This window comes from Rana temporaria, chromosome 1 (genome assembly GCF_905171775.1).
Source record: "Rana temporaria chromosome 1, aRanTem1.1, whole genome shotgun sequence".
NCBI lineage: Eukaryota > Metazoa > Chordata > Amphibia > Anura > Ranidae > Rana > Rana temporaria.
The window spans coordinates 210,275,507-210,419,685 of record NC_053489.1 but is presented as its reverse complement, the minus strand read 5'-3'; the positions used below and the strand labels follow the sequence as shown (position 1 = coordinate 210,419,685).

Here is a 144,179-nt window from a genome sequence, read left to right as displayed (position 1 = left end):
TTACTAGTAAAAATATAAAGTCCTAAAGGGATGGACATGGTCAGCAACAATACTCAGGGAGGCCGGAAAAATGTTGCCTGGTCTCATGAGTCTCGATTTCAGCTGCAACATTCAGATGATAGGGTCAGAATTTGGCGTAAACATGAAAGCATGGATTCATCCTGCTTTTATAGCAACGGTTCAGGCTGGTGGTGTAATAATGTTGTGGGGGATATTTTCTTCGCACACTTTGGGCCCCTTAGTACCAATTGAGCATTGGCCTACTTGTACTTGAGTATTGTCGCTGACCATGGCCATCACTTTATGACTACAGTGTACCCATCTTCTGATGGCTACTTCCAGCAGGATAATGCACCGTGTCGCAAAGCTCAAATCATCTCAAACTGGTTTCTTGAACATGACAACAAGGTCACTGTACTCCAATGGCCTCCACAGTCACCAGATCTCAATCAAATAGAGAATCTTTGGAATGTGATGGAACGGAAGATTTGTATCATGGATGTGATTTTCAATTTTCTAAATTGTCAGTAATTTTTTTGTTTATAGTGCAAAAAATTAAGACACCAAGGTGTTCAAATACCACCAAAAGAAAGCTTTATTTGTGTGGAAAAAAAGGATGCAAATTTTGTTTGGGTACAGCATTGCATAACCGTGCAATTGTCAGTTAACCACTTGAGCCCCACAGAATATTTGGCTGCTCAATGACCAGGCCATTTTTTGCAAAATACGGCACTGCATCGCTTTAACTGACATTTGCGCGGTTGTGCGATGTTGTACCTAAGCAAACTTAATGTCCTTTTTTTTCCCTCACAAATAGAGCTTTCTTTTGGCGGTATACGATCACCTCTGCAGTTTTTGTTTTTTGCGGGTTAGAAATTGTGCAAGTACAGCTGAATTTGCACAATTTCATACCCGCATGTCAGTCTGACTTCGGGAGCTATCTGTGGGTTCCTGTACAGATATCTATTGAAATCGCAGCCCAAATTTGCCAAAAGTAGTGCAGGAACTATTTTTGGGAATCGGTGCAGCTCCGCAAAGTCAGCGTCTCACCGATTCGAGCAGTGCCATTGCTGGCAATAGCCAGTGATTTGGCATGCAGATTGATATGTGAAATCGCCTTGATGTGAACGTGGGCTATAACCTGGAAGATGATTGGTATCAATGCAGAATTGAGCCTGATTTTGCACTCTCTGGCTTTAGTAAATAAGCCTCATAGTGATGATAAAGCCAACATTTTATGGTTGGCAAAGAATGAAAGGAAATTATCCAAAAGGGACAGCTGTTCTGGTGACAACTTTCTAAGGTTGAACTTCCTTTCTCTTTGTAGAGATTTGCTTTCATGTTTTAAAGGGGTTTTCCACCCATTTTTTAAGTTTATTAAAAGTCAGCAGCTACAAAAAGTGTAGCTGCTGGATTTTAATAAACAGACACTTACCTGCTCCACGGCTCCAGCGACGTGCTGGCCGGGGCTCCGCTCCTCGCCCCCCCTCGCCGGCCGGCGTCTTCATTCTCAGTGTGGGCACCCGGCAGTGACAGCTTTCGGCTTCACGGCCGGGCCCTGCGTATGCGCGAGCGCCGTCCGATTGGACAGGCGCTCGCCTACAAGGAGGGGCTGTGAAAAGGCGCTTAAGCTAATAGCCTTTCCAGTCCCTCGGCGGAAGGAGGAAGTGGGACAGGAAGTCCCCTTCTCCTGAACCCCCCCCCTAAAAAATTACATGTGGCATGTAAGGGGGCGAGGAGTGGGTTAAGCAGGAGTTCCATTTTTAGGTGGAACTTCGCTTTAATGTCTCTGGGACTGGAAGAAAGAGAGTCACCGCTCCAGGTGGGTCTACTATATGGTCACACGTAGGGTTGCCACCTCATCCCTTTAAAACAGAACACATATGAATTACACAGGTTCTGTGGCTAATTAAGGGGGTAATTACACTCATTTGGTGCCTTACCTGCATTAAATTAGCCTCAGAACCTGTGTAATTCATATGTGTTCTGTTTTAAAGGGATGAGGTGGCAACCCTAGTCACACGTGTAGAACAGGATTCCAAGGGTGCTGGCAGTGCACTGGGCAAGCATAAAAAGTGGATGAAAGATGGATAGCCGCACTCCAAAAAAACATCCAGGTTTTCTTTTATTCAAATAAACAGCAAATACATCACCAAATCATAAAAACAGGAACAGGGGAACAGCCGACGTTTCGCACAAGATTAGTGCTTATTCAAGCCATGAATAAGCACTAATCTTGTGCGAAACGTCGGCCGTTCCCCTTTTTATGATTTGGTGATGTATTTGCTGTTTATTTGAATAAAAGAAAACCTGGACGTTTTTTTGGAGTGCGGCTATCCATCTTTCATCCACTTTTTATCTCTGGGACTGGAAATTAATGGAGATCTCAACACTATGCAGACAGAATTCAAATACACTTAAAAGAATCAAAAAGTAAAATAACCGTAGAAAAGAACCTGGCCTAAGTGTAGAATATGAGAACAGGTATATTGCTGATAAGTCATGGAGGATGGATAAACCAAACTCCGATAAGCATAGCTGAAATAAAATATTAAGTGAATAAGCCCTTTTAGTTCTACCTACCTGGCGCCTGCGACACCGTCCCCCTGGCACCTTTCAATAGTAGCAGCCGCCTCCGCCTGACACTCTACACACACAAGTTGTTCTTGTACAAGCTGTCTGCTCCAGCTTTGCAGGCGGCAAGCAGGTCCCACGTGTTTCAGACGGAGGTAAACACAATAGCTAAAAAAGAAGAGATGCTATAGTTAGTGTTTTTCCTGGCAAATCTGTGTAATTACGACATTTAGTGTGACATACTGTAACTAGTGACTGCAGAGTGCACATTACTAGATGACATGGGATGTCACAGATGTTTCCCCTTGACTATTGGCCTCACACATTTCTTTGCAAGAGATGCTGGCAACACAGCATGGAAAGACTTCTGCTGGCAAAGATGTACTGTAGATAAAAATCAAGAACTGAATCAAAAGAAACAAAATGGGCCAAGAACAGAACACCACCACCCACATTGTGAGCTGAAAGGCTGATATTTGCTTTGAGGAAAGAACATTGTAGTCTTTTAAATTGTCAAATTTTCCCTTTTTATGCAGATGATAAATATACCCTTTGGCGATCACTGTCTTTATACTCCAATGCACCTGTTTTTATCCCTTTTTTATAAACATGTTTATTTGCTTGAAAAACGTGTGTTTAATTCTTAATGGCATTTAAACTGCTACAAATGAGACATTCACTATGGAGGTTTCTGGGTAGAAGCGGTGTCCAGCGGCCACAAGTTGGGATTCTCATGCTGGCTCTTAAGCCATGGAGTCGGTACCATTGTTAAAAGGCGGAAAGGTATGTCGGGGGTTTTACTCCAAGTTACAGCTTTTTCACCATTCCAAAAGGGTCACCCCCCCCCCCCATCTTAAATCTGATTGCATTTTTGGTTCTAGTGGAGACATTTAAAGCTATGTGATGAACCAGGTCTTTCATAGCGTCCCTTCCTCAGAGACTTTCTAGGAAATTAAAGCGGTTCTCCACCCTAAAGTGGAGTCCCGCTGATCGGAACCCTCCCCCCCCCCTCCGGTGTCACATTTGACACCTTTCAGGGGGGAGGGGGGTGCAGATACCTGTCTAAAGACAGGTATTTGCACCCACTTCCGGCCCGGCATTCACAGGCAAAAGACGGGCATTCCGTCACATCCCGTCACCCCCCCCCCCCCCCCCGTTGTGTGCTGGGAACACTCGGCTCCCAGCACACAGCGGGAGCCAATCGGTGGGCGCGGCGCGACTCGCGCATGCGCCGTAGGGAACCGGGCAGTGAAGCCACAGCGCTTCACTTCCTGGTTCCCTCAGCGCGGATGGCGGGGGGAGCAGCAGAGAGACGAGCGATCGCTCGTGCTCTGCTGCGATCGGCGCTGGACTCCAGGACAGGTAAGTGTCCTAATATTAAAAGTCAGCAGCTGCAGTATTTGTAGCTGCTGGCTTTTAATATTTTTTTCCCATGGCACATCCGCTTTAAATAAAGGTGGCCTCAAGATAGCTGCTGTAGCTTCAAAGGGCAATATTGTGGAAATGCAAGTTTGCACGGAATTGAGAGTAATCTGTTTCAACAAAGGGAAAGGTCTTACTACAAGTGTGAGGAAAAAAAGATGGCTGGAGTTGGGTAATGCAGGAACATTTTAACCCTGTCACTTCCAAGTCACAGGTCTCCAGCTCAGTGGGCCTTATGTCCTTGGAATTTCCTTATGCTACAAGCTCATGGTCACTTCAGCTACCATTAACTTCTAGCATAATATGGTCCCCTAGCCTCCCCATAGTAAATAATAGCTGTGATCAGCCAAGGACGAGCCACTGATCGCAGCCATTCATCAACAATGTGATGACCCCTGTGTGCCTTCCAATGTCCACTGCTCTCTATCTGACTGTACCAGCAGTGACAATGAATTATGTTTACCCTGCCTTTTCCCTATCTTGAGTGAACACAGTGATCAGTACTGATCATGCCTGCGTTCATTCATACCTGAAAAATGAGTAAACACGAGTGATGTGTTTTACCATCAGTTCAGGTTGTGAATGAACAGGAAGTGCTTTGTACAGAGTACTTCCTGTTTACCAGTGAGTGTCCAACTGCAGAGAAGGAGACTGTAGATTTCCTCTTTATCTGAAAAGTGAAATATCAGAGGTGTGTTTAAACTGATATTTAAAAAAAAAAAACTACTGTAAAATTTAGGAAAATTAAGAACTCAGTAAAGAATAAACATAGCAAAAAATAAAGAAAAAATAAAAATACATCCTTGGTCACACAGCTTTCTGTTTTAAAAATGTTACCGAATGGTAACATGCATACAGGGATAGATGAGTGGACCTGGACAAAACCTTCTGCATCTGTGGCCATTAATATATCTCTGTGTGTATGTAATCACTTAGATATGCAGTTACAGGCAGCGGTGGCCCGTCCACTAGGGGCGCTCGGGCGCCACCCCCTCTCTCCAGGCCACTCCCTGAATCTATCCAGGGCCACTACGGTCACCCCCTCTTCATGCATCTGGCCCCTTTCAGGGCACCGGCGCATGAATTACAGCAGCTGTTTTTTTTAAGCACCTGATTAGAGCCAGAGGCTCTAATAGGATTCAAAATAGGATGGGCCGAGTCACAGAGGATGTGACCGAAGCCCACCCAGGTAATGACCCGTGCAGAGCAGGTGAAGCCAGTTGTCACTGTACCCCTTTGTCCCCTGCTCCATCTGTCAACCACTTGTCATTTGAAGTCTCATTAAAAGGATTTTTGTGCAGCTGTCCAGTATCGTGTTCTTATGTTACACAGCATGCGAGCTGGGCTATCACCTGACTAGTGTGTGTCTGGGGATTAATCAGAGATTCACTCACCTGGAGCCGCTTTTCTTGTTTTATTGAAGCAGCCGGTATTGGTAAAGTGCTAACGGGGGTGGGGTGGGTGGCATACTGTCTGCCACTGGTTACAGGCATACAGCTGTGGCATGTGCCAGCCTGTTATTTATTTGTACAGGCTGCTGACCATGGCTGTATATAAAAATCTGTGATTTCTGGCCACAGAAATTTGCTCCTCCTTGCCACTGTATGGCACTTTGTCACCATGTGAATGCGGCCTAAACCACCCACACATACAATTTGCACACCCACATATACATGTGCAACATTACTTGCGTTGGTGCACTAGGGAGCCCATTTACATCAACACGTGGATGGTTATTTGCATTGAGCACATATGCTCTTAAACCCCATACTTCTCTTTTTAGTAGGAATTTTATAAATGATGCCGCTTTTGTGTGTGCTAATGATGTAATATACAAATAAACATTTCTACAACTCTCACCGGACCTACAAAATCAGTAGCGCCATCCTTTTATTCTACTGTTCCTGTACTTTCAGAAGACGTATGGTTGTGGGATTTTGCAAGTTATAAATTAAAAACAAGTGAAACATTGAAAAAAGAATATCCTTCCTAGGATTCTCTACCTTTTTCGTACGTTGCCTATTGCCTTGGTCAAAACTGACTTATTGAACTTTCAAAGGAAGCTACTTCAGTTTCTCTGGGGAGACAAGAGGCCTAGGGTGAACCGACGCACACTATATACCCCAAAAATGAAGGGGGGCTTGGGAGTCCCTGATCTGCTCAAATGTTTTTATGCTGTTCAACTGTCCCAGCTTATCCGGTTCCACTCCTCCCAGCCTCCTCCGTTATGGATGCATATAGAATCGCAGCCATGCCCATCCAAATTGATATCACATATTTTATGGTTACCAGCTTGGGACCGACCCCCTATTTTATGCCCCTTCCTCTCCCTTTCATTTAGTATCTGGGATAGATTATCTAAACCTCATTCATTCAAATCTCTGCATGGCCCACTGGCTCCGTTGCTGCGAAACAAAGAACTCACCCCTCATGCTTTCAACTGGTGGACAAATAAAGGGCTCCTGCGCATTGCAGACATTTGTGATCATAACGGCATGTTCACTAAACCTTAATAGAAAAATACCAGATACCAGACTCCAAATATAACCTGCACACATTGTCTCGCAAGAGCGACCTGACAACCATGAGGCCCATAGATTACTAATGTCATAAATATGATAAAATTAGGGGCCATATTTCTGAATTGTACACTATCTTGACACATTCTTTGGTTAAACAAGCTTACATGGTCAAGTGGGAGCAAGACCTCCAAGAACACCTTGAATTAGAGGAATGGCACTTGATTGCCCAAGCAGCTTCCAAATCTCTTATTAACACCTCTATTGTAGAGGCAAACTATAAGGTCCTTCTAAGGTGGTACATGGTGCCGACCAGGTTAGCCACATATGTTCCAGGAGCTTCTCCAAAATGCTTCAGAGGTTGTGGACAAGATGGAAAGGCTTACCACATATGGTGGCAATGTCCCAAGGTGCGTAGATTTTGGATAAGGGTGTACAACTTTATTTATACCCTTACCCAGGTCAACCTCACTAAATCCCCTAAACAAGCCCTGCTGGGGCTTAAAGTTGACGCGGCCTCAAAAAACCAGAGGAGGCTTCTTACTTTTACATTCACCTCTGCCAAAATAACTAAAGCCAGGAATTGGAGGTCAGCTGCAATCCCATTTGACCAGTTTAAGCATAAGCTCTCATGATGAATGAAAGTCCTGAATGATAAATTAGGGGTCTTCGAAAAAGTTTGGAGCCCGTGGATTAGTTACTTGACCGGTGATCCCCATACGGCTCCAAATTAAGGAGCCTTTGAGTGGCGGGAATCGGATCTTTGGGTCTCTCCCACACCCCCCCTCTCCCTCCCACCTCTTTTCTCTCTCTTTTCCTCTCAACTTTGTATTCTCTTGGTTTTATAAGGAGTTTGACAAGTACTATCTGAGTTCCAAGACAGAGGTACCCAATGTTCTTGCTGATATAAACAAATGTCAGGTAATCTGCAATTGCTACAATGTCTGTATAGTTCACTTTGGTTAATTCTGATGGGAAAATGCTGACAAAAACATTGAAATGACAGTCAAAACAAAAGGGATAACTATCCTCATAATTTGTTAGCATGCCCTAATTGTATTGCCAATAACCCATAATGTATTGGAAATGCTAAGGTAATTGTATTGCTATTTTGTACTTGGTATTCGGATCTTTATTGTTTACAAAATCAATAAAAACTATTGTAAAAGAAACATTGAAAAAATGGCCTGGCCTCTCCTGTACACTGGAGAAAACTAACGGTCATCTATTAGGCAAGCGTTTGGCACTTGGTCAAGTGATGTACTGTTACTGATCAGCAGAACGCACAGGTTGGTGTGGCCCAAAATGACTCTTCTTTTCAATGTTTTAAGGTTACTTCTTTCCAGTCAGTTTTAGTTACCTTTCTTTCATGGTTTTATAATTCCCTTTATTAAAAAGTCATCCTTGGCAGAAAGATGAAAGAATAAAGAGCGCTTTAACCTCCCCTGTGGCTGCCTAACAGTGTTAGCTCATTAAGAGGACTCACTGTAATTAGCTAGAACAGCAGAGCTGACCTCTCACACTTCACAAATACACTTGTTGGCATTTCTTACTACTAAAGAAACACTATTTACTGCAGACTACTAAACAGACGCATATAGGCTATTGGTCAGTAATTGGTCATTGGTAACATAGTACAGCAACAGTATAAACAAAGCAAATTCCTCTATAGTGTGTACTTGTCTCAATCCAGAGCATTAAAGGGGTTGTAAAGGATTCCCCCCCCCCCTAAATAGCTTCCTTTACCTTAGTGCAGTCCTCCTTCACTTACCTCATCTTTCCATTTTGCATTTAAATGTCCTTATTTCTTCTGAGAAATCCTCACTTCCTGTTCTTCTGTCTGTAACTACATGCAGTAATGCAAGGCTTTCTCCCTGGTGTGGAGAAAGCCTCTTGAGGGGGGAGGGGGTGAGCAGGAGTGTCAGGACGCCCACTAACACACAGCTCCTTTCTCTATCTGCAAAGTAGAGAGTGTCCTGACACTCCTGCTTGCCCCCTCCCCCTCAAGAGACTTTCTCCACACCAGGGAGAAAGCCTTGCATTATGGTGTGTAGTTACAGACAGAAGAACAGGAAGTGAGGATTTCTCAGAAGAAATAAGGACATTTAAAAGCAAAATCGAAGGATGAGGTAAGTGAAGGACTGCACTAAGGTAAAGGAAGCTATTTAGGGGAAAAAAAATCCTTTACAACCCCTTTAAGGCTGGGTTCACACTTGAGACGGATGCGGCTGATGGCAGGGGTCAGGTGCGTTCAGAGGTCAAGTCCTGGGGGAAAAAAGTGTGGGAACTCCCACCCAAGATTCACTCCCCCACCAAAAAAATGATACTAAACCGCATGTTTTTTATTTTTTATATCGCAGGATTTAAAAAGAACTTGAAGTAAGTTATTTCTAAATCACGCGAGACCTCCGCAATGTCTCCTGGGAACAATGACAAAAGCTCCCTGGTGACATTGCGGCATCAAGGAAGTGACGGAATACCCACACACTACCTGATGAATCCATATACAGGAAGCGGGCAGTAACATAAAGGATTACTAAGGTTCGCCTGCCCCTGACAGTGACATGAGCTGGGCATTGCTGCTTAGTGAAGGTTTGGCTCGGGCAGCTCTGCTGCTCTAGTCCTGCAAAGGGAACCGAGTTCCTGCTGTGAAAAAAGTGCAGACTACGTGTTCCCGCAGGACTTGAGCCCTGGGTGCGTTCCTGTTCTTCATTTCAGGGACGAATCGGGCCCAAATTTTTGACTAAATTCAGACCTGAAACCGAGCCAAAGACGCACAGAACCCTTTTGCGATTCGCTCCGCAGCCACTCCGGAGATGTGTGAACCGGCTCCATTGAGAGTCAGTTACAATCTCCTATCATGCGAATTGGATGCGGAAAAAACCCGCATAAAAATTCGCACTAGTGTGAACCCAGCCTAAGTTATATTTCTGTCTGCTGCTTCATTCCTCTGCTATCTGCATGAATCTCTTCTGCCAAGTTTTCCTGACACCAAGAGAAAAATGGTAACAGGGGAGGGAGCTCCAGCAGATTAGCAGCCTCCGCTCTGTTCTTGTGTGCTGTGTGAAGGGCAGTGGCGGCTGGTGGTATATTACATATACACGTGATCCTGCACTTCCGGCTATCGGGCACAAGTCTGCATCGTTGCTGGCTCGCTCCTACTGAATCTACATAGCAGGAGCTGATAAGACCCTATTTCCGCCGGCACACGCTGATCATTCTGTACACAGGCAGAACGGCGTAAACAAGGCAGATTGCTGTTCTGTCAGTATAGAATGCATGGTCACTAGTAAAAACACCTCCCACACTACACTGAAACACCAGCTAGGCACACAGTTAACCCTTTGATCGCTCCTGATGTTAACCCCTTCCCAGCCAGTGTCATTAGTACAGTGACCGTGCATATTTTTAGCACTGATCACTGTATTCGTTTTACTGGTTCCTATAAAAAGTGTCAGGTGTCAGATTTGTCCACCACAATATCCCAGTCCCACCATGAATCACTGATCACCGCAATTATTAGTAAAAAAAAATTTTACAGTATAAATACAAATTCTATAAATATATCCCATAGTTTGTAGACGCTATAAATATTGCGCAAACCAATATACGCTTATTGGGATTTTTTTAACAAAAATATGTAGCAAGCCTAAATTGATGAAGAAATTCGATTTTCTAAAAAAAAATGATTGGGTATGTTTTATAGCAGAAAGTAAAAAATATTGTTTATTTTTTTTAAATTGTCGGTTGTTTTTTTGTTTATAGTGGAAAAAAATAAAAAATGCAGATATGATCAAATACCACCATAAAAAGCTTTAAATTATGGGAAAAAATAGGCATGTGTTTTATTTGGGTACAGTGTCGCATGACTGTGCAATTGTCAGTTAAAGTAACGCAGTGCCGTATTCTAATCCTACCCCTGCTTAAATTCTTAATCCCAGAACCTAACAATAATTTTAGCCTAGCGCAGTAAGCCTTGTAGATCCTAACTTTGTTGAGCGCTGTATATTTCAGACTGTCTCACAATACAATTTATGGCAAAAGTTCCCAATTTTGTACTAAAATTCCACCACCAAGAACAACTCAATAATTTAACTTAAAAAAAAAACACAAATAGATTCTATACTTGAAATACAACAGAGCTTATGATGTTTACCTTGGGGGTCTGTCAGGTGTCATGATGAAGGGTTTCCTCCAAGGGTCCCTGGATAACCTTTTAAAGGAGCCAGGTAATATCCTGGCCACTTCTATAAAAAAGATTAATGCATGTTATTCTGCTATAGAAAATGTACTAAACAATTTGTCTTAAATTATGTGTACAGTAACCTTTGGAACTGTGACAAGCAGAGTCATCTCCATAGCAGCCACGGCGTTGTCTCAGGTCCGGACAAGGGCTTCCACCACTCCTCGGGGGCACCATCACTTGTCGTGCTCTCTCTCTGCTACCAATTCCACAACGAGAGCTGCACTCACTCCATGTACCCCATGGACCAACCACACAATGGGAGACTGTAGAAGAAAGGAAGGAAACATTATAAAAAAGTATAGACCCTACACAGAGTAGCATGGGTTTTTACAATGTATAGTATGTTTTTCACAAGCCATTTAGGGCCAGATCCACAAAAGGGATACGCCGGCTTATCTACTGATACGCCGTCGTATCCCTGTTTCTATCTATGCGACTGATTCACAGAATCAATTACGCATAGATATTCCTAAGATCCGGCAGGTGTAATAGTTTTACACTGTCGGATCTTAGGATGCAATACCTCGGCCGCCGCTGGGGGCATTTCTCGTCAAAATTCCGCGTCGGGTATGCAAATTAGCACTTACGGAGATCCACGAAGCGGTTTCCCTTCGTGAAGTCTCCGTAAGTTGTTAGTTTGCAAACGCAAAATTAGGGCTACTTTTACAAAGTGTAAAGTTAGTACACCATGTAAAAGTAGACCCTTCTTTCCCGCGACGCTGTCAAATTTTTTTTTAAAATTTTTTTTTCCCGACGCAACTTTTTTTACCCGGCGCGATTCACAAAACTCGGCGTAACATAATTTCGCGCAAAGCACGTCGGGAGCATGCGCAGTACGTCCGGCGCGGGAGCGCGCCTAATTTAAATGGGACTCGCCCCATTAGCTTGGGCACGCCTTGCGCCGGACAGATTTAAGTTACACAGCCGAAAATTTCTAGGTAAGTGCTTTGTGGATCGGGCACTTAGGTAGAAATTTTGCGGCGATGTAACTTAAATAGGAAGATTTAAGTTAAGCACGCTGGCTGTGGATCTGGCCCTTAGTCTTTTATTGTTATTCAACATTTGATTTCCATTTTAGCTTCTTTTTTTTTAAATAACTGTAAACTCCTATTCAAAGTTCTCTTCTTTGCACACCTGTGGGTAACTACAGTTTGTAATCTAGACATTTGAGAATTGCCAACCCTGTAATTGGCTTACTTCATATATCTATAATGCACAACTCATGTACAAAGAAAATGGTGAAATGATGTCAATGCTTGCTGTTTAAAACATGACATCCCCAAAATTGAAATGTACTTTGAAAGTCAATATAGTGGAAGCTGAGGTAGGCCAAGAATCAGTTAATATACAGTATTCAATATCAAATGTGACTTTTTTATGCAATTCTTATGATTAAATGGTTAATGTCCTGCCAACACTTGGTTATATCCCCCTTCATTTGTTGTTGATGAAAAAAAAAAAAAAAACATTACATTGGTTGCCATTGTAAATTCTTCATTGCATTGGTGATCCGTGTACATTTCCCTTTTCATTGGTGGTAAGTGTAAATTCCCCTTTACATTGGTGGTAAGTGTAGAAGTGTCACCTTACCTAGATGTCATTGTATATTCCATCTTACACTGGTGGTTGGCGTAAATACTCCTATTGCATTAATGTCAATGTAGAAATCCCTCTTGATATTGGTGGGTGGCTTAAAGTCCCCCATTACATGGTGATCAGTGCAAATTCCCCCTTATATTGGTGGTCAGCGTAAATCCCCCCTCACATTGGTGGTCATTGTAAATTCTCGATTACATTGGTGGTCAGTAAAGAATCCCCCACTATATACTTGCCAAAGATTTTCAGCTTTGCTCTACATGATTCAGAATTTGCCACAGTGCACTGCCTCCTAACTGATCCCATCAACCCCCCCCCCCCACCACCACCATCATTGCCACTGATCACCCACCCCCAGCATTTCCACTGATCCCAGGAGTCTTAGGAACCCTAGGAGTTTTCTGTCTATTGATGGGTCCCCTCACCTCTCCAGTCCATGGTGTGCAGGCAGTGAGGATATGATGTGCTATAACGTTAAGCAACCAATCAGTGAGCAGTAATAATGTGCACTAACCTCTTGCAACCAATTATTGAGTGGTAAGGATATGCCATGACCTCTAGCAAACAATCAGTGAGCAGTAACCTTAATCAACCAATTAGTGAGTGGTAAGGATGTCCAGTAACCTCTAGCAACCAGTGAGCAGTATTGATGTACAGTAATCTCTAGCAACCAATCAACAAGCCGAAGTCATGTGCTGTAACCTCTAGCAAATAATTAGTGAGCCATTTTTTTATAGAGGTACTTATATAGCGCCATTAATTTACTTAGCGCTTTACATGTACATTCACATCAGTCCCTACCCTCAAGGAGCTTACAATCTAAGGTCCCGAACTCACATTCATATACTAGGGCCAATTTAGGCAGAAGTCAAATAACCTACCAGCATGTCTTTGGCGTGTGGGAGGAGACCGAAGTGTACTGTAACCTCTAGCAGCCAGTCGGTGAGTGGTAATGATACATTTTAACCTCTGGCAACCAATCGCAATCGCTGCCTGATCTGATTCTGTAAATTGATTTTGAGTTTAGTTGCTATTTATTGTATGTTTTTAGAGCAGGTGCAGAGCGAAATTGCATGGAGTGGGGCCCAACAAAATGTTTGACTAGGGTCCAATCAATCATAGAGCAAGAAAGCAAGACAGAAAGGGGAAGAAAGAACAGGTAAGAGAGGGAAAACAGGAGAGAAGGGGAAACAGTGGAGTAGAGTATAATACCAGGCATGAAAATAGAAGGGAAGTGAAGGGACTAGAAAGAAAGCAGAAAAAGGGGTAGTGGAACACTTATGCCTAGTACACACAGTGAGATTATCAGATGAACGATCATTGCTTTTTTTTTGTATGCTAATCACATATCGAAAATGAAGAGTTTACTAAAGTTACGAAAATTCTCGTACGACAGAATAAAAATTTGGAAGTGATGTAATGTGTATTTGTATTGTATTGCGCTAATTAAACGAAAATCATCCGAGAAAAATTTTCGTGCTTGTCCCATCGGATAATTTCTCATGAATTGTCGTGATCGGATCTCAAAAGCTGTGTACTAACGATCAGATTATCATACGATCGATTTGAAAGTGGTATTTTCCATACGATATTCTGATTGTGTGTAAGAAGCGTAGAGAGAGAAGTGGTGCATGTTCCCATGTGCAGCTGAATGTACATAAAACCTTTTAAATACACTGACGGTAAACAGGAAGTGATCTTGTTTCTTTATACCTCACAGGATAATTAAACTGCTGTGTGAATTATTCAGCTTCATAATGTTGCTGTATAAATCATTCTAAACTGAATTTAGAATTTAGTTAACCATTATCCATGTAGTACTAGTCTTCTTCTCTTAGTATGTTTTTGACCATCATGTGACGAGTGCAGATATGAGGCCAGGCCAATGTGAAACACAGTAGGTGTGCAATAGCAGTGCAGATGGGAGGATGTTATGTTTGCATTTCATGTTTCTGTATCAGATCCGGCTGGACGCGCTTTCTCACACGGGTCCTGTCTGTGTATTTACATATGCTCTGGCGCGCCCCTCGGCTGTTTATTTTGGCTTGAAACCAGCACCTCACTGCAATATACACGGCTCTCTACTGTATATATGAAGGTCTATGGACATGGCAATACCTCCCACAAGAGATGTCACCAAGTGGCATAAAAAAATAAATACAAGTTCATCTCTGCTAAAGGGATCTGTCAAAAAGCAATATAGGCTCAGTACCAAAGAATTAGAATGACCAATGAGTCACGAAATGACTAAAAATTAATATGATCTTTTTACACAGCTTTGTGACATAGAAGTGTGACAGACTGGTATAGGCACAAAACGCCTTTTGAAATTTTATGCGTTAAATCTACCCCTCAGAGACATTTAATTTCAACGATTTATGCCCTTTTTTTCACGGCATTTGATCCTCAAGACGAATATCCAATCAAAAAGGGAACTTGATGTGTCTCCCTCCAGAGAAGAATGGGAACATATTATTATACAGGATTTATATAGCGCCAACAGTTTGCACAGCGCTTTACATCAGGGAAAACAGCACAGTATCAATACAGGAGGGATCAGAGGGCCCTGCTCGTTAGAGCTTACAATCTAGAAGGGAGGGTCAAGTGGAACAAAGGGTAGTAGCTGTGGGGGATCATATCCATAAAGGTTCCTTAAATGTTTTGATTCAGGAAAATTGTTTTAAAATTGACTCTAATTTACATCAGGGAAAACAGCACAATATCAATACAGGAGGGATCAGAGGGCCCTGCTCGTTAGAGCTTACAATCTAGAAGGGAGGGTCAAGTGGAACAAAGGGTAGTAGCCGTGGGGGATCATATCCATAAAGGTTCCTTAAATGTTTTGATTCAGGAAAATTGTTTTAAAATTGACTCTAATTTACATCAGGGAAAACAGCACAATATCAATACAGGAGGGATCAGAGGGCCCTGCTCGTTAGAGCTTACAATCTAGAAGGGAGGGTCAAGTGGAACAAAGGGTAGGGTAGTAGCTGTGGGGGATCATATCCATAAAGGTTCCTTAAATATTTTGATTCAGGAAAATAGTTTTAAAATTGACTCTAGGTGGTACAAAACCCCTGATGTAATCCACACATTTAATCCCAATACAACACCTTTATGTTGGCGCTGTGAATCTGAACGAGGGACACTTCTTCATCTGTGGTGGGAATGTATTCGTATACAGCCTTTCTGGAAAGACGTCCACCTCTTAATTTTACTTATTACGACTTATACCCCTGATTTTACAGCTGCTCAATACCTATTGCATCATACTTCCATAACTCATTCAACTTAGAAAAGATCAATAGTTATACATCTCATTAATGTTGCTAAACTTTGTATACCAATTAATTGGAAACAAAACTTGCCCCCTACCATTTCTGAATGGTTAAGAAAAGTAAGACACATTGCTGAAATGGAAGACTTAATTCATCAAGCAAGGGAATCTCCCACAACATTTTATGAAAAATGGGCTTGCTGTATAAATTGTAAAAATTCTGCAGAATTTCGATATATAACTAATGCTTCTTTATGATTTAATCTGACTACATTTTCTCTTTTTGTTCATTTTTTTTTCTCTCTCTCTCCCTTTCCCTTACCCCCTTGTTTTGTCTTTGTTTTTAATGTGAAATTTCTTAAATACATGTTTTAAATTTGTTCTTTATGAAATATGACTTTCTTTATTGCCTATCTCGTTGATTGTCTTTTGTGCTATAATATACTTTTATTTATACTTGTAAAATCTTAATAAAAATTATTTGAAACAGAATTGTGACAGAAGGAAAAGACCAAATGCTCCATTAAATCTGCTTTTTATTTATTTTTTTGAAGGAAGATGTTTATTCAAATTCTTTCTCAAAATATATACCTATGGTTAGCCTATTATCCCAAGTACACCATTTTCTGAAAAAGTATTGGGACACCTGCCTTTACACACACACATGAACTTTAATGGCCTCCCAGTCTTAGTCCATAGGGTTCAATATTGAGTTGGCCCACCCTTTGCAGCTATAAAAGCTTCAACTCCTCTGGGTAGGCTGTCCACAAGGTTTAGGAGTGTGTCTATGGGAATGTTTGACCATTCTTCCAGAAGCACATTTGTGAGGTCAGGCACTGATTTTGGACAAGAAGGCTTGGCTCTCAGTCTCTGCTCCAATTCATCCCAAAGGTGTTCTATCGGGTTGGGGTCAGGACTCTGTACAGGCCATTCAAGTTCCTCCACCCCAAACTCACTCATCCATGTCTTTATGGACCTTGCTTTGTGCACAGATCCAAATCATTTGGTGGAGGGGGGATTATAAAGTGGGGTTTTTCAGGGGTTGGACTTTGCCCCTTTAAGGCATCAGCATACCAAGACATTTTGAACAATTTTGTGCTCCCAACTTTATGGGAACCGTTTGGGGATGGCCCCTTCCTGTTCCAACATGACTGTGCACGAGTGCACAAAGCAAGGTCCATAAAGACATGGATAAGCAAGATTGAGGTGGAGGAACTTCATGGCCTGCACCTAACCTCAACCCAATAGAACACCTTTGGGATGAATTAAAGCCAGGCCTTCTTATCACAAATACACTTCTGGAAGAATGGTCAAACATTCACATAGACACACTCCTAAACCTTGGGGACTGCCTTCCCAAAATAATTGAAGCTGTTATAGCTGTAAAGGGTGAGCCATCTCAATATTGAACCCTACAGACTAAGACTGGGATGCCATTCAAGTTTAAAATCACTTATGTTGCTGCTGAAAGATCTCTTTTGGTAAAATAATACTTTTTTTTTTCTTATAGAAAGGCGGCATCCACAATGAACAAAGTAAAAGGCATTATGTACAAAGGAAGATACCGATCTGCTTGCTGAATACCGAGATCATCAAAAAACAATCAGGTCAAAGGCCTACACAAAGAGGATTAAACATAACAAATAATCAGATAGTTGGAAAAACTGGAAGATCTCATATATATTAGCATTGATAGGTAGTTTCATGGCTTCCGCCCATGAGTAGCTTTAGTGCGACACAAAAAGAATATCTTGTATTAACTCCCTGTTAAAGAGGGTACTGCCCCAGTTATTTTTACAAAGTTAAAACAAAGAAGTGAGGAGTAGCGCGAGGAGAGCAAGAGTAGAATGAGGGGAGGTTAGGAGAGGGGAAGAGAAGAAAGGGGACAAAAGGGAGGAAGGAATAAAATGGGGGGGTATTATCAGTCCGGTCCAAGGGAGGGCGTAAAGTACTGAGCCCAGTTCAAAGAGCGCTTTACCCTCCTGCGAGTTGATGAACATATTCAACAAGTTTCATGTTTTGGAATACACTTTCTGTTTATGTTGTGAGGTAAGGACCAAGTCCTCTATCTGGTTTAAATCTTTCACTTTCTTGAGCCAGAGCCTGATGGATGAGGGTTGTGTACCTTTTTTTATTTGTGTGTACTATTCCAAATAGGAGGAATACAAGATTTAGCGTTAGGAAGATTGCAAAGTATCGAAAATAATAATTTTTATGCTTATAGTTCTTTACCCTGATTTCCAATTATACTTTAAACATAATGATTATTAATAAATTATTATTATAAATGTATTATTATTATTTATTATTATTAATGCAGAAAATTGATGCATTTTGCTGTTAAATGCTATAAAAGAAAAAACTCAGCAGCAGTCCAATGTCAACAATAATTTTTCTAATTTGGCTTTAAAAATGAAAGCATCACACTGGACGTTGTTTTTTGTATCGTTTGTTACGCTACCAATAAATATATTTTCAACCCTAAAAATGAAAGCAAATATTTGATCGCCAAAAGGCAATAATTCCACTCGTTTCTCTGGTTTTACAAAATACTCTACAAATAATTCAGAGAAATGCCATTTAGGACTAAGTTGCAGCACATATCTCTACACATGATAATGTAGCAATTGGCACAATAATGGAAAAAAGCAAGCATCACTGAATCACTTATCTTTGTCATATATATGGTCATGGGTCTGGTAGCCGTCCCTATTTTCCCTAGTCCTGGCCACAAGGTAAACTCTAGTGGAAATTTTTTATAAAAGAAATGTGAACGTATCCCTTTGGTTTCTGTTGACAGGCTAACTGAGCTGCACTGTGCCCTTCCACTGTTCAGTAGAGCTTAACTGGATCCAACATGGCTTTTCCAATTTACATACACAGGAAAATACGTTTAATTGGATTCCATAATAAGTTACACCAAGTAGCTCCATCACTGCCCCTGAATCTACTGGGAAGAATAAACAGATTCAAGATGGTTTATTAACCCTGTTGTTTATATATATATATATATATATATTTGGCAACTCCAGTATATCTCCTCAAATATTAATATCCTTCTTTCCTTCTCCTTATGGGGTTCAGGGCTGGCTAGAATATCACTGTATACTTTATAAGTGCCTACCTAGGGAGGAGGATTGGCATTACCTAAGTTGCAATGTTACGATTTGGCAGCCCAGTTAACGCATGTATATGCCTTATACATGCCTGTTTTTTTCCCTGATTTACCGAATGCAGCAGTTACAACTCAGGCTGCACTAATGTGGTCTTATGAGGCACTTATTAATTTGTTGTATAGAAATGACCCATACCCTGCTGAGTGCGCAGCAATCCTGAAACTCTCGTAAAAAATATTTCATAGTTGCAATGAAAGGCTGCATGGAACATCCATTTGTACTTCCCCAAATGCCTCTTATGGTGTGACAGACTCGGACCCTCTTATGTCTAAAATCATCCTTTGTCCACTAGGGGCATAGGATGACTGAGAAATGATATCTTGGACTACCTAAAAGAGGATTATTATGTAATTATTATCCACAATACATTCCGGTATATCTGTGAGAGCTATTTGCTGGTTGTTGATTCTGAACTCAAAGGGTTGGTTGTAAGAGTGACTTATTCATAGATGCTAATGTCCTCGCCTCCAACCATCTCTGTTCTCTGTGCTAATTGACCCTGCTATTGTGTGAAGATGTCCTGTGTTTACACTTATGATAATGTGTATTGTATAGCAGGTGAGAGGAGATGGGATGTCTAGCTTGAAAGGTCATATCTCGGAGTCACCTCGTCTGAGTAAATGATTAGTTAATTAGCTCATGTTAATTTATGTTCTGGTTACCTCTTTAAACTGTATATAAGGCTGTATTCTTGGTTCTATTAAACACTCCATGTTTGGCACACAAACAAGTCTCATCTCGTTGTGTGTTGAGAGCAGCTGGAATATCCGATATCTATATCCAGACTGATAGGAAGCGGCATATGACGGAAGCACTCCAGCGGAGTGTGGGACGTTCCGTTACATTGGTGGCTAGCAGCAGGATGCTTCCTGCAGTCGGGGACATCCAACCTCCACCTGGATCCAAGGTTCGGATAGCAGGAGAGGAGAGGTACAGATACCAGCCGCCATGAAAGAGGAATTTGGAAGGAGGTTGCGAGAGAAGCAGATACAGCACAGAGGACCAGTATCAGAGCAGGTCCTGCTGGGATGGTCGGATTCTGTACGCTGCGAACTCTGGAAGGAAGCGATAGCCCGTGAGGGAAAAGTACTCCCCTCCAACCCGGAAAGGTACTGGTCGCAGTATGGATTGCGGGTGCAACCGCACAAGGAACAGACAGCTGAATTAAGCAGGCTGGTCTGGGCAGAGATGCGGCTGGATGAGAGCTACAGACCCCTTCAGTGGCATGTATCCTAAGCATGTCCCTGGATAGCGGATGACAGCCCAACGGAAGGCTTAAGCTACGGTGGCCTGGGACTGTTGTATGTGAAGCTGACAGGGGACTCTAACTTTGGCAGTGATTTGGAGTGGCGGTTGGACGAAATCATGGATTTCAGAGAAGGGCTACTGAATATCTCGGAAGTGCACTGGGCACTGGAAGATTTGGAGTTTCTGGCCATTCAGGAATGGGAGCTGGAGATCGCCTACAGACGGCTGCTAGACTCGGCTCAGCGCCAGGGCTGGGCTCCCTCTGCCTGGGACTATCAGGAAATACCAGTGGACAACGCTGAAATCCTGGCTGAAGAGTCGGCAATGTGGCAGAATAACAGTTTGCTTTGCCAACCTGCCCCCGCAGCTATGGACGCAGAGGTCTTATGGCGGATGCAGCAAGTGCTGACTGACCTTGATGATCCTGTTTCTGCATGGGGTGATCTTGGATGGAGGAATGTGCCTGTCCAGCGGTACGCCAGAGAATCGGCAGTGGAAAATCTGGATATTGCCATCCCCAAAGATGAAGTGCTGACAGCAAGGCAGAGTACTGCTAACCTCTGCCCAGCACCGATAGCAGCTTCTGGGTTCCACGGACAGGAGATGGTGAACCTCTATCCCCAGACACCAGTTGCAGAGACAGGTGATTTGATAGACATTTCTGCTGAGGAAGAACAACCTGAGGAGCCTCCAGCAGAAAAGCTGGTATCAGGGCCATACTTCACTATGCTCTGTCCATCACCAACAACAGTATCTGTGGAGTTGCAAGGAACTTCCCCAGCTAAAGTGCTGGTCACCGGACAGAGGGTTCAAGACCTCTGCCCCACCCCTGTGGCAGTTCCTGGAGGCTCAGGGTGATGATCACTTCCCAGCAGCAGATACAGGGGGAGAAGGGAGAGGAGGTGTTCACCGTCCCTCCCCAACAGTTGGCCAGGGTGGAGAATGTGGTCTTTCCTCCCCAGCAAAGATCTGTGCATCTGGGAGACAGTACCACAGACATGTTGTCCCAGCAGCCAGATGAGGGAATGGAAAAGGAAGCAGCCAGCTCACCTCCCCAATGGCAGCTACACAGTTTGGGTGCGGAGGAATCCAGCCTCCTTCCCCAACGGTTAGCTGGAGTGGATGATGTGGAGTCCCCAGCAGAAGTGCTGGCAAAAGGGCAGAGAGCCGCTGGGCCCTGCCTAGCACATACAGTGTCTCTACAGCTTCAGGAAGCTGGGGCGGTCGGCCCCTCTGCCCAGCAGAAGACCAAGCCCCAGAAACCACCCAGCTGAAGCGCAGGCAGCCTGACAGATAGTCAATGACCTCTGCCCGACACCTACTGGTGTCAACTACTCCTTGCAGCCAAGATTGGAGGTCATGCGGACAGACTATTTGAGTTCACTTTGTCCGACTAACGCATGTCCATACCAGGTGGAGGTCTGGGACCTTGTTAGTCGACTTTTGATGGGGGAGAAATGTGACACTCGGACCTTATTATGTCTAAAATCATCCTATGTCCACTAGGGGCATAGGATGACTGAGAAATTATATCTTGGACTACCTAAGAGAGGATTATTATGTAATTATTATCCACAATATATTCCAGGATATCTGTGAGAACTTTTTGCTGGTTGTTGATTCTGAACTCAAAGGGTTTGTTGTAAGAGTGACTCATTCATATATGCTAATGTCCTCGCCTCCAGTCATCTCTGTTCTCTGTGCCAATTGACCCTGCTATTGTGTGAAGGTGTCCTGTGTTTACACTTATGATAATGTGTATTGTATGTGAGAGGAGACGGGATGTCTAGCTTGAAAGGTCATATCTCAGAGTCCCCTTGTCTGGGTAAATGATTAGTTAATTAGCTCATGTTAATTTATGTTCTGGTTACCTCTTTAAACTGTATATAAGGCTGTATTCTTGGTTCTATTAAACACTCCAGCTGTAATTGCAGTGAAAGGTGGTTCTACAAAGTATTGAATCGGGGGGGGGGGGGGGCTGAATACAAATGCACGCCACACTTTTCACATGAATTTTGGCCATGAATTGTTAGACACAGGATCAATTAGTTTTTTTGCAGGCTGGCTGGTAAGTGTGCTGGGGGATTTTTGCCTGTGTGTTGTGCATTGCGATTTCCATGTGCACCTTACTGCAAAGGCTAGTTATAAATTGGAGTGCTTACCATCTTTTTGTATATCTTTTTCACCCAAGAGGCAATCGGATATTCCCTGGATCAACTTTACCTATAAATGTTAGTATCCAGTTATATTCTGTACATTTAGGAAATAATCCAAGCCTTTTTCTAAAGCAATCTACCAGCAACCTCATGGATAAAAATCTGACCATGCCAGCACAGGTATGTTTCAATGCTTGTTGTGGTCAATGTTTATTAGGAAATGAGGGGGACTGGCTAGATTACTAGGTATTTGCTTCTAAATGAGTGCATAGTGGAAGAAAAAGCATAATGTAAAGTTTATTACTACAAGGCTACACAGCTTGATAATTTTGGGCTTAACGACGCACAATAGTGGGCTCAGAACACCTTCTCTTGGAGTAGATGTAACATCCTGAAACAGAACATTCTACTAAGACTTTTATATCCCCCGACAACCACCAAAACGTATCCCATAGTCTTTTCTAACATGTATTCTGCAACTTCTAACACATTTGCCAACAAACCAACCAGAATAAAAGATAATATCTGACATAAACCCAAGAGTGAAGGAGGTCTGGCCCTTACAGATAAAATTATACCATGCAGATATTAATTTAACTCTTATCATATACTAGTGTAGACATGATAGCACCCATTGAAGCTTTAGATATTCATGGAATAGGCTACATTGAAGGGTCCTAACTGCTGAGCGCCTTTTAGTACAACAGTCTCTGCTACCTTCAGTCACTGGGATCCCACCGTTCATCCCTGGCCCTGATGTCACCCAATCAAGAGCTACTGGAAAATACAGGGTGACATGCTTTATCACCTACTCTGCTTGGCTATTATTCACAGACATGTCCTTGTAGCTTAACCTAGCACCATTGGGACTTTCTAGGTGGAGGCAGTTGTTACATTCTCTTCTTTACTTATGGACAGGTCTCTTGACTGCCCCGTGACACCCTTACACCAACAGCACAAGAAATCTGGCCTGCTTCCAGTGTCCTCTCCATATGGGACAAACTGCTGCTCTCTGTGGACCATGATTCCCCACTTCCTTTCCTTAAGAGATGGAAACAAGTCCTGAGTCTATCCCTCACCCCAGAGGAACATTCTAGATTTCGTAATCTTTCCCTAATCATCCTATTAGGCCTGGTACACACGATAGGTTAACCAGAGGACAACGGTCTGAAACCGATTGTGTGTGGGCCCCATAGGTTATTTAACCATAGGTTAAAAAAAAGACAACTTGCTTTAAAATTAACCTATGGATTGGTAACCGATAGGTCAAAACCGATCGTTAGTAGGCACAACAATCGGTTAAAAATCCACACATGCTCAGAATCAAGTCGATGCATGCTTGGAAGCATTGAACTTCGTTTTTTTCAGCACGTCGTTGTGTTTTACATCACCGCGTTCTGACACGATCAGTTATTTAACCTATGGTGTGTAGGCATGATGGACCATCAGTCAGTTCCATCGGTTAACCTAGGACAACGGTCCTTCAGACCGTTGTCCTCTGGTTAACCTATCGTGTGTACGAGGCTTAAGTAACATATGCCAGGAGACAGGAAACAAGACATTTACATAATCGTATAGAACCCCCAAACTGGTAATGCTGGCATTGCAGCTTGGTATGCTACATGTCTCCTGGTCTTGCCCCAAGTTATTGTAGTTTTGATACCAGGTCTATACCATCATGCAGAAATTCACAAACTTTATGTAGCGCTACCCCTGAAGGAGCCGCTGATTGATTTGGGATCTACTCTCTTTTGGCTCAGCTCACCCCTATTAACTAGCTCCAACCCTCCCTTGACACATCAGAAGCCTGGTGGTTGAGATATTGTGACCTCTGTTGGGCTGGGGTCACAATAGCAGTAACAGTATAACAATAGAATTACCTGCTGTGAAGGATGGTTCCTCCAGGCGAGAAAATACACTCGACACAGTGAATATATATTTAAATGAAAAGGGTAAGTTTACTTTATGAAAACTTAAGGGAACAAGCATAGATTTGAATTATGAACACAAATGGTAAGCAATGACACACTGTGATTCGCAAGGGCCCTTGCAGGAATCGGCAATTAATGACTGTAGAGAAAGACCCAACTAAGAAATGGTACCACTCATTAACACTAAGGTTGATAGTCTATACTCGCAAACGCCCTCTAGCGGGCAGTTCTGCAGAACAGTTAATGTCCACGTTGCAGCCGGTTGGTGCACGTGAGAAATTGTAATCCAAGGTGGCAATCAATGAGGGAACTTAAACAACAGAATGTCTGGGACAGCAACGTTGGTGAACTAACACTCATTAGTGTCAGTCACTACTATGAACACTCAAACAGTTAACTGGGCCTCTGGGTTTCGGTTTGAGGCCGAAAACGTGTCTCCGGCCTGTGAGGTGGCTCTAGGTGTCTGTGTAAACGGAGAGTCAGAAGTTGAGCAAGTGCTCTCTCACCCGACAGGCCGATCCACCTGAGTTCTCCTCAGAAGGTGCGCTGGTAAATCACCGCTCCACAGCACAAGGATCCCAAATGGGGGTGCTCCACTGGTTCAGTTGACAGCTGGATTGCCTCTACGATCTCCGGGTACATGGGCTGGATGCTGGAGTCTTGCTTCCTTCCGGACGGCTGGTCTCTCGTTGGATTTAGGCCCAGGCTTCTGGCCTAACAGCACGGCAGCAGCTCCGCAGAGGAGAGAAGTGCAGGTCCCGAAAGAGCGAAAACAGCCGCGCCCTTTCTTTAAGTAACCTCCCCCATAAGTCTGTGCGGAGGTGTCACGTGTTCCAATAATACAGGGCATTGTGGGAAGTGTAGTCTGTTTCTCCTAAGAGTCAATGGAGTCCATATCTCCTGCTATTTGCAGTCCCACAATGCATAACTTCATAACAGTGTAAACATATTTACATATGTGGATAAAGTTCCAGCGGGAATGACCTGTTGTAAGGCTCTGACAGGATGACCCTGCCACATTTACAATTCTCAAAGGCCCTGCTTCCTCTCAAAACATACAAGAGAGCAGCTATCATCCATTTGATAACTGCTGAGCCAGCTTGAACCCCCCCCCCCCCCACACACGTTTTGGAAACAGAGTCACCCACAGAACAGTAATGGTTCATGATAAAGAGCAGTAAACATATGGATGATCTCACCAGTTCACTCCAGGGTACTGATGAAAACTTCCGTGCCACCTGGTTTTACTGGATAGACTTTATTACTCTGGAAGAATACAGATGTTACTGGAACTCGTGGGAGACTCTGAAACCCACTCACACATGTGTTCCCTGATTACTTATTGATCCCCCTATAGGTCCCAGACCTTTTTGCCCACCTTCTCCTTTCAGCCTTTACATCTCCCCTCAATCTTTACCCCCTCCCGTCTTATTTCCCTTATCCCCCCCCACACCTGTGCCTGATAATTAATGTACTTTGTTGATGTTTTCCTAATCTGTTTATGCATAGACTTGCCTTAGGGCTCTTTCACACGGGCGGACTGTATGTCCGCTTTTTCATCCATCCGTGTACGGATGAAAAAGGGACATACATTGGTGCCTATGAGATCGCGGGTGTCAGCGGATGAACATCCGCTGACACCCGATCTCACCTGTCTTCGCAATCCTCCGATTCTGCAGACAGAGGAAAACCCTATTTTTCCATCCGTCATCGGATCGGATGAACACAGACAGACGGTCCGTGTTCATCAGATCTCCCCATAGAGGAGAGCGGAGAAAAGACAGCGCGGTCCCTGCACAGTGTGCAGGGACCGCCCTGTCATCCGCCGGCTCAGCGGGGATCAGCGATCCCTGCTGGGCAAGCGGAGTTTCACGGGGCGGATCATCACTGATCCACCCCATGTAAAAGAGCCCTAAGAGTTTTTACTTTAATACGCAAACTGATGGATGTCTAAATACACTTTTCTTGGTTAAATATTGCCTTTGTCATTTAGTATAGTATGTATTTTTGCTAAAAATTACCGTTGTCTGACGATTAACAACTAAAGGGCTCTTTTGCCCCATATGTACACCTTGATTCCAAAATTACATCTGATCATTTAGGCCTAGGCCTTAACTTTTGTGATATCCTGTAATGACTTTAACTTAGCAGCCAGGAGACTTTGGATCAGTTTAAGTGCCAATTAAGTCATGAGAACAGCGTCAGGATTAAATATGCTTTGACAGACACTGACAAATAGATACAAAGTATCCCTTGGCATGTGGTGACACTATGCCAGGACACGAGAATGTTTGGGCAAAGCTGTTCTCGCCCTCATTATACAATATGAAACAGACACAGCATGGACAGTTAAAAACACAAGGTAACGCTAACTATGGCCAAATGGTATTGTGAAAAAACACAGAATTAGTGATGTTAAAATCCTTATAGGCAAATAAAATCAGTAAGCCTTCTTGTCTCTAGAACTTTCTGATGCTCATAGTTTAGTAAATAATGGCCACATACCATCCATCACACAGGTGTCAAGTGGTTGGATTTTTTCATTTGGAAGCATGTCATATGCAATTTTGAGCCCCACCAGACCGATTCAGACTTTAACAGATTTGGCCACAATGAAAATCTAAAGTATTGCTCTGTTAATTGTTTTTTTTTATTTAAAATTAGAACATTAGCTTTAAAGAACTTGACTTTTAAAAAGTTCCCCTACCCTCCTGTCCTCCTGAGTGCAGCCCACCTTTTATATAATATATTCGTCAATCTCTATGATCCATTGACATTCCTTCAACAAGACCCTGACCAGCTCCTTTTAATGGTGCACTTGTGTGCTACAGCCCCATTCATACCTATGGGTTATCTGTACTATGAGCAACAGCTAGGGCCGCTAAGGCCGCGTACACACAGTCAGACAAAACCGATGAGAATGAACCGAAGTTCAGTTTCATCAGACCACACCGACCGTGTGTATAGGCTATCGGTCTGTTTTCCTTCAGTGCAAAATTTTAAAACATGCTTCAAAACCAAACCGATGGACCGCTGCCCGATCGGACCAAACCGATGGTTAGTACAGAAAAGCAGCGGTTCAAAACCCACGCATGCTCAGAATCAAGTCGACGCATGCTTGGAAGCATTGAACTTCGTTTTTTTCAGCACGTCGTGTGTTTTACGTCACCGCGTTCTGACCCGATCTGATTTTGAACTGATGGTCTGTACACACATCAGACCATCAGGCCACTTCAGCGGTGAACCGATGAAAACGGTCTGTCGGACCATTCTCATCGGTTTTGTCCGACCGTGTGTACGCGGCCTTAGAGTACAAATACCCTTAGGAACTAGAAAGAGTTGCACAGGACCTTGGAGGAAAGATAGCTGGGTCAGGAAGGAACTTCACTAAAGGTAAAGTTGTCTTTTAGGCCTCTTACACAAAGGTGAAACAATGCCTTGTATGTAGCCATGTAGCATTTATTTTATGATTTGAACACAGGTGCATTGTTACCTATGGGACAATGCACACAGCTGAATAAAGATTGGTAACATAGTGATGAGGTTAGAACTATAAAAAAAAAAAAAAAAATGAGTGCAGTAGTTTAACCACTTAAGCCCCGGACCATATTGCTGGTCAAAGACCAGAGCACTTTTTGCGATTCGGCACTGCGTCATTTTAACTGACATATGCGCAGTCGTGCGACGTGGCTCCCAAACAAAATTGACGCCCTTTTTTCCCCACAAATAGAGCTTTCTTTTGGTGGTATTTAATCACCTCTGCGGTTTTTAGTTTTTGCGCTATAAACAAAAATAGAGCGACAATTTTGAAAAAAAATAATATTTTTTACCATAATAAATATCCCCCAAAAATATATAAAAAAAAATTTTTTCCTCAGTTTAGGTCGATACATATTCTTCTACATATTTTTCATAAAAAAAAATTGATTGGTTTGCGCAAAAGTTATAGTGTTTACAAAATAGGCGGTAGTTTTATGGCATTTTTATTAATATTTTCTTTTTTTACTAGTAATGGCGGCGATCAGCAATTTTTTTCCAGTACTGCGACATTATGGCGGACACTTCGGACACATTTTTGGGACCATTGGCATTTTTATAGCGATCAGTGCTATAAAAATGCATTGATTACTATAAAAATGCCACTGGCAGGGAAGGGGTTAAGTATGTTCCCTGGGTTTGTTCTAACTGTAGGGGGGGTGGACTCACTAGGGAAAATGACTGATCGCTGTTCATACATTGTATGAACAGACCGTCAGGCATTTCTCCCCTGACAGAACCGGAAGCTGTGTGTTTACACACACAGCTCCCGGTTCTCGCGCTGTAACGAGCGATCGCGGGTGCCCAGCGGTGATCGCAACCGCCGGACACGCTCATGGGAGTCAGGAGCGAGCGGGGGGCACGCGCGCGCCCCTATTGGCTGCTGGGAGAGATGACGTAGATCTACGTGATCTCGCCCGGCAGAGCCGACCTGCCGCCGTAAAACTGTGGCGGCTGGTCGGCAAGCAGTTAAGCAATCATATATGAGCATATATGTGTATATTGCAACACTGAAAGCTAGAGGGCTACATGCACATGGGACAAGGAAGAAAGGGCTGCACTTTAAGATGATGAATATGAGTCCTTTATTAATACATCCAAGTGACACACCACAGGAAAAACGACAATTAAGGCAGACATGTTTTGCACAGTAAGATGTGCTTGATCATTTTAATGATTAAGCACATGATACTACGTGAAACGTGTCTACCTTGATGCCTTGGAGTGGAGCCGTTTCTTCCCTTTTGCAGTTTGTACAGCAGGTGAGCCGTGGCAAGCACCCTTGAGACGAGTCCTTCAATTCACTTCACTCATTTATTTATCTGGACTCACTCACCTGAGCGGTGTTCCTTGTTTTTTTCCTACATGCACATGGGCGCACTTGCCCATGCCACGTACAGTCACTACACAAAGAGTAAATTTGTTCCCCAGTTCCATATTGCCTGTTATACGGCAGCACTGTGTTCAGATACTTGACAAAACTGCAATATAGTAACAATTTACATATCTGGTTGTTTTAATTGTAAGTAGCAAAATAGATTCTCTAATGCTATGATTCATTTATGATCAATACGATATAGCCATACCCATTTAGGCATTCCAACAGTTAAAGCTGAACACTAAGAATATAAAAAAAAACTACCCTTGCAGTGGGACTTTTCTTAGGTACTAGTAAAAAGCTAATTTACTTAAATTATTTTAAAATATTAGCATGTTTTTATTTTGCGGAAGTCAGAATTCTCTGCTGTACCATATGTTGAAAAAGACCAGCTTCCTTTGGTTTACATTTCTTTTACACAGTATTGGGCAGGCAACCAGAGTTTTGCATACCATTGATTGTAGCAATTCTTTCCTTTATTCTATTAGTTAATGGTCTGTGAATTCATAAAGACCAATATTCAATCATGAGGTATGGCTTTTAATGGCTTTAGAACACGTTAAATTATTGCAAGGGCTTATGTAAAAAGTATGGAGATTTTAAATAACTTGTTTTAAACTCATAGAAAAGAAGAACTGCATTGGGCTCCAATCTGGAGTTGTAGAAAAGGTAAGTGAATGGGTCACCAGGCATGCTACAATCTGACCATACAGTGCCTTGAAAAAGTATTCATACCCCCTGAAATTTTCCACATGTTACAGCAAAAAATGGAAATGTATTTTATTGGGATTTTATGTGATAGACCAACACAAAGTGGCACATAATTGTAAAGTGACAGAAAAATGATGAATGATTTTCAAAATGTTTACAAATAAATATGTGAAAGTAAAGCATGCATTTGTAATCAGCCCCCCCGAGTTAATAATTTGTAGAAGCACCTTTCGCTGCAATTACAGCTGCAAGTCTTTTTAGGGATGTCTCAACCAGCTTTGCACATCTAGAGAGTGACATTTTTTGCCCATTCTTCTTTGCAAAACAGCTCAAGCTCTGTTAGATTGGATGGAGAGTTCTGTGAACAGAAATTTACAAGTTCTCAATTGGATTTAGGTCTGTACTTTGACTGGGCCAATCTAACACATGAATATGCTTTGATCACTCTAAACCAGGGCTCAAAATTTGTGCTCGCCTCCTCGCATTTGGCGAGGATATTTATATGCAATGCGAGTGCCGCTCAGACACACACATTGCAGTAATTCAACTAAGCTGCCTTGCCGTCCCATCACAGGCTAGCACAGGCAGCAGATTGGACACGAGCGTGCGCCGCCCGGGACCGCCCCTATCCACCTCCCATAGGCCAGTACCTCTCCATGCTGCCCGGGACCGCGCCTCTTCACCACCCACTCCACCTGTGGGGCGCCACACACTGGGGGGGGGGGGGGAGTCAAGCCGGCGCTTCCCCCCACCCAACGAAAGGGAAATCGCGGGCAGGTTTAGGCAGCGGCAGGCACCCCCCTTCCTCCGCGACTGAAGCGGAGACAGTGAGCAGGTGAGTTAAACTTCAGAGGCAGCGGGAGGGTATAGACTGCGGCAGGCACCCCCCCCCCCCGCGACTGAAGCAGAGACAGCGGGGCTGAGCGGGCGGGTTAAACGGAAGAGACAGCGGGCGGGCTTTTGGCGGCAGCGCATGAGGCTGAACACGCGGCGTGTCGTGTCACACGCAGAGAACCTGAGGTGGGGGCTTGGCTTTGTGGGGGAGGGATGCGAGCTGCACCGAAGTGTGTGCCACACCTGACCCATCAGATCCCCTTCTCTTCGTGGTCGCTTTCCCCTCCTCCTTTATGTCGACACAGGGGGAGGGGAGCACCAGTCCACACCACTAGTGCTATGATCATATGAGGACTGAGGTACACAGTGGGACCGTGGGGGGGTGGGTCTGTATTGGTAGGGGGTGGTCTGTATTGGTAGGGGTGGGTCTGTATTGGTAGGGGGTGGGTCTGTACTGTATGGGGGGGGTCTGTACTTTAAGGGGTGTTTGTGTAACATGCAGGCGTCCAGAGCTGTGGGGTCCAGAGGTGCAGGGTTTTGTGTAATGTAAAGAGGTCCAGAGGTACAAGGGCCGTATAATGTAAAGGGGTTCAGAGGTTTGGGGTGCTGTGTAATGTAAAGGGGTCCAGAGGTGCGGGGTACTGTGTAATGTAAAGGGGTCCAGAGGTGCAGGGTGCTGTGTAATGTAAAGGGGTTCAGGGTGCTGTGTAATGTAAAGGGGTACAGGGGTGCAGGGTGCTGTGTAATGTAAAGGGGTCCAGGGGTGCTGTGTAATGTAAAGGGGTCCAGAGGTACAGGGTGCTGTGTAATGTAAAGGGGTCCAGGGGTGCTGTGTAATGTAACGGGGTCCAGAGGTACGGGGTGCTGTGTAATGTAAAGGGGTCCAGAGCTGTGAGGTGCTATCATGCTTATGCCTCCAATTTCGTCCAGCTCCCCCCATTCTATCATACCTATTCCTCCAATTCTGCCCCCCCCCCATCTATCATACCATATGATAGATGGGGGGAGGAATTGGAGGCATAGGTATGATAGAATGGGGGGAGGGGGATGGAATTGGAGGAATGATAGAATGGGGGCAGGGGGACAGAATTGGAGGCATAGATATGATAGAATGGGGGCAGGGGGATGGAATTGGAGGCATAGATATGATAGAATGGGGGCAGGGGGACGGAATTGAAGGCATAGATATGATAGAATGGGGGCAGGGGGACGGAATTGGAGGCATTATGTATTTTTGTAACTTAATACTGAATAAAACATTTAACAGTGTTATTTCATGAGATCATTTACAAGGGCGTGTTTAAGGGGCGGGCAAGGTAGGGTTTGGGCGGGGCAGCAGGTGGCGAGTAACTCTTAAGGCCTGGCTAGTAGCTCAGGACTTGAAATTTTGAGGCCTGCTCTAAACCATTCCATTGTAGCTCTGGCTGTATGTTTAGAGTCGTTGTTCTGCTGCAAGGTGAACCTCTGCCCCAGTCTCAGGTCTTTTGCAGACTCTAACAGGTTTACTTCTAAGATTGCCCTGTATTTGGCTCCATCCGTATTCCCTTAAATTCTGACCAGCCTCCCTGTCCTTGCTGAATAAAAGCATTCCATAACATAATGCTGCCACCACCATGTTTCACGGTGGGCATGGTGTGTTCAGGGTGATGTGCGGTGTTAGTTTTCCGCCACATGTAGTGTTTTGCTTTCAAGCCAAAAAGTTACATTTTGGTCTCATCTGACCAGAGCACCTTCTTCCTCGTTTGCTGTGCCCCCCCCCACATGGCTTCTCGCAAACTGCAAACGGTACTTCTTATGGCTTTCTTTTAACAGTGGCTTTCTTTGTGTCACTCTTCCATAAAGGCCAGATTTGTGGAGTGTACGATTAATAGTTGTCCTGTGGACAGATTCTCCCACCTGAGCTGTAAATCTCTGCAGCTCCTCCAGAGTTACCATGTGCCTCTTGGCTGCTTCTCTGATTAATGCTCTTCTTGCCCGGCCTGTCAGTTTAGGTGGATGCCCATGTCTTGGTAGGTTTGCAGTTGTGCCATACCCTTTCCATTTTCAGATGATGGATTGAACAGTGCTCTGTGAGATGTACAAAGCTTGGGATATTTTTTTTATAACTTAACCCTGCTTTAAACCATTTATAATTTTCCTTCTACATCACAATTATGTGCCACTTTGTGTTGGTCTGTCACAAAATCCCATTCAAATACATTTACATTTTTGACTGTAACATGACAAAATTTGGAAAATGGCAATTCAAGGTACTGTAGAATTTGTGTACAATCAACTTAAATTTACCAAAACTATGTAATATAAGGACCTAGCTGATCTATACAATCAATTTACATTTTTTGGTATCATTCAGCTTGTTTCCAGTGTCAATACCCTTCAGTGCCCTGAATACCACTTATTAACATGCTGGGTATCAGCAGACCCCTGTACAATTCTGGGGGCCATACTACTCAAAACATCATGCTGCAGAGAAGGTTCGTGGAACAGAAGAGTTTAGAGACTGGAAAAAAATCATCAGAGAGCTAAATTCTACAGCAATCTCTGGATGGTAGCAACAGTGCAGTTTACAGCATGACACTTAAAAGTGGATGCAAACTCTCACATATACCCAGTGAAGTGAACAGCCTCAGATGATACACAGAGATGAACAAATTTCCCCCCACATAAGTTTTACATCTATATCTGCTGTCTTCAGCTTTATATACTATTTAGAAAGTGCAGCTCCTGTTAGAATTTTCTCTTCCTGTTCCAGCACAGGGAGGGGAGTCTTGCCATACACTGTGAGACAGCTGATTGGAGGAAAGGCACACACCCCCTCTTTACATAGGCAGAGACTTGCTGTGCTGTGAATTGACCATCTGTCTGCTAATCTATATATAGCACCAGCCCTGACAGAAATTTCAGCCTTGTTTTATCTCATGTGTCAGAGAACTTGTCAGAGGTTATCATGCCAATAACAGAAGAACGAAGCAGGAGAAAGCTATGGGGCATAGGGCTTTGAAGAGAGATAAGTAAACACTGTAGATATATGTGCCAAGCTCAAATTTCACGAATCAGGTTTACATTCACTTTAATGGAAATTAGACCAGAGGAAAGAATATGTGCAATATGCTCCTGAGGTTTGACACAGGACGATTGGGAGCAAAATATGAAATCTCTCTTGTATAGATTACCACATAGAAGCGTTCTCAATGGCTTAATGCAACAACCTTCTCACATATGGAATGTGATGGTAGGTGTTGATGGTAGGAAACCTGCATTGCTACTTGCTAGTCATGCTTGCTAGTAAATGGATTTTCTACAGTATTCCCTTTACAGTATCTCTGTTAATATGGCAGGCATGACTAGAAATATTTTATTGCCTTACAGGAAACAAAGGGAGTTTAAGGGGTTGTAAAGGTTCAGGGGTTTTAAAAAACAAAAAAACAAAACATGTTATACTTGCCTCCTCTGTGCAGTTGGTTTTGCACAGAGTGGCCCAGATCCTCCTCTTCTGGGGTCCCTCAGCGACACTCCTGGCTCCTTCTTTTCTCGAGTGCCCAGTCTGAGAAGGGCTCTCTTTCGTGAACACTCGTACAGGCGCGCTCCCGTGACCTGCTTCTGCATCTACTTCACACAGAAATTAGGACTCGAACCTACACCCGGCACCCCCTTCATTGGATGAGCAGCTATCAATGACTATGCAGCAATCAATCCATCGAATCAGGACCCGAGGCACCAGCTTTTGCTGGTGTGGGTGTGCTCATCCCCGGCGCGAGATAGAGGGAGTACAGGTAAGTAAAACGGGGGCTCGGGGGGGGGGGGCTGCAGCATTACAGGGGAGGATTAGAAGAGTGCAATAAAACAGGGATGTGATACCAGTGATCTATTTGAATGGGTTCTCTTTATAGTGAGTGAGTGAAAAATTTATATAGCGCTACACATGAGAACTGAATTGCCTCTGGGCGCTTGTTTGACCACTTCTCCCTTGAGCTCAGAAGAGGTGGGTTTTAATCTTTCTCTTAAAGGCCAAGTGGTTCTCCTCCAACCGCATGGAGGTTGGCAAAGTGTTCCAAAGTCGAGGGCCTTGGACAGCAAATCTTCTTTCTCCTTTGGACTTGTATCTGGTTTTGGGGATTTGGAGTAAATTTTGGTTGGAGCATCGCAGAGCGCGATTGGGGTTGTAGGCTTTTATTTTGTCGCATAGGTATTGGGGGGCATTACCCCAAATACATTTATGCGTTAGACAGAGTGCTTTGAAAGTGATTCTGTCTTTCACTGGTTGCCAGTGAAGGCTTCTCAGTCTCAGTGATGGGGAGATTGATTCCCATAGTTTGTGCAAATGGAGGATTTATGTGCATTATCCAAGATTTTACCCCATTGCTCAGGTGTACATTTTAATTTTGAATGAATGAATGAATGAATGAAAAACTTATAAAGCGCGGCGCATGCGAACTGAAACGCTTCTGGGCGCTAGTTGTTCGTGTCTCATGACATCAAAAGAGCAGAGTTTTGATCTGTCTTCTGAAAGTCAGGTGGTTTTCCTCCAACCGAATGCTGGTTGGTAAAGCGTTCCATAGTCTAGGACCCTGAAAAGCAAACCTTCTTTCTCCTTTGGACTTGTATTTGGTTTTTGGTACCCTGACCAGATTTTGGTCGGTGGATCGCAGAACGCGATTCGAATTGTGAGGTTCTATCTTGTCGCAAAGATATTGCGGAGCCTTCCCATGGATGCACTTATGTGTCAGGCAGAGTGCTTTAAATGCAATTCTGTCTTTTACTGGCAGCCAGTGAAGGGTTCTCAACGAAGGTGAGATTGATTCCCATTTTTTTTCCCCAGTCACCAGTCTGGCAGCCGTATTCTGAACGACTTGCAGACGGGAGATTTGGTACTTTGGGAGTCCGAGGTACAGGGCGTTAGCATAGTCCAGTCTGGAATTCACGATTGTTCCCACCACGACTGCTACGTCTTCTTTGGGGATAAATGGAATAAGTCTGCGTAGTAGGCGCAACAGATGGTGCGCTCCGCTGACTACTGACCCTATTTGTGCGTCCATTGTCATGAAGGTGTCGAAGATGACCCCAAGACTTTTGACTTTGGAGCTAGGGGTGATGATTTGGCCCAGAATGGGCGGGGGTGTCCAGGTTGTTGCCAGTTGACTCTTTCGGCTGGCGTGAAACATAAGGAGTTCTGTTTTTGAACTGTTGAATTTAAGATAACTCTTTGTCATCCAGTTTTCTATCAAAGAGAGACATTTCTCTAAACTGAGATGATGATCCTTTTTGTTGCAGATGCGAAAATACAGTTGCGTATCGTCTGCATAAGAGTGATAGAGTAGTTCTTGGCTACTGATAATATCAAAGAGAGGGCGAAGATAGATGTTGAAAAGCACCGGTGACAGGGGGGATCCTTGGGGGACTCCACATGACACCGTGCGCTTTTCCGACGTGAAACAACCCAATTTAACTGTTTGTGATCGGTTTTCAAGAAAGGAAGAAAACCATGGTAAATCACCTTCTGCGACTTCTGCTACCTTGGCTAGTCGTATCAGTAACAGTTTGTGGTCTACCGTGTCAAAGGCTGCGCTTAGGTCCAGCAGAACCAGGAGACAAGATTCTCCTTCGTCTGCGGCCTCGAGGGCATCGTCCCATATTTTGAGTAAGGCCGTTTCTGTCCCGTGTCCGGGACGGAAGCCTGATTGTAATGGATCCAGTAGATTGTGGGTATCTAGATGCTGTTGCAGCTGTTGTACCACTACTTTCTCCATTATCTTGGAGAGAACATTTAGGCCTGTTATGGGACGGCGGTGAGTTGGGTCCTTGGGATCCAGGTTAGGTTTTTTCAAGATGGGCTGGATTGTGCCCTCATTTTAACATCTGTTCCCATTTTATCATGTAATTGTGCGTTGTAGGTGTGTCAGGTTTAGGGGTGATTACAATTGTGTATAAATCACAAACCAGGTCATTGTACAAAGTGTTTCATTCAAAGATAACTTAACAGGGCTTTTGATGGCAATTTGTATCTTTCTTGCAGAGTAGCAAAAGGTAGGACAATTTTGGTGCAAGCATTCAGGATAATGCTGAGATGAAACAAAGATTTAGGTTTCCACAGCAATACCATGCATTGTGTAAGGAATGGCTTGGATATAAAGGAAGGAGATCAGAGGAAATGCATTAAAAACTAAGCAGAATTTAGATTTCCAGATCCCTTTAGTAAAATACATTGTGGAGAGAAGATCCAGGTCTCAAAAAGTGTCTGAAGGTCCCGTACGATAGCTCTCCATCCATTTATCATAGAACTACAAAGTAGACTAAGATTACCGGCTTAATATGTGTTGCACAGTAGTATTTTATTATATCAAGGAGTGCTAACTCCTACTTGGAATTTAAAAGAACAGTTTTCCCCACTTAAATTACAGAATATCCCGTTGACATTTCTTAAAGTAGAACTGTAGGCAAAACTTTTTTTTTTCATTTTGGATAGAGCAAGGGAGGGTTATAACCCTTGTCAGATTATTTTTCACTATCTGTGTCCAATTTTGGAGATTTCCCTTCACTTCCTGTCCCATAGCCAAACAGGAAGTGAGAGAAAATCCCTGCTAATTAAGGGAATTCCTTGGGGACCCCCAGATCTCCAGAACTAGTGTCCCCATTGGAAGATTTCCCCTCTATTACTTTTCTGGGGACAACCCAAAATGTGGATTTTCTTTTACTTTCACTATCAACAATATTAGTAAACAGGACAAATAGGATTAATCTCCCTAACAGGGACACAGACAGCAATAAAAACTGACAAGCGTTCTAATCCCTTTGCACTGTATGCAAAACGAAAAAATAATTTGCCTTTAGTTATACTTTAACATGACATATGGGGACCTTTACCAAGAGCGTATGAAAGTAATAAAGCAATTTGGGTAAGTTGGTCGTTTTAACCAAGGCTGTCCTACCCATCCTAGAAAGAGTAGGAACCATTGACGCAGGAGCTGACTCTTGCAAAATAGGTGTGGGCAGTTTGCATTGTATAATGTATGGGGAGAGGCTGTCAAGGTATTAAAGGAGTTGTAAAGGAAAATGTTTTTTCACCTTAATGCAATCTATGCATTAAGGTGAAAAAACATCTAAAACTGCCGCACCCCCCCCCCCCCCCCCCGAGTCCTCCTTATACTTACCTGACCCCTCGAAAGTCCCGCGCGCGGTCCCGCAATCCTCTCCGCCGCTCAGCCTGGCCACTGATTGGCTAGAGCGGATGGATTGAGAGCAGCGCAGCCATTGGCTGGCGCTGCTGTCAATCACATCCAGTGACACAGCGCACCGAGGGGCGGGGCCGAGTGATACAGTGAGCGGCTATGGCCGCTTGCTGTATCACGGGAGCGTGCCCGCAATTAGTGACCACCATGGGAGCTCTCGCATGACTGTGGTGACTAATTGCGGGGAGGACCAGAGACAGCCGCCGAAGGACCCCAGAAGACATGGATCAGGGCCACTCTGTGCAAAACTAACTGCACAGTGGAGGTAAGTATGACTTTATTTTTTTTTTTAAATAACAAACATAATTCCTTTAGTAACGCTTGGGCTTTATAGCCCAAAAGGGCCCCAAAGGGGTTGCGTAAGATTGTAAACGCACACATTCCTAAAAATGGCTATTCAGTATAGCTGGGTGCTGTAATGACCACAGTGTGTTTACCATCTCACCACAAAAATAAACCTTTGGACCCATTCTGAGGAATTCTTGGTGTGCTGGTGACATTTCTTCAGTTAGCGTTAGGAGTAGGGATGAGCTTCGTATTCGAGTCAAATTCATGTTCGACTCGAACATCGTATGTTCGATCGTTCGTCGAATTACGAACGTTTTGGACCGTTCGCGCCAAATTCGAGTTACGTTTCACAGCCCATAATTCACTGCGGCATCGCAGTGCATTGCTGGCTGATGATTGGCCAAGCATGCACTATGACCCACATGCTTGGCCAATCACAGCTTGCAATAAACGGAGAGCCATAATTGGCCAAAGCCAGGGTGGCTTTGGCCAATTATGGCTCAGGGGGTTTAGTACACGCCCCACACTATAAAAGGCCGCCTGCAGGTCGGCCTTGTGTAGTGTGTTGCGGTGGTTAAAAGAGAGAGAGAGAGAGAGAGAGAGAGAGAGAGAGTCATTTTTATTAGGTAGATAGAGCAGGCAGGCAGGCAGGCTAGTCAGTTAAAGTTACAGTGTGTAGAGGATATATATGCATCCCAGGTTACTGGCAGGCAGGTGATTGTGCTATCTGCAGTATTCTCACGTGGTGTACTGCCTGTGTCCTCTGCAGTGTGCACCTAAAGCTACGTAGTGTGTACTGCCCGTGTCCTCTGCAGTGTGCACCTAAAGCTACGTGGTGTGTGTGTACTGTCTGTGTCTGTGCTATTTTTCTCAATGATTTTCATCCATATTGCAGGGACCAGACATTACATTAAAGCCGCAAGCATTCTTATAGTAATCTAATTTTGTGCAGGGACAGTTCTAAACACGTGGCACTTCACAGGCATACTATAGACACCCAGCAGGTACGATATTTAAAGGAATTTTTCATTTTTTTTTCTATTTATTTAAGCATCATTAAAATCACTGCTCCAGAAAAAAACCAACTGTTTTTAAAAAGTTTTTTCCATTGATACATGTTCCCTGGGGAAAGACCCGGGTTCTCAAAGACGTTTTCACAGGCAAACTATAGACCAGGGCTCAAAATTTCAAGTCCTGAGCTACTAGCCAGGCCTCAAGAGTTACTCGCCACCAGTTGCCCCACCTAATTCATACACTGCCCTGTGCCTAATTGCACCCGTAAACACGCCCTTGTAGATTATCTTATGGAATGACAATGTTTTATGCAGAATCAAGTTACAAAATAAAATATTACCAACAACTTTAACAAAATGGGACAGGGCACTGGGGGCAGACCAGAGGGACAGGGCACTGGGGGCAGACCAGAGGGACAGGGCACTAGAACTGGGTCTCTTCCCCATTCTCTTGCTGTCTCCTCTGCAACTCCCATCCATCCTCTCTCTCTCTCTCTCTCCCATTCATCTCATCATCAGGAGCCTGTGTGTGCGGCTCCACGCTTGCATGTCCCCACTTCCCCCTTTTATTCAGGCTGGCAGAGAGGAGAGGAGCTGCAGCACAGCGGGAGGGAGTACAATCCAGCGCTGAGATCCACACAACTGCACAGCCATTGACACCATAGCACAGCGCACACTGACAGCGCACAGCACACATTGAGACCAGTCTGTTCACAGGCTCAGGCTAAACTGTTGGACACTTACATAGAGCACAAGGAGAAGAAAACTGCACAAACTAGAAGGCTGTCGCTCTCATGTCAGGGCAACTTTCAGTGAGCGCTGCACCGGAGTGGTAATTTTTGTCGGGGCCCGGGGGAGGGGGGCAGGCTCAGAGAGGTTATACTGTTGGGTCCCATGGCTTAATGAGAATTGTAAGTAGAGCACCTGTGTACTGCTCTGCCTGTGCGCGGCTCACCAGATTACTTTTCCCGAGCATGCACCTTTCCTCTTCGGCCGCCAATCTCATCGGGACTCTAAGTGTAGGCACAGATTGGAGGGAGATTGGTCATGCAGCCCTGTCATCACTCGCCCCCAGCTTAAATCCACTCGCCAAATGCTAGTAGGCTAGTGGAAATTTTGAGGGCTGCTATAGACACCCAGCAGGTACAATATTTAACCACTTGACCACTAGGCACTTAAACCCCCTTCATAACCAGACCAATTTTCAGCTTTCGGTGCTCTCACAATTTGAATGACAATTACTCATAGAACATCATACAACATTGTACCGAAATTAAATTTTCGTCCTTTTTTTCACACAAATAGAGCTTTCTTTTGGTGGTATTTAATCACCGTTGGGTTTTTTATTTTTTTTGCGCTATAAGAGAAAAAAGACTGAAAATTCTGTAAAAAAAAAAGATTTTTTTTCTTTGTTTCTGTTATAAAATTTAGCAAATTAGTATTTTTTCCTTATTCTTTTGCATAATGTGAAAGATGAAGTTACGCCGAGTAAATAGATACCCAACATGTCACCCTTCAAAATTGCACACGCTCGTGGAATGGCGCCAAACTTTGCTACTTAAAAATCCCCATAGGTGACGTTTTAAATATTTTTACTGGTTATATGTTTTTAGTTACAGAGGAGGTCTAGGGCCAAAATTATTGCTCTCGCTCTAACGTTTGCAGTGATACCTCACATGTGTGGCTTGAACACTGTTTTCATATGTGGGCGGGACTTACGTGTGCGTTCGCTTCTGCATGCGAGCACACAGGGACAGGGGCGCTTTAAAAAAAAAATATATATATATATATATATATTATTGTTTACTTTACTGTATTTTAGTTTGCCGTTTTTCCGCAAAAAATAAAAAAAAATGATCACTTTTATTCCTATTACAGGGAATGTAAACATCCCTTGTAATAGGAATATGGCATGACAGGTCCTCTTTACAGTGAGATATGGGGTCAATAAGACCCCATATCTCACCTCTAGGCTGGGAAGCCTGAAAAAAAAAAACAATCCTGGCTTCGATCGTAGCGTTGAGTCGGTAGAAGCAGGAGGGGGCAGGGTATTGCAGAGTATTGCGGGGTATTGCAGAGTATTGCGGGGTATTGCAGAATATTGCCGGTTTAAAATAGAATGGGGAGAAGGGTGACCGCTCCGATAGACCAAAAGAAATCTCTCACCAAATCCAAAACCCTGGGATTAAAAAGAAACACTTTTTTGGAGTGCGGGTGTCCTCATCTTCTTCAACAAATTTTACATGACGCCGGTTTGTTTACAAGTGATCGCTCCGTCATTGGACAGAGTGATCACGTCTTAAACCACCGCTATCAGCAGCGATTTACCATGATCCGTGATGCGCCGGGTCCTCTGGAACCGGTGGTCATGGACACTCCCGTGTGCGTGCCCTAGGGGGCGCGCGGGAGCACAATTCTGGGAGGACGTCCTCCCAGAGTTAAGGAACCACCTTGTAGCCGTAATTCGGCCCCAGCCATAATTTTTTTTTAATTTAGGCATCTTAAAAATCACTGCTCCAGAAAAAAACTAACGTTTTTAAAACTTTTTTCAATTGATACATGTTCCCTGGGGCAAGACCCGGGTTCTTAAAGATGTTTTACGACAACAACTTGCATAGTAGGCTTTAAAATGAGCACTTTTGAATTCGAACGTTCGAGTCCCATAGACTTCAATGGGGTTCTAAATGTTCGCGCGAACGGTCGGTCCGTTCGAAGGTTCTGGTGCGAACCAAACGGGGGGGGTGTTTGGCTCATCCCTAGTTAGGAGTATGTCGCCTGCAAAAAGCGTCAGCAAGGGGAGGTTTTACATACGTTTCTGGCTACTAGAACAGCCAGGAATGTGTGTGAATCTGACAAACTGACTGTCAGCTGTCAAAGTAAAATGATTGGGCGGCTGTACAGCTGCTTGGTTGATTCCACACACCCTGGCAACAGTCAGTTATTCCCCCATGTACACCCCCCACCATGTTTCCCACCCCCACACGAGTTGGGGGTGATGATGCACAGAAACATTAATTGCGCTATACATGTCACATGCCAGAGTGGGTGCAATAATTGTAAAACAACCCATTCATTTTGAAATGGGAATGAAAGGCAAAACTTTTGTGTATAGATATAAAATAAAATTACAAATACCTTTTTTTTTAACCTTTTTTATATGTAGCGCCCCCTTACTTTCAGTATGGGCACTACGCTAAAGTTAGTGGGGAATGGGAGAGTTATTTTGCTCCCATTCACAATTTGCTAAATTGGGACTTCTGTCATTCCAGAAAAATCCACTGGGTCAGTCTGTGCTCCAGGGATGCGGTACCATCCCTGGCCAGCAGTTGGCGCCAGAGGGGTTCTGGCAGAGTAAGTTTTCCCCAGCAGCCAATTAGAGGAGTGCTTCCCTCGCGGGGCATGCTGGGGGAGGGTATATCTGTGACATGTGTCATGTGCTAGGCAATTTTTTGCGGGGTCCCGGTTCCAGGTGCGGCATCCACCTTCAGGGTGCGCGCATCCATGGACCCCGCCAGCGCGGCCCACCGGGCCAGAATTGCAGGCTACACAAGACCTCATCCGGAGGTAAAAGGGGACTCCAGTGACCTACTGGGTCCCCCGTTCTATTGAAAGGATCCCAGGCTGGGTGCCGCTCGATTGGGGGGTCGGCTTGAGGGGAACCCAGAGGCAGGTTGTCCAACAGGGCTTGAACGAACCAATCGGGGATCTGGTGACCGGAATGTTGACAGGTACGGTTTGCTGTCATCTGGTGACCTATGCTAAAATCTACTGGGAGGATTCGCTCCATTTATCCATTTAGCTCACTTACAGTAATAGACCTGTGACAGAGGCCCTAGAGCCAGGTCTGTGAGAGAGATCTGTTCCTCCCAGAAATCCTAAGTGACACCTCGGCTGCCAGGCTTGTAAGAGGGGTCTGTCCGGGGGCACTTCACCCACTCAGAAAGAGTGGCGACGAATCACAAGTTGATACTACTGAGAGCAGGACTGCTCGGTTTATATCCAGGCCTGATATCCCAAGGTTCTCCCTTTTCTCCTCATCAACCTTGTCTTCCCATTTGAAGTTGATGTTGGCCGAGTTGGCCAGGAAATAAAGCATTGGAAAACCCTTTATTCACTGTCTGGACCTTCGCTCACTGATTTGTTCTCCAACTACACCCATACGCCACATTAAGGTAACTCAATATGCCGATCCCAATAACAAATCAGCGGCTCCTTCGGGGGTAGCGCTACATATAAGTGATCATATTCCCTTTGTTCTCAGCTGCATAAGAGCTGGGGGAGGAGAAGGATCAACACACTAACCTTCCCAGTGAAAGGCTGTGCAGGAGGGGCATGTCAGGACAAGCCTAATCAGGAGGAGAGTAGGCTGAGTTCCTAGCATAGCTAGAGATCTGACCACAGTATTTTCTCCTCCTTAGTGTGGTCAGTTTTTAATAGAAAAGCAGAGGGACTGGACAGGGATTTCACACAAAGAGAACAGGATACTGTCTCATACAAGTACATGGTACCGTAGGAACATATAAGCTTTAACTCTAAATTGAGGACTTGTAGGGGCTTTTATTAATAACTGTTGCGTTAGTATCATGTGACATGAAAATTTGGAACTACCACTGTTTCAGGGTGTCTGATATTTTCAAAGGCTGCAATTTTTTCATCAGCCGCCAATCCTTACTGTAACAGATTTCAGCAGTACAATAAAAGTATCAAAAAGACTGCCCCTATGTACATATACAAAGGCTGACTGTAAATTGATGAGATTGCTCAGATTACGTTGAATTATTAAATTTGTATATATTCCTTTACATACAAAGGATGCATAGGCTAGCATGGTTGGTTAAGCATTTTGACCTAAGCTTCAGCTGGTTGACTGCCTCAACTCTATTCCTGTGTACTGTGTGAAGAGGGATGTGTCCCTTCCCTCCAATCAGTGGTCAGAGCTCTCCCCACTGAGCTCTGTATAGTGAATTTTTTGCTCTCCACCCCCATTTTTCTGACAGCTCAGACAAGCTGTATAAATTCTACACTCTGAACAGTGGTGTATTTTGGTTTTGTGCTGCCCTAGGCAAAACTGAAATTGGGCGCCCCCCATCTATATTTGTCCCACTCCTTCCTTTTCAAGTGGCAATTCTGGGTCTCTGGTGGCTATGTGGGATCTTTGGTTGATATGCAGGGTCTCTGGTGGACTGTGGGGTAGTAACCACCTCCACTAGCCTGCCACAGTGCTCCACCCCCCCCCTACCCTGCTAGGAGAGGAAATAGGAATAGGAAGGAGAGGGAGATGGGGGACATGGAAATGGAAATAAATGGAAGAAGGGTAGAGAAGAGGGGGGAAAGAGGTGGAATGAGAGAGAGGGGGTGAGAGAGAGGGGGTAAGAGAGAGGGTGAGAAAAAGAGAGGGGGTGAGAGAGAGAGAGGGGGTTGAGAGTGAGAGAGGGTGTGTGTGTGAGAGACAGAGTGAGAGGATGTGAGAGAGAGTGGGCGAGAAACAGAGAGGGGGTTGAGAGAAAGAGAGGGGGTGAGAGAGAGGGAGGGGGTGAGAGAGAGGGAGGAGATGAGAGAGGGAGGGGGTGTGAGAGAGAGGGGTAAGAGAAGGGGGAGAGAGACAGAGAGGGTGCGTGTGAGAGAGAGGGTGGGGGAAAGGAGATGGGGTGAGAGAGGGTGTGAGATAGAAAGAGGGGTGAGAGAGGGAGCGAGAGATGGGGGTGGTAGAGAGAGGATGGGGGGAATAAGGTGGGGGCAGAGAGACAACCCCAGTGCCCACAGTCACCTCATACATCCCCAGTGCCCACACAGTACCAAAAGTAAACCTCCCTTGCAATGGCTATAGCTGGTACGCAAGACCTGAAAGAATCAAGATCCCACTACTGGAGTCCATGAAATTAGGTTCTGAACTATTCAACATGGTAGAATCTAGAAAAAAACTGGAACATTTGCTTTGGGTGGAATAAACATGTATTTTTTTAAATCCAGGTTATACTTACTATAAGGCAGAGAACAGAATAAGAGATGGTTAACTTTACAAACCAGGAATATTTTCAGAACCAAACCTCCACAATCTAAGGAGAGGGGACGTGACGGTCCCTAGATGGAGTTCCGTCTCCTCAGGCTGCTCCTTACAGAGATGGCAGTTCCCTCTGCTTGTTGCTCGCAAACACTGTGGCTCCAGCACAGGGCAGGAATGGCGGCTCCGGCGGGGGGACACACTGCTCTCCGGGTGCATCATCCCTCTACTCACCTGCTGCCCCACAGTCATACTACCTCTGCTGTGTGGGACATGATGGTGACAGGCTTTGTGTGGGTGGACTCAAGCCTCACCTCAGCACCCAGTTTGCAGGGGGGCCCCCATACTCCATATGATGGCAGTGGGGCCCCATTCCACTTGTCAGGGTCCCCCCAGGTGGCGGAACGACTCTGGTAGTTCCTCCCCTACTTTGCAGCCTAATTTAGCGAGGAGACACAGGTTTATTCTCTGCTCTTCTGTGACACTGCTCCAGATTTAATTCTAATCACTTGCACGGATGGCGAGGGGGCGCCGATCCCCTGAAATATACCGCCCAAGGCAAATCCCTTGTTTGTCTCACGGTAAATACACCCCTATGTGAACAAATGTAGAGAAGAGAAGACTGCAGATAAACAGCTAAAACTTATGTAGGAAGATTTGTTTCATCTCTGTGTATCACCTGAGGCCAGTCACTTCACTGGGTATATGCAAGGGTTTACAACAACTTTGATGGTTAGCACTCCTGCCCTGCAGCACCGGGGTCCCTGGTTTGATTCCTGTTCAGGACACTATCTGCATAGTTTGCATGTTCTCCATGAGCTTGCATTGATTTCTTCCAGGTAATCCAGTTACCCCTCCAAAACTCCTTAAGATATGCTGGTAGGTTGAGTGACTCTTGTCCCAACTGGCCCTAGTATGTGTTTGCATATATGAATCCGAGATAAAGGCCTTCAACTATAAGCTCCTTGAGGGCAGGGGCCGATACGAATGTACAGTATGTAACACTCTGTGTAAATTGGTGGTGCTATATACCCTGTAAATACTTGTAATTAACACATATTCCCCCACTATTTATCACGAGTGTCCTGATATGAGGAAATAAAGCCCTGCCTCCACCAAAATGGCCACCTCAGAAGAGACAGTCAGGTCAGTCAGTAATGGATAAAAGATCTGTTTTGCCCTTTCTGGGCACAGCATACCCAGGTCCTCTTTAAAGTAACAAAACAATGAACTGCAATGAACAGTGTTTCTATTTAATACAATACCTTTCTTAAAATATACTTTATTTGGTCAGAAGCTGTAGAAATATGAAATAACCAATAAGAAACACACATGTTTTAAATTAAATATTTTTAAGTATAGCTAAAGCTATTTTTTTTTTTTCAGTATTATTTGGTCTCATTAGCGATATTTTATTTTGAAAAAACTCCTGACAATACCGCCGCCCCCCGAGCCCCCCAGTAAACTTACCTGAGCACTCGAAAGTCCCGCGCTCGTCCACGTCATTTTCCTCGTCACTCACCCTGGCTGTTCATTGGGTAGAGTGGATGGATTGAAAGCAGCACATCCAATGACGTGGCGCGCCGGGGGGGGGGGGCGAGTGATACAGTGAGCAGCAATAGCCGCTGGCTGTATCACGGGAGCGCGCCCGCAAGGACTCCACATCATGAGAGCTCGCTTGCATTAAGGTGTGTAGTGCTTACCTGGAGAAGCCGAGACAGCCGCCTAGGGATCCCACTAGAAGCAGTTCGGGGACACTGTGCAAAACGAGCTGCATAGTGGAGGTAAGTAAAATATATTTGTTATTTAAAAAAAAAAAAATCTTTCCTGATCCTTTAACCACTTAAGGACCTCTTCACGCCAATATAAGTCGGCAGAATGGCACGAATGGGCACAACCACGTGCCTGTACGTGCCTCTTTAAGGCCCAGCCGCGGGGTCGCTCGCGATCCAGGCCGAAGCTCCGTGATCACGCCGGCAGGACCCGCGGATCCGGTCACTGGAGCTGAAGAACTGGGAGAGGTGTGCGTAAACACACCTTCTCCGTTCTTCACTGTGGCAGTGTCAGTGATCGTCTCTTCCCTGATATAGGGAAAGACGATCACTGACGTCACACGTCCAGCCCCTCCACCTACAGTTAGAAACACACATGAGGTCACACTTAACCCCTACAGTGCCCCCTAGTGGTTAACTCCTAAACTGCAATTGTCATTTTCACAGTAATCAGTGCATTTTTATAGTACTTTTTGCTGTGAAAATGACAATGGTCCCAAAAATGTGTCAAAATTGTCCGATGTGTCCGCCATAATGTGGCAGTCACAATTTTTTTTTTAAATTGTCGCTCTGTTTTTGTTTATAGCTCAAAAAATAAAAAAACGCAGAGATGATCAAATACAACCAAAAGGAAGCGCTATTTGTGGGGAAAAAAGGACACCAATTTTGTTTGGGAGCCACGTCGCACGACCTCGCAATTGTCAGTTAAAGCGCCGCAGTGCCGAATCGCAAAAAGGGGCAACGTCCTTAACCTGCATAATGGTCCGGGTCTTAAGTGGTTAAACATGTTATGGGCCTCATTTATCATAACAGCATAAAGTAGACCAAAGAGAAGCTCCACACCTTTTTAATCTGTAGATAATATGAGGGGTATCATTTTTAGTGACAACTCATACCAAAATATATCTTCTTGTGCCACTAATTAAAGCTTGATACTTATACGTATGGGTATGAAACAGAACGAATGAAACCAAATGAATTATACCTTGTTCTTTTCTTAATTTCCTTTCTTCGCTACAATTACTTTGGTAGCTTGAGTACCTGCATGTTAAATGAGGATCTCACTGGCACGCGGAGAGTTACAAAGATCCTGTCTATACAACATCCCAAAGGGGGTACCGGGAGGGGGAAGGGTCTGGCCTGTGCTTCCCAGCATGGCCTGTGTACACTCACCATGACCTCTGACCTCCTGTCAATGTGCCCATCCATGTGAAATAATAGACATGGGCCCCATTCAGAAGACAGGCAAGGGGGGGTAGTTGCCTGGCGCTGGGGGTGGGGTTGATAATTTCACACAAAACTATATCTACTCTAACTGGAAATAAACTTTGCCATTGCCTGTATCTCCACTCTTATTGAACATTGTGATTAAAGTTCAAAAGTACATTTGGGTAGACATCATCACTTGCAGCAGTAAGATCTTTACATAGACAGTTGGGGAAGGTCACGCTCCTGTATTACTGCTTTCATACATTTTTCCTTATTAGATCAGAACAAGTTAGACAACATCCATTATAAACATCTATTCGAAATTGAGGCAATAGTGCAGGATACTGATGTGTGTTCATAAAACATTCAGTAAATATTGATGTAACGATTGCGTGAAACAGGTAATGACGCTTAGTAGGTCCCCAACAGTCTAAAAATCCTGCATACTGCTGTGACTTGTACACGTTACTTATGTTCTGGGCTCTTGCTAGCGCTGGAACACCATTGTAGCCTGTCTAGCAGCTACACAAGGCTTTGTCAATGCAGTTCCGTACTGCTCAATGCAGCCAGCCTGCTTACTCTTTTCGTGTCACAAGAGAAATAATCAAAAAACCTAAAGTAGAGCTAAAGGCAAAAGTACATGAGGGTTATTACCCCTACCTGTTTTGTTTTTACCATCGCTGTCCTATTGGGGAAATTTCCTTTCACCTCCTGTCACATTGCCAAATCAGGAAGTGAGAGGAAATCCTTCTAAACTGAGGGAATCACCGGTTGTCACCAGGTCTAGTTTCCCCACTGGAAGAGTTCCTGCTCTGGTGACAACCTAAAATTTGGGGTTTTCTTTCACTTGCATCCTCAGTGATAACCATAAACAGGGCAAATAAAGAGGGTGAATCTCCCTAACAGGGATACAGACAGCAATTAAACCTGACAGGTGTTCTAATCCCTCCACACGCCCATCGGCAGAACCAAGACCAGCATGGTGGGTGCCACTGGGTAAAAGGGAGGGGGGGATCAGTGAATGTCTATTAGCTGATCTCCCCTTTCTGTTACTGGCACTAAAGCAACATGTAAAACGTCACTTCTGGGTACCGGTGTCACTGTCCCCGGCCAGAGTTGGCTAGGGTAGAATCTAATGGATTGTGATCTGCACTCCATTGGAGAACAGGTAAGGCATCTTTTAGACCAGGGAATCTTTCACCAAAAATGCATTAAATAAGAGACCCCTATGTGATGAAAAAAGTTTAGTAAAAAAAAAAAAAAAGTAGGAATCTAAAGTTATACCTAAGTACTTAAAATATCACTCAGTTTTCTATTTACCCCCCCCCCCCCCCCACATAGACAAGTGTACAAACAAATGCATGCTACAGGGGTGTCTAGACAGTGGCATCACCGTCACTAGGGTTGGTGTCATCTGGTGCAGTAAAACAAGCATGCAGGACTTTTGGTGCGCTTTCAGAAAATGCAGAAAAAAACACTCAGTCTCCTAGAAATCTATAGGACTGCAGGTAAAATGTAGGAAAACCCTCTTTACATTAAAAGGCCTCACACCTCTGGACCCCTGTACATTACACAGCCCCCGTACCTCTGGACCCCTGCACATTACACAGCCCCCATACCTCTGGACCCCTGCACATTACACAGCCCCCACGCCTCTGGACCCCTGCACATTACACAGCCCCAGCACCTCTAGACCCATGCACATTAGACCGCCCTACCCACACTTCTGGACCCCTGCACATTACACAGCTCCCACCACCTCTGGACCCCTGCACATTTCACAGCCCCCCCCCCCCCACACACCTCTGGACACCTGCACATTACACAGCCCCCTCCATACCTCTGGACCCCTGCACATTACACAGCCCCCTCCATACCTCTGGACCCCTGCACATTACACAGCCCCCTCCATACCTCTGGACACCTGCACATTACACAGCCCTCTCCCACCTCTGGACACCTGCACATTACACAGCCCCTATCCCCACAGCTCTGCCCCTTCCTACCTTATTCGGGCATACAGAGCAGGAGACATACGAAAGCGGAGCAGGGAGCAGGAGGCAGAATGGGAGAGAGACACAGCAGGGAAGTTAACCAGCAGGTGATTAGTTGCTAGGACCACCTAGCAACTGATCACCTGCTGGTTAGCTTGGAAAGTTAACTCTGGCAACTCCCCCTGGTTATTCAGAGCTGCTGTCTCTCTCCTGTTCTGCCATTCTGCTGTTAGTGAGTGGCTAGGGCAATCAGGCGGCCGGCCCTGGGTGTTACCCCTTTGGCGGGGGGTCACTACGGTGCGGTCTGCACCCCCTGCACACCCCTAGTGAAGCCACTGCGTCGACTGTGTTTCACATGTTACATATCGCCACACATCAGAGTGAGATCAATAATTATATGCCAATTATTCATAGGTAACACTATACCTGTAGAGGCTTTTAAAGCATCACCTATGGAAAATAAAAGGTAATGCAATTTTAAGATTTGACATGTTGGGTATTTATTTACTCAGTGCAACCTCATCTTTTATGTTCTACGAAAAAAATGGTAATTAGTTGTGTTTGCGTGTCCTAAAATGCCCTAAAAATTAACGAGTGCATTTTTTTACTGACATTTTTTTGCATTTCCCAAACGATTGTGCTAATTTTGTGCGACATAAAAAAGTTGACTTACCACTGTTTTATTCCCTAGGGCAGGGGTAGGCAACCTTTTGGAGTTTGAGATCTACCTGGCAGCATAGAGGAAAGCAAAGAATCCCTGGGGGGGGGGGGGGGGGTACTATGCAGCACCCTTAAAAAATAAAAACAAGCTCCCAATATAAAGACATAGACGCAGTGTCCTCTGCCCCCTTCACATCACCCCCCACACACTGTAGTGTCCTCTGCCCCCCTCATGTCCGGGACACTGGACAACAGTGTCTCCTTTCTCCATTTCACATCTTTCCCCCTGCTCCACATGCACAAAGTGCACACAAGCTGGCAAGTGGTTGCTAGGAACGCCTAGCGACCAATCACGTGAGGCAGCTCCCGCCCCACCCTCCTCCAGCAATAAGCTGCCTTCTTCTCTCCGCTCTGCGGTGAACAAGAGCGGCGGAGGCAGAGCTGTGGTCACGATCCACCTGTCAGGTCCCCGTGATCAATGGCTTGCTCACCTTCACTCTTGGGTGTCTGCTTTCAGAAAATAAATAATGTTTTGGGGGTTGTATGTAATCTTCAGGCCTAAAATGATTTCATGATTTTTTTTTTTAAATATGTATGCAAAAATGGCTCTGGCAGAGAAAGGAGTCAAGGTTTTTTTCAATTAAGGTTATTTTGAAATGTCAAAAAAATTATTGTTTGTAATATTATTACAATACTGATTTTATAAAATTAAAGTGTATGCCGTTACCATAGATTGCCTTTAAAAACTAAAATCAGTCCTTAAAGGGGCTGTACACCCTTATGGTTTTTCACCTTAAGGGCACTTTCACACTGAGCACCCCCGGGCTTCAGCGTTATTTTGCAGCACTTTTCGGCCGCTAACGGGGCGCTTTTAACCCCCACTAATGTCAGAAAAAGGGTTAAAAGCGGTACTTCGACAGCGCTGCCCATTGATTTCAATAGGCATGGGCACTATAGGAGCAGTGTATGCACCGCTCCTACAATGCCTAAAAGATGCTGCTTGCAGGACTTTTTTGCCCTCGGGCTTTCACATTGGAGTGAGAGGAGAGGCGCTTTACAGGCGCTTTGCGGGTGCTATTTTTAGCGCTATAGCACCTGTAAAGCGCCTCAGTGTGAAAGGGGTCTAATGCATTCTATGCATTAAGGTGAAAAATCTTCTGTAGTGCTGTATGTGCAAATGACATCTGGATCCCATGCACATACAGTATACTGTATTAGCCAGATTCAGAGAGACGGGCGCATCTTTAGTTAGGCGTAGCGCATCTCATATGCACTACGCCGACGTAACATTGAGAGGCAAGTACTGTATTCACAAAGCACTTGCTCCCATATGTACGCCAGCGTAACGTAAATGGGCCGGCGTAAGCCAGCTTAATTCAAAGTAGCAAGGCAGTGGGCGTGTTGTATTCAAATGAATCGTGACCCCATGTGAATGCATGGCCGAACGAACGGCGTATGGGCACGCATGCTCAGAATCACGTCGCAAATACTCCCTACGATGCGACGGCTCAATGCGTACGATGTGAACCTAACTTACGCCCAGCCCCATTCACGTACGACTTACGTAAACGATGTAAAATCCGACGGCACTTCCGATGTCCATACCCTAAACGACTTAGACCAGCTTTTTGGTGGTTTAACTTTACGCCGGAAAAACGCCTTACGTAAACGACGTAGATTACAGCGACGGGCGCAAGTACGTTCGTGAATCGGAGTATCTAGCTCATTTACATATTCAACACGTAAATCAACGGAAGCGCCCCTTGCGGCCAGCGTAAATATGCACCCAAGATACGACGGCGTAGGAGACTTACCTCGGTCATATCTTGGCAAAATTCAGGCGTATCTCATTTTAAGAAGGAGCGCATAGATACGACGGCGCACATTCGGACTTACGACGGCGTATCTACTGATACGTCGGCGTAAGTCTCTCTGAATCTGGCTATATATGTTTAACTAAATTATTAGCTACCACATGTAGAAGACCAAAGGCTGCTCAATTTTACCCCTTCCTTTAAGGTTTAGAACATTGTGCAGGCATACTTCCACATGCTACCAAGTTTGGTGTCCTGTCAATGTCCTCTTAATATAGCCCATATAAGGCAGCAAAATAACCCGAAAAGTCAGACAAATCCCAGATACATTTTCGCTTTGAAATATGCTTCTATGCAGGGATCTAGTGTACAGTAGCTATAAATATACCACACAGTGGTCTGCAAACCTTCTGCCAAGCTTATGATTGAACAAAAATAAAAAATTGAGAAGCTTTGTGCAAAACCCCAAACTTGATAATAAACGTGCAATGTTATTGTAAATTAATATTTATCAATAGTTTAAAAACCTGGTTTCAATGTGTAGCTTTGAAATACTGTGTATATATAGAGGTGTACCTCATAAAATGAGTATATCATCAAAAAGTTCATTTACTTCAGTAATTCAATTCAAAAAGTGAAACTCATATAATTTATATAGATGCGTTACACATAGAGTGATATATTTCAAGCATTTCTTTATTTTAATTTTGATGTTGTTGGCTCACAACTAGTGAAAACCCTTAATTCAGTATCTCAGAAAATTGGAATATTACATAAGACCAATAAAAAATGATTTTTTAATACAGAAATGTTAGCTTACTGAAAGTATGTCCATACAGTATTGTATGCACTTGTATACTTGTTTGGGGCTCATTTTGCATGAATTACTGCAAGCCAGGCCTTCTTGTCCAACATCAGTGCCTGACCTCACAAATGCGCTTCTGGAAGAATGGTAAAACATTCCCATAGACACACTCCTAAACCTTGTGGACAGCCTTCCCAGAAGAGGTAAAGCTGTTATAGCTGCAAAGGGTGAGCCAACTCAATATTAAACTATAAGGACGGAGACTGGGACGCCATTAAAGTTCATGTACGTGCACAGGCAGGTGTCCCAATACTTTTGGTAATATAGTGTATATTACACACACATGCACGGGTATATATACACACAAGTTAGCCATATTTTTTTATTACACATATAAGCTTTGATTCCTGGTTAGTAGTGCTCCACAAAGGCTGCGCAGGTGAAATAGAAACGCAAGAATTTGCTTTTTAATTGGATAATGAAACAAAATATTAATACAATTCAAGAACCCCTTTAGTAAATCAGCCTCTTAGATACTGTATCTTCCCAAGAAAAACATTTAGAGCCGGTTCACACAGGGGCGACCTGGGATCCAACTTGAAGTTGCCCCAAGTCGTGTGGTTGAGAAAATGAATAGAAGTGAATGGAGCCGTCTTAATACACACTACTGCAGTCGCTCCGACTTCAGAAAAGGTTCCTGTACTACTTCAATCCGACTTCTAGGCAACTTGTACCCATTGATTTCAATGGAAGTCACCTCAGAAGTCTGATCACTGTCTTAACTGAAGCAACAATACAGGAAGATAACATACGTTTCTCAGGCAAACCCCCCCTCCCCCTCCCTCCCACAGAGCTGACTGTTGTTTGATTGGCCACTGGAAAGCCTCCTGTCCTGGAGGCGACTTGAAGTTGTCTGATGATTCATACTCAAGTCGTGCCGAAGTTGCCTCCCAAAGTCGTGCTGGAAGTCGTGTTGCCCCTGTGTGAACCGGTTCTTAGGGAGAAAATTACCTGTTCTTAAATGAGTTATTGAATTGCTTGGGATGACTAAAAGATTCGCTATCGATGTGACAGAATCACAAAATTGTGTTTTGGTTTAGCCCTCTGCTCCACAGCAAATGGGAGATTTGGGCCCTGCTTATAGTGAGATTTTGCCACAGGTTATAAAATTCCTGTCTGGTGCTTGTTACTGCCCTCTAAATTTCCCATATCAGTGTAAGCAATGGTCCAGTCCAGGTACATAGACCCCCAACTGTCCCTTATTTCTAGGGACTGTCTCTGATTTGGAACAAAGTCCCTCTGTCCCTTTTTCCTCCTCATTTTGGTCTGATCTATTTAGTTATATATCAAATCAGACTATGTATCTTTTAAAATGTGTTTCGCAGTGCTAAAACTTTCATCCAAAATCTACATTATTGTATAATTCTCCTTTTAGGGGGTGTGTCCTGTAGTCCAAGGGAGGGGGCGAGCACGACACTCCACACCAGGGAGAAAGCCTTGCATTACTGTGTGGAGTTACAGACAAAAGAACAGGAAGTGAGGATTTCTCAGAAGAAATAACGACATTTAAAAAGCAAAATGGAAGGATGAGGTAAGTGAAGGAGGACTGCACTAAGGTAAAGAAAGCTATTTAGGAAAAAAATTGTACCTTTACAACCCCTTTAAGTTGTAACTGTCAACCAAGCTTCCAAGTATTCTGTACTGAGAAATGGTTTCTTACACCAGCCCCCTGAAGCTTCTAGTTACGCCTCTGTTGCATGTTATTGAGTATTCTTTGTAAAGTGAAGCTTTAGCTCCTTTACTAAGCTCTAAAGCAGCTGTACTTGCGAAGTGCACCGTCTATTTACCTTTAGTAAACGACCCCCCCCCCCCCCCCCCCGAGTCTAAAATAACTGTCTGTGTGCCTGTACTGACAATTTTATTGTTAGTAAGAAAATAAAGTGTTTCCAGCAGCTGCAATCCTGTACATTTCTGAAATGAAAAATGAAATCTTCATTATATAGTACAGCATTAGCCTCAGATCAATTTCTGGTGTTACCTGTCATGGGTTAGCTGCCCTTTTCACCATGCAAAACACTCTCTGCTCTGTTTCACACACATCTGCTGCTTTGTACACTATCATCCAAATAAAACATATTTAAAGTATTAGATGAGGGAGTACCAAAAAAAGTCACGTTGCAAAAGATCCTGACAATATCTTCTGTTATTCTAAAATACTCCAAGAATACCAATATTTTACAAATTAAGTACTATTATGTGGTTGGGCAGAAGTCAAAGCACTCAGGGAAACCCATGAAATCATTTACAGAGCATACAAACTTCATACAGAAAGCAGTGGCAGCTGGTGCTCAAAATTTTTTGGGGGGGGGGGGCAAACAAACTAAAAAATTAAGAAAAAAAAAACATCAATTGCAGCCTCACTGTGCCCTCAAATGCAGCCACTGTGCCCATCAAATGCTGCCACTGTGCCCATCAAATGTAGCCACTGTGCCCATCAAATGCAGCCACTGTGCCATCAAATGCTGCCACTGTGACCATTAAATGCTGCCACCATGCTCATCAAATGCTCGGCACTAACCCTGTCTCGTGGGGCAAAGGGTGACGGCAGCGAGTGGTGTTCCCCATGCATCTCCTGCCATTCTCTCCTCCTGATAGGTGTCCAATCACAGCATCTTTCGTTTCAGCCAATCAGGTGACGGGTAACAGACCCGAGCACCCGATTGGTGGAGAGGCAGTTCAGTGTTAAAAAAGCAAATATTCATTCGTTTTTCTAACACACCTGGGGGGACTGCGAGTGACGCCTAGGGCTCTAATCAGGTGCTTCAAAAACAATCCCCACCGCTGTAATTCAGGCGACCGGCTCCTGAAAAGGGGGCGGGCGCCTGAATAGGGGGTGGCAGCAGTGGCCATGGATAGATTCATGCTAGAGGGGGTGGCTGGAGAGAGAAACTGAACACAATACAATACTGCTCCAAGTCTAAATTGCCAGCTAATAAGGAATCATATACAAGCATTAGGCACTGTTCACACTTGTGAATGGGGATGTTCATGATTAGCTGTGAGAGACACGGCGGGGTTCCCTGCGTTTAACTGCGGGTGAGAAGCCCCATTGAAAACAATAGGGGGCTGACAGCACCCACAGCTATTCATAACTGTTTATGTAATCAACCAAGCAGCATTTAGCAATTACCTGCAAATTATCGTCCCTGGGTGCAAACAGTTTGCATATAGGGCCGATCATTCACAGGTTATTGCTCCACGAGCTCCATGCAAGTGTAGTGCTTACCCCCATAGGTGCTGCTGAGAATATGCCTAGGTTTCTCACAGTAGTACAGAGGCTGCCAGTCATGCATGCCAAAAATACAGTAATGATTGTCTAGGCGATGTCTTTTTGCAAGTTATTGAAGAAAATAAATATCCTTCTCCAGACCAGGACTTCAGAATAGATCCTTCCAGCAAATAATCCTTTATTAGTCTTCCCTGGGCCCCTTAGCACAGCTTTTGCTGAGACTCAGGCCCCGTACACACGTCCGAGGAACTCGACGTGCCAAACACATCGAGTTCCTCGTCGAGTTCAGTGTTGAAGCCGCCGAGGATCTCGGCGGGCTGACTTTCCTCATTGAACAACGAGGAAATAGAGAACATGTTCTTTATTCGGCCCGACGAGTTCCTCGTCGGCTTTCTCGCTGAAAAGTGTACACACGACTGAGTTTCTCGGCAGAATCCAGCTCCGATCGAATTCCGGCTGAATTCTGCCGAAAAACTCGGTCGTGTGTATGGGGCCTCAGACTGTAGCAAAAATACTCTTTTGCAATCTTCTTTAGGACCTCAGCCCAAATCCTGTTAAGGCTCAGAGTGTAGCTTCTTGTCTCACTATCTCCCAGGAGCAGCAGCCCTAGATTCTGGAGAGGACTCCCAAACATTTATCACCTCCCCAGCCACCTTCTGTATGCCTCCTTCCAGGGGTTGGCTGGAGTATAATAAATATTCATGCTGGTCATATTCTGGAAGCTCCTTCCAGAAGCAAGTGAGAGAAATCAAACTCCCCAGCTATGAAACCCTGACCAGAAAAAAACAAACAATGAATTACTGATCCACTGATTACAGTGAGGCCAAAAACTAAATTAAACCTAGCAGCCTAACTAGAGGAAGGTACTACATTAGTGGCTGTGAATAGCTGCAGGAGCCTCCCATTTTTTTTTTAGAATGGAGCTTACCACCCACAGCTAATTACATGGAAACCCATATTTGCTCTTTAGCATCTAATAATGAATGGCCCCATTTGCAAATTTGGGGGGCCTTAGGAATGAGCTGAATGTACCTTGATTCGGTTTGAGGCAGGTTTGGCAAACTTTATCAAAGCTTGGGTACCTGAACCCTATTTAAGTCAATTGGAGGTCAAAAACAGTTATAACTATTTCCTAGACCAGGGGTCTCCATACTTTCTAAACAAAGGGCCGGTTTATAGTCCTTCAGACTTTAGGAGGGCCGGATCGTGGCCAGCGGGAGAGGAAATTTTTCTGGCATCAGTAGGAGTAAACATCACCACATTTGGTGTCAGGTTAGGAGGAATAGTGCCCCATATTTGGTATCATAGGGAGTGATTGTGCTTCATTATTGGTGTCAGTAGAATAAATGGTGCCCCATTGTTGGTGTTAGATGTCAGAATAGTGTCTCATATCAGTGAGAGGATTAGTGCCCAAAGGGCCGGATAAAGGCAAAAAAAGGGCCGCATCCGGCCCCCAGCCGCAGTTTTGAGACCCCTGTCCTAGACTAATAGGTGAGGCATTGTCAAATAAATGGCACGGTAGACTGGACACTGCCCTGAAAACATGTACCAAAGCAAAAAAAATAGGAGCAGGAAGCAGCAATTTTAATATGGTTAAAAGTGTTAAGTTTTTTTTTAATAACATGCCCTTAACCTGACAATGAAATGTGCATCTTTACAACATATACAACAAGACAGTTATCCTAAATTAGGGTCTTGTATAGATGGTAATGGAGGACCCCATACTAAAAAAACAGCCTGGGGAACCCCATGAAAATACATGCCATACCCTTATCCTTGATGAGGTTCTAGTATGAATGGATTAAAAAGAGGGAACCCAAGCAAATAAAAAAACATGTAGGCGCCAAAAATGTACATATATTATTACCTGGGAACAGCACCCACAAAAAAAAGAGGTTCACGTGTAAAAACTATACCAGACCCTTAGCATGCAGCCTGGTTGGCTAGAAAAGGATCAGCGTGCGCTCCTCCCCCCTCCAGAATCATATCAGGCCATATGCCCTCAACATGGAGGAGTACCTTGCAAGGGGGGATAAAAGCCAAGGTTGTGGGGGTATGTGAACAGGGGACTTATTGGAATCTGGAAGCCTCTTTTAAGATAAGCAGGTCCCCAGATCCCCCCCCCCTCCCATCCCAACATGAGAAAGGGTACAAAAATGTGAACAGTAAAAAATGATACATCCATCAATCAAGTCTTCCAGTGATGCAAATCCATGTCAATCACGATGAACAACGCATGCCAACCAGCTAAAAGAAAAATATCCCATCGGCATCCACCCCCCTCGTTCACAATATTGTTGGGTACAATAGACAAAATATGGGGTAAAGGTGTAGTGCTAAAACAAATGGTAATGCAAAAAGTTCATAAATGAAATTCAATGGTTTGAAGATGCCAAAAAGTTCATAACAAAATCCACATTGTGAAATCAGTGAGATGAAGAAGGTATGAAGCCGTCACCAACACCCATTAAAACTGACCCTTACCAGAAATGCATAGGGTATCAGCATTGAGTAAACCAAGGCAATATCCACAGCTCCTCCTATCCAACGACCAACTGATACAGCGATAAGGAAACTTGTTTGTAATGGCACACCAGATATGCTTGGCTATAATCCCAGAAAACTTGGCTACACATACACTCCAGAGATGAAGCTCAGTAGTCACATATATAGAGGATGGAAAGAAAAACGCTCATTGCGCAGACATCCAAAAACTAGAACATTTATTAAATGTATGCTAGACATAAAAACTCACATTATGTGAAATGGTAATAAGCAAAAGGGAAAGCGTCCAACGCTTCCTACCAACAAGATGGTGGTTGGTTGAAAACTCTGTCTGCTCCAGTACGTCACACGACCCTCAATCTACCCGACGTTTCGTCACCAGCGTGCATCTTCAGGGGCGTGGTGAGGCTTTAGTATCTCTGCAGACAACTCGCACCATTTCATTTGGAATGAGTGTGTGATATTAATGAAGTGGGATGTTGATGTACAAAATACTTTGGGGGTATTTGTGTAAGGTTTCACAATATTACTCCACTTCTGGCTTGTTGTAAAAACCATGTGTTGTTTGTGTAAAGGGTGGAATGCTAGGGACATGGATATGTAATTGCATTTGCAACACACATACCCAGAAGACTAGGATCCACAACAGACATCTAACATGACCTACTCCATTAGGTATAAAATACTCCTGATTTCACTCAGTCAGCTGTTGCAGAGTTTCAAGTGCATGTAAACTTAAAATGTTTTAAAGTGTTTGTTAACTAAAAAAAAAAAAAAAATGCAGATCCTGTTCCCTTAAAGCAGATTAAACAGCACAGTACTTGTATTGTGTAATCTGCCCCCCTCTAAACTGTAAAAAATATCCCTGATCCCTTCACTTTCTGTGTCCCCCTCTCTGCGCCGACAACAAAAATCAGGGCTGCTCTCCTCTCTCCCCCTCCTCTCTGCCTGTCAGCTCCGTGTTCTGTGTCTCTGCCACACCCCCCCCCCCGCCTCTATTCATAAAATTAAAAGTTTAAAATGGTCACTGCAAGCTCCTCTATTAGAGCCTGGCATACCACACTCTATTATTCTTTTATAAAAACGAGGCTTGTAAATACCCATTTAGAGCGATCTTCAGGCTGGTCACATGACTCTCAGGCTGGTTTCCAGGGCTACTGCAGGAGGGGCTGAGCGGTGATGTGACCTCCCCAGCTAACATCAGAGGGAGATCTCGGTCCCTCCTGCAGAAGCCATCCATCGGAGCTGTACAGTGGCTGCGAGTCATGTGACCGGCCTGAAGACAGCTCTAAACAGGTATTTACAAGCCTCATTTTTATAGAAGACTTGCACAGTGTGCTATGCCAGGCTCTAATAGAGGGGCCTGGCATAGACATACTTATATGGGTTAACAACCACTTTAAGTGTGTTTGGCATCACGTCTCAATGTATACAGTTCCTTATATGGCCTTCAAATGGCTTTTTTTGTTAATCTGATGCAAAAATACAAGGGTAACACCACTAAGCCCTCACCCTTTAGTTTTCCATGGACTATAATTGACAGACTTGCAACTGACTGTTTGGGAGACACACATGTAAGTGGAGTAGTGTGGTGCACAGTATGGTGAACATTGCAGTGGGGAGCAGTGCCATGGTACACAAAAGACAATATCTGGCATGATGGCAGAACTAAGTGCAGTGATTATGCATAAATGTGTAATCTCTGGCAATCAATAATATTTGAACTTTTTTTCGTGTGACTAGAAGAAAATTAATCCAATTCCATATCCAATTTCTGCTTCAGCACATCAGTCAGGAATACCAATATTCTACAATACCCCATGAATACCAATATTCCTAAATACTCTAGGAATACCAATATTCTACATGCTTTATGAATGCAAATCTTCTAAAATACTCCAGAAATACAAACATTCTACACTACTCCAAGAATACCAATGTTCTACAACAGGAAGGAAATTACCGCTCCAGGTGGGTCGGCTATGCAATCACAGGCTGACTCAGGATACCGAGGGTGCTGGCAGTGCACTAGGCAAGCATAAGAATTAAAGAGAAAATGGATAGCCGCACTCCAATAACCGTTGAGGTTGTCTTTATTAAACGAACAGCAGGTACATCACAGGGTTACAGCAATGGGAACAAGGGAACAGTCGACACGTTTCGCACTGTATTAGTGCTTATTCATGGCACTAATCCACTAATCCAGTGCGAAACGCGTCGGCTGTTCCCTTGTTCCCATTGCTGTAACCCTGTGATCTACCTGCTGTTTGTTTAATAAAGACAACCTCAACGGTTATTGGAGTGCGGCTATCCATTTTCTCTTCAATTCTTATAATGTTCTAAAACACTTTAGGAATACCAATACTGTACAATACTTTAAAATAACAATATTCTACAATACTCCAGGAATAGCAATCTTCTAAAATACTCCAGGGATACCAATATTCTACAAAGCTCACAGTTTACTGAACTTTGCACAAAGTTATTGCACTTCTGCTATAGCAAATAAATACAGAATACCCAATAATACCCAAGACTTCACAAATGCCAATATTCTACAATACTCCAGGAATACCAATATTTTACAATACTCCAAGAATACCAATATTTCTAAATACTCCAAGAATACCAATATTTCTAAATACTCCAGGGATACTAATATTCTACAATTCTCATAACTTTGTGCAAAGTGTGCTAAACTATTGCACTTGTGCTTCTACGAGACTCCACAAACACCAATATTCTAAAATACTCCAGGAATACCAATATTCTACAATACTCCAGGGATACCAATATTCTACAATTCTCATAGTTTAGCACACTTCGCACAAAGTTATTGCACTTGTGCTTCTACGAGACTCCACAAACACCAATATTCTAAAATACTCCAGGAATACCAATATTCTACAATACTCCAGGGATACCAATATTCTACAATTCTCATAGTTTAGCACACTTCGCACAAAGTTATTGCACTTGTGCTTCTACGAGACTCCACAAACACCAATATTCTAAAATACTCCAGGAATACCAATATTCTACAATACTCCAGGGATACCAATATTCTACAATTCTCATAGTTTAGCACACTTCGCACAAAGTTATTGCACTTGTGCTTCTACGAGACTCCACAAACACCAATATTCTAAAATACTCCAGGAATACCAATATTCTACAATACTCCAGGGATACCAATATTCTACAATTCTCATAGTTTAGCACACTTCGCACAAAGTTATTGCACTTGTGCTTCTACGAGACTCCACAAACACCAATATACTAAAATACTCCAGGAATACCAAAATTTTAAAACACCAATGTTCTACAGTGCTTTATAAATACCAATATAGTACACCACTTTAGAAAAAAACAATATTCTACAATACTCCTAGAATACCAGTGTTCTATAATGCTCTAGGAATACAGATATTCCAAAACACTCCAGGAATACCAGTTTTCCATAATATTCCATTAATACGCAATATTTTTGAACTTCAGCCTGACTTATGGCCCGTACACACAATCCGAAAATCGGACGACAGATTGTCCGACTTTTTTCGTTTACTAGTCGCAAGCAGAAATTCAATCGGTTACTAAAGTCACGAAAATTCTCTTATGACAGGAAAAAAAAATCCCAAGTAATGTCATGTGTTGTAGTGTATTTGTATTGTATTTTGGGATGACAATTGTACTGACTAAATGAAAATCGTATGATCTGGTATCGTACGAGTTAAATTATCGTGCTTGTCCGATCTAATATCGGATGAATTGGCATGATCGGCTTTCGAAAGCTCTGTACTAACGGTCCGATTATTGTACGATCGCCTCGAAAGCGGTATTTGTCATCCTATTTTCGGATCGTGTTTACGGGCCATTACTCAAATTGCCCGAATTCTGACAACAGGAAGTTTTATATAAAAGCACACACATATTGTATTACCTACTCTGTCTTTAATCCATAGATACTTTTTTTCTGACAGGAAATGGAAACCAACCCAGTCTGACCTTGTGTAGTTTTTCTATAGGGTAATCTCTCTTTTGTCTGTTGTCCCAAATACAATGTTTATTGGTGCAACACTGGCTGGCATTGAGAAGCTAGTTTTAGTGATTGGCTAGTTGTAGCATCATGCTGTGATTTTATCTATCTAGGGATTCTTTATACAATAAACTCTTTATATTTTCTATATATACCCTGATTATTTTCCGTAATTACCTATAGTAGCCCCTTATATCTCTGGGGTTTCTCGGTCTCTTAGAGTCACCCTATGAGGTAACAACCATTTTTCCAAATACAAAAGGTCTCTGTAGTACTCACTGTTTACACCTAATATACTCCTCATACCTACCATGGTGCACACCCCTGGCCATCAGGAGTCTTCAGGTATGATTTTGGCCTTTCCCTGTAACAATTTGGGGTCCTTGAAAATTGTTGAACAATACTGTCATTATAGAAAAGATATAGTGTTGCTTTTAATGAAACCTGCTCCATACCTAACTAATGTTAACACATGATCTGAAGGGATTATAAAACTGGCTCATAGTTATTGATGGTTGGCTACACTATTCCCCCTTTACCCAGGAGCTTACACAGATAGCTGTAGCTTTGACACGTGTTTCACGTGTCACAAATGACATCCTCTCTACTGCTGATCATTGCTGTTCATGCTGTCAGGGTAATGCTCAGCCTATCCACTGATCAAAGACCAGAGCCCCTTTTACTACAAACCACGCGTATGTTATACTATACACAAAATGGAAACCCATAATCCCCTTTAGTGCACATGGATATAAATAACTACTTTTGTAAATTCTCTAAAACAAAAAGAGTATGACATTATATATATATATATATATATATATATATATATATATATATATATATATATATATATATATACGGCATATAATTCATTCATACCACCAGGGTTTACACACATAAATATGTCACAATTCTGATTAGAATGTGAAAAATAAGTTACACTTAGAAGTAGTACATATTTTCAATTACAATCATAAAGACACCTTTACAAGAATTTTGGAGGTATATTTCCTATGTATGATATGTTTGCTGTTTCATAAATCCTTCACTGTATTACATACACTGATCATTGCACATGGACAAGGCATGTTGCACTTTGCAATAGATTTTCCCCCAAATCTTAGTGAATGATGTGAAACTATGCTGATTTCCATCATTCAGTCACGTGCAAGCAAAACAAGCAATTCTATCTATTTTCCTTGCGCCTGATTGGTTATTCTTTGCAAAGTGAAATTTCACAACATTCCATAAGCTCTGAGGCAAATTCTTTTGCAACTTCCATAGCAAAGTGAGCAGCCTATTTACCTTTTGTTAGGGCTCTTTCACACGGGCGGCTCGTTCAGGTCCACCTGCCAGTTTTTTAGGCGGAATGGGCGCTCCGTGCTCCTCTATGGAGCCGCGGATGTCAGCGGTGACATGCCCGCTGACATCTGACCCACTCCGATCCGCCAAAGTGTGACGGAGGAAAAACCTACTTTTCCATCCGTCTGGCGGATCGGATCGGGTGAAAACGGACAGACGGTCCGTGTTCATCCGATCCCCCATAGGGGAGAGTGGAGAAAAGACAGGGCGGTCCCTGCACAGTGTGCGGGGACCGCCCTGTCATCCGCCGGCTCAGCGGGGATCAACGGAGCAATCCCCGCTGAGCAAACGGAGGTTCACGGGGCGGACCATTACTGATCCGCCCCATGTGAAAGGGGCCTAAATCAATCCCTATGAGTCTTGCTTAATGCACTTACCACTTTGCTTATTTAATAATTCACTCCAATACTGTTTGCACAAGCGAAGGAATATCATTTTATCTTTAGATGGCTCAATTATTTAAGTTTACATGTATGAGGCTTAGAGAATGAGGAGCTATTAATACAGCAAAAACTGAGAACTTGTCAGGATCCACCCCTAGCATTAAAAAATAATATAATACAATATAAATAACAAGCAAGGGATTTAAGCTCTCAGTCAGATATTTCCACCATGCAAAAAAAATAATAATGTTTTTCACATAAAGGACTTTTGATTTCAGTGAAATATTTTTTTTAAAGAGCGCTACATGTAAGAACATATACTTTAGGTGTACCATGTGATAAAGAAAGGTTCTAATGCTCATTTTGTATGCAGTGCACCATTGTGTTAGGGCAGTGTGAAAGAAGTCTAACGATTACAGGTAAAATGGTAATGTACATAGAAATTTCAAAACAGCAAATGTTCTGATTATAGGTCTACATTTCAGTCTAGGCCTCCTAGGCCATAGTTAGTGCCTTCTACGCATTATTACACAGTTCTATACAACCAATATATTGCAAATATGATAATTCTACAATTATTTAGCTATTAACTTACATATAAATATTTCAAAGAAACAGACAGTTTTCTACCTCCAAGCCCCACAAATTCAGATTATTTTAAGGAGATGGCCTATCCACAAATCCAGACATGCCTGTTTCACATTTCTTTTACTTTATCTCATTTGTTGTGTGACAAATTTAATTTTCATTTTAACGATTTGAAACATTTTCATTTTTAAAATTCAACTTTGTTTGAAAAGTTATAAATTTAAGAAAAAAATCTGTAAAAAAATAAAAAGGAATAATCTCAATTTGTCAAGGTATGCTGCAATCTTGCTACAATTCCTAGGATTAAGAAAAACATATATTCCGGTTAGGAATATTGGCCTTTAAATCTTACAGTCCGACCCTGGGATATACTAATATATGCACAGGCTAACCTTGGCTGTGCACAAACATGACTGATGAACTTTTGCACTGCATGAAATCTTCTATAAATTTGAAGTGTAAGTTCAGCAGTAGACATGGAGCTGGGAGACCTATCAAGAATTTAAAAAGCACCAGACCATGATGTTTATATTTCTACAGATTTAACTACGCACAGAAATATACTGGTAATAAGAGTTACAATGAAGGCATGAAACCTAGTGCTACTCCTAAATTTCCAGTAGCTGAGCAGTTACAAATTTGTCAACAGAGGCTAAATGTAATATACCGTATATATATATATATATATATATATATATATATATATATATATATATACACATACACACACACACACACACACAATATAAATATAGCTAGAGGTTCCTTTTTATTGAACATACGGGTAAATATAACGACCTTATACAAATATATATGTGTCTGAACTGAAAGGATGCATCCAGATGTGCAGATCACTGAGCTCATATTGGAATATTTTTGGCAACTGGTCCTACAAATCTGGATCATTCCTAATCTGCACTAAATTTAATGATTCTGGTTATTTGGACAAACATATGCAAATATATTAAAACAGTAAATCTTTTGGGAAATACTTTGGAAGTTCTCCTCCAAGGAAAGTCCATAGCTGCCAACATGGCCTTCACCAATAACATGTGTAGAAGTAGTGCTAAAGTTAATATGTTTATCAAGGGTTAATTTAACAAAAGAAAGGAATGCTTCAGTTACAGGGCCTAACATTCCCAGAACACTTACAATTCCCTTCCACTTTACATATATACCTTTGTATTTCCTTATTTGTTCTGATCCATCCACAGCCTTAAAAAATGAATCATCAACATTGAAAAAACGGTCTACACAACTCTAAAAAGGGGTAGAATTTGAAGTGTCAAAAAAAGGTATTAAAAAGTACTGTATTAGTAGTGTTCTAAATATGATCACTAAATTTACAAATGCATAATCCTCACTGAAAAAGATGTAATTTTCAAATATAATAATAATAAAAAAAAAAAAAACAATAAAAATTCCACCTACTGTAATAGCATGATGCTGTCCATACATATAAAGATAAATATTATATCAAGATCATAGCCTTTAAAATATCATTCTCTTTAATTTAATGAAGGCAATTATTGATTTGGTCAAATTGAATTGTTTTCCACCAGAACTGACCACATTCCTATTATTCTTTTACCACATGGAAAATTATTTAGAATGTGCGCAGCCATCATAACTTTGATGAGGGTGGTCTTGATACAAAGTATTATACACGTTGGTCCATCATATACAAGACACCTGCCATCCAGCCAGGGGTCTCTGTTCTAGAAGTGACCCCCCCCAGGGCGGTACTCACCGCTGCCTCCGCACTGCACGCCGTAGTCCTCACAGCAGTCAGCGCTTCGATGACAGTAGGTGTCGCAGTAACACGTGGTCTCTTTGGGACTGACTCCGGTGCAGGCATTATTCCTCCCTGGGCAACATCTGGGATGCCCACGCCTGGCGCATACACAACGGCCTCCAGGGACCTGCAAAGCCCACACCGAGCAGAGGATCAGCCACAGCCCGGAACTCCGGAGCTGCATCCCGAGACATCCAGAGTCAGGATCCAGGGAAGAGAGGAAGCACAGATCCTTACACGCTAGGCAGATGTGTTGTGATGCCCTGCTGACTCCAGCCTAGGCTAGTGATGCTGCACAGACAGGGAGTTGGGGGTCTAGCAGGGTCATAAATCAGGTCATGTAAGGTCACAGTTGTGTGAAAGGCAACCCCTACAGCTGTTCTAGGTACCAGCCAAACTACATGTCTCTGCTGGGAGCTTTTTGTATATAGCAGAGAGGAGGCTCTTTGCAGCCCCTGTCTACAGCCCTGCTCAGTGATTGGTGTCCTCACAGACTCATCCCGCCCACTGAGTGAAAAGTCAGACTTCGTAGAGATGCTTTATGTAGTGCAACGTTAAGTCTGTGTCCCTTGTATTTAATGGATACACATAGGAAAGACCTGTTACTGATATGGATACAAAAAAATAAAAAATAATCCAACAATACATAATACACATAATAAACTGATGACTGACAATCACTGTTAGATGACAGAGTTTTTGCTGCTGTAAGGGAGCCCTAGCTTTACATACTGAATGCTTCAAGGATCACGTCTGTCAGACCTTGCCTGTTCCTGATATATTCAGAAAAATTCCAGTAAAATGAAACTGCATCATTCTCTTGTTTGAGACCAATTGTGAAGATGTACAAGCATTTAGGTCAAGCATGCACAGCTAAAAAAGACATCAAAGCAGAAACCTCAACCCATTTCACACAAAGTGCTTAATCGTAAAGATAATATACATCTAGCTGTCAACTGAGTAAATAGTCCAAGAGGAAACAGTGGCCAGATAAAAGTTCGCCTTTCCTTTAATCAAGTTGCAGCTGATGCTGTCAGCATAGTCGATCCTTCATTTAGAAGTATCAAAAGTTCAAATAAAATGCAGATCAAATACAAATTACTTACAAATTAAATAATATCAACATATTTTTACCATATTCAATTATAAACACCTAAAATGTTATAAACTAGTAACAAAACGCAAAACAAACTAAAGAGAACGTTTATGAGACAAATAGTACAAGAAGAAATACCTTATGGAGACTCCCAGTGGCCAAATACCACTATTACACATAATGCACATAGTTATTTAACCCTTGTGGCACCAAAATGAGTCACCTATACAATGCAAGCACAGGGCTACAAGGTTCCAGGGCTGCTGTTAATAATCAGGGGGCCCCATACAGCCTGCCTGACAGCCTTCCCCTATCCCTTAACATATCAAAACAATATTTTTACTAAAAATACACTAAAGTCATTATAAGCAGACACAAATAACTTATAAAATTCTTGATAAATGTAAAAGATAAAACTGTATTGAGTCAAGAAAAAGTACTGTGTGTAAATTTGGTCTGGGGGCTCATCCACATAGGTGCTGTAGCCTGTACAGCGTTAATCGGTTATTTTTTTAAAGTGGTTGTAATCTATCTATAGTTATCGCTGCCGCCCCCCTATTCAGGTGTCCGGCCCCTTGTCGGGCACCGGGCATCTGAATTACAGCGGCGAGGGTGTTTTTTGGAAGCGCCCGATTAGAGCCGTGGGCTCAGGTGCTCGGGTCTGGTTACCTGTCACCTGATTGGCTGAAGCAACAGGTGCTGCGATTGGATGCCTATCAGGCGTTCAATCATAGCAGAGGATTGGAAGAGGACGGGAGAAGACATCGAGAACTCAGAGCATGGAGGACAGCGCCGTAACCCAAGACACGCAAGTGCCGGGCGGGGGATGCACACTGGGGCAGCATTTGATGGGGCACAGTAGCGGCAATTGATGGGGCACAGTAGCGGCAATTGATGGGCACACTGGCAGCAATTTATGGGGCACAGTAGCGGCAATTGATGGGCACACTGGCAGCAATTTATGGGGCACAGTAGCGGCAATTGATTGGGCACAGTAGCAGCAATTGATGGGCACAGTGGCAGCAATTGATGGGGTACAGTAGCGCCGATTGATGGGCACACTGGCAGCAATTGATGGGGCACAGTAGCGGCAATTGATGGTCACACTGGCAGCAATTTATGGGGCACAGTAGCTGCGATTGATTGGGCACAGTAGCAGCAATTGATGGGCACACTGGCAGCAATTGATGGGGCACAGTGGCGCCAATGGATGGGCACAGTAGCAGCAATTGATAGGCACACTGGCAGCAATTGATGGCCGCAGTTTGTTTGCGCGCCCCCCCCCCCCCTCCCACCCCCAAATTTTGAGCACCAGCCGCCACTGAGGAATACTATATACCCCTCACTCATTCACACGGGGGTGGAGGTAGTATCTAGAGAATTGAACACTGTGAATCAGGGCAGTTTAGTTTATCTTTTATCCTCCTAGGTACAAAAAATGTTTTTTGCAAAGCCAACAGAAACAGATTGAGATCCCACTGAGTCACCGGAGAAATGCTTTCATCATTGAATGAAAGACAATCGGTCTTTGGGAAAGAATGTCTATGGCCGAAACCTGACCTTTCAGGGTACTCAAGGCCAAAGGCTGGTCCAGACCAGACTAGAGAAATGACAGAAATCAGAAAAAATTGCAGACTTTGCTCCAGGAGAAAAAAGCCTGAAAAGAGATACAGTATACTTTTTAAATAAATACATTTCCTGGCACTAAGAGCCCTTTCACACTGAGTTGTTTCGGGCACTAGCAGGGCTTCACCGTCGATTTAGCGGCACTTTTCGGCTGCTAGCAGTGCGCTTTTAACCCCGCTAGTGTCCGAAGAAAGGGTTAAATGCGCCCGAAAAGCGGTGTTCCTTAATCGCTTTTCAGGCGTTTCGGCAGCGCTGCCCATTCATTTTATTGGGCAGCGGCGGTGGAGGAGCAGTGTATCCACTGCTCCAAATATGCTGCTTGCAGGACTTTTTTCATCGTCCTGCAAGCGCACCGCTCCAGTGTGAAACCACTCCGGCCCTCACACTGGGGCTGCAGGGGAGGCGTTTTTCAGGGCTATTTTTAGCCCAAACACACCTGAAAAACACCCCAGTGTGAAAGGGGTCTTAAGTTTATACTTGCAGTTGAGAGTGAGACACATTTTTACTGCCTCCTAAATTGCCCCGCTCAAGCTGCACAGACAACCAGACAGGTACACATTCTGCAAAGCATTGTGGTGCAGCAAAAATCCAAGCAAGATCCTCCAATTTAAGTAAAAAGGTCCGCACTGCAACTGCAAACCTAGTGAATAACCATTGATAAAAGCTGCTTGGCTGCCAAAAACCAGGGTAGAAGTATCACCTCCTGAATGCCTGCCGTACCTGCAGTTTGGTGAAAGCAATCCACCACCGCTCACTTTTCACAGACCGATGCAGGAGCATACAATTCATAAGAATGATTGGCCAAAGCCTGCACATAACCTGTATGCTTTGGCCAATCACAGCACTGTACTGTGAGAGCCATGATTGGCCAAAGGCAGGGTGCATTTGGCCAATTGTGGCTCAGGGGCCAAGTCTATGCCTCACACTATATAAGGCTGCTTACACTGCAGCCTTGTGTAGCGTATTAGTGGAGATTAGGCAGGGTAGTTAGTGGATGGTGTGTTCAGTCAGTGTAGTGTAGTGTAGTGTGACTAACACAGCCTTCATAATGCGGTTTGTTCACTAAGGTTCTCTAACAAACATCTGAAGGCTTCACAGAACAGCTGTACTTATACTGCGATTAAATTTACACACAGGTGGACTGTATTTACTAACTAGGTGACTTCTGAAGGCAATTGGTTCCACTAGATCATGGGTCTTCAAACTACGTCCCTCCAGTTGTTCAGGAACTACAATTCCCATCATGCCTAGTCATGTCTGTGAATGTCAGTGTGTTACAATGTCTCATGGGATGTGTAGTTCTACAACAGCTGGAGGGCCGTAGTTTGAGGATCCCTGCACTAGATTTTAGTTAGGGGTATCAGAGTAAAGGGGACTGAATACAAATGCACGCCACACTTTTCAGATATATATTTGTAAAAAAATAAATAAAATGAAAAATATTTATAATTTTCCTTCCACTTCAAAATGATGTACCACTTTGTGTCGGCTATCATATAAAATCCCAATAAAATACAATTGTTTTTAGTTGTAATATGACAAAATGTGGAATATTTCAAGGGGTATGAATATTTTTAAAAGGCACTGCATGTAATATGAGAACCAGTCAGGCAAGCCAAAACAATACATGGATCTAAAGGAGATTATAGTCAGATTGTAAAGTGGGTAGGTGAACTTGAGAGGGAAGGTTAAAAATCAACAGCTCATTTTAGGGATTAGGTTAAAGTGTTCCTAAACCCACAACAGTAAAATCGAAAAACGTTATACTCACTGTGTAACCTAAGGGGTTAATCCTCTGCATTGTGTAAAAAGGCTGTTTGATCCTGTCTTCTCTGACCCTCCCCTTCTTCCACAGTCCCAAAACCATCTCCTGCTAGAACAGAGCCTTGGAGGCAAGCTGCACATGCTCAGTTTGGTGTGTACTGCTAGAGAGGATTTTTTTTTTCCTTGAAAGAGTGCATGTGATAAATTAGCACTGTCCAGACAGAGGGTCAGGGGTGCTGCAACCTCATAGGACAATCAGGGTAGAATGAAAATGCCTCTTACAAGCTTTACCAGTGCTCTTGATGGACACTGATAGAAGTCACAAGACTGCTCTAATTTCTGATGAGAAAAAGGTATTTAGCAGGTTATATTTACTAAAATAATTATATGTCTATGTTCTGTGTATGGTGGGAGACCAGATATAGTGAATGCAGGGTCCTGGGTTTAGTAACACTTTAACAATTTCCCTACCTGAATCCTTAAAGGGCTAGTTCACCTTTATAAAACAAAAAAAATACTCTATGCAGTCCCACAAACACCATTTCATAATTCTGAACCATTCTGATAAAAAAAAACAAGGCATTTATGCTCTTTCTTCCCATACTTGTAAACTATTTGTGCATGGAATAAAGCCTACCCCAAGCACTTTTAATAGTTTTTACAGCGACGTTGTCTAGGACATACCAGTCCTAGACAAGTGTTCCCTCTGGCAGTACAGGAATTAGCGTTTTGAGCTGGCTTTACAATTGGCCTACAGGTAGAAAGAACATAAATGCACATTTTATAAATTGGTTTAGTTTAGTGTTATGGAATGGTGTTCATGGACTACATAGGGTTTTATTTTTAGGTAAACTAACCCTTTAAAGTGGACCTAAACTGTGTTTTTGTACCACAAACTGAAAACGGTATTTAATTTTTAATATTAGACACAAAATCGTGAGTAAGGGCAGATGATTGGTCCATCTGCCTTATCTGATATATGACATCATATTTGCCTAGGCCAGAAACCAGAAAGCAACTAAAGAAATGCAAAAAAAAAAGAAATGCAAAAAAAAGTTCAAACAAGAAAGTATAATATACCTTACCTATTTACCAATGCTAACAGCATAAGGGTTACACATAGTTAAAGATGACTGATAGGGTTTAGTTCCACTTGAAGTATTAGGCTATCCTTAGGGGCACTTGGGTTATCCTTATGTTAGGGACACTTGGGTTATCCTTATGTTAGGGACACTTGGGTTATCCTTATGTTAGGGGCACTTGGGTTATCCTTATGTTAGGGGCACTTGGGTTATCCTTATGTTAGGGGCACTTGGGTTATCCTTATGTTAGGGGCACTTGGGTTATCCTTATGTTAGGGACACTTGGGTTATCCTTATGTTAGGGACACTTGGGTTATCCTTATGTTAGGGACACTTGGGTTATCCTTATGTTAGGGACACTTGGGTTATCCTTATGTTAGGGACACTTGGGTTATCCTTATGTTAGGGACACTTGGGTTATCCTGATGTTAGGGACACTTGGGTTATCCTGATGTTAGGGACACTTGGGTTATCCTTATGTTAGGGACACTTGGGTTATCCTTATGTTAGGGACACTTGGGTTATCCTTATGTTAGGGACACTTGGGTTATCCTTATGTTAGGGACACTTGGGTTATCCTGATGTTAGGGACACTTGGGTTATCCTGATGTTAGGGACACTTGGGTTATCCTGATGTTAGGGACACTTGGGTTATCCTGATGTTAGGGACACTTGGGTTATCCTGATGTTAGGGACACTTGGGTTATCCTGATGTTAGGGACACTTGGGTTATCCTTATGTTGTTAGGGACACTTGGGTTATCCTTATGCTGAAAAATACTACACAAGGTGCCAAGAATTTATGTGCCCAGATCCACACACAACTGCCTGATGGCAAAGCCAGTTTCTCGACCTCCACTGTACCAATGGCATAGCTTAAATCCCAATTGCAGTCCGCTTGAAACCAAAATAATTAAATTACCTAAAAACGTGTCTTTCTAAATGTTTTTTTTAATTTCTTTTTATTTTATTGAATTTGCGCTCAATTGCCATGCCAAGATCCCTAACCCTGCCTGCAGTTTGCACAGGACTGCTGCGCTCTATGTAACAGTAGATGTCACTCCACAGCAGTCCAAGATGCCCCTTGCAGAGTCTCCACTACATCCGTGCTCTCTGCTCATTGGTTGCCCAGTTTGTTTAGTGGGCTGTGCACACAATATCTCTTTATTTAAATTAGTAATACCCAAAATGCATATATATTCTGGCATAGGCATACAAACTAAAAATACAGAGGATTAGTAATGGCACATCACTCAGGAAGTTGTTTTCCAGATTTAAATCTAGTTTTTATTAGGACTCATTTTGGCAGATAACTAGAACATTAAGTTCACCACTCGTTCAGACAAGGAGAGGTGTACAGGCACAGAATATATGGACAGGCAGAGCAGCAGCTGCAGTAGTTATAATGTAAACATAAAACATTTCAAGTATTCCCATTAACAGGTATATGTGGAATGCATGTTTAATAAGGTATTTTGGTTGCTGAAATCGACATCTTACACATGGTAAATATAACTATACGACACGTTTTTGTAGTGTTTGTCGAGATACATTAAATCTTGTAGTAAGATACTAATCAAGCGTAGGTTTCTGAGCCGAGAATGATCAGAGCTACAATTCCTAATTAAAGGTGATCTTCGCCCTTCTAACCTACTTTCCTTCATTTTAAAGGTAAGAGGGGTTTTTAAAAAAAAATATATCGAAGGAGGTTAAGGTTCCATTTTAAAAGCTAAATATTTTCTGGAAAAGAAAAAAATATACCTAGAAGTGAGAATTTTCACCAGCGTGTTGGGACACTTTAGGTGGCCATAGATATAGGTCTCTTTATTTAAATTAGTAATACCCAAAATGCATATATATTCTGGCATAGGCATACAAACTAAAAATACAGAGGATTAGTAATGGCACATCACTCAGGAAGTTGTTTTCCAGATTTAAATCTAGTTTTTATTAGGACTCATTTTGGCAGATAACTAGAACATTAAGTTCACCACTCGTTCAGACAAGGAGAGGTGTACAGGCACAGAATATATGGACAGGCAGAGCAGCAGCTACAGTAGTTATAATGTAAACATAAAACATTTCAAGTATTCCCATTAACAGGTATATGTGGAATGCATGTTTAATAAGGTATTTTGGTTGCTGAAATCGACATCTTACACATGGTAAATATAACTATACGACACGTTTTTGTAGTGTTTGTCGAGATACATTAAATCTTGTAGTAAGATACTAATCAAGCGTAGGTTTCTGAGCCGAGAATGATCAGAGCTACAATTCCTAATTAAAGGTGATCTTCGCCCTTCTAACCTACTTTCCTTCATTTTAAAGGTAAGAGGGGTTTTTAAAAAAAAATATATCGAAGGAGGTTAAGGTTCCATTTTAAAAGCTAAATATTTTCTGGAAAAGAAAAAAATATACCTAGAAGTGAGAATTTTCACCAGCGTGTTGGGACACTTTAGGTGGCCATAGATGGATCGAAATTCAGACGGTTCACCAGGGACTAGACTAATTTCGACACATGTGTGGCCTCTGCAGTTGATCTTCCCTTGACTTCCATTTAACCAACTCTGCGGATAAGAGCTGCTCAAACAGCAGCTGCAGCCAATGGCTTAGTGCTTATCTGTGCATTCTGACCATGGGGGAGTGTCCCTACTGTTATATATATATATATATATTTTTTTTTTTTTAAATAACAAACATGTTCTTCTTACCTCCACTGTGCAGCTCGTTTTGCACAGAGTGGCACCGAACCTGGTCTTCTGGGGTCCCTCGGTGGCTGTCTCTGCTCCTCCCCGCAAGAACTAACCCCCTTCATGGGAGCTCTCTCCCATGGGGGTTAGTTCTTGCGGGCACGCTCCCGTGATACAGCCAGCGGCCATAGCCCCTCACTGTATCACTTGGCCATGCCCCCCGGTGTGCCGCGTCATTGGATGTGATTAACAGCTGCGCGAGCCAATGCGCTGCTATCAATCCATCCACTCTAGCCAATCAATGGCCAGACTAAGCGCAGAAGAGGACGTCGGGGGCGAGCGCAGCAGGTAAACGGGCTCAGGTAAATAAAACAGGGGGGCTGTAACTGTTAGATGTTTTTTCACCTGAATGCATAGGATGCATTCAGGTGAAAAAACATGAACCTTTACAACCCCTTTAACCTTTAAAGGTTTCGATCATGCCTAACCTTTCCCTTCTTTCCTCCAGACTGTTCATTTTAAAGCGGGAGTTCAACCATTTCTTTTTTTTTTTTTTTTTTTTTCCCTTAGCTTCCTGCTCGTTTTGTCTAGGGGAATCGGCTATTTGTATTAAAATATGAGCAGTACTTACCCGTTTTCGAGATGCACCTTCTTCCGTCGCTTCCGGGTATGGGTCTTTGGGAGCGGGCGTTCCTTCTTGATTGACAGTCTTCCGAGAGGCTTCCGACGGTCGCATCCATCGCGTCACTCGTAGCCGAAAGAAGCCGAACGTCGGTGCGGCTCTATACTGCGCCTGCGCACCGACGTTCGGCTTCTTTCGGAAAATCGTGACGCGATGGATGCGACCGTCGGAAGCCTCTCGGAAGACTGTCAATCAAGAAGGAACGCCCATTCCCGCAGCCCATACCCGGAAGCGACGAAGAGGATGCATCTCGTAAACGGGTAAGTAATGCTCATATTTTAAAACGAATAGCCGATTCCCCTAGTAAAAACGAGCAGGAATCTAAGGGGAAAAAGTGCCCTCTAAGGGTGAACCACCGCTTTAAGTTCCTGAAGTTGCGCTTGATATGTTATATCTCCCAAACCTTTTGCCATTTTTGTTACCCGCCCCTGGACTCGTTCTATCTTATTAATATCTTTGTGTAAGTGAGGTCTCCAGAACTGAACACACTATTCTTAAAGAGGTCTCACTAAAGACCTATATAGGGGAATCAGACTCTCCTTACTTATTGATTTGCACTATTGTAATTAGTATGGTAATTAATATGGTTTGAACAATATTATGTTTTAGGAAAATGTTATTGCAGCACTGCAGTTGCTAGTTTTGTTTTTAAAGACACAGTTCTAAGTACCAGTATAATCCTTGAGGTACAGGATCTTCACACTTAAACTCCCTTAGTAACCAATGAGAGCTCTGTACTTGTAGAGTCAGCTCTAGGGAAGACTGCTCAGCCTCAGCAGAAGGGAGGATATTTTTGCTTAATAAAGAATAAAGTAATGCCCAACACAGTAATGGCATACCCCACTTTTAAGTACACAATGGGGTTTATTTACTAAAGCTGGAAAATGCAAAATCAGGCTCACTTTTGCATAAAAACCAATGAGCTTCTAACCCCAGCTTGTTCAGTTAAGCTTTGGTAATAAAACCTGGAAGCTCATTGGTTTCTATGCAGAAGTGAGCCTGATTTTTTACTTTCCAACTTTAGTAAATAAACCATACTGTGTACTTAGAAGTGGGGTATGCCTGTAGTCACAAATTCTGCATCTGACTTAAAATGGAAGTCCATGCTAAAACCCCTGCATCTATAGCCACCAACATCCCAACACTAACCTCTCTAGCCCTGTAAAAAAAAAAAAAAAAGTATACATACCTTTTCTGCAGGCGATCTGACCCCATCTCCAGTGGCAGAAGCTTGGCTGAGTACACGTCCGACAACGGCTGTGAAATTAACAGGAAGCGACATCACCAATAGCGGTACTATGGGGCTTCTGTTGACAGACGTGTCCTCTGCCTCTGCCACCGCCTCCACAGCGAAGCCGTAGCTGACAGCTCTGCGTTGGATCATAGCTTCCGCTGCTGGAGATCGGTACGGATCGCCTGCAGAAAAGGTATGTATACTGATTTTTTTCTTTACAGGGCTAGATAGGTTAGTGTTAGAATTCTGGTGGCTATGTATGCAGGGATTTTAGTTTTAGCATGGAATTCCACTTTAAGTCACCTTCTAAGCAGATCTTAAAGGAGTTTTCCAATGTTCTAAAAAATATTTGCTTCTGCTAAAACCACGTATCTCCTGCATTCAAGATAATGTGCCTCTCATTCATTTGTACTCATACGTGATCAGATTTATGCAAGTGACACTTACATTTGTGGCATTGTACGGGGTATAGCCACTACTGGTTATGAAAAAACAAAAACAACCAAAATGGTGGTTTTAGGCATACTGGCCATCGTTTAATATATAAAACACATGAGCAGACTTGGTTGTGCAGCACGTTATCAGTCAGTGCAAATCTTGCAGTGCAGTGATACAGAGCACACAGAGAAACAGCCTCTATTATGGATAACAAAAAATGTACAAAACAGTATGGATTTACATAACATACAACAATCTTTATACAAATAGACCACATAAATACATATTATAACTGAAATACAATACATATCAATGTACCATATATGCTTACTCTGCTGTCCTCTCTTGTGTACTCCATATACACTGTACATACCCCTGAATTAAAGAGTAAAGTCAACTTGCATCATAAATTGTGAGACATCCAATGGCTAGATTAGGAATGGTCAAGAAAACTGTAGTAAAATATTTTATTTTCTCTCTCATTTTTGGCAACTACATTCCTGCACCAAACACAGTAAACTATTCTGTATTATATATTCAAGAGTCAGACACCATATAACAGGTAACAAATAATCTTACATAGTACATAACTGCCCCTCATCAAAAAAGTGTACATGTTTTGCCCAAACTAGATTCTGACATATCACTGTCTAGAGCAGAATTGAAAATCAGACTCGGATTTTTGCCAGTAATAATGGGCAGCACAGATGCTTTTCTTTCCATCATCTTTTTAAAAAGTACATTTTTATTTAAACTATTCTTTTTGCTGCACTTCAGCTGCATAACATCTTTGAAGTGATACATTTGGACTGTTATGGACAATGAAAGGCACATTCTGTCTCCCACTAGTGGTTGGTCATAGTAATTCAGTTACACGGATATTTTGGCTTTTAGACATATTTTGGCACAGAGGTACTATTCATGTTATACAAAGCACAGATAGCAGTTTGGCACATAGCAAATAACACCAAACTATGCGACTATACATAATGAACCCACACACACAAGATGTCTGAAAAAAAGGCATTCATAATGAGAGGTTCCCAAATGCACTGTACACATGTATAATTGCAGAAATAAGAGAAATAAAGAGAGGTTGCCTCTTTAAAAGAAACCCATTATGACAGAAACAAGGAGGCTGCTATTACCAAGCGCTTCTTTAGAAAATATTAGTTGCCCGACTGTCACATTGAATTTCCTCCTTCTGTACTCTCAATTACGTACCTTGGTACAAGCTTACAGCTAACCTATCCTTTCTCTGAATTTCTTGATCCACATATTTCTTCTTGGTCAGTGACTAAGAATTAGCCCTGGTTCCCATTGCAGCGATTTGGCATGTCAAATCGACAGCTATTGCTGGCAATGGCACCATCCGAATCAGTAAGACGCCGCACCTATTCCCAAAAAGTAGTTTCTGTACTACTTTTAGCGACTTTGGGGTGCAATTTCAATAGACATCTGTGCAGAAACCCGCACAAGTGCCTCTGAAATCGCCCCCCAAATTGGGACTGAACAGCTGAACTTGCACGATTTCACTCCCGCTGTCAGTGTGAACCTAGGCTTAGGCTTCATGCATGCAGCTGCAAGTGTGTATTTACAGTCAAAGGTGCACCATAAATCCCACTGCCAACAGCTTCTTAAAATAGATGACAGGCTGAAATATGCACATTTACTGACATCCGAGCAGTACTTGCGTAGAGAGATGTGCATACATTCCTGTGTATTGCTGGAATGTCTGTATATCTGCATAAAGCCGCTGAGCGTTTCAGCCTGTCATTGATTTTGACAGGCTGCTGGCACCAGGCTGTATGCTGCACCTGGGCCATCCTGGCAGAGAAGTATACCCAAATGTTTGTCATATGGCCCTCTTGCAGCTGTGTGCGTGAAGCTTTTGTACCTTAAAGTGATAATAAGGGTAATTTTTTTCTTAAAATTAAAAAAGTGGTTATAGTTGCCTACTTTGTGCAAGCTCAGAGATGTCACTTACCTCCTCTTTTGGGGTCCCCCACCAGCAGCTTTTTTTGGTGGAAAATGGTAATTGATTATCTGCCGATTTCTTTTTATCACAGGGGGAAAAAAATCATCACACCGTGGGTGAACAGTTACTAATCAGTGTCATAGCCAATCACAGGCTATTACAGCAATCATGGGATCGAGAGCTGGTCCTTAGAGTTCCAAATTGTTAGTACAAGGCTGGGAGTTGTCAGTGACTGTGTGCTATGCAACATGCTCCCAGCATAAACAAAGATATGCACATATGCAGCCCCACAGAAGCCCCATCTGATTATGTCGATTAGCAGGAGGTTAGAGTATTAAAGCATCACCACTCCAGTTAGTAAAAGGAGATGTATAGCCAAAGCTCGTTTGGCTGTACTTCTCCTATGAATCACAGAAGTGTAGTTTGTTCTGCACTCCTGTGGCTTGTTTTCAGCCAACAGTGGGCTAAAGTCCAGTCGGCTGATGTCATTGAGCTGGTCGGAATCCACCCAGCAGCCTGATCTGGCACCTTGCTCAGCTCTCAGTGATCCGCTGAGAGACTGAGCTAGCCCCTCCTGCCCCCTCCACAGCCCAGCACTCCGACTTTCTGCTCAGAACCGAGTGATCAATGGTGTTTAATCACTCAGTTCTCAGTGCAGTGTCGGCAGGGGACAGATGCTACATTCCACCTAGGTGAGTATAAATGTTTCTTTATAAAAGTCCATACTTCTCATTTAAACTAACTTTTTCAGGAGGTCAGCAATGGCAGCCCCTTATTTCTCGCACAACAGTTTTACTTTAAAATCAATAGGATAAAATATATGATTCTTACTCCGCCATACAATATTAATAATTGCACAAATATATATACTCTTCAGGCAAATCTCATCACACTTTGATTTAAAACAGAATAGCATCAATTCACAATTGTTATATTATCTGATAACATTTGCATAAAAATGTTCAAGTCATAAAAATGAACGTCACATTTGAGTGGGATCATTATTTTTCAATACAAAATGAACCATTGAATTTGTATTTTTTCTCCACCTTGAATGACCCCTTCTTTTTCTTTCTCCTCAATAGACATCTTATAGTAATTAATTACTATTGCCAACTGTACTTTTAGAAGCAAAATCCTGTGCAACCATCTTTGTGAATAGACTTTTACATACAAAAGTAAAACCCATAGGGCCAGATCCACGAAGCGCGGCGCTTCTTTACGGCCGGCGTAGTGTATCTCAGATACACTACGCCACCGTAACTTACAACGTATTTCCCGTGTTCTCAAAGAATTTGCGCCGTAAGTTACTGCGGCGTAGTGTATCTGTGTCGGCGTAAGGGTGCGCAATTCAAATGGATGAGATGGGAGCGTGTTTTATGCTAATACGTCTTGACCCAACGTAAATGACGTTTTTTCTGAACGGCGCATGCGCCGTCCGTGGGGGTATCCCAGTGCGCATGCTCGAAATTAACCCGCAACAAGCCAATGCTTACGACGTGAACGTCATTCTACGCAAAGCCCTATTTGCGAACAACTTACGCAAACAACGTTAAATTTTCAAAATTCGACACGGGAACGACGTCCATACTTAACATAGGATACGCCTCATATAGCAGGGGTAACTATACGCCGAAAAAAGCCTTACGGAAATGACGTAAAAAATTGTGCCGGCCGGACGTACGCTCGTGGATTGCCGTATTTAGCTAATTTGCATACTCGACGCGGAAATCGACGGAAACGCCACCTAGCGGCCAGCGTAAATATGCACCTTAGATCCGACGGCGTACTAAGACGTACGCCAGTCGGATTTAGCACAGCTTCAGGCGTATCTTGTTTTGTGGATACAAAACAAAGATACGCCGGAGCAAACTAGAAGTTACGCGGCGTATCAATAGATACGCCAGCGTAACTGCTTCGTGGATCTGGCCCATAATGTACACTTTAAAAGATCAATGTTATAAAACCTTTCTGAATTAAAAATTTGCAAAAAAACATATAGTCATGAAAATAGTGCATATGTTATGTGTTTTTTTTATTATTATTAAAGCGGCGGTTCGGCCGTTTTTTTTTTTTTAAGTCAGCAGCTACAAATACGGCAGCTGCTGACTTTTTAAAAAAGGACACTTACCTGTCCAGCGCGCCCGCGATGTCAGCAGCCGAGGCTGAGCAATCACTCAGTCCTTCGGCTGCTTCCGCCGCCATCCTCGGTGAGGGAATCAGGAAGTGAAGCCTGATGGCTTCACTGCCCGATTCCCTACTGCGTATGCGCGAGGATCGCGGCGCGCTGTCACTGGTCCCCGCTCTCTCCTGGGAACAGTGTTTATATGCCCAATGTTTCAAGTGTCACCATACCTGGAAGCAAAAAAAATCTGAGTGGAGAGACTCTTTCATTTCATTCTAATGTTTTATGATACACAGAATGTGTGGTAGAATGTGTGGTGAAAGGATTGTGGAGGCACATTTTACAGGGACGATTTAAAATATTAAAACCACTATTAAACAATGAAAAAAAGTTAAAAGATCTAAGCAGCAATATAAAAGTTTGTTAACCCCTTCAACCTTGTTTCAGCATACAATCACGTATGAACTGTTTTTTTTTTTTTAAGCTGTGAGATTTGAAGAAGAAGTTCACCTTTTGGAACATGTAACAATGTGGACTCTCCCCCCCCTCCCAGTGACAGTGAGTGGGCATCTTCTCTGGCGCCTGCTGTCACTGTCTGAAAGTAAAGCAGCCATGTGGGTCTCTGCCCGGCCACGCCATTCATTCACCGAGTTCTGCGAATGGGAATTTCTAAGTACCTTGTATTTCTAAATAAAGTATCATGGCGCTGTATCGAGTCCTGTCAGTGAGTATTTTCCTGCCCATACAAGACACGAGCATACAGATACACTGACAAGTCTGCAGGAGTCCTGCATGGCCCCCGTGATCTGCCGATCATGAGTGCAATACTTTCCACGTTCCAAGTAAAAAAAATAATAAATGCATATTTTTTTACCTCCCGCATCTTGTGCATGTATTATTTTTTTTTTAAAAGGTGAACTTATCCTTTAACCAGAACATTTTGCTGTAGTTATGAAAATTGGATGGAGGATCTTTTTTTTTTAGGAATGAGAGGCACTGTAGTATTTTAGTACCAGGGAATGGGGTAATTATCAGGTCTTCGACACCCATGGACTCTGTAATTGCGGGTCACTGGGTTCTTCCATCAGAACTTTAGACAACCCTCAGTCAGTCTTCCAAACCTTGTTCAGAACCTTCACCACTTCATCATAGATTATAAAGACAATAGCAACATCTAGACAGACACGTCCAAGACGAGGAATGGTCCCCTTGTAGAACCTAGAAAGTGGGAGGAGATGACAACTTTAGATGCTGGCAGGACACTTTAAAAAAAAAATTAATGCTAAAATGAGTCTATGCCATATGTAAAGCTAGAAGACGATTCAGAGAATGGTTGGGAAGTATATGTCAACAGAATGCATTGAGAACATTTTAATGAAATTAATAACTTACGCTTTGGGTCCCTCGTACTTGAGTATCTGATAGGCACAGTCCAATGTACTTTTGTATCTATGAGCTTCCAGTCCCTGCAAAACAAAATAATTATGTGTTATCTTCAAACAGTTCAGAGCAAGCAGATCTACCACAATTTTTTATTTATTTTTTACAAACACCCAAAGACAGAATCTTCCTCCCTATATATGATGATCAACATCTCACAAAGTTTTAACCACTTGGGATCCGCCTGCCGTCAATTGACGGCTACAGCGCGGATCCCAAAAGCCAACAGGACGTCAATTGACGTCCGCCCCTTTGGGCGCTCCAGAGCGCGCAGCGGGGAAAATCTGTGTTGGCCGTGTCCCTCGGACACAGCCAATTACAGATCGCCGCGAACGGCCAATCAGAGTGGCCGTTTGCGATGCGATCTGTGCGGCCAATGAGAGATGATCTCATATGTAAACATATAAGATCATCTCTCATTGCCGTTTTACACAGAGACAGCGGTGCTGTCTTTGGAGAGGAGACCGATCTGTGTCTCTTGTACATAGAGACACAGATCGGTCACCCCCCCCCAGTCACCCCCCCTCCACCTACAGTTAGAACACTTGATAGGAAACACATTTAACCCCTTCCTCACCCCCTAGTGTTAACCCCTTCAATGCCAGTCACATTTATACTGTAATTAGTGCATATTTATAGCACTGATCGCAGTATAAATGTGAATGGGGCCAAAAATGTGTCCGATGTGTCCGCCATAACGTCGCAGTCCCAATAAAAATCGCAGATCGCCGCCATTTCTAGTAAAAAAAATAAATAAAAAATAATAATTCTGTCCCCTATTTTGTAAGCGCTATAACTTTTGCGCAAACCAGTCGCTTATTGCGATTTTTTTTTTTTTTTTAACAAAAATATGTAGAAGAATACGTATCGGCCTAAACTGAGAAAAAAAATTTGTTTTTTTTTTTAAATTGGGATATTTATTATAGCAAGAAGTAAAAATATTGTATTTTTTTCAAAATTGTTGCACTTTTTTGTTTATAGCGCAAAAAATAAAAACCGCACAGGCGATCAAATACCACCAAAAGAAAGCTCTACTTGTGGGGAAAAAAGGACGTCAATTTTGTTTGGGAGCCACGTCGCACGACCGCGCAATTGTTAGTTAAAGCGACGCAGTGCCGAAAGCTGAAATTTCACCTGGGCAGGAGGGGGGTATATGTGCCCAGTAAGCAAGTGGTTAAAGGTTGCTAATGCTAAAACAGATCTTCTGTCCAATCCTACACACAGAGCAGAACAGAAATGCCATGTTCAGCTCATTTTAACATTTGAACATACTAAAGAGGGCCTATCGTAAAAATCGACATTTAGGGCCAGATCCAGAGAGAATTGGATCCGTGCAGCTTATCAGAGATACGCTACGCCACTGTACCTTACCTGGCGGAATTTCGAATCCTCAACGATTTCGCGCCGTAAGTTACAGCGGCGTAGTGTATTTCTGGCGGCGGAATTTAAATCGGCGATCAGGGGTGGGTTTAATTTAAATGAAGCGCGTCCCCGCGCCGAATGAACTGCGCATGCGTCGTCTAGAAATTTCCCGCCGTGCTTTGCGTGAAATGACATCGCAACAACGTCATTTTTTGAACTTAGACGTGAGTTACGTCCATCCCTATTCACAGACGACTTACGCAAAAAAAAAAAACATTTCAAATTTAGACGCGGGAACGACGGCCATACTTAACATGGCAAGTCTATACGCCGCAAAATACCAGCTTTAACTATACGCCGGAAAAAGCCGACTACAGACGACGTTAGAAAATGCGACGGCCGCGCGTACGTTCGTGGATCGTCGGAAACCGCTAATTTGCATACCCGACGCGGAAAACGACGCAAACTCCACCCAGCGGGCGCCAAAGTATTGCATCTAAGATCCGAAGGCGTACGAAGCCGTACGCCTGTCGGATCTTACCCAGATGCCGTCGTATCCTGGTTTGAGGATTCAAACTAAAGATACGACGCGGGAAATTTGAAAGTACGCCGGCGTATCAGTAGATACGCCGGCGTACTTACTCTGTGAATCTGGCCCTTATAATTTAGAATAAAAATAGCCTCTTTACTCTTATTTATTACTATGTAAATTGATTTTTCTTTTTTTCAAAAAGCTTGATTTCATTTTAGAATTTACGAATCTTTGCACCAGAAACACAATTTTATTGCCATTATAAATGGGACACATTGTAGCATAAAATGTACACTTGTATCTATAATAAGATGCATTGTTTTAAAAATATCTCTGGTTAAACAAGAAAAATTAAGTTTTTTTTTTTTCATTTTGTCAATAGATTGCATAGGAAATAAAATTATTTCAGAAAGATATTATTAAAAAAAAGAACTTATTTGTCCTGCAAATAAGAACAATTTAGGTATCCATTTCTTATCCGAAAGCGGATCTAAAGTCTCCATACTTAACGGTCATCTTCTTCTGAGTGCCGGTCTTTGGGCCTCTTTGGGTGGGGGGAGGACGTTACTCCTGCACATGCGCAGAAGGCCATCACCCCAGCACTCAGAGACATGCACAGTGCCAGAGGCAGCAGGTAGGTAGGTGCATTTTATTGCAGAAGAGACAGTGCATGTCTCTTCTGCAGTAAACATTTTTTACAGTGGGACTTTAGTTCCACTTTAAAGTTGTTCTAAAGTCAAAACTTTTTTTTTCCTTAAAACATTCCCTTTTTAACTCTAAAAAAAAAAAAACACCGGACCACCTGTTCTTGTGTCACAATTGTTTACGTTATATTAATTTTAATTTTTGTCTGCAAATTTTTTCCCCACACAAAAGTGGAGTTACCCTTTAAACATTTGTAACATCCAGATGCTAATGATCAATGACAAAACCTGTAGGTTGTGCTAAACTGATTAACTGAAACAAGCGAAACCAATGACATAACAGGTTCTCCCTCTGACAGCAGCAGGGGCAGTTCTTACTGCTGCAGTGTACAGAGCCCAAATAATTATGTGCGATTGCTGTTTAATGCAGTAGTACTCTAAGTTTTGGTTGTGCAACAGTAATAGTGAACGACCATGACAGCACAAGGTAAGATAAAGTGGGTTGGATGGTACTGGTCCTCGTCCTTAAAAGAAGACTGGCGACAACTAGTGGTGGGAGAAAAAAATATATGTGATGAGCAGGAGAGTATTGCAGCACAAGTTGCTTTCTTTTTCACTAAATAGGATTTTTTATTTTTTTTTGCTGGAGTTCTGTGTTGTGACAATTGTGTGGGCGTGCAACGCTGTACCCCTTCTTTTTTCCTCATATAATATAGCTTTTCTTTTGGTGGTATTTGATTACCTTTGCGGTTTAATTTTTTTGTGCTATATACAAACACAGACAATTTAAAAAAAACAAAAAAACAATATTCTTTACTTTCTGCTATAAAATTTTCCCAATAAAAAAGTAAATATTTTTTTTTAAATCAATTTATAATATAATACAATATATATTTTGCTACATATTTTTGGTCAAAAAACAAACAAAAAACAATACGTGTAATATCGATTGGTATATTTTTATATATTTCGTTTTTAACAAAAAGTGCGGCGATCAGCGACTTATAGCGGGACTCATTTGACACTTTTTGGAGACCAGTGACACTAATACAGAAAAATATGCACTGTTACGGTACTAATGACACTGGCAGGGAAGGGATTAACATCCGGGGCGATCAAAGGGTTAATATGTTCCCTAAGAGTGCTTGCTAACTGGGGGAGGGGGGGGGCGGTACTTTGATTGTGGGAACGTAAAGATGAGCACATTCCCCTCTCACAGAACGGCGGTTTGCCTTGTTTACATGGGCAGACCACCACTCTGCTTTTCTTACGAACGATCGGCGGGTCCCAATGTTCTATCAAAAGAGCCAAATCATCAAAATCTCCAACAAGTCACTTCCGGTGACTGTCCAGCAGCTGTAATTGAATATTTGGATGACTTGCCTGTTTTCACAGAACACTGTCACTACTGTACATGATGAGTTGGCCGTTTTGACAGAACACCGGGTAAGAAGGAAAAAAGTTGTTGCCGCCTTTGAGGCAGCCATGTTGTTGGTTATTAGCGGCTGGACTAACAATGTTTACTCATTATAGTGTGTACCATAGTGTATACGCTGCCAGTGTTATGTGAAAACAGGGTTCTGTGCTGGGACCAATCCTATTTAATTTGTTCATAAACAACCTGGAGGATGGGGTAAACAGTTCAATCTCTGCTATTTGCGGACGATGCTAAGTAGGGCAATAACTTCTAAGCCGCATGTGGAAACCTTGCAAAGAAGATCTGAACAAATTAATGGGATGGGCAACTACATGGCAAATGAGGTTTAATGTAGAAAAATCTATAATAATGCATTTTGGTGGCAAAAATATGAATGCAATCTTTACACTAAGGGGAGAACCTCTAGGGGAATCTAGGATGAAAACGGACCTAGGGGTCCTAGTAGGTGACAGGCTCAGCAATGGCATGCAATGGCAAGCTGCTGCTAACAAAGCAAACAGAATATTGGCATGCATTAAAAAAGGGGATAAAATGATAATTCTCCAGTTCTACAAGACTCTGGTCCGGCCGCACCTGGAGTATGCTGTCCAGTTCTGGTCACCAGCCCTCAGGAAGGATATACTGGAAATGGAGCGAGTACAAAGAAGGGAAAAAAAGCTAATGAAGGGTCTGGAGGACCTTGGTTATGAAGAAAGGTTGTGAGCACTGAACTTATTTTCTCTGGAGAAGAGACGCTTGAGAGGGGATATGATTTCAATTCACAAATACCGTACTGGTGACCCCACAATAGGGATAAAACTTTTTCACGGAAGGGAGTTTAATAAGACACGTGGCCACTCATTAAAATTAGAAGAAAAGTGGTTTAACCTAAAACTACGTAGAGGGTTCTTTACTATAAGAGCGGCAAGGATGTGGAATTCCCTTTCAATCTGTCCAGCAAGGAGGGAGAGAGCCAAGGAAAGCCGCACATCGTTGGATCGAGATGGGGCTCAGGTAAGTATAAGGGGGGCTGGGAGGATAGACGCAGCACAGATTTTTTTTTTACCCTAATGATTAAGGTAAAAGAAAACGAAGGCTTTAGAACCACCTTAAATACTAACATTTAGAAGAACTGTATGATTAGTCTAATATAGGAGACACAAATATAGTCTGTACAATTCATACAGTCCGTCTAGACCTCAGGTAACCAATCACCATCTTCTATTTATTCTTACACTGTAAAGGGAGAACCAGATGAATTATTGTGGGGCAAAACAAACTGCCTGAGACTATTCCTCCCTCAGAATAAAATGATATTTAGTGTCTCTCGCAGTAGCAATATGTATGTCAACATTGCAGTTCATATTACCTGCATCCTGGTTTTCACTACATCTAAGGGAGTGTTACCAAAGACACTGGCAGCTCCTGCAATGGCTCCAAATGCTCCTGTTATTAGTGGATTCATTGCTTTGTTAGGATTGTCACCTGAAATGTTAAAGAACAAAATGTTACTGCAGGTCTATGCAGCCTCACAAACATACATAATAAAGTCAATTCTTTTCATGTGCAAAATGAATATGTCAAAGCCCAGTTTTCACATGGCTCATTAAATGAAAGAAAGTGGTTTGTTTTCAGAGATATTACTCCGGATTAAGCACTTAAGGACCCCTTCACGCGATATACGTCAGCAGAAGGGCACAGCTGGGCACAGGCACGTACCTGTACGTTGCCTTTAAGAGCCCAGCCGCGGGGTCGCGCGCGGCACCTCCGTGCTCGCGACCCGGTGTGAAGCTCCGTGACCGCGCCCGCAGGACCCGATCGCCGCCGGTGTCCTGCGATCGGTCACAGGAGCTGAAGAACAGGGAGAGGTGTGTGTAAACACAACTTCCACGTTCTTCTGTGTGGCAGTTACACTGATCGTCTGTTCCCTGATATAGGGAACGACGATCAGTGACGTCACGCCTACAGCGACACGACGCCCCCCTACAGTAAGAATCACTCCCTTAGGGCACACTTAATCCCTTAGCGCCCCCTAGTGGTTAACCCCTTCACTGCCATTGCCATTTTCACAGTAATCAGTGCATTTTTATAGCACTTTTCGCTGTGAAAATGACAATGGCCCCAAAAATGTGTCAAAAGTGTCCGATGTGTCCACCATAATGTCGCAGTCATGAAAAAAAAAAAAAAAAAAACGCAGATCGCCGCCATTACTAGTAAAACAAAAATTATTAATAAAAATGCCATAAAACTATCCCCTATTTTGTAAACGCTATAAATTTTGTGCAAACCAATTGATAAAGGCTTATTGCGATTTTTTTACCAAAAATAGGTAGAAGAATATGTATCGGCCTAAACTCAAAAAATTGCGATTTTTTTAACCAAAAATAGGTAGAAGAATACGTATCGGCCCAAACTGAGAAAAAAAATTCGAAATTGTCGCTCTTTTTTTTGTTTATAGTGCAAAAAATAAAAACCGCATAGGTGATCAAATACCACCAAAAGAAAGCTCTATTTGTGGGGAAAAAAAGGATGCCAATTTTGTTAGGGAGCCACGTCGCACGACCGCGTAATTGTCAATTAAAGCAACGCAGTGCCGAATCGCAAAAAGGGGCAATGTCCTTAACCTGCATATTGGTCCGGGTCTTAAGTGGTTAAGCACAGGCTGATCTTGTGGCCATTATAAAATGAGCAAGGAGTTTCTCAAACTGATGAGCATAAAGCTTTAAGCATTTTCAGAATTGGCAAATAAGGGATCTTTTTGATAAAATAAAATAAAAAATATATATGTCAGTGTATAACCAAGTCACATGATTTTCAGTGATACCATACTGAGCAGATTCACTTTGCTGAATTTAAAATTAAATGTAAACTAAACAGTCATCAAAAAAAGTAATGGAATAGGACATTATTAAGTAAACCAAGTCATTTCATTAATAATAAAAAACAATCAAGCATTGCCAAATTATATACCTCTGTACCAGTTCCGCATAGAGGTCATGACATAGAAGCGAATGGCTTGGTTGGATCCCTGCTTAAGTACTGTAGCTGTGAGACCTTGATAAGTCCCTTTAATGCCTAGGGGAAAAAAACATGACAAGTAACAACACCCAGACTATAATGATGAAAGATGTAAAGAAAGCACATCCATTTCACTATACAAAGTAAATCATTAGAACACCACAAAACAAGGTGCATGATTGTTGAACATATGAGATCCACTGATCATGGTTGCAATGCTTTCCTGGCTCTAATGCAATTTTTTTTTTGTTTAAATAAAGAATTTAAAAAAATGAATGCACATTTTGCATTGTACAATATATAAGTGAATTTAGTTTGGAATTTTCCTTTAAAGGGGTTTGTAAAGGTAAATGTTTTTTCACCTTAATGCATCCTATGGTACCGCCCCCCCCGAACCCCCGTTTTACTTACCCAACCCCTCGAAAGTCCCGCGCGCGTCCACGTGATCACCTTCGGTTACCAGCCTGGCCGTTGAACGGATGACGCGGTGCACTAGGGGGCGGAGTCGAGTGATACAGTCAGCGGCTATGCCCGCCGCTGTATCACGGGAGTGCGCTCGCAAAAGCTTTCCACCATGCGAGCTCGCTCACATGAAGGTGGAAAGCTTTTTTTCGAGGAGGAGCCGAGACAGCCGCCGAGGGACCCCAGAAGACAGGGTTAGGGGACACTCTGTGCAAAACGAGCTGCACAGTGGAGGTAAGTAGAACATGTTTGTTATTTAAAAAAAAAAAAAAAAAAGTTTGCCTTTAGTGTTCCTTTAACTAGATTCTACCCGCGCTATAGCCGAAATACGGCTACAGTGCGGGCTTACTTTTCCAGGAGGGCGTACATGGACGTCCTCCCGTGATTGCACTACCCACGCGCCCACTGCAGCGTACTCTAAATAGCTGAGTCCTTCAGACTCAGCTGATTTCATATCAGGGTAAAGGGCCAATCACAGCACCCCTTTACCACGTGATCAGCTATGTCCAATGACAGCTGATCACAGATGTATACCCAATCTGGTTAACGGCTTTTCTTTCCTCAAACTGACAGCATGAGGAGAGAACAGGAAAAACATAACTGTCTTGTGTTAAAGGGACATCGACACTGATAATCAGGGGACAGATAATCAGTGTAGTCCCAACAGTGCTCACCAGCGCTGCCAATCAGTGCCACCTATCAGTTCCGCCTGTCAGTGCTCATCAGTGCCACCTATCAATGCAGCCTATCAGTGCTCATCAGTGCCACCTATCAATGCAGCCTATCAGTTCCCATCAGTGCCACCTCATCTGCGCACATCAGTGAAGGATAAAAATTACAAAACAATGAAAAATGTTGGTTTTCAGTTTCTTTAGCAAAAAAATGTAAAACCCAGCGGTGATTAAATACCATCAAATGAAAGCTCTATTTGTGCAAAAAATTCTAAAAATGTCATATTGGTGCACTGTTGCATGACTGCGTAATTGTCATTCAAAGTGTGATCTCTAAAAAGCTGAAAAATGGCCTGTGCAGGAAGTGGGTAAAAGTGGCCAGTAGGCAAGTGGTTAAAGACCCTGTCAGTAATAAAAAGTATAGACAAAAAAAAAAAAAAAGACTTCAAGTACAGAAAAAAAATTGTGTTGCACTCCCACAAATGCACTCAGCTCTTAATTCAGATTACTTTATTAATGCCAAAGCGGAATCATTGCAACACATACCACACTCAACAACTATACTTAATTTAAAGCGGAGGTCCGCCCAACGCTGCAAAAATTAACAACCAGCAGCTACACATAATGCAGCTGCTGGCTTTTAATAATCGGACACTTACCTGTCCTGGAGTCCAGCGATGTCGGCAACGCAGCTGATGTTTCCAACAGCTGTCGGGTGCTGCCCTCGCCATTGTGGTTAAGGCAACCCAGCAGTGTAGCCTTACGGCTTCACGCCGGGAACCCTACTGTGCATGCGCTCTGCTCCTCTCTCCTACTGGCCTGGCGACAGGAGAAAGAGGAGGGAGCCAAGCTGTGACGTCAATATCCACGGCTGTGGCTCCCGCAAGTGAGAACAGGACACCTGTCAAAGACAGATGAGCGGAAGTTCCACTTTTGGGCGGAACTCCGCTTTAAAACCCAACTCTGGAAAACTGCAAAATCATCCCTTGCAGTGGGGCTGCACCCAATTCTTTGCTTTTTCAGCAGATGGCGCTCCTCCACACTCAAGCATTGGACTAGTCATCCCTCCGAGGCCTTACATCCAGTGCAGGGATATGGATCTTGCACTGGTCTAGATGACATCAGGACCTTAGACCGGTGGAACATAGGGGAGAAGACACTGTGGATACCGTTCTAACAGCAGGGATGTGCGGAGGACAGGGTAAGTAAATCAGTTTTTCTGTGTCCCCTAGACTTACATGAGCAAATAACCCTTGCAGTGCAGGCACAGCCCCACTGTAAGAGATGTGTTTATCGTTTCCTGGAGTTGAGCTTTAAGCCCTTTTTTGGGCTGATGGTACACATCATTCTTGTGCACTGAGTGGTGTCAGCTCTCCCAGCTGTCTTTTGCTAAACTACTCAACCTCTCCAACTCTCATATCTTTGCAACATAAAGGCTAATCACTCTTTAGTCCATGATAACTAGTAGGGCTTTTTGAGATAACATGGGGCGTATGGAGAAAACACAACTGTAAATTTCTGACAAGATCCACATTTTTTTAACTTATCAAACTGATATAACAAAACGCCTCCAATGGCATATTAATAGATCAAAAGTAAGAAAATAGGAAAAGTTCATTGTTGGGGTTGACATATAATTGAAATATAATATACAGAGGGATATTTATACCTTGATCTCGAATAATTTCTCTGACTCCATGGAAAAACCCTCTGTACTTTGGATTTGGAGAGCACTGGTCATGAATAAACTTCACCTACAGGAAGAAAAAGTTTTGTTTTTTTTAATTGTAGATCTATCATGCTTAGGTTAGTTAAACTGTTGTCAATCAAGTATTATTGTTGTGTTTTACCAAGCAGCCCGTGTTCTATCGTATAGTGCCCTCCGTTGAAAAGTGCCCACTGGCGTGACATCGCCATAGTGCATGCACACACCATAAGAGGCATTTCTAACAGCAGGTTGCAACACAGAAAAAAAAACACCCTGAAACACAGCCACGACCTGCCCTACAACAGCGAGGCAGAATCTGACATCTACAGTCTCCCTCTGCTGTTTGCATAGCTTTTTTTTTTTTTTTTTTTTTTTTTTTTTTGGAACGAGAAGAGTTTAATGAAGACTGTATGAGCGTGCAAGTCCTCCGGGGAAATTTGTGGGGCTCCCCCTGCACTGCAAGGGTTAAATCTGAAATCCAAGAATTGAGTTACTTTGCTAAAACAGCAGGCATATCATGAGCCGAGTCCAACGAGCCGCCTGCCACCTCATAGACTTTTCTCTATTATTCATATCGGACAGATTAATTGCTCCAGGAAGATAACTTCTGGAGCTCTCATGCTGTTTGCATAGCTTTTAATTCTGCCAGTCAAATGGTATCTACCGTTGAAAAATGCCTCCTATCAGCAGGAGTTGTCTTCTGTAATGCACATGCATAGGCACCAGCTAGCAGGGGAAGGGAGTGATGATTCTACCAGTGTCTTAATGGGGCAGGTAACAGGGACTAGTGATGTGGCTACGGAGCTAGAGGCATTGGCGTACGTCAAATCTAACAAAAGATTTCCCACGTTTAACCTTATGCAAAGATATGGAATAAGACCAGACAATTGCAAAATGTCACTGGCTTCACTAATTACAGCCCTATATGGGATAACACTACCCTGAACTGCTACTATTGGACAGCGGGCTTAGGTGGAAAAAGCATGGGATCACTTGTCTGAAACATATTTTTTTGCAATGGCACCTTATCCTCTTTTACAGATCTTCAACAAAAATTCAACATACCACACTCTATGCGATTCTACTACTTGCAATTGCAGCATGCTGTTAAGGCACAAACAGTTGGGGAGCTGTTGATACACTCCTCGACCCCTATCTTTAATTATATGGCCGAGGTGTCTCAACTCAATATTGCTACTCAATGCTCCCCTCCATATTCCTACTAGGCTTCCCTACTCGAGGAAGAACAGTGGGAGGAGGTCCTGCAAGCTGTACAAACGTGCTCTCTCAATGTAACGCAGCGCCTATCTCAGCTCTACATAGTCCTTCGGGTGCATTTTACATCTGCTCGGCTGTCAAGGGTGGGAATGAGGGACGATTTTACATGCACCAGATGTTTTAGAGATCACTGTGATTTAATTATGGTGTTCAAATCATTAGTAAGACCTCATCGGGAATATGCAGTTCAGTTTTGGGCACCAGTTCTCAAAAAGGATATCAGGGAACTGGAGAAAGTGCAGAGAAGGGCAACCAAACTAATAAGAGGAATGGAGGAGCTCAGCTAAGAGGAAAGATTAGAGGAGAATAAGGGGGCATATGATCAACATGTACAAATATATAAGGGGTCCATATAGTGAACTTAGTGTTGAGTTATCCACTTTACGGTCAACACAAAAGACAAGGGGGCACTCTTTATGTCAAGAAGAAAAAAAAAATCATCTCCAACTACAGAAAGGTTTCTTCACAGTAAGAGCTGTGGAAAATGTGGACCAGACTCCCTCCAGAGGTGGTTCTGGCCAGCTCAGTAGATTGCTTTAAAAAAGGCCTGGATTCTTTCCTAAATGTACATGATATAACTGGGTACTGACATTTATACGTAAAGTTGATCCAGGGTAAATTCGATTGCCTCTCGGGGGATCAGGAAGGAATTTTTTCCCTGCTGTAACAAATTGGATCATGCTCTGCTGGGGTTTTTTGCCTTCCTCTGGATCAACTGTGGGTATAGAATTGGGTATATGGGAATTGTACGATTTTTTTTTTCTTTTTTTATGGTTGAACTGGATGGACTTGTGTCTTTTTTCAACCTGACTAACTATGTAATATATTTACTGTGGAGATGTCCAAAATGCCATCTGTACTGGTCCGGGGTACTGAAAACAATTAATGCGGTATTTCAGGTCACTGTTCCCACTGACCCAAAGCCTTGTATATTAGGTATTCTAGATTAGCTCTCAGTCCAGGAACACACTATAAGCAGGCCATAAAACAGGGCCCTTTTTCAGGCCCGTAAACTCTTACTCAGGCACTGGAAAGCAGTTGACCCTCCCACACTTTAAGAATGGATTTCGCAGATGGGGGACACTTTACGGTTGAAAAAGTACATCTACCAACATAGAGGGTGCACGCTTAAATTTAATAAAATTATGGGACACATGGTTAAACACTCCAGGATTCTGCCCAGTAGAATGGATTCTAGATAGATTGTTGTTCTAATAGCAACTGGGGTATGGTTTCTATAAGCCATGTTTTATCTGCATACACGTTAAATGCCCTAAATGTCTGCAGGGCCAACTATACAAGCCCCTATTTTGGGGAAAGTAAATGTTTGTTGAAATATGAGCTAGGGACTTATTGTCACATGCTGCAGACTGTCTGGAATTTTGTAATGCTGTTTATTGATATTTAACATTCAATAAATCTTAAAAAAAAAAAAACCTTAGTTAGACTTACCGGTAACGGTATTTCTATGAGTCTTTCAGGACAGCACCTGGAGAGAGCGCAGCTCCACCCACTTCCCAGGAAACACTGCAGTCAATGCTATAAATTCCGCCCCCTTCCACCATGGCCTCAGTTGTTCACGAGTACCTCCGGCCACGCTGAAATTAGATAAGCAGAACATAGAAACTACACACATTAGCATATATATATATTATCTTTAATAATAAAAGGGCGGGTTATCGGTGCTGTCCTGAAAGACTCATAGAAATACCGTTACCGGTAAGTCTAACTAAGGTTTTCTCACCTCGTCTTTCAGGACAGCACCTGGAGATGATAACCGAGTACTTACTCTAGGGTGGGACCACCGCTTGCAGGACCTTCCTGCCAAAAGACTGCTCTGACACAGAGAGCAAATCCATCCTATAATGACGAGCGAAGGTGGAAAAGCTCGTCCACGTTGCCGCTTTACAGATGTGTTCTGGTGAAGCTCCAGCCCGTTCTGCCCAGGAAGTTGCCACCGCCCTAGTAGAATGGGCCATAACTCCCGGAGGGGGATCCAAACCTTTAGCTTTGTATGCCTCATGGATAGCCATGCGCAACCATCTAGCCAGCGTACTTTTGGAAGCCCCATGTCCCTTGCGGGAACCTGAAAACAGAACGAAAAGCGAATTCGCCTTTCTGAACTCGCTAGAGACCTCTAGATAGCGTCTAATGCATCTCCTGACATCCAAGGAATGGAATTCCCTCTCCTTCGGACAAGAAGGAGTTGGACAAAATGTAGGTAACACTATTTCCTGCGTCCTATGAAATACTGACACTACCTTCGGAAGAAAACTCGGATCAGTTCTTAATACTACCCTATCAGGGAAGATTGACAAAAAAGGCTCCAAAACGGAAAGCGCCTGAAGCTCGCTAATCCTCCTTGCTGAGGTGACCGCCACCAAAAGCACCAATTTTAAAGTTAGAGACTTTACAGAGGCGTCTACCAGTGGTTCGAAGGGTTTTTGAGTCAAACCCCCCAGGACCACTGATAAATCCCACTTGGGGAAAAATTTAAACGGGGAAGGCCTAGCCCTGGCTAAGGCCTTAAAAAATCTGATGACATAAGGCTCTAGAGATAAACGTCTCTCTAGAAACACTGACAAAGCCGCCACCTGCGCTTTCAAGGTGCTGGCTGCCAGACCCTTATCCATACCGTCTTGTAAAAACTCCAAGACGGAACAAGTATTCAAAGGAGAATAATTTTTAACTTCACACCAAGAATTGAAAACCTTCCAAGTCTTGAAATAGATGGCCCTCGTGACCTCTTTCCTACTACTAAGTAGCGTGTCTACCAAACGTTTGGATAGACCCTTCCTGCTAAGAATTAGCTCTTCAGTAACCAGGCCGTGAGCCTTAACCGACTCACGTCTGGATGCAGTAGAGGGCCCTGAAAAAGTAGATCTCTTCTGACTGGTAGAACCCAGGGGTCTTCTACCGCCAGTTCCAACAGACTCGAAAACCAAGGCCTCTTGGGCCATTATGGGGCTATCAGGATCAGAGTAGTCTTCTCCTCCTGAAGCTTCCGTAACACTAAGGGAATGATCTGAACCGGGGTGAAGGCATAGCACAGGCGGAAGGGCCAGCGTTGAACTAACGCATCTAGACCCTCTGCCTGGTCCATTCTGTTTAGAGAAAAATAAACCGGAACCTTGGCATTGGACTGGGCCGCGAACAGGTCTATCTGAGGAGTTCCCCACTTGTTTACTAGCTCTTGGAAGACCTCCGGGCATAAACACCACTCCGATTCCAGAACCCTCGTCCGACTTAAAAAGTCTGCCAGCATGTTTAGGCTGCCTTTTAGGTGTACTGCCGATAGGGAAGCCAAATTCACCTCTGCCCAGGACAGAGTCTGTAAGGCCAGACTGAGGAGTACTCTGCTTCTCGTGCCCCCCTGTCTGGAAACATACGCCACTGCTGTGGCGTTGTCTGACAGAATCTGGACATGCTGGTCCAGAATCAGCTCCTGGAAGGCCCTTAGCCCTAACCAAATGGCCCTGAGTTCCCTCCAATTGGAGGACCTTCTGGACTCTTCCCTCGTCCAGGATCCCTGTGCCATCTGCCCGTTCAGGTGAGCACCCCATCCCCACGAACTCGCGTCCGTAGTTAGGACCCTTGTAGTGAGGAAGGACCAAGACAGACCTAGGCGCAGATTTGCCTGGCTTCTCCACCACCAAAGTTTCCTCTTCACTGAAGACGGAACTCTGAATCTCTTCTCTAGGGATTCCCCATGGGTCCAATTCTGAAGGATCACCTGTTGTAGGCCCCTTGAATGGAGACGAGCCCACTGCACCGCCGGAATGGAGGCCGTGAGTAAGCCCATTGTGGACATGGCTGAGCGCACAGAAATCGGCACATTCGTCTGAATTGCCTTCACCGCAGCCTGAACTTTCTCTATCTTTTCTTCTGGTAGAAAGATTTTCCCCTGAACAGAGTCTATAACGTATCCTAGAAAGACTATCCTCTGGGAGGGCACTAGACTTGACTTTTCTTTGTTCAGGATCCAACCGAGCCCTTCCAAATGAGCCTGGGTCCTCCTCAGGTCCAGGAGAAGCTGCTCCTCCGACTTGGCGAACAGCAGGAGGTCGTCCAAGTATGGAATTATGGAAATCCCCCTGAGCCTTAGGGGTGCCAAGGCCTCTGCCACCACCTTTGAAAAGACTCTGGGAGAGGAGGAAAGGCCGAATGGGAGGGCTCTGAATTGAAAATGTCTCACTCCGCTCTCTGTTCTGATGGCTAGACGCAGATAGCGCTGGGAGGAAGTCCTGATCGGGACGTGCAAATAAGCATCCCTTAAATCTATTGAAGCTAGAAAGCACCCCAGGGGAAGAAGCTTTCTCACCGAGTATATAGAGTCCATGCGGAATCTCTTGTACCGGATAGCTAGATTCAGGACCTTCAGGTTTAAAATTAACCTGAATTTGCCCGACGGCTTCTTTACAAGGAATATATGGGAATAACAGCCCTCCCCCTGGTCTCTCTGGGGAACTGGCGTAATCACCCTCTGTTGGAGAAAATCCTCCACTAATGTCAGCATAGCCTGAGACTTCTCTTGCTCCCTGGGCAATTGGGTCACATAAAACCGCGACGGTGGTTTTCCCGAAAACTCCAGTGCGTATCCCTCTGCAATCAGTTTGAGCACATACGGACTGGACGTCGCCTCTGCCCACTGTGGAAGGAAGGCTTGGAGCCGACCACCCACAGCTGGGAGACCGTCACTGGGGCTTAGCAGGTTGGCTGGGGGAGCGAAACAACACCCCAGGCTTCCCGCGGCCCCTCTGGGACCGCCAGGGTCTACCACCCTGACCTCTTTGTGCCTCCTTAGGACCCTTGGCTTGGAAAAAAGGACGAAAATTTTTCTTGGGCCCCGAATCTACCTTTTTTAAAGGAAGAGCCTTCTTTCTATCCGCCGTCCTATCCAGGACGGTGTCTAGTCCTGTGCCAAAAACCAAGTCTCCTTCAAAAGGTAACCCACACAGTTTCAGCTTAGAGGCTGTGTCCCCCTGCCAGGTCTTAACCCATAAGGCCCTTCTGGTTGAATTTATCAACGCCGAGGATCTGGCGGAGAGCTTCACGGATTCAGCCGAAGCATCCGCTATATAGCCTACCGCTTTCATAAGGACTGGAAAGGACTCCAAAAGCTCTCTACGAGAGGTACCGGCCTCGATATGACCTTTGAGCTGATCCAGCCAATGCTCAAGGTTTCTGGCCACCACAGTGGATGCCATAGCTGGTTTAAGATTAATCAAGGAGGTATCCCAGGCTTTTTTGAGCAGGCTATCTGCTCTTTTATCCAGGGGATCCTTAAGGGCACCTGTATCCTCAAAAGCTAGGTCCGTATTGCGGGAAACTTTTGAGAATGCTGCATCCAGTTTAGGCCTTTTATTCCAGGCCTGCGTTGGATCCTCATCGAAAGGAAATCTCCTTTTCAGAGATTTAGAAAAGAAGGGTGCCTTCTCTGGGTCCTTCCATTCTCTTTTAATTGTCTCAGACAATACTTTATGTACCGGGAAGGTACGATGTTTTACCTCATCCAAACCCTGGTACATCCTGTCATGCAATGACAGCTGAGTCGCATCTTCTTTAATGTTTAGGGTAGAATGAATTGTCCTTAATAGGTCATCAACCTCCTCTAAGGACAGTTTATAGCGTGAGGAAGAAGTATCCCTTTCTTCTTCATCCTCCGCCTCTGATCCTGAAATAGCATTTTCAGGTTCCTCCTCCTCGGACTCACTGTCTAACCTTCTAGGTGTGGAGGGGGTACTGGCCCTGGCCTTAGATCCTTTAGTCGGACCCTTGTCCAGAAAGGAGCGAAAAGACTGGAAAGTCTGGTGCAACTCCTCCCTAAATGAAGAGAGCAACTCCCCCGTTCCCTTGACGGTGGTCTGCTCAGAGGCCGAACTAGTAGAGGCTTCCCCCCTGACAATCTCCGCAATACAAGTTTTGCATAAAGGTTTGGTCCAGTTCCCTTTAAGGGAAGCTTTACAAGTAGCACACCGCTTCTTGGAAGGAGGAGGTTCTACCACTTTAAGTTTTTCTTTAACTTTCTGAAACGACACAAAGGACAACAACGCTATGTTTAACCTTTGTACGCCAGCCAACAAAACACACAAGTGCACACAGCTAGTGAACAAATAAAAACCAGCACCCATCACCGCTGTACCAAAAAACTACACGCACCCACAGAAGTGACTAGGGTGAGTGAGGCAGTCTCCCCTCCCCCGAAGGGGCAGAAAAGAGGGACATAACAACACCCTGGTACATTGACCCTCGCTGGGTCTCCTACCTGGGCCGGGCTGGTGCTTGTGGCTCCTGCTCCCGCCACCTCCGCTGCGTCTTCTGGCTCCATGGTCCCAGAACGCTGCGGGCGTGCGACAGCTCTTTTAAATCTCCCGGGTTCCTCTCGCCGCTGCGAGACCCGGAAATAGCACCGCCGAGGCTCACTCCCCCTCTTGCGTTCCAGGCGGCCGGAACCGGAAGCCGCCACGCGCCGCCGGAAGTCCCGCCTCCACCCGGAAAGGACGTCACTACGCCCTCCGCTCCGGAGCCTCGTATGCCGGAAGGACGGCACCTGACCGCCCCCCCGCAAGCTACGATGCCCGGACTAAGGGAGCGGGACCTCCAGCAGCCTCTGTCCTCGCCGGACCGAAGAGGAGAAGCACCCGACTTTCACCCGCACGTCAGGGGAGAAGTCGAGTCCGCCTCTGGAGGATCACCTCCTAACCTAAAACACCGGTATGCTTACACACAATCCACCTTCCCCGCCTGGGGAGAGAACAGCACACCCCTGGTTCCCTGCAGCGCTTCCACCATGGCCGGAGGAAACACTACAACTGAGGCCATGGTGGAAGGGGGCGGAATTTATAGCATTGACTGCAGTGTTTCCTGGGAAGTGGGTGGAGCTGCGCTCTCTCCAGGTGCTGTCCTGAAAGACGAGGTGAGAAAAAAAGTATTATTATTGTTAATTATACAGGATTTCTATAGCGCCAACAGTTTGCCCAGCGCTTTACAAAATTACAGGTACACTACAATTCAATACAAGAGGAATTAGAGGGCCCTGTTCGTTGGAGTTTACAATCTGAGAGATGTTGTTAAATGGAACTTTTGAGATGTCTGAAAATCTCCTCACCCATAAAACCATAATCCCTGGAATTCATAAAGACTGGCACCGACAAATTTTGCGAAAGTGTCTTACTGTTCTATGCAACTGTCCAAAACTAGTACTTTGTCGCCTGCTGCACCACTTTTAGAAAGCATGCGAGACACTTTGCAAAAATCGGTCACTGTATGCCAAAAGAAAGTTGGCATAATGAGCTCCACTTTTGTAAGATATGAACTATCGGTATATTAATTCAAATTTTCTAGCAGGTGTTGAGCCACAATGTAGAAGCAGGGAAAATTAGAATTACCTGGATTTGGAGCAGCAGTCACTGTCAGAACCAAACTGTTGCAGATGGTTTTTGAACTTAGTGAAACACATTAACACCAAAAAAAAGTGTTGCAACAGCTTTACTGAATTCCCCACAATATGTCTTCTATTTATATTAAACATTTCCAGAATCCCTTTTTTATGTAAAAACATTTTTAACAAACCAGATAACATTTCAAAAAGTTTAATTCTCAAAGTCTTCATATAAACGTATTGAAATTCTAGATACCTTGTTTAGCACAGACTGATCAATTAGAACACATTTTCCATAACAGGTAATAAAAGCACCAAAGCCAACCTAGAGCAATGTGCTGCTTATGATTGGTATTTGGTCTAAAAGCAAGTCATGTAAACAAACAAAAGGTTCAGTTCTGCACAATGAACACTGGATTGCGCCAGAATACAACATGTGAGAAAGGTATACTCCAATCAAAATGTAAAAATTAAAGGATAAGTTCACTTTTGTAAAAATAAATAAATACAAAAAAAAAAAAATTTGCTGGTAAAAAAAATAAATAAAGTTTTTTTTTTTTTTTTTTTTATGAGCCTGCAGAGCATTGTAGATTGCAGGTGCAATGTCAGGCTCTTGGAGATTTTAAGTACATCTCTGCCTGTACCTCCAATATGGGAATTTACTGAAGAGCAGGAAGTATTAATGAACTAGGAGTGCTTATCAGCGCCCTCGTAGTTCATTGAGAACTACACAAGATGTCAGCTGCTCTCTGTGAATGAATGACGTGGTTGTGTGGACGCAACCCCCACACAGCCACATTGTTTTTACATTTTGATAGAGGGGGCATGAAAAGGATCCCCTCCCCACAATGGGCAAAAAGGGCGAGCATAATCAGACACTTTTAACTGAGTGCCTGTCACAAGCCCCATAATTCTATCCCCCCCACTACATCTGGAAGATTGTGACAGCAGCCAAGAAATGTATAAAATCGGAAAAACGGATCCAAGTTATCCCAAAAGCTTGAATCTTTAATAACTCAAGTTACTACTGCTAAAATTAGGCTTTGAAATGCATACATTTTATCCATCATGGCTAGTTTTGATAATTTGTTGTAGTGAGAACATGTGTTGTTAACCTGTGTGAAAATGCAACCTATCTTCATATGTGTCTCACAATTAGAGAGTAAGTTGCACCAGACAGAATTATGTGACTAGAAGCTAAGTTCTGAATATGTGAACGGACCATCTAAAGTGGAATGGATTATATAGGGCTAAGTCAAGGGTATGATGGAAGCAGCCTCTTCCATGTCTTCCTGTGCACATAGGGTGCCCCACTAGAGCGAACATAGCCGGGAATATGGGCTGTGACCAGGACCACTGAAAATGCAGTACAGCCTGCCCTCCTGTACCGGGCCCTGGTCCCATCAGTTCAAAAGGGGGCCATAACACCTGCAGAGCAGGAGGGATGGCTGTACTGCCTATTGCTGACACAGATCCACTTGTGGCTCCCTTTGCAGCGCTGCCGGTTTATCCTCCTCTCCCTCCCTTTAGCTGTGCTGCAGGGGGGTCAGTTTAAATATCTGTACCACCCACTGATTTGATCACCCCCACCCCCTGGTGTTCTGGGCTCCACTGTGTGACCCCCTTTTATCTATTATCCAGGCTGACCTGTGTGCCCTTTTTTTTTTATTATGTGTAGCCTGCTTAACGGCCATTTTGTTTAACCATTAGTTCCTGTAGCTATAGGCATGGAATCTCACCTTGATGGTTTCCATGGGACAAACCACTGCAACAGCTTCAGCCACACCAGCACCTAGGCCACATATCAAGCTGCGCGTACTGTTCAATTTCCCATCAGCATCCCGCATATGATTACTGAGGAACTCAAACATCCCAAATCTGTGGAAGGAAGCAACTCTTTAAGTAACAGACTAATGAACACTACAACTAGAAAAGCTATGATAACAATTGCTAGAGGAACAAAATAGGAGTTTTGTACTTCCCGTAACATCCATTTTTGCAGTTCATTGAAGGACACAGGAATCGAGTGGCTAGAAAAATTCTAGCTTGTAGCCCCTGAAACCAACCTCTCTAATCGAGGCATCTGGTGCTGGCTGTTCAAATTCCTGCAAAAGACTATGCTGAACATTTGTCTGAGGATTTGGGGGACTTGGGAGTCCATGGTTTACTGGCAGAAAGGGAGCCAGACTTGAAGCTAAATCTGGGGAGTAATGAAAGGGGGGGAGGTCTTCTTGGCCTCAGAGGAGGAAGGAGGAAAAATGTGGAAAATTTCAAGGAGGTATGAATACTTTTTCAAGGCACTGTATGCTTGTCAATGGGGTTCTTAAATACAGGAGTATCCTGCACTGGGATGGTCAAGGCTTTGTTAAGTCAGGAAACTGCTGAATCCATAGGGGGCAGCCCAATGTTTAACAAAGTCCTCCTCAAGCAGGTAAAGTGTAGCTATCTGTTTAAGGCAGGCATGTCCAAAGTCCGGCCCGCGGGCCAAATGTGGCCCCCCTGTTGATTTAATATGGCCCCCCTGGAGATTTGGATATATATATGGTTTGTGGCCCCCAGGGCCACAAAAGATATATACCGTATTTATCGGCACTGCCTTGGAGGGGACAGGGAGGGGGCAGGACGAGCGCCGTCAGATTACATAAAGAGAATCTCCTGTTTACTCAGCAGTGTCTGTATTGGAAGTTCCATATCCTGGGATGCCATTGGACAGCTGTTCTGTCCATAATAGGAGGCGGGACTTTGTATTAAAGCGGCCACAGAGTAAACAAGAGATTTTCCTGTTTGTAATCTGTCGGCACTCGTCCTGCCCCCCTCCCTCTGCCCCCAATGCAGCATCGATCAGGCTGCACTGATGGCAATGATAAGGCTGCGTTTATGGCAAATGTGAGGCTGCATTGGTTGCAATGGTAAGGCTGCATTCATGGCACATGTGAGGCTGCATTCGTGGCACATGTGAAGCTGCATTCGTGGCAATGGTGAGGCTGCATTCGTGGCAATGGTGAGGCTGCATTCGTGGCAATGGTGAGGCTGCATTCGTGGCAATGGTGAGGCTGCATTCGTGGCAATGGTGAGGCTGCATTCGTGGCAATGGTGAGGCTGCATTCGTGGCAATGGTGAGGCTGCATTCGTGGCAATGGTGAGGCTGCATTCGTGGCAATGGTGAGGCTGCATTCGTGGCAATGGTGAGGCTGCATTTATACCAAATGGTGAGGCTGCATTCATGGCAATGGTAAGCCTGTGCGTGTTATACGCCAATAAATACGGTATATCCAAATAACACGCCCAAGCTCATCCTTAGTCCTGAGCAGCGCTCTGGGATTCGTTAGGGCCACAAAATAAATATATACAGTGAATCCAAATAACACGCCCAAGCTCATCTCTTCACCACACACAGCCACAAAGGCAAGAAAATTCTTGTTGGGCAGTGTAGTGGTGCTCAGACGAACACACTTAGACCCAATTTTAATGGTTCAAAGAATGTCAGGCAAAATAGTCAGCCCTCATGCATGTTCTCTTCATCAAATCTGGCCCTCATTGAAAAAAGTTTGGACACCCCTGGTTTAAGGGGAGTGAACAGTGGGTTAACCGGAAAGGTCATAGTGGTATAGGAGATCCTAAAGAAAACAAGACTAGGGACAGCACGAATAGAAGCTGCAGTCTAAAGTAGTGTGAACTGCATTAACAAGAGCTGTGATCATTCCTTTAATTCCAGGAGCATAGGTGTGTGCAGCCTTTTGCATTAGGGTGTGCACCCTAAAGATCAAACACGTACCGATCACTCACGATGAAAGGGAAGGGGCCGGTAAGTTACATATTTACGGGCCCATTCCCCTACTCATCCTAAAACATCCCTGCAGCAACAACTGTAGGGAGAGAAGAGTAGGGAATCCGGAAGTGCTGCGGGGGGAAGGAGGGGGGAACCAGGGCAGTAGAGGAAATCGTTGCTGCACAGGGTGATTAGGGTGTGCCTGGGCACACCTGGTACACCCTGTGTGCACGCCTATGTCCATGAGTAATATCAGAGTCCTGCAGCTCCTCAGGTGTAGGGTTGTCAGTTATTGATCTAAGAGACTCAGCATCAGAGCTTGGGAGCTCAAAGACCGATAAGGCTGCAGGACGATAAAGATTCTGCAGAGGAAGGCACTGAAGCCCGTTTATGACTTCTGCGGTCGGATTTAGCAAATAGGGTTGTTATATAGTGAATTAATTTTTTCTTGATTTTGGTGAAAACATCCTGGGACTTTGCCTGATGAAGCTCAGGAAGACTCAGATGAGGGCACTGACTGAATACTCACTAAGGCTGACCATACATTATACAATTTTCGTCTATAGATTTCCTTTAGATTTACCAAAACCATATAATATGAGGTCAAATCTAAACACTTTCAATTTGTATGCAATCAGGCAGGCCCTAGTACTACACAGTTGAAGGGAAATCTAAAGAAAATTGTATGGTGTATGGCCAGCTTAATAAGCTGCTAGAAGCAGGTGAAATTCAGGCGGCTGGAGGTGACTGTAGTCAGGCAGCAATGACCAACTGGGGTTGGATTAAGCTGCAGTCAGGAGAAGCGTCCACAATGCTGAATGGTGGGAGAGAAAATGCATGTGTGCGACACTTCACACTGTAGATGATACAAACGCTCAGTCCCTTAGCATTGAATGGGTATTTTTAAATGGTGCCTGTAGGTCCTAGTATTAGGCCCCTTTTACACTGGGCTGGTGGGTGTGTCGGCGGTAAAGCGCTGCCATTTTTAGCGACGCTTTACCGTAAATTTTGCGGCGCTAATCGCCGCTTTTACCCACCCAAGCTAGCGGCCGAGTAAGGGTTAAAACCACTGTAAAGCGCCTCTGCAGAGGCGATTTGCCGGCGCTATAGCCGCGGTGCCCATTGATTTCCTTCCCCACTCCAAAGATGCTGCTAGCAGGACATTTTTTACCTTCCTGCTAGCGCACCACTCCAGTGTGAAAGCCTTCGAGGCTTTCACATTTGAGAGACAGCAGCAGCTGTTTCAGGTCACTTTGCAGGCGCTATTTTTAGCGTTATAGCGCCTGCAAAGCACCCAAGCGTGAAAGGGGTCTTAAGGTAGCTCTCAGAGCTCACCACACACAACCTGCTCACAAATTGAGTCTTCAGAGACAGGGTGAAACCTGGGGCTGGACCACAGCTGTGAACCTAGAAAGAGGTCCTTGTGTAGGCACCAGTATAACCCAACAGTCACAGATAAATCCAGCCTTTGTGCCAGAATGAATGCTAAAAAAATTATGATAAAGGGAAACCGAAAAGTATAGTAGATTTAGGGCTGCCATAGACAGCTTGAAATTTCGGCTCATGTATTGGCTGAAATTAAACGGACTTTTGTCAAAGCACCCAGGTAGAAAATTGTCAGCTGAACAGCGCCTGCATAGCACTGTCCAAGTATTCAGACAGCCAGCACCAAACGGGTGTCAGAATACTGGAACAGTTACTGCATCTTACATGCTTCAGGGAAGTTTCTTCCATCTGCACTGTTTTGTATGGATATTTTGTTGAACTCTCAAACTGAAGAAAAGATACATTTGTGTGTATGGCAAGTTTTAGACAGGAAACCCAAAATTGTATTAGTTCTTTAAGATAATCTCTATGGAATTAGAAGACCGTAGACTAAATCCGTTCTTTATTTTACCTGACTGCTGCCTTTGGAATGGAGCCATACAGCAGTGAGCTGAGCCCACGGTATAGCCCCTTCACACCATGACCCTGAACCGTCTGCCTCACACAATCCCCTGGAGAAGGAAAAGAAAAAACAACTGTAAAAATACAAAAAGAAATCACTTTCTCAAATTTCCCCAAATATTCAAACAATAGTGGCATACTTAGGGGGTGCAGTCTGTGCTGGGTACTGGTCGTCCAGCTTTTTTTGTTATGTTTTGTTACAGTGCTGTCAAACAGGCAGAAGCAATGCTTTAGTACCAGCATTATAAGCACTGCAGTGCAGTTTCTGCCTGTTTAACAGTGGCTGTTCAGAACCAAAGCAAGGCTCTTCCTTTGCTCTGGTCACAAAAAGGGGGGTTTGTATTGAGGGGTTAGCCTGGGAAGGAGGTTTGTACTGAAGGGTTAAGCTGGGGGGGGGGGGGGCTGTATAGGGGGGTTTGGCTAGGTGGGAGGATATAGGGCTATGGGGGACAATCTGTACTATTGGTTGACATTTGTACTGTAGAGCAGCCCTCAAAATTTCCACTCGTCTACTAGCATTTGGCGAGTGGATTTAAGATGGGGGCGAGTGATGCCAGGGCTGCATGACCAATCTCCCTCCAATCTGTGCCTACACTTAGAGTCCCGATGAGATTGGTGGCCGAAGAGGAAAGGTGCATGCTCAGGAAAAGTAGTCTGTTGAGCCGCGCACAGGCAGAGCAGTACACAGGTGCTCTCCTTACAATTCTCATTAAGCCATGGGACCTGATAGTATGACCTCTCTGAGCCTGCCCCCCTCCCCCGGGCCCCGACCAATGTAGCTGGAGAGCAGAAAGTAATGAGTGAGGTGGAGGATTGCAAAAATTACCACTCCGGTGCAGCGCTCACTGAAAGTTGCCCTGACATGAGAGCGGCAGCCTTCTAGTTTGTGCAGTTTTCTTCTCCTTGTGCTATATGTAAGTGTCCAACAGTTTAGCCTGAGCACTGTGAACAGACTGGTCTCAATGTGTGCTGTGCGCTGTCAATCTGCGCTGTGCTATGGTGTCAATGTCTGTGCAGTTGTGTGGATCTCAGCGCTGGATTGTACTCCCTCCCGCTGTGCTGCAGTTCCTCTCCTCTCTGCCAGCCTGAATAAAAGGGGGAAGTGGGAACATGCAAGCGTGGAGCCGCACACACAGGCTCCTGATGATGAGATAAATGGGAGAGAGAGAGAGGATGGATGGGAGTTGCAGAGGAGACAGCAAGAGAATGGGGAAGAGACCCAGTTCTAGTGCCCTGTCCCTCTGGTCTGCCCCCAGTGCCCTGTCCCTCTGGTCTGCCCCCAGTGCCCTGTCCAATTTTGTTAAAGTTGTTGTTGGTAATATTTAATTTTGTAACTTGATTCTGCATAAAACATTGTCATTCCATGAGATAATCTACAAGGGCGTGTTTACGGGTGCAATTAGGTGCAGGGCAGTGTATGAATTAGGTGGGGCAACTGGTGGCGAGTAACTCTTGAGGCCTGGCTAGTTGCTCAGGACTTGAAATTTTGAGCCCTGCTGTAGAGAATATGGGCTTGGAGGAATTTGTACTGTGACTTTGGTTGTATGTATGGTGAAGGGGAGGGTGTTGCAAAATGATAGACCCGGGTCCCAGATATGCTAGATATACATGTATAGGATTACTATAGATTTGCCTGATTACGGCCCAGATGATACCAATGTTCATACTGATACATTTCATGGTTTTTGTTTGGTAGATTCTGCACATAGAGAACCTCTCCTGATATGGCAGTTACTCACCTATTCCTCTGTATCTTGGTGGGTTTGCCTTCTCATCTAGCTGTAGCTGTGTCTTTACATACTCTGTGGGAAATGTGATGCAGATCTCTATACCACCCGCAATTCCTCCTAAAACATAAACAAAAAAACACAACAACATGTTCAAGCTACAACATGGCACCAACAGATAACAAATATATTAAGTATTTAAACTGTAAATAAATTAGCGCATGCAGTCATTGAGATGTGGATATTCAGACAGATGCAGGTACTGGCTATCAGAATACAATAGCCACCAGGGAAGATGCTTTTTGACTTCTCTCATCCCCCCAACATAGAACTAGGGAAATCTATGCATGTATAGTTTGCCTTAGTGTTTTTATTTGATAGCAATGTTTACAGAAGGCCATTAACGTTTTCAAACTTTAAATCAAATCTGAAAATATTTTAATCTCTTGAACGCTTAAGACAAGTCTAGTAGGTAAAAACAAGTTGTTTCAGTTTAGTGCAGCAAGGCTCTGTGTTTTACTGTAAAGTGATAGCCACCTCATCACTTTTACGTGTCTTGCAGGTGCCCCACCCCCCACACCCATTGCTTAAAGTGGAGTTCCACCCATAAATATAACATTACATCAGTAGTTTAAAAAAAATGTCATTAGTCCTTTACGAAAAAATATTTTTTTTTTAGATGCCTTCAAAGTGTTGTTGCTAGGCAGAATAGTTAATCTTCCCACTTCCTGCACCTAGGTGCTTAATGCTTCCTAACCTACACCGCACAGACTCCTGGGAATGTAGTGGGTGTAACTTTCCAGGAGTCTGTGCATTCCCCAGTCTCAAAGAATCACGTGACTTGGACAGCACAGGTGCTGAAACCTGATCTGACACTGCTTGTGCAGCACTGAGCATGTGCGAGATCTGCAAGGCTGAAATCCAGGAAGTCATACAGTCTGGCTTCATGATGCCCACACTTAAGATGGCCCCAGTCAATTTCTATTTTATAAAGTGTCTAAATGCTGTAACAACCTAACAAAACCTTAGTTTACAGACTAACTTTACTAGAATACATTAAGCTTGTGTATTACAGGGGTATTTATATTTAAATATGAAATTGTGGCCGGAACTCCGCTTTAATGGGTTCTCCTGCTCCTTCAGGGAGCCCAAAGACCACAAAAACAATGTCAGGGAAGTCAGCTGGAGGAGATCTTCTCAACTAAGTGAGCACTTCCAAATTGAGGGTTGTCAATATCCCAGGTAAACAGCTGATCAAGCACAGTTCTGTGCTTGATCCGGTGGAGCAGAGGGTAGCGGAGACATTAGGGGTCTAATAGACTAGCGATATCACCATAAAGAGTACATGTCAATGGTCCATTGCTATTATATAGAACGCTTGTAAAACAGGACATAGACTGTTTGGATCTTGGCCGATTCAGTCCAAATCATGTATGGGCAGGCTGAATGTACCCCAAGTTGATCGATCAACTTGGGTACAAAACCAGCCTGTTAAATTTTACATGTGAATATTGGTAGCGGCTATTATAGCCACTAGCAGTAATCACTGTTTCTCCCTCCAGGAAAACACAATGGCTCCGTGGGAGGGATTCACCCATTAACACTGTGTTGATGGAGGAATCAAGCGATTTTCATTCCTGCAACCACTCCATCTATGGCTAGCTTTACTCTAGCGTTAGCCCTCTGAAGAGCAGCCTGTGGTGCATCACTCATCAGCGTTACATCACCTCCTCACCGTCTTTTTAAACCCATAAAATCCTGCACTGCAATTGACTGTGCTGCATGCGGCTGCAGGGAGGCCCCATTCACGTAAATGGGTTATGTTTAGCAGGAGCTACTGCTTGCCAAGTGCGTCAGAGGGGATCGTTTTTGCAATGCAAAGCATCATGGCTAGTGGCTACAGCATGTGTACTGCTTTTGCAGATTAAAAGAGTTGTCAAGTCAAAATGTTTTTAAAGTTAATGCATAATGCTGCGTACACACGATCGGAAATTCCGACAAGAAAACGGTGGATTTTTTCTGACGGAATGTTGGCTCAAACTTGTGTTGCGGTCAAACAAATCTTGTCGGAACGCGATGACATAAAACACATATGACGAGCCGAGATCAATGAAGCTCAATAGGTTTGGCTCTTCTGCTTGATTCTGAGCATGCGTGTTTTTTTGCGTGTCGGAATTGCATACAGGACGAGCGGATTTTCCGATAGGAACTTTTTCCATCGGAAAAATAGAGAACCTGCTCTTAATCTTTTGTTGGTGGAAATTCCAACAGCAAAAGTCCGATGGAGCATACACACGGTCGGAATTTTTGACCAAAAGCTCACATCGGACTTTTCTTGTCGGAATTTCTGATAGAGTGTACGCGGCATTAGGATTAAAAGCCTTCAGTGTGCAGCAGCCGCCCCAGCACCCCCTAATACTTACCCAAGCCCCATCTCTGTCCAGCGATGTCCACGAGTGTCTCGGCCATCCGAGATTCTCCCTCCTGATTGGCTGAGACAGAGCAGTGGTGCCATTGGCTCCCGCTGCTGTCAAAGTCAGTCAACCAATCAGAGAGAGAGAGGGGGCGAGGCGGGCTGCAGCTCTGTGTCTGAATGGACACAGGGAGCTGCGATTCACCTCGGGTGCCCCCATAGCAAGTAGCTTGCTTTGGAGGCACTTGACCGGCCAGGAGCACAGAAGAGAAGGATCTGCTCTGTGCATAACCACCATAACAAGTTTGTTATTTTTATTGAAAAAAAAACGAGACTTTACAATCAATTTAAGAGGGAGCTGTTGGGGGGGTGGGGCAGTAAAAACATGGCCCCCCTTTTTTTTACTTTAGTATATTGCAACTGTTGTTCCTTTAGCAAAAATTTGCATTGCTTTTTGTATGCATTTGCAATTCTGCATAGCTAACTGCAATGTGTTTGTTCAGATGTGCGACAGATATCTTATTTCCAGCAATTTTGTATTTCACACATGCACAAAAACAAAGTGTGTGAGAGCCTGTTTTGTACTGGCACAAGCAGTGAAAGAGGGATTTATGAATGCATCTGCTAAATTGTAGAAAATCTGTTTCATAAAATGCATCAATGTTGCTGCTCGATAAATCATCTTATTTGTATTATTTATATAGTACAGTAAATGGACTGAGTTGGTACTGTGTTTAGACTGTTGGTATGTGTATAGATCTATGGGGCTGGCCTCCTCCCAAAGAATAAGCATGACTCAGCACAGGCCAACAATTCTGCTTTCCGATTGGTGAAAAATTCACAACACCCCTCTTCTTGTTCTGAAATCAGACAGCAGGCATAGTCTGCAGCTACAAGAATGCTTATCTGGAATCACAATACAAATTTACTGCGGAGCTGCTATCTGCCTAGTCTGTCCTATTTACAAATACTAGAACACAAAGAAAACAATCTAGTTTTTTTTTTGCTATGGCTATAAATATTCTCCTTTTAGTAAACAAGTAACTTTTTTTTTTTTTTTACAGTTTTTAGACTATATTATTATTATAAAAAAAAAAAGGAACAAAATTGCACGTGTACTGACCAGTCATAAAGCTTGGTTTTTTTTTTTAATCAAACAAAACGTGTTTATTGAGCACAAAAAGTAAACACACATACATGATGATTCAGAGTAAAACAGGTATATACAGACCAAGTAGACTGCAAGGTTCAGCATACATAAAAGCAACACAGCATATATATATAACAGACCGGGAGAAATAAAAAATAAAAACAAAGAAAAAACATTGGAGGACTACTCTTAGTTGCTAGGACTACACCCCCCACTCCCACCGTAAGAGACAGGGCAAGAGTACCCGTCTTAATGCCTAAAACAATCGGTCATAAACCAGGTCTACTGGGGTTAGACCGGGGACATTCAACCATGGGGCCCACATGCTATCAAATTTACCTCTCGCCCCTCTGCGCTGGTAAATCAACTTCTCAAAGCGGAGTGTATCACCCATTTGGGCGATCCATTCCTGCAGAGCAGGGGGCTCCGTGGATTTCCAGTGCCTCAAGATCAGCTTTCGGGCCTGGAAAAGAGCCCTCGCCACAGCTTGTTTTCATAAAGCTTGGTTAGCACAGAGAAGAGTGGATGGATATTTTCAAAGTCCAGTGTAAAGTCCACTCCACAACATATTTATAGAGATCTACTATAGCAATTAGTGTAATGGAGGTAGAGCGGTAATTTGCTTTGGTGCCGCTGCGACTGGATGCGATTGGTTTGTATGTTATCTTTGATGGATGCGTACAGTTTTACTTATCAGGCAAAAATATCCCCTCCCCCCCAAGCTAAAAGCACAGAAAAAGGGGGGGGGGGGAAAAATCAGTCATCTATAGGCTGCTTTACGCTTGGTTCACACTGCTGCGATGCAGTTTTGCCACTATTTTCGGTGCGTTTATGGAATGCGACTTGACTGCGTTTTTGCATATTCTATAGGGCCAGGTTGCACTGTAAATCGCATAAAAATAGCACAGGAATCTTTTCCAAAGCACTGTGCTGAGCTGCACTGATAACGGGCACCATTAAATATACTGTGATTTCCCTTGCCATGTGATTCTGTGTGACTCAAGTCGCACTAGTGTAAGCCAGCATTGAAACTATGCATACTCAGTTCAGCTCGGTATAATCTTATGGGGAAATTTTTGCTGAACCTAAAAGGTCACTTATTATAATATGGCTTTAAAGTAGTTGGAAATGTAGATTTTTTTTACCTTAAAGGAGTTGGAAATTAAAAAAAATGTCACCTTAATGCAGTGTTTCTCAATTCCAGTCCTCAGGCCCCCCCAACAGGTCAGGTTTTCAGGATTTCCCTCAGATGAAAAGGCTGTGGTGATTACTAAGGCAGTGAAACTGATCAAATCACCTGTGCAAAATAATGGAAATCCTGAAAACCTGACCTGTTGGGGGGGGCCTGAGGACTGGAATTGAGAAACACTGCCTTAATGCAATCTATGCATTAAGGTGAAAAAACATCTGCTGCTGCCGGCCCCCCCTGAGCCCCTGTTTTACTTACCTGACCCGTCCAAAGTCCTGCGCGGTCCCGATATCCTCTTCGCTGCTCAGCCTGGCCTCTGATTGGCTAGAGCGGATGGATTGAGAGCAGTGCAGCCATTGGCTGGCGCTGCTGTCAATCACATGCAGTGACGCAGCGCGCCGAGGGGCGGGGCCACGTGGTACAGTGAGCGGCTATGGCCGCTCGCTGTATTACAGGAGCGCGCCCGCAATTACTCATCACAATGCGAGCTCTCGCATGACTGTGGTGAGTAATTGCGGGGAGGACCAGAGACAGCCGCCGAGGGACCCCAGAAGACGTGGACCGGGGCCACGCTGTGCAAAACGAACTGCACAGTGGAGGTAAGTATGACATGTTTGTTATTTTAAAAGGGAAAAAAATGTTTTCCTTTACAAACGCTTTAATGCATTCTCTGCAATAAAGTAAAACATTTTTTTTTTAATACTTACCTGATCCCAATCCAGCACTGTGCTCTAGAGCAGTGGCTCTCTCCTTTCTCTCTTCTCATTGGACATGGACGAAATGGCTCCTGCTGCTTTCAATCACAACCAGAGAGCAGATAGCAGGGCTGGGCCGTGTTGTGTGTGTCAATGGACACACAGAGCATGGCTCAGGATTAAGCCATCATGAGTGTCCCCATAGCAAGTGGCTTGCTTTAGGGGCGCTTGGCAAAGGGGAGGGGCCAGGAGTACCAGCATTGGACCGTAGTAGAGGAGAATTATTGGGGCTGCTCTATGCGAAATACATTGCACAGAGCAGGTAAGTATGACATGTTTGTTATTAAAAGAAAAAAAAAACTTTTAAAAATGCTTTAAAGGTACCGTTTACTTTAAATCCAAGTAAGGTCTACATCTGAAAATGCCAGACGCCTAGCTTTCATATTGACCCTTTTGTTTCATTATTTGGAATCATTCAGTCGAATCAAGTATGCAGATAAGGACTTCTGACTTTGACATATTGTTCCAGTTCAGTGACTAAAATATAACATAACAGCAAAGCATTTTCAGAAAGAGGTCAGCCATGGATGCCCCCTTAGCTTTCATTTGAGACCCCCAGGACAGTCTTCAAAATGGACAGATTTGTTGGGATCAGTAAAAATGGACAGATTTGTTGGGATCCGTAAAAATGGACAGATTTGTTGGGATCAGTAAAAATGGACAGATTTGTTGGGATCAGTAAAAATGGACAGATTTGTTGGGATCAGTAAAAATGGACACATTTGTTGGGATCAGTAAAAATGGACAGATTTGTTGGGATCAGTAAAAATGGACACATTTGTTGGGATCAGTAAAAATGGACACATTTGTTGGGATCAGTAAAAATGGACACATTTGTTGGGATCAGTAAAAATGGACACATTTGTTGGGATCAGTAAAAATGGACACATTTGTTGGGATCAGTAAAAATGCACACATTTGTTGGGATCAGTAAAAATGCACACATTTGTTGGGATCAGTAAAAATGCACACATTTGTTGGGATCAGTAAAAATGCACACATTTGTTGGGATCAGTAAAAATGCACAGATTTGTTGGGATCAGTAAAAATGCACAGATTTGTTGGGATCAGTAAAAATGCACAGATTTGTTGGGATCAGTAAAAATGCACAGATTTGTTGGGATCAGTAAAAATGCACAGATTTGTTGGGATCAGTAAAAATGCACAGATTTGTTGGGATCAGTAAAAATGCACAGATTTGTTGGGATCAGTAAAAATGGACACATTTGTTGGGATCAGTAAAAATGGACACATTTGTTGGGATCAGTAAAAATGGACACATTTGTTGGGATCAGTAAAAATGCACAGATTTGTTGGGATCAGTAAAAATGCACAGATTTGTTGGGATCAGTAAAAATGCACAGATTTGTTGGGATCAGTAAAAATGCACAGATTTGTTGGGATCAGTAAAAATGCACAGATTTGTTGGGATCAGTAAAAATGCACAGATTTGTTGGGATCAGTAAAAATGGACACATTTGTTGGGATCAGTAAAAATGGACACATTTGTTGGGATCAGTAAAAATGGACACATTTGTTGGGATCAGTAAAAATGGACACATTTGTTGGGATCAGTAAAAATGGACACATTTGTTGGGATCAGACCCATACACCCCAGAAAGATTCACAAACTGATACGATCACTTATGTCTTAGGCCTCTTTCACACGGGGGGGAACAGGAATGATCCGCCTCCGTATGTGCAGGGACCGCCCTGTCTTTTCTCCGCTCTCCCCTATGGGGGATCGGATTAACACGGACCGTATGTCCGAGTTCATCCGATCCGCAGATGGAAGGAAAAATAGGGGTTTCTTCCATCTGCAGAATCGGATCATTGCGGAGGACGACGAGATCGGGTGTCAGCGGATGTTCATCCACTGACACCCGTAATCTCATAGGGACCAATGTATGTCCCTTTTTCATCCACAAACGGATAGATGAAAAAGCGGACATACGGTCCGCACGTGTGAAAGGGGCCTTAGGAATATATTGGTGAAAAAACACAAAGGCTGGGTTCACACATATGCAAATTCAACGTGGGTTTCCTCCGCATCCAATTGGCATGACAGGAGAGTGTGACTGGCTCTCAATGGAGGCGGTACACACAGCTTCGGGCTGCATTTAAAAAAGGGTCTTGTGCTTTTTTGGTTTTCCGATTCAAGTGCAAATTCAGGCAAAAATTAGGACCTATCCCCCCGCCACAGCAAGTGTGAACCCAGCCCATACACAAATCGGATGAAAAATACCACTTTTGACGCAATTGTATGATAATCGGATCGTTAGTACAGATCTTTCGAGAGCCAATCACGACAGTTCATTCGATCTTATAGATCCGATTAGAACAGACAAGCGCAAAAATTTTCCTCGTACGATACCAGATCGTACGATTTTCGTTTAGTCAGTACAGTTGCCGTCCAAAAATACAACACATGACATCACTTCCGATTTACTTTTTCTGTCGTACAAAAATTTTGGGGACTTTAGTAACCTATTCAATCTCTCAAAAGTTTTCTGATCGCGTGTACGGGGCATTAGGAAAATCTGATCACACATCTTCTTTCTATCTGTAGTCATCTTTAGATGGTATTTTTTCCAAAGATAGACTTTTTGTAACTCAGCAGGAATATTTAAAAAGCCAAATATCCCCGAGGATAAAATCAAGGCAGCAAGATATTTCACCCCGGGCGAAATTATTCTTTGTGATGAATAGACCTCACGGTCCCCATTACTATAGTAAACCACTGTCACATATTAGAGCACATTTCTTCTTAAGTGCTTTTAGTCCTGAGGAGCATTTGTAGATTCCAAACATCTTATTTAATACAAATTTGGTAAATGCAAGAATGGAGATAAACGGGAAAGGACCTCAGGCTTTTTTTTTTTTCTCAAGAAAAACAAGATGATGGTGGGGGTAGAGAGGATGTACAGAGATCATGCTGAAAACATGTGCAGACAAAGGTGCTGGTTATAGGCAGTAAATGCCTTGAAAGACTCCATAAAGCACATGTACTCAATTACAGACCAAGCATTCGTGCTCATTTGTCATTGGAGGAATTCTGCTAAACAAGATACAACCAAAAAACACATTTATTAAAGGTCAATGGATTCCAAAATGGACAACATTAAGCAAATAGGATGATCCACAATCAAGGTGGATAAAAATAAATCAATGTTTTTTTCATTTAACCACTTAAGCCCCGGACCATTTTGTTGCTAAATGCCCAGGCCAGGTTTTGCGATTCGGCACTGCGCCGCTTTAACAGACAATTGCGCGGTCGTGCGACGTGGCTCCCAAACAAAATTGGCGTCCTTTTTCCCCCACAAATAGAGCTTTCTTTTGGTGGTATTTGATCACCTCTGCGGTTTTTATTTTTTGTGCTATAAACAAAAATAGAGCGACAATTTTGAAAAAAAATTCAATATTTTTTACTTTTTGCTAAAATGAATATCCCCCAAAAACATATATATATATAAAAAAAAAAAATTCCCTCAGTTTAGGCCGATACGTATTCTTCTACCTATTTTTGGTTAAAAAAAATCGCAATAATCGTTTATCGGTTGGTTTGCGCAAAATTTATAGCGTTTACAAAATAGGGGATAGTTTTATTGCATTTTTATTCATTATTTTTTTTTTTACTACTAATGGCGGCGATCAGTGTTTTTTTCGTGACTGCGACATTATGGCGGATTCTTCGGACAATTTTGACACATTTTTGGGACCATTGTCATTTTCACAGCAAAAAATGCATTTAAATTGCATTGTTTATTGTGAAAATGACAGTTGCAGTTTGGGAGTTAACCACAGGGGGCGCTGTAGGAGTTAGGGTTCACCTAGTGTGTGTTTACAACTGTAGGGGGGTGTGGCTGTAGGACTGACGTCATCGATCGAGTCTCCCTATAAAAGGGATCACTCGATCGATGCAGCCGCCACAGTGAAGCACGGGGAAGCCGTGTTTACATACGGCTCTCACCATTCTTCAGCTCCGGGGAGCGATCGCGACGGGGCGGCTATAAACGAATAGCCGTTCCGTCGTCCCGGATCGCTCCCCGAGGTAAGCCGCACGCAGCGGGGGGGAGGTCCCGATCGGACCCCCGACCCGCTAGAATGCAGGGACGTATATATACGCCCATCTGCCTGTACGTGCCATTCTGTGGACGTAAATAGGCGTGCGGCGGGCGTTAAGGGGTTAAATCTGATTTTTTATATATTTTTTATCAAGCGTATTTTAATAAAATGTTTTTGGAGTAAAAATGTATCTAAAGATAGATTTATATTTAAGATGCATTGAGTTTATTCAGCATGACATTGAGATTAGTTTATGTAGCATGAGGCTGTATATTCTGCAATATTTACATTTTTGGTAAACTCATTCAATGAATCCAAGCTCTGTAAGCCAACATGCACTGCATTGATGCATTCAGACAATGTAACAAGTGACCATGAGATTACCAAAGTTCAGGAATATTTCATTATCCCATTGTTTTACAGTAAAACAATGGGATAATGGAATATTCCTGAACGTTGTTTATCTCATGGTCACTTGTTACATTGCCTGAATTGTCTCAATTATACAGTTTGTAGTGTACATAGATTAGTAAAACTTTTACTAATCTGTGTACACTACAAACTGTATAATTGTTTGAAGAGAAACGTATCTGTATCAGGTTCCAAGTATGAGGAGGAACAGCAAGCAGTAAACATGAAAGTGAAACCTAAGCAGCTTATAAACCTAGTGCTCTTTCTGTACATAGCTTGAAGTGCTTTACTCCTCCCTTGTGGAGCAAAATGGCAGCAGGCCACCAAACAGACACAGTTTGGAAATATTTACTAACCTGACAGCTTATTATTCTAAATAGGAAACCATCATTTTGTTTGCAATTATTAACGATTGCCACCACCTCCCTCACCGTGTTGTGTTACTGCCGCATCACCAGCCCTCCCATTAAAGTGAATGGGACTGTCGGTGAGTCAACAGCGGGTCAGAGGAGTCGTCACTGCTAGACAGAAATGACAGTTGCTCTTTAAAATTGTGATTTTAATTGAGTTGGTTTAAATCAAGCCTTTTTGCTAGCAATTTAAATTGTGATTTAAATCCACCCTGTCCACAATCAACCGCTGGGACCCAAGGTGGGAGTATAACTGCGCCTAAACCCAATATCTCTATGGAATGGATGGATGACAAAAGCATAGAGTTCCAAGATGGATAGACCATGCAGTCAAAATGGTCCAGAAGTGCACTCAATAAGAAGGGGAAACAGGAGGACCTCATAGTGTAGCATTAAAAGTAATTTTTTTTAATAATGTATAAAAAAGGGGGGAGAGTTGGGACTTTGAATGAGATGCGTTTTTAGCACACAGAGTGCCTTGACGTTTGGCCTGCAGGTTAACCACTTACCCCCCGGACCATATTGCTGCCCAAAGACCAGAGTACTTTTTGCGATTCGTGACTGCGCTGCTTTAACTGACAATTGCGCGGTCGTGCGACGTGGCTCCCAAACAAAATTGGCGTCCTTTTTTTCCCACAAATAGAGCTTTCTTTTTGTGGTATTTGATCACCTCTGCGGTTTTTATTTTTTGCGCTATAAACAAAAATAGAGCGACAATTTTGAAAAAAAAATGAATATTTTTTACTTTTTGCTGTAATAAATATCCCCCAAAAATATATAAAAAAACATTTTTTTTCCTCAGTTTAGTTCGATACGTATTCTTCTACCTATTTTTCGTAAAAAAAAAATCACAATAAGCGTTTATTGATTGGTTTGCGCAAAAGTTATAGCGTTTACTAAATAGGGGGTATTTTTATGGCATTTTTATTAATATATTTTTTTACTAGTAATGGCGGCGATCAGCGATTTTTTTTCGGTACTGCGACATTATGGCGGACACTTCGGACACTTTTGACACATTTTTGGGACCATTGGCATTTTTATAGCAATCAGTGCTATAAAAATGCATTGGATTACTATAAAAATGCCACTGGCAGTGAAGGGGTTAACACTAGGGGGCGGGGAAGGGGTTAAGTATGTCCCCGTGTGTGTTCTTACTGTGGGGCCTCACATTGTATGAACAGAAGATCAGCATTTCCCCTGCTGACAGGACCGGGAGCTGTGTGTTTACACACACAGCTCCCGGTCCCCGCTCTGTACCGAGCGATCGCGTGTGCCCGGCGGCGATCGAGCCCGCCGGGCACACGCACGGGAGTCGGGGGCGAGCGGGGGGCGCGCGCGCCCCCTAGTGGCGGCTAGAAGAGAGGACGTTAAACTACGTGCTCTCGCCTAGGACAGCCACCTTGCCGACGTAGAACGGCGGTGCGCGGTCGGGAAGTAGTTAAACAGGTATTTTCAAATACATGCGACTAAACCTGTTTTTAATTACATACAGTTAGACAGATTAATTTGGTTTAGTGATTTTTTGGTTGGCAGATTTGAGCCTGGCCATTATGGAAACATTTTTATATTCCATATATATATTTAATCGCATACTGCTAAAAACGCATCTCATTCAAAGTCCCAACTCTCCCCCCTTTTTTATACATTTACATGGATGGAGGCCTGTGGTAGTGTCTATCATATGCCTCATTCAAGTCCCAACCCTATCCCCCCTTTTTTATAAAAATGTTAATAAAAGATACAACTACTTACAACAAGCAGGAGTAAACTTGCATAAAATACAGTCAAACAGATGCAGCACCCCGGCGGTCGTGATCGCATCAAACTGACGTGTGCATAGCAGCACGCTGTGATGTGTTGGAACATGTTGTGCTGCTTTAAATGCAGCATGTTTCATTTTCACCAAGTGACCAGCAACAAAATATGTTGGTGTGTACTGACCACAATAAAAAAAAAATGGTTTTTGCCTTTTTTTCATCTGGCTTTTGTAGAGTAATGCAGTCCAATGAATGTGGTGTGAATGGGCCCTAATAATGCCTGGATACTGAGCAGGTAGACTGCTTCCTGGGTGCATCCTTAATTCTGAATTCCATACATTTAGAGCCAGTTCACACCATAGAAACGCAATCCGGATGCGTTCCAGGTACGTTTTTAATGCAGTCCGATGCTTCCCCCCCCCCCCTCTTTTTTAATTAACCTTAGATAATGACAAGTGTGTTCCAGTGCGTTTTTGGTGCATTTAGGTGCGTTCCAGCGCGTTTTACAGCGTTCCAGTACAGTCCAGGTAAAATGCAGCATGTTCTACTTTTTTTTCTGGAACTGCAAGCACTGGTGTGAACTATGCCACTGAAAACCATATAACCTACTTCCCATGCGTTTTTGATGCAGAAAAAAAAAACCGCACTGGACTGCATGTGGTGTGAACTGGCCCTTAAAGTGGTTGTAAACCCTTAGGCCCCGTACACACGACCAAACATGTATGCTGAAACATGTATGCTGAAAATGTTCGGTCGTGTGTGGGCGCGAGCGGGCCGAATTCCAGCAAACATTTGCCCGCCGGGCCTTTTCCCAGCAGACAAATATTCCTGGACGTGTTTTAAAACCGTCCGCTGGAATCCTGCCCGCTCGGACATGTACGGTCGTCAGTACAGACCTACCGTACATGTCCAGGCGCCCGCCGTCCCTCGCATGCGTCGAATGACTTCGACGCATGCGTGGAAGCCTTTAAATGGCAGGCCCGCCGACGTCTCCGCGTCATCGTCGCGGCGACGACGCGGACACGCCCCGCGTATTGTTTACGCGCGGACTTCTGTACGATGGTGTGTACAACCATCGTACAGAAGCCCTCTGGCAGACATGTACGGTGAAAACGGTCCGACGGACCGCTTTCACCGTACATGTTTGTTCGTGTGTACCCGGCCTTACATACCACTTTAACCTTCAGATAAGCCTAGATTAAGGCCTACCTTTAGGTGCAACAAATATCTCCTAAACCTACACTGTTTAGGAGATATTTGCTGAAAAGACTGCACCGATGTCTACGGCGCATGGGCGACGTAGACAACGGCGCAGGCGCACTGAGCATGCCATTAGTGAAGGCGATCTTGCCGTCACTGACGGCTCCTGCGTGCATGCAAGGGAGTGACGTCATCGCGGCTCCGGCCAATCACAGCGCTACCCAGAAGTCACTTGTGTATCATGGCGGCGGCAGAGAGGAACGATAGTCGCTTCGGGGGCTTCGATCTCAGGTTAGTAATTTCATAATAGGCTAGGATGCTGTGCATCCTAGCTCATTATGCCTTTCTCTTGCAGGGTTTTTTTTTTTAAGAAATGTATTAGAGAGTTTACTTCCTCTTTAAGGATCCCAATTAGTGGTGACATTTCTATGTTATCCTGCATAAAATCTTCCTGTGCAGTTATGACAACAATAGGTACCAAAGAGAAGTCATTTGTTACAGCACATGAACTGCAGAGCATGTAATTATGGGGGGGAGTGTAGACCTATGTTCTGGTTATGGTTTAACCCTTGGTAAGCCTAAAGTGATACTAAACACACAGTGTTCAATTTCCATTGTCCCTTCTATTTCTGTATGTGGATGATGGCACTCTAATTATTTTTATAAAAAAAGAAAAAAAAAATCTAAGTATCTTTTTTCCTAATCAATATACAGCTGTCACATGACCCAGATCATTTCCAGCCTGCCTGCAGGGAAACAAACAAGAGGAGCTTCTAATCCTCTGCTACTGGTCATGTGTCACAGCCTTTGGAATACAGAGTAAAAAAATAATAATAATAATATCAATAAACTGTTTTAAATTGTCATACAAATAAATATTTGAAATCAAATCTTAATTATTTTTTGGGCAATAACATGCTATGGGTGGATTTCTGCCAGTCACAGGCTGTGTCACACCCCTCCAGTCTGTGTCTCAGAATAAGAGGGAGGTGAAGCCTCCATTAATCCATGTAATATCCCACCCCCATTGTGTTGATCTGGTTAGTGGGCATCGAGGAGGGAGTGGCCTGTCATTTACCACTATGGATACGCCCACATCTGTGACTCTATAGTCACATGGGTTGCTCAGATGTGATAGGGGAAAATGCTCAGCATTGAAACTCACTGAAAACTGAGCATGTGCAGAGCTGCCAACACTATTTTGCAAAATCCCTAGCTGAATTGGAGACTTGGACAGAAGGGGGAGATAGAGATCAGCAGGATCAACCAGTTTTATTTTTGCAGAACACGAATCTCATAGTAACCGAGTGAGAATGAACATATAATACAGCAGGTGTAGGCAACATTTAAGAGGTGGAGATCTACCTGAACAATATAGGAGAAGTTGAAGATCATTGTGCACAGTGTCGCCTACTCACACCTAATTTAAACCTCCAATTGCTGCGCTACCGTGTCGCAATTGCATGCATTGGAAACATCTCCCCTACTTACCCCCTGCCAAACACACTCTGATAGCTTTCCAGAGGAGCAGCAGTTGTCAATGAGCCCTTAGTTGCATCTGGCAGTGGCACCCTTAGTAAAATTAGGGGGGGGGGGTGTTAAAACCCTGCAGTTTTACCGCCCCCAATCCCTAACCTGCTTTAGAAAAAGGTGTACACATGCGACAGCAAAAAATAAACCCCCTGTTGCTTTTGGTGGGTGCTACCGCCTGCCAATGATGGCCCATTCAAGTAATTGGTGCCACTCTGCAAGTGCCCCACAACTGCATGCTTCTGCGGGGCCCAAGGGGTTAAAGCAGGTGGTGAGAAAGCAACACAATGCTGCCTACTTTAACCTGTTTGCTGTACTGCACATGGTTGCAGGGTGGCCTCATTCATTTGAAAGGGTCATGCTTGGCAGGTGCTACACCCATCATGACAGGGAGTATAACTCCTGCTGCGACTGCAACATGTGTACAACCCCTGGCCGCTGCAGCTAAAGGGGGTGTGGGGTTTTACCACCCCGCCAAACTGCAAATTTAAATGAACCCTACTGTTCTGAGCCAGAAAAGGGTCATTTCAAACTGATCTGCAGCGGGTTACCTGCACTGTAGACTTTTACAAGTAGTCCCTCTGCATTGCGCTCTGTCTGATGTTCTGGAATGGTGGGTCAGCAAGCCGAGACCGCAATCTACCAGTCACCTGGCCATGATTTACTGGTTGCTGACCCCCGTAACAGCATTTATTGATCGTTTTTTTATGATGTAGGTTTAGTGACACTTTAAGGGCAAACAAAACAGTGTCCAGTAGGTAAGTGAATCACATAGTACTGAGAAGCCTGAAACCAAAGTCACACAATGATGTTTTGGTCTCCGGCGATAACACTGTCTGTATCCAGAAAGTGTCTAGCAGAATGAGATAAACAGTCATGTGAATTTACAGGCAACGTCCCAGTCACTGAATACCCACAGAATGCAGAGGTGGGAACAAAACGGCAATTCCAGCACTGTATAAAGGCGGCAACACAGCTTTGGACAGGATTCTTTACAACAAATAAGCACTGTTTTATGATAAAAGCTAAAAAAAAAGCACAAAGTATCCATTTTATTCACATTGTCAGTATACCAACCATATTACAGTTCACAGCATTAAACTATAAAGCAATTGGCAAAATAGCAGGAAGGTTAAAAAAAAAAAAATAAAAAAAAATAATTGTAAATGGTTTTGGTTTTGTTGCATTTTCAAAAAGGGAGTATGCAATTTTTATCTGCCCATATTATCAGAATCAACGTTTCTATGGCAAACTATAATATTAGGGGTACTGCTTAAAGGCAAATATATTGTGAAACTATAGGTGGCTATAAACACAAATATGACCATCTAGATCAGACACCACCACACTTCTATGGGTGGCTTCAGAAAGCTCTGGCTAACACACCTCTGGGGAGAAAGTGATTGGACAGGTTAGAAATCCAAAAAGACAGCAGATGGGTCTGTGATGGGAGAGTCACTCCTTCCTCCTGTATAACCACTTAACCCCCGGACCAATATGCTGCCTAAAGACCCAAGGGTTTTTTACAGTTCGGGACTGCGTTGCTTTAACAGACAGTTGCGCGGTCGTGCGACGTGGCTCCCAAACAAAATTGGCGTTTACACACGGCTCTCCCCGTTCTTCAGCTCCGGGGAGCGATCGCGACGGGGCGGCTATAAACGAATAGCCGCGCCGTCGTCCCGGATCGCTCCCCGAGGCTTACCGACCGCCGCATGTAGCGGGGGGGGGGGGGGGGGTCCCGATCGGACCCCCGACCCACGTCAAGCAGAGGACGTATAGGTACGTGCATGTGCCTGTCCGTGCCATTCTGCTGACGTATATCTACATGAGGAGGTCGGCAAGTGGTTAAGGACCGCCTCATGTAAATATACGTCAGCAGAATGGCACGGACAGGCACATGCACGTACCTATACGTCCTCTGCTTGACGTGGGTCGGGGGTCCGATCGGGACCCCCCCCCCGGTACATGCGGCGGTCCTTAAGCCTCGGGGAGCGATCCGGGACGACGGCGCGGCTATTCGTTTATAGCCGCCCCGTCGCGATCGCTCCCCGGAGCTGAAGAACGGGGAGAGCCGTATGTAAACACGGCTTCCCCGTGCTTCACTATGGCGGCGCATCGATTGAGTGATCCCTTTTATTAGGGAGACTCGATCGATGTCGTCAGTCCTACAGCCACACCCCCCTACAGTTGTAAACACACACAAAGTGAACACTAAATGTTACAGCGCCCCCTGTGTTTAACTCCCAAACTGCAACTGTCATTTTTTTTTTTATAAATTCTTTATTTTTCATTTTTCCTCATTTCACAATTCCACAAGAACAGGGATATTATCATATCAGAAAATACAAACCAACACTTAAACCACTATACGTTGTACTTGTTCCTGACCTATCTCTAAACTTAATTGCTTCTAACACCTATATTACCATATAGATCTAAAACAATTCCTCGCTCTTCTTATTTCCTATTCCCCTGAGACATTTAACCTGTCCTCTCTCTATTTAAGAAATTGAGAAATCCAGTCTCCCCCTCACCCACCCCAGCGTCCGGACCCCTTGTCCAAAAACCTTCCCGAGCCCGGACAAAAAAAAAAAAAAAAAAAAAAACACAATAATTTCCGTTCCTCCCTCTCCCCCCCCCCCTACTCCCCTCGTTCCCTATAACTGTCATAGGGAGCCCATATCTCCCTATACTTCCCCTCCTGTTCCCTCAAAGCCATCGTGAGATTTTCCATACATTGAATTTCCCTGATTTTTTCATGCCATTGAGGTCTACTTGGTGCGCACGTGCTCTTCCATAAAGCTGGAATGCAAGCTCTAGCTGTTATTAGTAAATGTCTTATCAAGGATTTTTTATAATTTACTACTGACATCGGGATGTCTAGCAGCAGGTAAACCGCTGGATTCTCTCCAAGAGACATTTCAGTTATCTCTTCTATTTCCTCTGACACCATCTTCCAGAATTCTTTGACTCCTTCACAGTTCCAAAAAATATGTATCAGAGTTCCTTCTTCTTTTAGACATCGCCAACAAAGATTGGACGTTTGTGGAAAAATTTGGTTTAAAACTTCCGGGGTCCTATACCACCTACTCAGGATCTTATATCCTCCCTCCTGGTATTTGGATGCTAGAGAGGCTTTATGATTGAACTCAAAAATTTTTCCCTTCTGGTTCTCTGTAAACGTTACCCCTAGGTCTCTCTCCCAAGTATGTATAAAGCCTATTTCTTGTGGAGCTTTAAGTTCATTTACCAGGGAGTAGAATATTGATAACGAATGTCTCACCGCTTCTCCCTTGAGACACAATTTCTCAAATTCCGACAAACTCGTCCTTACTATTGTCTGGCTCTGTATTGATCGCAGGAAACCCCTTAACTGTCTTCGCCTGAATGGTTCTAGAACCTCTGCTAGTTCACTTTCAATTTCCTCCCCTATCATTACCCGATTTTCCTTCTGGAAGTGAATCAGTCTAGTTTTGCCTTGTCTTTTTAAATTCTCGAACCCTGGGTCGTTCACACCTGGCATAAATGCCGGGTTTCCCAGGACCGGAGTCAGAGGATTTGCTTCTGTTTCATCATTTGATTTTCTAAATACTTTTTTCACCACCTTAATTGTCGTCCCTATTGTTGGGTGCTTTTTAACTGATTGTGGTAGAATAGATCTAGAAAGCCAAATTAGTCCTTCCAGTGGTATTTCTATCATTGCCTGTTCTAAGAGGATCCATGGTTTGACCTTCGGAATAACACACCAATCAAGAACTCTTGACAAATGTACAGCCTCATAGTATGCGAGTGGGTCTGGAAAACCTATGCCTCCTTTTTCTTTTGGTAAGGTTAAGATATCTCTCCTGACTCTGGCTGGTTTCCCTGCCCAAATGAATCCCGCAAACTTCGTTCTAATCTCTTTCAGGAAACCTTGAGATATACTGGTAGGGAGTGTCTGTAGTAGATATAATATCCTAGGCATTGCATTCATCTTTATAATATTAACCCTGCCAAACCAGGTAAAAACCTCCTTATCCCATTTCTGTAAATCACGTTTTATTTGCCTCATCAACGGTGCTAAATTTAGCTCTAAGATTCTATTTAGTTTCTTCGGGATTTTAGTCCCCAGATATCCAATATGAGAATTTGTCCATTTGAATGGAAAGGAAGCGGCTAATTGTCGTTGTTGTACCACATTCATCTCGACCCCCATTGCCTCCGACTTGTCATAGTTTACTTTAAAATTTGAGAGCACGCCATATTTAGCAATCTCAGCCAGCAATGGGGGGAGAGATAAAATAGGTTCCGTAAGAGAAAACAACAAATCATCCGCAAAAGCTGCTAATTTGTATACTCCTCCCTTTACACAAATACCTCTAATATCGGTATTCAGCCTTATCGTCCTCAAAAAGGGTTCAAGTGTCAAAATAAAAATAATTGGTGACAGAGGGCAGCCTTGCCGCGTCCCATTCCGTATCTCAAAGGGTTCCGACATAGTCTCGTTTATCTTTATTCTAGCTTTCGGCTGTGAGTATAGGCTCATAACCCATCTTTGCATCCCCTCCCCCAAACCAATATATTTTATAATTGCTTTTAAGAATTTCCAGTCAACCCTATCAAACGCTTTTTCAGCGTCGGTAGATACCAAGACTAGCGTTTTTTTAGATACCTGGGAGAGATGGATCGCGTTAATCACCCGCATCGTATTTTCCCTGCCTTCCCTTCCTGGGGTAAATCCCACCTGATCTTGGTGTATCAAATCAGGGATATGTGGTAATATTCTATTTGCTAGGATTTTTGTAAAAATCTTCAAGTCAACATTTAGTAGCGATATAGGGCGATAATTAGAACATAATGTTAAATCTTTTCCCTCCTTAGGTATAACCGCTATATGTGCCATAAGGGCTTCATCCGGTATCCCCTGCCCTTCTCTTATCGCGTTATATGCTTTTAAAAATCTTGGCATCAGTTTTTCTGCATAGGTCCGATAATAAAAAAGGGTAAACCCGTCGGGGCCGGGGGCTTTACCCGTTTTTAGCAATTTAAGGGTATTTGTGAATTCCTCAGCCGTAATCGGCCCTTCCATGTTTCTCCCAATTTCCTCTGCTAATTTCGGCATTCCTGCCTTCTCTATGTATTCCTTTATCTTCTCCTCCTGCCTACTCATCTTTCCTGTATCCCTCTCTTCTTTTAGTTGATATAAATTCGTATAGTAATTTTTAAATACTTTTGCAATTTCTTGTGAGGATTTCACTATCCTATCTCCTGTTGTTTTGATGCCGTCTATATGATTTTGGGTCCTCGTTTCTCTTAATGCCCTCGCTAGCATTCTACTCGGCTTATTCCCATATTCGTAGAAGGCACGTTTACATCTTTTTAGTGAGGCTTTTGCATTGTCTGTTAATAACATATTCAGTTCATCTCGCGTCTGCCTCAACTTCTCCTCAATCTGAATTGCCAACGTTTTTTTATGTACATTTTCTAATTTACGAATTTCTCCTAGTAATGTTTCTATCTGTCTCCCTATCTTACGTTTCCTTTGTGTTCCCATTGAAATTAAAATCCCTCTCATAAAGCATTTATGCGTTTCCCAAATACAACTAGGCGACACCTCTCCTACCTCATTATCAGAAAAGAACCCTTCCATTTCCTGAACTATCTTTTCCTCATACTCTGGGTCTTTCAGGAGGGACTCATTGATTTTCCAGTGCCACTCACGAGCTGCAGGTTCTCCCCATTCCAGTATACAATTTGTCGGTGAATGATCAGAGATTGTAAATGATCCAATGGAGGCCTCCACAATATTCTGTAAAATATTCTGTGATACAAATATATAGTCTATTCGGGAATATGTTTTATGTTTGGCTGAAAAAAAAGTATAGTCTCTCTCATGGGTGTGACTGGTCCTCCAACTATCTACCACCTGTATCTCCTGTAGCAGACTCTTTGCTTTACTTAATTTGCTATATGACAGGTGTGATGCTCCCTTAGATGTATCTAGGATAGGATCTAGGGCCATATTCAAATCCCCTGCCAGTATGATTCTCCCTTCTGCATTCAACTGAATCACATTAATGTATTTCTCCAACGCTGCAATCTGTCCTTCATTAGGCATATAGACGTTAACCAGAGTTACTTTCTGGTCATTTAGGTATCCTTTTACTATAAGACGCCCTTCCTCATCCTGAATTACCTTTAGTTCTTTCCATATAATCGTCTTTGATAGCATAATTGCCACCCCCTTCGTCTTTGTTGTCGATGAGGAACTCTGATAGACAATTGGAAATCTATGATTGCCCAGTTTTGGGTTTTTATTTTTCTTAAAATGAGTCTCTTGGAGAAAAACGACCTGTGTCTTTAGTCTCCATAATTCTGCTAACAATTTAGATCTTTTCTCAGGGTTATTTAACCCTTTTACATTATAAGACATCAAGTTAATCTTAGCCATTTTAGAATCTCAATGACGTGGCTCCTTGGGAAACTAATAGAGGTACCCAATAAGGAGATAAAGGGCTAAAGATAGGGGAATCCCCACTGAAAGAGGGAAAAACGACGGGCGAGAGAGGAGAGAGGGGAAAAAGATGAGAGAGAGGAAAGAACGGAAAAAAGAAAAAAAAAAAAAAAAAATTCTCTCTAGTCCTCCAATCCGGTTAATCCCCTAGGATCCCTAAGAGGACAAAACAAACAAAAAAAAAAACAATAATAAAAAAAAAAAAAAAACAATCAAGCGTCTCCGACTTCCCTCCACACGGAGGAGAGGCGCTTTAGTGGGCTAAGGTGTGTGAGCACCGAGGAGAGTCACGCCCTAATATAAGTCCGGGTGCGCTTCCCTGAGTTACCCCTTTCAATCCCTTTTTCCCCTCCACCCCCCAATTCTAATCGAGCACACAAAAAATGAAATATCCCCCCCCATCATAAAGACCTTACCGCTTATACATATTCAGTCGTATACATATACTATATAAGCACATTTAGACATATAAATCTCTGTCTAACTGCCTAGCTGTCTGCCATTTAGAGGTAGAAATTTCTTTCTTTTTTTCTTCTCTTTTTTTTCTCCTTTTTTCCTTTTCACCATTTAGACCCCTATTATCATGTTACAACCAACGTACGACTGACGTACTTCTGACCTCCCCCCTCTCCACTCTCTCTCTCCTAACCTCTTTTAGACTATTAACATCTTAACTCTTTATATCTGCTCCCCCCCTCTTGTATCCCCACCAAGAAAGGAAAAAAAGAAAAAGGTTCTATTCCCCTTTCCCTTACCCTTGCTTATTCTTTCTTCCTTCGTTTTCCTATTAGGTCATCTTATTAGGCCCCCGTTATCCCCAAACCTCGCTCACCCACTCTTACCCTCCCCACCTACCCCTATTCCCCTATATCGTCTTCCCTTACCCCTTACCCCTCCCCCCCACCTCTATATCCTATTCCAAAATAAGTGTCATGGCCTATTTGCCTTTAGTGTTTCAAAGTGTGTAAATGTGTCATCCTTTTATTGTGACTCCTCTAATCCCCCCTAACCCTCTTATCTATGACCCCAAAAAACGGAGATAAAAAAAATCCCCCCCCCCCTTCCCTTCTTCAATTCTCAGTTTCCCCACATCCCTAATCTCCCCTAATGGTGAACCACCTTGTACCTTTGCCCATCCCATCCATCGCCTCCACCTATTATAGACTCGGTGTGTCTTATCTTATACCTTCCCTGATCCTTACATCAAACGGATCTAGGGCTCTAGTGACATGGTGACTTAGTGAAACCCCCCCCCCCCAAAAAAAAAACCCATCCTCTTCAAAACGCCCCCCCCTTTTTAAGAAAAACCCCCCCTCCCTATCCCTCCCAGCACAAACCCCCCCCCCCTAACCCCCCAAAAAAAAAAAAAGCGGAGCTGGGGATGCTGGCCTACTAGCCCACCTATGTTTCTGGGTCTTCCTCTGTCATTTTCCTAGTGCTCTATTTGACCTATAATAAACCCACCTCAGGGAAGAGGAACAAAGGGGGCATCTGTAAATTTATACACATATATACACATATACACATATGAGCGGGACGGTAGAGCCCCGCCACTCAGATATGTTCCACTCTTAACTTATAGCCTTCCCCACATGAGGATAGTCCCTTCCCTCCTAAACCACGTCCGAAAAAAAAGAAAACAAACAACCTTCCAACGAAAAAAATTGTCGGATATGGGTATGAACCCCAAGAATCACCAAAAGAAAACTCTCCAGAAGGCCTCCACCCATGTGGGTCAGGTAGAGATACAGAGAGAGAGAGTACAAAAAAAAAAAAAAAAAAAACATGAAAAAAGGGGAGGAAAAAAACAAATAAGAATATGCATTCCCCTAGGAGGGGCCGTCTTCCATAAGTCTCCTCTTTCTCTTCAAAATTGGGGTGGGGAACTCCCCCATGTCCTCTACAGTTTTACCCCTTTTAACCTTCCCTCACCACAGTTTATCTAGGCTCTCTTTCAGCTGTAACTGGCAGATCTAGCCAGTTAGGGACTACTATTGGTGTTGACCCCAAAAATTCAAAGAGCGCTGGGAGCTGGGACGGCTCTCTTAAATTAAAATTCCTTCCTTCTTTTTTCACATTAACGGCCAACGGAAACCCCCATCTGTATATGGCTCCTTGACCGCGTATATGTTCTAGTAGGGGTCTTAACAAACGCCGTCGTGCTTTAGTTTGCCAACACAAATCCGGAAATATTTGTATATTCGCCCCCTCCCAAATCATCGGTCCTTCTTTCCATGCTTCCCTGAGTATTTCTTCTTTTTCTCTATAGAAATGTATACGACATAACACATCACGAGGGTTGGTCTGATCTGGATTCCTTGTTGTTGGGACCTTATGGACCCTATCTAGCTCCAGGGGGGAGCCTGAGCTTTTTTTTAGAATTTTATTAAAGATAGCCAAAGCAGCTTCCCTTAACGCCGCCCCCTCACAACTTTCTGGTATTCCTTTTATGCGCACATTATTCCTTCTACTTCTGTTATCTGCCTCTTCAGCATTTAACTGTAATCTGGCCAGCTGCTGTTGCTGTTTCTCACACTTTTCTTCTAGTACCCCCAATCTGAAGTCCACGACCACTTGTTGCTCCTCCAGTATGCCCACTTTTTGCTCCCCCGCCCCCACTTTTATCCGGACTTCTTCCAACTCTTCTTTCCAAGTACTCGTCATTAGCGTTAACATTTTCTGGATATCATCTCTGGTTGGGAGAGCCTGAATAAGCCTGCTTAACTGGCGCATGTCAGGTATCAACTCTGATTCAAATGTGTCCCCCGTATCGGGCATACTCTGTGCGTTCTGTATGCTAGACTGCATAACCTCTTCTGATATATGTTCACTCTCTTTGGAACTTAATATTTTACCACTTGTTACAACCTTCTCCCTCTGGTTTAGAGGTGGAGATGGTGCAGGGGATATAGGGGTTGTAGACATTACAGCCAATATAGATGATGTCCTTGTATACTCTCTAGACCCCGTATTCGTGTCCCCCGTTATATTGTCAGCTATCTCCGGCAAAGCAGACCGTAACAGTATAGGCGTTTCAAAAGTACCTTTATTCCACGCCGTTGCTTCTGAGGGCACCTCCGTCCGCCCCTCCGCTGGGGGTCTATCAGTCTCACCTATGTAGCGTAGATCACCTGTATTGTTCACCGCTTTGACCACCGAAGTAGCTGGACTAAGGACTGGGTCTGACGCTGTTACCAACTCCTCTCCAGCGATCCACTGTTGTCCTTTTATCACCGGCGAGTCTGATACAGATACAGGTGTATTCTGAATCACAGCTACAGTTTTAAAGGAGCTTTCAGATAGTGATTCCCTCCTCAGAACCCTGCTTCCGACGGCTTCCTCCTGCTGCTCAGCCCCCCTCCTCACCGTCATGTAACGTGTGATGTATGAGTGGCAGGGGGCTTGAACACCTCCTACGCGTCTTCCTTGGCTCTTTCCCCGCCGCGACATCAGCTGTCTGGGTCCTCTGTCAGATACTGCGCTCTCCCCCCGCACACCACAGACTTTCGATGGGGTAGAGGGGTCTCGGATCCGTCAATCAGGTGCTGTGCTCTCCCCCTTCGCTCACCGCAGACTTTCGATGGGGGTAGAGGGGTCTCGGAACCGTCGCTCTCCTGTTTCAACGCACCACGGACTCAGGGCTCTCCTCGCTAGCGTGCGTTCATTCCTCCATGCTCACACCACCGTCCCCGCAACTGTCATTTTCACAATAAAGAATGCAATTTAAATGCATTTTTTATTGTGAAAATGACAATGGTCCCAAAAATGTGTCAAAATTGTCCGAAGTGTCCGCCATAATGTTGCAGTCACGAAAAAAATCGCTGATCGTCGCCATTAGTAGTAAAAAAAATTAAAATGCAATAAAACTATCCCCTATTTTGTAAACGCTATAAATTTTGCGCAAACCAACCGATAAACAATTATTGCGATTTTTTTTACCAAAAATAGGTAGAAGAATACGGATCGGCCTAAACTGAGGAAAAAAAATAATTTTATATATGTTTTTGGGGGATATTTATTATAGCAAAAAGTAAAAAATATTGATTTTTTTTCAAAATTGTCGCTCTATTTTTGTTTATAGCGCAAAAAATAAAAACCGCAGAGGTGATCAAATACCACCAAAAGAAAGCTCTATTTGTGGGGAAAAAAGGACGCAAATTTTGTTTGGGAGCCACGTCGCACGACCGCGCAATTGTCTGTTAAATCGACGCAGTCCCAAACTGTAAAAACCCCTTGGGTCTTTAGGCAGCATATTGGTCTGGGGCTTAAGTGGTTAAACAGTACATGTCCCAAGTATGCTGCGCACACTGGTGATGGATTATTCCTACATGTCCCTGAACTGTAACCATGACACTAACCACTAAAACTAATTCTACTGCCATTTCCTTCAAGATTTATAGTCTCCTGTCATTTTGCCTATTCTAGGTTACTTTACACATCAGCAGATCTACCAAGGGAGGCCGCAGTCAGTAAAAAATACATATAGACCTAATCCGTGCACAATACGGGTGAAGTTGGCGGGATTGGTAGAACCTCCCTTACTGGCACTAGGTAATCTTTGCGGACACCAACCAACCCTAAGCCCCCATTCATATCCGTCTGATTTGACAGGTCAAATCGGAGACTATTGCTGGCAATAGGAGCGTCCCAATCGATGCGACGCCGACTTTGCGGCGCCGCACTGATTTCCAAAAGTAGTTCCAGCACTAAGTTTGGCAACTTCAGGGGCGATTTTAATAGACATATGTACTTGAACCGGCACAGATGTCTTTCAAGTCACCCCTGAATATGGACTGAAATGCGGCTTTGAAATTGTACGTGCGTGCGTGGTTTCAAAGTCGTGTTCGGTGTGAACAAGGGCTTATAATCATTAAAGCAGTTCCTTCTGAGAGATAACAAGGACTTCTGTGCATCAAAAGAAATGTCAACCTAGGGAGAAGGCTGGGAAGGTGGTTAAAGTGGAACTTCATTCAGTTTGTTAAAAATATAAAATTAGTAGTTACAAATACTATAGTTGCTGACTTAAATAAATAAAAATAAATAAAAAAAAGAAAGATACCTACACTGAAGCCCAGTGCTCTCTTCCCTGTACCAGATTTTTTGCCTGGGTTTTGGATTTCCGTCACCGCCATCTTGGATTTGGAAGCTGGTTGCAACTACCTGATGTCCCACAGCCAGCTCCCCACTGTGAGTGTGCAGGGCCACCAATAAGGCAGTACAAATGGTCACCCTGTACGGGGCTCAGGTCCCATCAGTTCAACAGGGGGCACTGTACAGGAGAAACAATTGTACTACCTTATCGGAGGCCCTGGGTATATTTCTTTACTGGGAACTTCCTGCCTGAAAACATTCAATTCTGGAACCCGAACCTCTTGTGGCTCCCCCTGCAGTGCAGCTGGCATCTCCTCTATCCAACACCGACCTTCAGTTATTGCAGCCAGAGGGGGGTCTGTTATAGTACTTGTGCTCCCCCCCCCACACTAATCCAATCACCCTCGTCCCCCACACTTTCTTTGAACCCTGTGTGAATCCCCCCATCCAAAACACAGCTCTGCTGGCTTCTCTTCCTCTCTCTTGCACTGGCTGCAGCTGCTTTTGGACACAGGAGGATCGCTGTCAGAATGAAAAGCAGGGAGGCTTTGATTCGTCTTCTTACCGCCTGCTTTAACCCCTTTATCTGCACACTTGAATAAGTAATTTTTAACAGAGAATATAATTACTACCATGGCCGCATAGAAAAGCAATGTGGCCACGGCATGTATTCACCCTCAGTCGCTGCCTTTGCTGCTAAAGTGGGTAGCGGTTTGGGGAGGTAAAAGCACAGCTGAACTGCAGGGTTTAACTGCCTTATGGGTTCATTCACACAGGTACTCTGGCTGTGTGACTGAGAGGTTTGTGCATGCAGTTGGTGTCACCTATTACTCAATGGGGACACAGCGACTGTATGGACACAGCTGCAGGTCCTAATGCAAGGCATCCCATATATTCATCATTTTTTTCATTCAACGAGCGCTGTGCTATTGTTTTCTGACAGTGGGGAGCCTTCCTAGCCATCAGAAAACAATGATCCGTGCTGCCGGCTATAGCCAGTGGCACTGATTGACCAGGAAAAACCTGACAGGTTGGTTGGCTATCATATGCTATTCAAAGTTAAAGAATAGGTAAGTCTGGTCTTCTGCTTGGTAACCACATGTGGAAAAAAAGCTGAAATACGTGAAATTACCTCTGCCCTAAATTACCATGTAGCCTCACTTGTGCTAAACTACTTGTACTTGTTTTTCAACCTTCCCTAGCACAGGAACAAAGGTGAAAGTACAACTCTCAAAGTGGACTGAGAATGGCTGATCAGCAAATTAGCAACAGAATATTGTGAAATGTTCCATGTAAAGTAAAGGTTTAGCCCTTCAAAGCACACACATGGACTCTTATTTCAAGGCATACAAATGTGTTATTTACGCAATCAATCTTTAAAGCACATGGGCTGCTTGCAAATTTCAGGGTCAGGCAACATTAGTATACTATTATTTTTTATTCAGCCCGCTTTGAATTAAAAACGGAAAGCCCTGCAATTGATTTCACCTTGTTTATCTGCATCGAACATGTTATTGTAGTTACTTCAAAATAAACATTATTTAAGAAGTTGTACCCTAAGGCCCCTTTTACAGGATAAGCCCGCTCGGGTCTGCCTGTCCGTTTTTCAGGCGGATCTGAGGGGGCCATCCTTTGACTCCTATGGGCAGATGGATGTCAGCGGAGATGTGTCCACTGACACCCACCTGCCATCTGATCAAGACAGACGTATGGCGATCCATCTTGGTGGATCGGAATGAGATCTGATGTTTTCGTCCGATCTTTTCACAGGAATCAGCGGGGCTCTGACAGGCCCCTCCCCGCTCAGTGAGCAGATATGGACCGGTCATCCGCCAGCTCAGCAGAGATCAACAAAGCAATCCCTGCTGAACTGGTGGACTCCGCTTAATGGATCCACCCCGTGTGAAAGGTCCGTACATACGGGCCAAATATCAGGCGACTTTGGCCGGATCATTAGAAAAAACAAACAAAGTGCTTACTAGGCTTTAGGCCTGATTCACACTAGTGCGATTTCACAGCTTTGCATGATAAGGGAAATCACATTGTTTTGTTATGCTTATTGTTTATCGAAAATGAAAAACATTGTTGCCAAGTGCCAAAATACAAATCGGTCCATATTAGGTTCCTTCAACGTCTGTGTTATGTAGGACACATGGAAAAAAGTTTTTTTTATGCCAAGCCGATTATGGGGCAAATACCCCTCAAAAGGAAGGGCCAAGGGTTCCTAACAGGCTCCAATGTAGTTAAATGTAACACACTACTGAATAAATAGCGGATGTGGATGGCAGCAGAATAATTTCCCAATTCCTTTTCTATAGGGAAGATCTTTAGGGGCACAATTACATGTGCCTCAGTAGGAGGGAATGGCAGCTACCCATGCCTAATTGGTGTGTTCAGTGAAGGAAGACACATATGCCGGGTCCTGTTTTCATACCTTAGTCTTCTGTCACATAGGTAGCAATCTTTACCTCCCTCTAAAAAGCAATCTGAGGTCGTTCACTTTTCAGTGGGTGGTAGAGCAGTGACTTTTAGGGGGTCAAGAGGATATCCAGAAACACTCAGGCCTGGTTCACACTTTTTGGTGCTTTTTGCAGAATCGCACTACAGTCCATTTAACATGGTTTCCTATGGGAACCGTTCACATCTATGCCTTTTTTTTCAGTCCCTGCATTTTTGGAAAGTGTCAGGGAATTTTTTTTTAAATGCAAAACTGTGCTTTTTGGTTCAATAGACTTTAATGGAGAAGCTGCAGAAAAGCATGCGGTGCGTTTTTGTCGTAATTTGATTTTTTTATCTGCCCAACAACAATTTGGCTAAAAAAAAAAACTGCTTTGGAAATGCAAAAACGCATCAAAAATAATTGTGAAAAACTTGTGCAAAAATGCAAAATGCACTGCAGATATGGATCAAAAGTAAACTGCATAGGTATGAACCAGGCCTAAGTGCATGTTTTAGCCAACTACACTTTTTTTTTTTTTTTTGTTATTGCCGTTTTTCATTCCTAGGGGAGTTTTCTATTGAAATCCAGTGCCGCAACCATGAGTGAAGCATTTGGCTCATAGTTGTGGCAGGATCCAATTGTCCTCAATGGCCGAGTCAAATTCCTGTACCCCTCTCTCTGGCTGCCATGGTAGGCTTTAGGTTAGTAGTTGGCCCATGTGAAGCCTATATGGGTATAGGGAGATGTACAATACATGTGATATATTTTCCTGTTGTACTTGTGTGCAGGACAAATATCCCTAAGTACATGCAAAAAGCTTGTTTGCATGTTCTCCCTGTACTTGCATATCCTCAGGATACTTCAAAGACATGCTGGTAGGTTAATTGGCTCCTGTCTAAACTGGCTCTAGTGCAGTGTTTCTCAACTCCAGTCCTCAAGGCGCCCCAACAGGTCATGTTTTCAGGATTTCCCTCAGATGAAATGGCGGTGGTATTTACTAAGGCAGTGAAACCTGTGAAAAATAATGGAAAAGCCTGAAAACATGACCTGTTGGGGTGCCTTGAGGACTGGAGTTGAGAAACACTGCTCTAGTGTATGTGTATGCATCGATGCAAGATAGATTGCAAGCTTCTTGAGGGAAGGGACTGATAGGAATGGGCAGTATGAAAAAGCAACGCAGAAATTGTTGCTGCTATATAAATATATATAAAAATATAAATAAAAGCTCATTTTATTCAGGGAAGCCTATCCTATACCCACCTAACAACTGTCCCCGAGCCACCCCCTTCAAATCACTCTCTGCAGCTATTAGCTTTTGTACCACCACCCCTCCCTTTAGAATGTAAGCTCTACAAGCAGGGCCCTCCTGTACCTTCTGTATTGAATTGTACTGTAATTGTGCTGTCCCCCCTATACATTGTAAAACGCTGCGTAAACTGTTGGCACTATATAAATTGTGAATACTAATAAATAAATTCTGTACCACCCTCTCTCGCCGCCATGGTAGGCTTTAAGTTAGTGGTTTACCCATGTGAATGGGTATCCACTGAAGCCTCTCTATGGGTATAGGGAAATGCATTTTCCTGTGGGGTTTGTTGTATGCAAGACACTCCATTCAGGGCAGGGACTGATGAATATGTAAAGCACTGCATAAATTGTTGGTGCTATATAAATACCCAAAAATAAATATTTGCATTAATTGTGGATATTTTTAAATATGCTGATAATTCTCTGAAACAGATGCAGTAATTATTTAAATGAATCTTTCGCATCACTTGGTAAGGTATGCATGACTTGGGACGTGCGGTTATCTATATTACTCACCGAGAAATCATATTTTCTTCAGAAAATACTGAAAGCTAAAACGTAGGCTGTATTGGTTATCACTGCATGAGAATTGTATATGCCCCAAGAGTCATTACATACATTTTAATGTTTGGTATGGTGTGCTGATTTGGTCAGCAGTGCTCCGCATTCATTCACCAAAATCCTCCATGTCCTTGACCGAGGAACACAGTTATTGCCATCAGGACATGCCACGAGATTGGGCGGTTACTTGGTTTCCTAATAAAACGGTACATTCCAACACAAACTGCTCTTGGTTTGGATGAAGGCTAGCCATGGAGGATTTTCTTTTTTTTTTAATCAGCCAGAGAGCTGTTTGAAAAAAAAAAAAAATCAATAAATTCTCCTATCCACACAAGCAAAGTGAATGCAGAAATCAGTGTACCAGTGGTCACATGATCGCTGATCCTTTCTGAGCCGCCCCCCGTGCATTTAGGACTGTTTAAAGGGACGCCATGCCTGGCAGGATGGGGTTTAAATTGTAAAATTATACAAATACTTTTTTTTAATTACTATTATTACATATGGAGATGTATAAATTGTATCTGAATCTTTTTTTTTAGACCCCACTCCCACTTGTGCACCTTATCACTTGATGTTCAAAGTTGCATGACAAGTCACACCCAATGGTTTCCAATGATGACCATTCATATTTGTGCAACTTAACCACTTCTGGACCGCCCACCGTCATTATATGTGATCTGTTTGAAGAGGAATACCGTTGTTATGGTAGCAGCTAGCTACCATAACCCCAAAATCCTCCTCTTTAGTGGGCGGTCTCTGCGGCGGATACGCTGCAAGATCACTTTTATCTGTGGCGGGAGAGTGCCCCCGCCGCTCTCCGGTGCGATCCGGTCCTGTCCATGCCTGTGTAAGAAAATAAAGATTTTTTTTATTTTTTAAATCGCCCCGTCCCGACGCGCAGAAGCGAACGCTTATTTGAGCAGTGCCCGCATATGAAAATGGTGTTCAAACCACACATGTGAGGTATCGCCGTGATCATCAGAGCGAGAGCAATAATTATATTCCTAGACCTCCTCTGTAACTCAAATCATGCAACCTGTAGATTTTTTTTAATGGTTTGACGCCATTCCGCGAGCGGACGCAATTTTAAAGCGTGACACTTTGGGTATCAATTTTCTCGGCGTAATATTATCTTTCACAATATAAAAAAAAAATGTTTAACTTTACTGTTGTCTTATTTTTTTTAATTAAAAAAAGTGATTTTTTTCCCCAAAAAAATGCGATTGTAAGACCGCTGCGCAAATACGGTGTGACAAAAAGTATTGCAATGACCGCCATTTTATTCTCTAGGGCAGTGGTCTCCAAACTGCGGCCCGAGGGCCGAATGTGGCCCTTTGCTTGCCTTTATCTGGCCCTTGGAGCAATATTCACTTGACTGACACCAATGATGGGGCACCATTCCATCTACTACTACTGACACCATCAATGAAGTACTAATCTCCTCATCGATATCAAGAATGGGTCACTATTTCTCTCATTAAAACCAATGATGGGGCACTGATGCCGTGGCATTTTCTACTCTCACTGGGCACATTTAGGCCCCCCTAAAGCCTCAAGGACAGTAAACTGGCCCTTTGCTGAGAAAGTTTGGAGACCCCTGCTCTAGGGTGTTAGAAAAAAGTTGTACCTGAATGTTCTACATGCAACACTGGGTTCGACTTTGCAGATTGCGCCAATTTTGGATGAGTACAACTTGGATGTGAATGGTTGTCACAAACTCATGCAACTTTGGAGTCCTACGAGTGTGAATAGAGCCTAATGCCTGGTACATACGATGAGATTATGGGACGAATCATTGTCTCTTTTGCATGCTAGTCTCCATATCCAGAAAGGAAGAGCTTACTAAAGTTACCAACAATTCTCCTACGACAGAATAAAAATGGGGAAGTGATGTAATGTGTTGTAATGTATTTGTATTGAATTTTCAAACGACAACTGTACTGATTAAATGAAAATCGGAAGATCTGGAAGCGTATGAGGAAAATGTCCGTGCTTGTCCCATCGGGAAATTATTGAATGAATTGTTGTGATCGGTTCTCGAAAGCCGCGTATTCAACAATAAGATTATTGTACGATCGATTGGAAAGCGGTATTTTTAATGCGATTTTCTGATTGTGTCTATGGGCCATTAAACACAGGCCGTTCCCTGCAAACAATGACACAATGTAGGAAACTCAATTAAAGCTCACTGTTACAAATGATTAAAAGTATTACTGTTTGACCAGGACAAACAATTCATTAGTGCAATGGATAAAGAAATGAATGTGTGACCAGGACAAACACAAGTGTACACTGCAGAGTCCCAAGATCTGCAAGATGATCTGTGCCAGTGTGATGTGTGTTAGGTGTGTGTGATGTGTGATGCGTGTTAGGTGTGTGATGTGTGTTGTGTGTTAGGTGACAGGGAGCAGACACGTGATCAGTGTAGTGAAAGGTGATGTGCGGTGTGAGCCCGTGTGATGATGACAGCAGGCACTCCTATGGGGAGGACAGATCGGAGCTCATTCATTGCCTCCAATGGCAGTCCGCACACATTCCTGTATTGGGCTCCAGGCAGGGCTGAGCCGATGACACCCACACAGGTTTATATGAACGATGTACAGATCGGGGACAGGACACCCCCGGACATCTCTCTCCCCTCCACTCAGGACAACAAGTGTCCCTCCGCACTCCACTTGTCTGACTTCCACAGCACTGACACCAGCCAGGGACTGGAGTCACACATGGGCACCCGTCACCACACACAGCGCTTACCTGCTAGAATAGCTTTGCCCGGGTGGGTGAGCTTGGCACCTCCGGCGGGTGCAGCGGCTGCCAGACTGCGGTGTCCTGAGAGAACGGAGAAGGGGGCACCGGGAAGAGCAGAGAAGAGGGGGGACAGCGGGGTACGGCCATTGGAGGACATGGCTGGGTGAGGAGAGTGCAGGGTCCGGGATGGACGCTCAAGACGGGGCTCCTCTGGTTCCGGCAGCCACCGTGTCCGGGATCCGGGGAAGGGGTGGGGTTACAGAGGCTGCCTCCCGCCCTCTACCACGCCCAGTCCTGCGTAACCGGACTGACTGCACCGCCCTGAGGGGGGGGACAGTTACACCCCACCTACTGTACAAAGCATTACAGTGTACCAAATGCCACCCTGCGGGGAGGACAGGGGACAGCACTCCCACCACCTGTACAAAACACTACAGTGTACCAAGTGCCACCCTGAGGGGAGGACAGGGGACAGCACCCCCACCTCCTGTACAAAACACTACAGTGTACCAAGTGCCACCCTGAGGGGAGGACGGGACAGTAACACCCCACCTACTGTACAGAACACTACAGTGTACCAAGTGGCACCCTGAGGGGAGGACACTGTATAGAACACTACAGAGTACCAAGTACCACCCTGAGGGGAGGACAAGGGACAACTACATCCCCTCCTACTGTACAGAGCGCTACAGTGTACCATGTGCCACCGTGAGGGGAGGACAGGGGACAGTTACACCCACCTACTGTACAGAGCACTACAGTGTACTAAATGCCACCCTGAGGGTGGTCAACTACACCCCCTCCTATCTTACAGAACACTACAGTGTACCAAGTGCCACCCTGAGGAGGGGACAACTACACCCCTCCTACTTATAGAACATTACAGTGTACCAAGTGCCACCGTGAGGAGAGGATAGGGGACAACTACACCCACATCTACTGTACAGAAGACTACAGTGTAGCAAGTGCCATCCTGAGGGGAGGACAGTTACACCCCCACCTACTGTACAGAAGACTACAGTGTACCAAGTGCCATCCTGAGGGGAGGACAGTTACACCCCCACCTACTGTACAGAACACTACAGTGTACCAAGTGCCACCCTGAGGGGAGGACAGTTACACCCCCACCTACTGTACAGAGCACTATAGTGTACCAAGTGCCACCCTGAGGGGAGGACAGGGGACAACTACACCCCCATCTACTGTATAGAACACTACAGTGTACCAAGTGCCA

General features: G+C 43.6%; 2 protein-coding genes across 2 annotated transcripts in view; both read right to left on the bottom strand.

Annotated features, from left to right (window-relative positions):
- The window catches only part of LOC120936316 (somatomedin-B and thrombospondin type-1 domain-containing protein-like), a 71,423-nt gene extending 3,514 nt beyond the window's left edge, over nt 1-67,909 (bottom strand). Inside the window, exons 1-4 of the mRNA XM_040348565.1 lie at nt 67,304-67,909; nt 10,842-11,024; nt 10,672-10,762; nt 2,584-2,742 (exon numbers count right to left, since the gene is read on the bottom strand). Coding sequence (XP_040204499.1) covers nt 2,584-2,742; nt 10,672-10,762; nt 10,842-11,024; nt 67,304-67,532 — 662 coding nt within the window. The 5' untranslated portion in view covers nt 67,533-67,909. The remainder of the gene's footprint in view (nt 1-2,583; nt 2,743-10,671; nt 10,763-10,841; nt 11,025-67,303) is intronic.
- A 15,108-nt stretch (nt 67,910-83,017) lies between these two features.
- On the bottom strand, nt 83,018-143,205 carry SLC25A1 (solute carrier family 25 member 1). The gene is made up of 9 exons (XM_040348554.1): nt 142,952-143,205; nt 109,434-109,541; nt 107,645-107,744; nt 103,718-103,856; nt 93,281-93,365; nt 90,431-90,535; nt 88,830-88,945; nt 83,458-83,531; nt 83,018-83,283 (listed from the first exon to the last, which is right to left on the bottom strand). Exons 1-9 carry the CDS (start codon nt 143,100-143,102, stop codon nt 83,169-83,171), a joined length of 993 nt encoding a protein of 330 aa, XP_040204488.1. The 5' UTR covers nt 143,103-143,205; the 3' UTR covers nt 83,018-83,168.
- Nucleotides 143,206-144,179: the final 974 nt, after the last annotated feature.

Bases quoted from the DNA above. Each gene is read 5' to 3' on its own strand.
- SLC25A1 (XM_040348554.1), bottom strand. From the start codon at position 143,102: ATGTCCTCCAATGGCCGTACCCCGCTGTCCCCCCTCTTCTCTGCTCTT. The intron at 103,857-107,644 runs GTAAAATAAAGA...TTCCTTCCACAG, and splicing joins ATTCCAAAGGCAGCAGTCAG to ATTTGGGATGTTTGAGTTCC. The intron at 83,532-88,829 runs GTAATATGAACT...TTTGTTTTGCAG, and splicing joins TAGTGAAAACCAGGATGCAG to GGACTGGAAGCTCATAGATA.